Here is a 144,179-nt window from a genome sequence, read left to right as displayed (position 1 = left end):
AGCAGGGAAATACTTTGGCCTAGCAGGCACAATCATGCCATTTTTTGACTAGTAAAGTGGGTGCTTGTGTCACAAGTGATGGTTTTCAGCGATGTCCCTTTGCTTGCTATAATCACTATCAGCTTTTCTGCTCTGCTTTAGAAAGACGAAAGATCTTCTGCATTATCTCTTGACAGCTCTAATCTCTTGAAGGGAGAAAATGCAGGTAAGAAAAACAGTTAGATGACTTAATTGCTTCTGAACTAGGATTCTGTTAAGCCTTTAAAAGATGGGCTCTCCTTTTCCTTCTTTTCTGTCGCTAACCTTGACTACTTGTGGCTTCAGGAAGAAGACAGATCTGTAGCTCTTGCTGCTTTTCTATCTCTAAGTGGCCAGTTCTCCACCAACAGTACCTGGAAACTTGTCTGTTTCCAGGTACTACAGGAGTCAGTAGGGAGACCCTTCTGCAATACTGGAGCCAATAAGCCTGAAATTCCTTTTATCTTGTAGGTATATAGAATTGATAAAAGTTATATATGATATTCAGCTAGAAAGAATTCAGAGTTTCTATATTTTTCATCTATCTCTCTCTTCTGCTCTAGCACTCATCATATTTGTTGAATAAATAATACACTGTGGATTTGGTCTCAAGACTGATGTTAAAATGTGCTATAAACACAGAAAAAGCAAATTAGCGAGAAAGTATAGGCTTTATGAATAAGTCTATTCAGGGGTAACTATAGTAAATTATCAACTAATAAGTTAACTGCCAGATTTGAAAATTAATACAGTTGCAATTGCTACCTTGTGTTGTTTTCTCCAGTGAGTGCATAGAGAAACTTAGAGGTCCTGACTTCTCCCAAGAAGTGTTTCTGTCTGAAGGGAATGGTATGGGTGAAGGGGGTGTGTGGACTTCCATGAGATGTACAAATTCTGGAAGTTCCAAAACAATGCTGGGTTTTAAAGATGAGAGAAACTTTTAACATTTCAGCAGTCAAACTCCCTCATATATAGTTAGAAAGGTTGTCATTTGCATATTATTAGCTTTGCTGACTAGCACTATGTTAAATTTCCTTGTTTCCTGTGGTTCTGTTTTATTTAACTAAAATGCTCTCCATTTTTCTTAAATATGCGTTGATTTTAATGCAGCAAGACAGCTCAATGAGGGATACATTGTGTTTTAATGTTTCTTGATAAAGGAGTAGGGTAGTGTCTAAATTTACTTCCCCTCATTGCTTTGACCTAGTCATATAGAGACTTGCTGGAAGATGATGTCTGTATTCACATTTCTGTTGTCCCATTAAATTAAGAAAATTGAATCGAAGATAGACTGCTTTGGATAAATTCCCAAATCAATGTCAGAAGATTTCAAGGAGCATCTGATTTTATATTGTATTATGGATTAGAAATACAATGGGACAAGCTGAGCCTATGTAATTATACAACACATAAATGCTTGCAGAATTGTCTCCTCTTGGTGATCTGTTGTAGCAATTTGCTACAAACCCAGATCTTTCAAAGGCAATGACTGCTCTAGAGTCCCCTTTTCTACTTCTTGTCCATCTTAGTGACAGTCCCTTTCAGGACACCACCACTGGATCCTGAAGCAGGCTTTGGATCTTGCTATAAGATAAACAAGTAGCTAAATGCTGGTTTACCCAGGCCTGAATTCTAGTTTATAATAGCTGTTACCTTGGAGTAATAAATAAATGGGTAACATATGACCATGGGTTACATACATGAAGATACATTAATACCATGTACCTTAAGAAATTTTATATTTATTTGTAAATTGCATTTCAGGAAACTGATGTTTTTTCTTTTATCCTCATTTACAGAAGCCTTGTGACAATGAAGTGCTCTATTCTATATAGCAAGCACATTTTGAGTCTGCACAGGAAGAACTTTAATTTAAGTGAAAATACTATTTTCCTTTAAGTTTTATTTTATGCAGGATTTCTTTTTTTTTTCTGTAGATGAATACTGAGCCCAACAGACTAAATGGATTCACCCTGGGTGAACACTACGGAGTTGTTTGTTTAAACAGTACTAAGCATGATAAAACACTATTTAGTGTCCTCCATACATACACAGCACACAGCTCAGACTCCTTTGTTTCTTAAATCTGTTAGACTTATCATTTAATAAATAAATAAATATAGATTAAGCCATCTGGTTCTTTTTTCTGAAAATGTTGGGGTCTATTTTGACAGAAAATAGAATACCTTTAAGTATAACAGCAATATCTGCTTTCAAGGCCTCATTCTTAATACTTGATATGGTCAATAGGGAGAAATCAGTTAGGTTGTGTTTTGAAGAAAATGTCACTTAGATTTACATATGTTTTAACAAATCTTATTAAATAAGATAATGCTACAAACACTGAAAAGATTTATCATAACTAAGAAGGAAAAACAAAACCATAAAACCCCTAGTCAAATACACTGTCATTTTAATAGATTGAACTAATATATTGAATCATGACTCATTCTGAAATGAACTAATGCCTTTTAGTTATTAACCTCAGATGGGCAAGGAGGTCTCTGCTGTTGTCAAATGGTGAGAATCTAGACAGTATAGTTCACCTTCTATTAAAAAAAGATTTGGCAGGGGTCTGGAAAGGAGCATGAAAACATTAAATGGAGAAATAGAATAGGAAGAAAAAGAGAGAGAGAAAGAGGGGAAGAAACCACAGTCTGCAGAACAGATGAAGGCAGAGCATTCCCTCATGCCTGGCTTGCTCTTTGTTTCTCTATATCAAATACAGAGCACGTTCATGTTGCATGAATGCCCTTCTAGAGTCACTCTAGAAAAAAATTACTAGCTGGGCTGAAAGGTAAGTATTGCCAGAACTTCAGTTTAGTGAACAAAAATGTATGGGTTACAGCAATAACAAAAGAACGATCTTAATAGAAAGCATGAAATTGCTGCATTTGTGCAGATTTTGTGCATTTTCAATGGCACAAAAATATATATGAATAATACCCTAGTGATGCTTAAGTTCTCCAGTATTTCTATGCTTGCATTGAACACTGATTCTGGTACCTTAACTGCTCCTTATCAGTCATGTTTTGGGGGGTAGATGTTAAGCACATTCATGCATAGCTGTATAGGGAAGGAAGACAGTGCATTTTTGTTCAGATATTTTCTATTTAATAAACAGGTGTCTAATTTTAATACCTCACAATATCTGCTTTTTGATCAAAATGTTTTGTCACAATTTCTTTGTGCTCTTGAGTCTTAGTGATTTGCAGCTTTTGCTTTTTTGAAAGCTACAAACATTCAAACTGACAATTCAAGTTCATTTTTATTTCAATATTATTTGAATAGGAATTGCAGTAAGTAGATTTAAACAAGCAGCAAAAGAAGTGCAAAATTATCTCCACTCTGTTTCAGACTTGAAAGGGACCCTTCCACAGTCACAAGGATGATGGATGTAAAAAATGAACAGTGCAAAACATAATTTTAAATTCTTATAGAACCAAAGCCTGCGAAGAATTCAGGGGTCATCCGTATGCAAGGCACTATGTAATAATGCTCATATGAGTCACTTAACACTTCCCATTTGTAAAAGTTCAAGCAATCTTACAAAGGTGTAACTATCATCACTTCTGCCTATATAGATTTGCTCATATTCACTGTGACTATATGACACAGCAAGGATCAGTCTGTAAGATTTGGTTGTACTGTGCTGCTACAAAGTTTCCAGCTGGGTGTTAAAAAAGGTGCTGAGCTATTTACCAGGATGGCAACAGTAAACATCCTGTGTGAAATTCTGCTGCTGTGAGTTCTGATGATAAGACTCCCACTGATTTAAATAAGGCTAGGTTTCACTTCTCCTACACTTCATTTTCAATTAGAGTCTGTACAGAGAGCTTTTAATGTGACTATCAATTAAGACCTTAAGGGGGCTATGCAGACATTCAAAGCAGCTTTTTCTGTTGACCTTTTTAAAGTTTTATAGGGCTATTCTTCTTCATTGTTAGAAATTCTTCTGAATCTTCCCTGGTAAGAGGGGAAGAAAGGCAGAGAGGTGGGAGGGACAGAGCAAGACACTAGGCTTGGGTTTGTTTATTTGCTTTTTTCTTTAAACTTCTCTTAAACTACTTAGGCGGTGGTGAGTCACAGTTCTGTATATAGCTTTTTTGAAAGAGATGGTTTTTTAAAAGATGAACTTCCTGCAGATTTTGGGTCTCATGAAGGAAAATTTTATTTCCTCTGGTATCCTTGGTGCATGTACAACGTCAGTAATCGTATAGCCCTTATAAGCCATTTGAGACTGTCTTTTTTTATTATCTAAAAATAGGTGGCATCTTCAATTGACCATTTTTTCTTCAATTACTTGATAGATGCTCAGTGTTATTCCCTGTTTTTCTCTGAACAGCAGGACAATCTGCAGTCAGTCTAGCACCAATCAGTGTGGCCTGTCCTCAGGAAGCAGCAGCAGAAGAGGTGACTGCAATTTTGCACTTATTCACTTGGTCTTCTATGCATCTGCAAATTCCTCCTCCTCCCTTTCCTTTTAATGTAATTTTGCTTGTCTCTCAGGAGCTCTCAGAAGGAACCTGTACACAAGCTTTCCTCCAGTGCAGAGAGAAGCTGATTAATGAGAAGGAAGGTTGTCTTCTCTGAGAATGAAGACTTTTGCTAGGTAAGCTCAGGAGAACCCTCGTAAATGAGCAAGAAAAGCTCATTTGTAAGTGACCTGAAACCCATGTAGGAAAGAGAGGTTAGATTTCTTGCCTCAGTAGATAAATAACTTACAATAACTTCAGTGGGCTTTAGGTTAGTCCTTTGTCTGTATTTGGCTCATTAAGTAGAACCAGAAAGGTCTCATAAACCCAATCACAACTAAATTCTAGAAAGATCTCTGCAGTAACTATAGACAATCATTTCAAACAGCGTGCAATGAGCAAATTTGTCATTGTTCATTTAATTTTATGAAATCTCTCTACCATAATGCCCTGCACCAAGTAAATAAAATGTTGACCTCCCAAACCAGGACATTCTTCGAACATTTCCATCTTGTAGTTTGTTAAATACTTCCCACTTGTAAAAATGTCATGGTATAAGATGAAAAGCTTTTTCTTTATCTCGATATATAATCTATACAATTAGTTTATGATGAGCAGGAGTTTTGTGTTTGGTTTTTTTTTTTTTCCCCTGCAGGAAGAATCAGTACGTTGTATTTGTTGTTATTCTCAAACTGGGTTTGCTGATAAATATTAAATTACTCTTCCCCTCTTGTTTTTTGAAACCTGTCAGAGATTAAACAGATATACAGGAGATGGCAGAAGCAGCACACAAAATTTGGATGGTGTGCTTGGCACCCTTTAAAACACTTGGTGGAGCAGATGAGAGTTTCAAGGCAGCACCATAATTAGTATTAGTCAGGGACAGATGCAGAAGAACCCTGAAAACTGGAAATAGAGGAAATCTTTAGGAAACTTGGGCTAACGAAATGGAATTCTAACTCTCAGCTGGGGAAAATTCCCCACAGAAGCCAAAGTCTGCATTGTAATATGTACAAAGTTTTAATGTTAACATGTAAAAAACCCATATGTTATCTCTCTCACCAAACTTAATTGTAACAATCTTTTTTAGAACAATGAGTCTTTGAACACAACAATGGAAACACAAATATCTTGCTTCTTTTGAAGAAATCAAGCTGGCATTGCAGCTGTGTCTTTGAGACCACCTTAGTTTGATATTTTGTTCCCATGCTGCATATTCCTGAAATTGAAGCTCACTTGAGAACTGCACAGAATACCTCTAGAAATGCAGTTGTCAACTGAAAACTTGCCAATATTAAATATTATGGGCATTTTTTCAAATAGTGGTAGGGGTGTTATTTTAAAAACACTGACAGAATACCTCATAGCAGAGGATACAATTTAGGACAAAGCAATCCATGGGTTTTTGACAGATAATGAACCAAAATCCATATATAAACAAAGAAAGTATCTAAGAATATATAGGAGATGGTAAGAAGCTCATACAAAGAGGGAAGGGGGAAGTTCAGGCTAAGTTCATGGTGATGTTCTAAGTAGATAAGGCATGGCAGTTAAGGATAATAAGGCCACATTCAAACCTCATGTATTATGCAAAAAAGAAAGAACTTCATAACAGGCTTATGGTCATAGCCAAAAAATAGGCTAATAAGTGAACTTTCAAAGTCATTTAAGTATCTGCAGTTTTACTGCAAGCTAAAACATGAATGTTTGTGTAAAAAGGCTACATATTACCAATACTTTTACTTGGGTAACTTAATCTCCTCCAAGGCTATTGGGCAGTGGGGTTCAAAACTACATGCAGAAAACTCTTATTTCTTGAGTACCAGAGCCAACACAATTTTATTCAGAAACAGCATTTACTTCCTTTCATTCATTGTAACAGAAAGTAGGAAACTTCTCTGACTTTCCTATTATGTCTCTGGTATTTTTGTTCCTGTTTCATGAAGAAACGAAATTGTCTGTTGATGGGTTTGGTGCATGCTTCACTTCTTTGTCATCAGTCAGTGAGTCAGTAACCAGTAAATGCATTTTGACTAAAAACTCCTGGTCTCTTTCAAGAAGAATTCCACTAATAGCTCCTGCAAAACTAGACAGGTGACTATATTATTATTTCACAGGACAGAGGGTCATAATTGAAATCAGCCTTTGAAGATCCTGTTGAATTCCATTGACTCAAATTGGTTTCAAAGGCCATACTATTGTGCAAAACTTATTCTCCCCCTTCAGGTTCGCTTTTCCCTACAGACCTTCACCTCTAATCTGAAACCTATGCTATCCTCTGAGTTTCTCTATTATCTTCTTTTCTCTTTTGTGCTGTTAGTTTCTTTCGAATTAAAAAAAAAAAAAAAGAAAAGAAACCAATCTCTGACAGATGTAACTGGGAAGTTTAGTGGATAGTTAGTGCAAAGAAATTACTTGGTTTTGACACAAGATATCTATCTTGTGTTAACAGGCTTAACTTGGTGTGTTTGATTTCTTGAATTGAAAGCTGTTTAAAAGGTCTTTGTCTTGCAAAATACTTATGAGACTGGAACGCCTTGATGACAAGTATTTTGAAAGGATACTTTGTGATGCCTAGGTAATTTTTATAAGGAACACAGAAGTCCTACTGTTGTTTCAAATATACAATGGATTTAAAGACAATGAATGAAGTTTAGCCAGAAAAACAAAGTGCCTCAAATGTATTTAGGGTATACACAGCAGTGTAAAATACTCATAAAATAAGAGTATGCTTAAGGGGCAGATTCATGCTTATTCATGCAGTATGTTTTCCTCTCTATCTATCCTCTTAGGTATGGTAGAACAATTGGCTAGCACAAAGATTGTTGTGTTTCAGAATGTTTGTTTTTTGCATTAAAAACATTAATACTGTCTTGATTGTTGCTGAAGTTGGTGGCTTTCTGAGACTCATTGTGATAGTGTCAAAGCAGAAATAACATGGATTAATCCTCTTATCTAATCTGACAGCCAGCAGCTCTCTTGTTTGCTCTACCAGCCACCACAGTCCTTGGCCTTGCTCATAAATCTTTTGTTCTTGAACACGTATTTGTTTTCCAGGCATTGTTTTTCAGCAGGTATCTGCAAGGGCTCAGTTGTTCCTAAAACTTCATCTCTTCTCTGCTGTTTCTTCAAACACCCATTCTTCTTCAGCTCTATCCCTATTTTTCAGAACACATGGAAGTTGAAGACATGTCAGGTGATAATTCTTTTGTATGACTAGCTTACATCTACTCAAGGATAGCACACATCTTTAAATTTTTGGGTTGCTTCCACTGCTGTCTCCGTTTCCCTCATAGCCTTTCCCTCATAGCCTTTCATTACTTGTCACAATGCCCTGTCCTGTTTATTGTTATGTTCTCTGGCTCCTCCAGTTGTTCTACTCTTCAGACTAATTTCAAATAATGCTACTTATGAAATATCATTCTTTATTTGATTAAGAAATGTGTAATCAAAAGTTCGGATAAAATCAATGTATGATGATTGACAAGGTTTTTTGGTAGAAAGGATTTACTAGGAAGTAAATAATTTTCATAAAGTGAATCACATAACCCAGGAAACTAGTTCATGCTAAATAGCTAGTGAGAAAGCAGTATCTGCAAGAGCAAGACAGCTAACAAAGAAATAGAGAATTTGTTACACATCACAGGGGTACCTCAAGAATGACTTTGGTCTAAAGGAGAGAAGGGCTCTGAATGCCCACTTGGGTATGGGAGGCTCTAAAACTGTTGTTAGGGAACTGTGGTTATACAGAATAAAACATCTCACTTTCTGTTAAAACTGTCTCAAATTAGATCAAGAACATCAGAAAGAAAAATGATCTGTTGATTGACCCTTACTATCTTTCTTCTGATAATGCATTTTGACATCTCAAACTTTATCTGAAATGTTGTATGATGTTCCATATACACCAACTAGGTTTTACTGGGTTTTACTAGTTAGTAAAATATAAGGTACAGGAAACAAGAGACATGCTAGTTCAGATCTATCAACTTCCATTTGGATGGCAAACTCTACAATGAATTGTAAAGAATGCAATTAATCAATGTATCGGTATATACATGATTCCTCAAAAAAAATCTTTTGCCTCTGCAAGCTGCTAACATCCTAAACTCTTCTGTCTGAAGTGTGGCACCACAGAAAAGCCTAGGAGGGAGAGCATGGGCATATTCTGTTGACTGTGGACTGCTAATAACCAGTATGCTTTCTGACTGCTGAGGCAAATGGGACATCTTTCAAGTACTTTCTTTCAGGATAAAATCTAGGCTGTTAGGGGCTGAAGTTACTCTGGTTTCCAAAACCTTCTCCACAAAGTACTACAAAAATAATTATATCTACCATATTATTTGAGTCCTCTCACAAGATTTTTGGGGGTTCTGGCGTGATTTAGCAGAAACAGACCTCTGACAGTAAGTGCACTTGAATTATAACCACCAAACTCTTATGACACATCAGCATGGAATGGCATCTGGAGAAAGAATAGATACCTCAAACCATATGTCAGCTAGATTGAAGGAGATACTAGTAACAAAAAAATAACAAGATGTGAACCTTCTGCTCTCATAATCCCCAAACAATGGCACCTGACTTTGCATTTTGTTACTCTGCAGCCCTGATGTCCTTGAGCTCTCATTGGTAATTCATTACATCCATGCAACCGCAATAACCACATCTGACAGCATAAATCTAGCCAGAGAGATTCATGTACATGTGAGGTCAAACTGGACTATAGAAATGCTTCTGATATTGTGACAGAGCCATAGAGTCACTGCTCCAGTTGTTAGAAAAAAGCAGCAGCTCACTGACCTTGCCAAAGCGCTAGGTAAGAAGTGGCTGCTAGCACTAGATTTATTTCTCCTGAATGCAGTTTAGTGTCAAACTTGCCACAGAAACTGGCCCTGGCTGCTTGTGAACCTCCACTGCTGCTTGTCACCATGGTCACGTTCAACACCCAGCCCTCACTCAACAGGGGAAGTCTTGAACAGTAGAGGACAGGCACTAGAGCACAGCCCTCATTGGTGCTAGGTATGAGTTGTGAAATAAGGATAACCAAAGACTCAGCATAAGTTTTCCCATGCCCTTTGAATTTGGGGCAGGAAAACCAAAAATAACTAACCCATGATTTCTTCTTTCATGAGAAGAGAAGGGCATATCTATTGTTAAATGCTTGGATATGATGTAAAAGCAGGCCATGTAAGTACCAAAAGGGCGTGCAGGTTTAAAATCCCCACCTGCACGCAAAAAGTTTGTTTGTACTTACTAGGTTTGAAAATTCTGTTTTCTCTTTGATTGAAATCACTTCAGGAAATGCTTTGAAGACATAAATAGCAGTTAGGTATCAATTTTATTAAAAATCAGTGGGAATCAGGCTCCTTCTTTCTATCTGCATATTTTGAACCTTCCCGTTTTTGTATGTCCATAATAGTATGTTAAAACTTTACCCTGAAGAAAAGCATAAGGCCAGAAGAAATGGTAACCAAAATTGAATTGAAGCACCTCTGCAAATCTGAACTAAGCTCAAAATCTAATTTCATGACATACGCAATATTTATTTAATAAATTTCATGTACTAATAAACTTCTTCCACTGTATCATTATTAAGAATTACAGAAAAAATTACTGTCAAAATGAAGCTCCGATAACTGATTTTTAATTACTTTATGTGACCATTGTCTAATAGAAAAGGTTCTGAGCTAATTTGAGTGTGTGTTTAGATATTCAAGGGAAATCAACAGCTAATTCAATGCATTTAAATTTTAGTATGTAGCTTAAATGCCTTCATGAAAAATCCTTTGCCTATGGGGAAAATTACTGACTTGTATTTTTTGATTAACTGACATGAACACAAAGGAATTTTAGCTGCAGAAAGGATAATGCAAGTCACTTGAGCTTGAAAGAATAAAATTATCATCAACATAAAGCTGCAGCTTCCCACTCGTACTCTCTCATGTGGTTTGGCCTGCTGCTTTCCTGTGCTCTTTTTAAAAATTTCGCTTTAAAATAGTCTACATCTAGCCAGATGTAATATTCAAAACCAACAACAATAAGACAATACAGTTTAAGTTTCCATATGTGAAGGTGCTTTTCTTAGTACTGAGGTTATGACAGAATATTATTTGTCCAAGTATATTAATGACCACTGGTAACAAAACAACCAACACTTCCCATACAGAACCTAATTTATACCCAAAACATAATCAATTACAAGAAAGCAAAGTGTAAGATCAAACAGCCCTAACATTAAATTTTGCCTTTTTTACTTGATCATAGCCTAAGTGAGGCACCTCAGCTCCTTCTGTGACCGAGGGAAAAGAGCATCTGGGAGGTGTTCATGGTATGTGCAATTAATCACCTTCTGGATGTATCTTTGGGGTGATGTAGCTTAGACCAGCAGTTTAACTTTTAGATGGCTGCAATGAGTTGAAATGAATCCGACTCCTTAAACAGGCTGTGTACAGGAAACCCCAGGCGGTTTCAGTGACAGGACTTTGCCCTAGACTTCATCTACTCAAATATAGCCTAAACTTCAAGTGACTGTTACACCATAATTAGCTGCAAAGATGTTTGAAAGCCCAACTGAGGTCTCAAAAAGACTTGGGCATATGGGTGCCTCACCTGAGTACCAAGTAGGCTTGAGTCGAGTAAGCCTTACCTGTGGCAAACTGCAGTCAACAGGGAAGCATGCCTGAACATACTTGGCAGTTTTGCTGAGGGACCTGAACACATTGTTCAAGAGGAATGTAGGCACCTGCAGCCACTGTGGCAATGAAGTGGCATTTCTCCAAACCAGTGAAGGAAGGCTGACATCTAAATCCTGTTGATGCAGAAAAGAAACCCAACCTGGGCCTTAGATCCCTGGGGCAACAGCTGGCCGCTGGGACTGGCAATTTCCACCTGAACCAGAGCGGGGCTTGATGCTGCACACTAATGAAAAACTGATACTATTAATTGGGGCTGCATTAGTTCCTTTTGATGTAGCATGTCTGCTTTGAGCTTGCTTTTGTCTTTAGGTCCTTGGATATTTTAATAGTTTTTATTCTGATAAGACTGAATTGCCTTTTTTTACTGCCCTATGTTCTCCCCTGTATTTGCAAATAAAACAGACTTTAACATGAAGTGTAAGAAAACATTTTTTAAAGTAAAAAGAAAAATATTGTCCATCTTGACCTTAGTTTAAATATCTGAACGTGTAAGAATCAGGAAATAATGTACCATTTGAATTTTAATATTATACTTATTAGTTCTTGGCAGCTTTGTTACCATGAGGTCTGTAATTAACACATCCTCTCCTTCAGTAAAATAGGACTCTGCTGACTTCTTTCATCAGCAGGTTTGTATGCTTGTTATTTGGCACTTGCTATTTTGTGTCACCACAGAATAAAAAGTACTCAGAGGATGGTTTCTCCCACACCTATTGGTAGAAATGAACATTAACATATTGAAAAGTAGCTTCCTTTTCCTTTTTTTTTTTTAGCTGCTCAAAGTAGTCAAAATGATGCGTTTTGAGCTAGTTCAGGCAGTTATCTCTCAGGATGGTAGGTGCTTTTCCAGAGAGAAAACCTACTGAAATCAGTGGACCTGTAAGAAAGAGCTCCTCTGGCTTTGTGGTGCACAATCTGACTCTCTGCATGTCTCTAACATTCCTAGTAAATTCAATAAAAATCCATCAATATTCATCCTCTTCATGTAAATGTAATTAAAAATTCAACTTTCTTTTCGCCTTTATACACATCTTAGAACTAAGGTAGCTGACTGATTAGGTCAACAGAGCTCTTCATAAGTTTAGATTACTCCCTCTAACAATATTTCAAGGTTGTGACTGGGTTAGCCATTTAAATTGTTACTGTCCATTTCTACCACCATACCCACAAGGAGGGCAGTAGATATCTTAGTTAAAAAATCCTCTCAGTTACACACGTAAATGGCATCTTTTCTCATTGTGCTCATCTCTGATGAAAATTGCTGGTTAATTTTCCACAACCTCAGATTTAATTCTGCTTTATTCAGCTGTAGGCATTCTGATGACAACAGAACTCTGTTCTTAACTGAACATGGGGATGCAGAGACAACCCTGGCATGCACACAGTGCAATAGCTCTGGGTGCTTCACATCAACCCATTCCTGTTGGTGAGTAGTGTTGATTATTTAAAAGTTGAGAGTGGTTAGCCATTTTTGTCCTTTGAATTAGGAAGAAGAAATCATGTCACAGATTGACATAATTGACTTAGTTACCTTATGTCAAAAATGGAATATGCTTGGGAGATACTACTTTTCCTTTTCAAAAACAAATTCAGTAAAAAGCAGAGCCCGTAGGCCCGGTAGACCTTCTTTGCAGTAGCCTGAATGTCAAGAGTGTCTTTTTGGCCCAAGCTGTAAATATGAAGAAGACAAGGACAAGCCTGGGTGGTTGTCCGGCTGCATAGAAATATTTTGTTCTTTACACCAACATCTGTTTCAAAGATGTCATCTTTACATCTGTGTCAAAGTTGCTACACTGCTGTTATACGTTCATTATAAACAGGAATTTCTTCTGTTGATCTGTGTAGAGTCATCAATTTGTGGGTGGAGGCTCAGAGAGAGGCTTGTATTTCCCTTGCTTGTTGCTGTGAATTTTAAATAGGAACACAACATTGATGCAGAAATGACAGTTTATATGAATCTTTTTCATACATATAGGAATGTATATATTATCTAAAAGATCCATCATCTCAGCTGCACCTTGAATTTAAGAAATATTTACAGATATTATGGCCAGAGGTGGGACAACTGCCTGATATTCAGCCAGAATAAAAGCAACGCTGAGATAAATGAGGTAAGTAGGCACATGCTCTGTACAGTCTGTAGTAAGAATTGTGTGTTTGCATTGTCTTAAAGAGGAGGAGAAAAAGTGTGGAAGCAGCTCAGGTTTTTTACTTCCTCTCATAGGACACCTGCAGGACCCAGTGCAGCCTAAGAAAACCCCAAACCCCACAGCCTTGTTTTCTGAAGAGACAGAATAACCTACTTGCCAGTTACCCATCAGCCATGAAAACATGTTTTATTTTCCTATTTATGCCCATCCTCCTTGCTCCTGCCCCAAGAACAGCGGTATGGGTTTTATTTCAACTGAGCCTGTAACAGTGCTGACAAACCCCTTTATCCTCTAGTTCTGTTTTCTGTGGTGACAAGAAGACACTTGCACACAGCTACAAGTAAGCACATTACAGTGCAACCTCTTTTTCAGCCCCATTGTAACATTACACTGAGATCCTGGCAATATTCTTCTCAGCTTTTCATTTTATAGGCTTAATGGTTTTGTAGTCTTGGGAATTCCTTGTCCAGCCTCTTCTGAGTTGGTGAAGAGCAAGCTGTCCACCCCCTCTACCAAAAAGCTTAATGGGATTCCCTGTGATCCGTATCAGAAAATAGGGCCTGTTCTGTGGCCCTGAGGGCAAGTGGTACCGCTTGCCATAGCTAAACTCCGTCCCCTGATCCAAACAGCCCAGCTCTGCCAGATTGCATACTGGAAGTAATCCCTGGCTCACGCTGTTCCTCAGACCATTCCTGGGCATTGTCTGATGGTTGCTACAGCCCTAAAATTAGCCCTGCCATGCCTGGAAGACTGCTAGAAGTGAAACTGTAGGGATGATGGGAACAGCACTGAGCCACTGTCCTGGCCCTGTTATTTTAGCAATTTGCACATGCCTTTGGGCCTCCTGCATGTCCTTTGCTCTGTTTTGCCTCCAGGCTGACCCATAATATTAGCTGTTTCAATGCCTTTGTGAAAGGTTATGTGCAGAGCAGATGTGTCTCTGATTTTACTATTTTAAACCTCTTTCTCTTTTTTTTTCCTTCTTATTTGTTGTCTCATAAGTCATTTAGTTTAGTCCTGTTGTTCTTCACAAACCAAGAGATTTTTTATTTCCTAATGGTCTTTGATTCATTGGTCAGAGGTGCATAATTAGAGAATGAGTGTTGAAGTATTATGCATGAATAAAGGAATATTTTTTTTCTAGAAAATCCTTCCAGATTCTGGTTATTCAAGGATATTTTATGTTGGAAATAGCAATGGTTTTAATGCTCAGCAATGGACCTATCTCTGATTTATTTCCTTGCTTGAATTTCATTCTGTCCTCTCTAATATGTCCCGTCAATAAGTTCTATGTTTTATTATACATCGTGTAGGAAAAAAAGTAATTCTTTTTAGATATAAATCTGCTAGCTTATCATCTCATTACCTGTCCCCAAGGTATTGTGACAAATACTGAACTATCCATCCCTACTCACTTCCTCCAAATCGCTGCTGTTTGTGATTTTTCCAGATCTCTGTCATAATCTTCTTGCTACCTTTAGCCAAGGAGTTGTTGGGGTTTTTTTAGGGACTCTTCAGACATCATTGTTACCCTTTTGATTTATTTTGTTGATATAGATGGTCAGGATTGTACTGAATCTTTAAGATGCGTGTGACCCATCACAAACTGGCAGAAAAGAATGAAATGTCTATATTGTTCTCAGTTCCTAACAGTCCTAAAAATCAGCTTACCTGTTTTTGATATTTATTAATGATTTGACCTTCCTCCACTTGACCTCTAGAGTACAATCACTTTCTGATTATTTTGATTCTGCATTTTTGTATGTGGGAGTTATGAAACAATTTTACACTTTGTTTTCTTTTTTTTCAGTTCTGCTGGGACCTTTAGTCATCACTTGCTCAGATGTTTGTCCCAGTGAAAGCTGAGAATGATGTTTTTTGGTGCTTCAGGATGAGGTTGCATTTATTGTAATACATTGAGAAACAGTCACAGCATGTCCTGAAGGACTCTACTTAGTTAAAAACAAAATTCAGATTTCACTCCCTAGGTTTCACAATTCTGGGAAATAGCATTTGAGCATTGCTTGAGATAGTTTAATTATTTGACTACTTTGCTATCTTTTAGAATCCTCAAGTAGACCATTCAAATGATTTTGAAACTGAACTGCATATATTTTATTGTATTGTCTGTCCATCCCATATTATAGACCAAAACCTAGTATGTGTTAAATTTCCTTATTTTTTTTAATAACTGACATCTCTTGCTTTCTTATTTTAATGTATAAAATTTTAACTATTTTTTTTTATTTGTATGCAAATGCCAGACTTCCTGCCAAGAGCTGAAAAGATTTCACAAAGGATGTAGAAGAAAGAAATGATTCAAGCAAGTCTTTTGGGTGGTTTTCTTTTCCTCTCCCATGGTTACAAAGAACCATACAATATCCAATGGTGAGAAATTACCCTTTGATTTATATTTAGTAGCATATATTTTAGTAACAATTATTCTTAAACCTACCTGCACATTTTATTCATTTTAATAAACTGTTGAGTTGTCTATGGTATGGGGCACAATTGATAATTATGAATTTGTGAATAATTTAAATGATTGCAGTTCAGTTCCTTAACTTTCAGCACTCCCACGAGCAGAATGTTGTACTCACAATCTCCGGCAGGTACAGCATGCCAGTATAGTTTGATTTACATACTGTATTGGCTCAGATGAGACCAGGCTTAAAATAACTAAATTGTAAAGGCAGATATTGCCGGTAAACCAAACATGCTGATGCTTAATAAAACCTGATCTGACTATATTAAAACTTTGCTTCTAAATTCCAAGACTTACATCCTGTATGGCTAGAAAGACAGGGTGTTTGTTTTGGAGAAACTGAAAGGATATGGTCTAAGTCATACCAAAGTTGTCAGTAGCATAATTTGTGTCCATAACATAATAAGGAAGAAGATTTACTTACTCCAAGTGGTAAGTCATCAACTCATACTCTGAGCCAGGCATGCGGAGAGCTTTTGAAGGGTCTACCTTAGGCCTTCTTTGCTTACATAACAGAGCCCCTTGAGAGATGCAAAGGCCTTTCTAATGCCAGTCATTTCAAAACTCAAAGTAACCACTTGTTTGAGTCATGAATTAATAGAGTCACTTTACCTTTCCCAGTACAAACAGGTCCTGCTGCAAAAAGGGATAATGAGCAAAGCACTGTTGTCCTGCCCATGCTTTTTAAGAAGGAAGAGGAACACAAAGCAAATGGGGAGCTGTGAGCCACAGCAGCTCTATCAGTCACAGTTAAGTGGAGCCCCTTCTGCTAGACTACCTCTTCAAATAGAGTGTTCCCATTTAATGTTCCTCAACAATAGCTGTCTGCTGGAGATTGGCCTTAGCCTGCTTGGAAGCATTTGAGACTGTGAAATTGGAGTAACTTGGGATTCATGTGGGGTTTTTTTTTTGCTAAGCTGGGCCCCTATTGCTCTATCTCTTTTTGGCTAATGTTGTCTATATTGGTAACAACCCCCACTGGATGAGGTTCACAGCATGCAGTTGGTTTCTCAGTACCTCAGTGATACTGAGACCAACACACTGTATTTCCTTTAATAAAATTTAATTTTCATAGATAATGAAACTATGTAGATAAAATGAAGGAATCACTTTTCTAAAAACTTTTAAGATATGTCCTAATGGAAAGATTAAATTATACTAATTTCTACTTTGCCTCAACCGAAGTTCCCCCAAGGGACTTATTTATCTAGTTGCTATAGCAAGATCAAAAGCCACCCTTGTCTGCCACCAGCCTGTTGCAGGAGCAGAGTTCAGAAGACAGCATGCAGAGAAAACTGGAGTTAGCCAAGACAGGAAATTTCAAGGACAGTCTATCTGGGACATTTATTGACCAGTCACCTGCTGATAAAAGGTGCCTTCTGCACTCTAGTTTTATAGTGCTGAAAATATCTTCTCTTTTATCAAAATTAAAAATTGGTTGATTTGGATTTTTTCCCAAAATATATCAGGAAAGTTACTCTCTTCCCTAGTAATATATAAGTGGCCTAGAATTTAAAACCATCATCCTGAAGTGAAAAGATTTCTTTCCTTGGCCCAAAAGTATCCAAGCCCACGTTTTCCACTTTCCAGTTACAGCTGCTGCTGTGGGGAGACCAGCCAGTTGCAGAGAACAGAGCTTGCTGCTGAAGCTATGCCATTTCTCCCTACATGGACCCAGGATCCATGGGGAAGAGCTAGCACTACAGAAAGAATTTGGAAGCTGAGAGTCAGTTTACAGGCAGGACATTTGCGTTCCAGCGATTGGCTGGAGAACAGGCTTGGCATGTGCTTGAGGAGAGGTGAGGGCAGCGGTGGCTCAGGGCACAGGGAAGGGCATCTGCTGCAGCCCTGCCTGAGAAGATGCCCTGCCATCTGCCTGCACAGCTGCTGGTCCAGCCCAGCTCCTCTGGTCCTACTGTACCACTCACCCTGATACACTCGCAGCAGCAGAAACATCCTGCTGCTTTCCTCCCAAAGGAAAGAGCTCTGCCCTTGCCAAGAGGTCCCAAAGGCCCAAGAAGATGCTTTGAGCTTGCTCCTGGTGGGAAAGGACTGCTAGGAGAAGAAGGGGGACCACTGACCTTACACCCTGGAAGAGCACAAAAGGAGGAAGTTGATAAGTAAAGGAGGAACGAAAAACCATACCTTGGCTTTGTCTCTCCCTCAAATGCATCCATAATCTGCTACAGAAATATCTTTCTGAAACTATCAGGACCCCTCTCTCCTACCCTTTGGAGATGCGTGGACCCTTCTGACTCCTGCCTTTTGCTTAGCATCCAATGCAGGTCTCTGCCATCCTGCTTTTAAAAGAGCCATCTGCCTCGACATTCTCCCCTTCCTCACCCAAAGCTTCTCAAAATGTCCTCTACCTCTCTCAGCCCTCTCTTTGCCCACCCACATATAAATATGCTCCTTCCAGTGCCCCTCCTTCCTCCAGTCCTGTTATCTTCTCAAAACAAATTAATAACAACTGTAGATTTAGGCATTTTCAAACTAGGAAGTGACTTGTAGGATATATATGCAACACTTTAACCATCCTTCATATGATTTACCAACAATTTTTATATGGTATTTAAGTTTTTGTTTTGTCTTATAAATCCTGGTATAGGTTTACTATTTTGTACTCCATTCAGAAAAAGCCTCATAAAAATGTAAAGTGACTAAAACAGGAGACAAAAGTATGGCATTGAGAAATAAACACAAAGAAACACTCTTATGGGTGAAAACCTTAGTGTTATATTTTTTTGTGTTGAACCAGTAATGAACCTCAAGGTCAGTTTAAATTAATTCTTATTGAATTTCCTATGTGGTGCAGTTGTCAATAGAATAATAGCATGCATCAGTGGCTTGTAGCTATTTTTTTCTTTCATCTCTATTTCCTTCTCTTTGGCATTTTATAAAGCAGACAATTTTTTTTTCATAAAAGACTTGGAACCCCTTGATTTTTAAAAATTACCTATGGAATTCTGCCTTGTGAGGTGCAAAACGAACAGGGAAAAATCACAAACTGTGGTAAATGTCCCTGCGGAGCCCTCTCTAATTAACTGTGCATTCCTGAAGGAGCCCCAGGAGTGGAGAAAGGTACTTGTTAAATGAGGCAACAGTTTCTATGGAAATGGAAAATAACCACTCTCTTGAAACTTCCTACCTAAAAATTTAGGCTGTTTGTATGAATTATGTTCTATTTGGTACATCTTTCCAGACAGAAAACTTCTCAACTTTCAACTCTAATAATGACACGGAATGCTGGTAGTCAAATTAATATAATCTATTTGTGCAGCTTTATTAGCTTAACATGTAAAAGACAGGTGGATCATACCAGTCCGTTCATGTATATGACCATGTTCAGCTAATTGTATTTAGACATCTTGCTGTCTTTTGCATATAATGCTGTTAGTTATCACTTGAGTTATTTTCTGGTTTACTTCTCTATTGATCAATGAAAATCTGACTTTTTAACACCAGGCTGCTGTGCAAAGTGCAATTACACAACCTATTCTGTAACACAGTTCTGAAAATACTTGAAAGCCACCTGGCCAATGAGTCCTCCTTCAGATGCTACAGTGTCCTACCTAACAGTCCTGAGTCCTTTGCAAAATTCAGGTCACTGAGCACCTGAAAGCAAACCCCAAATGCCAAATGATCTGAAATCACTGTATGGATTTTCCAGCTGAGTTTTTGCAATAGCAGCAGAAAAGCATGTTTGGAGCTCTGCAAGGTATGTTAGGATTAATGGAAACCAATGAGGTGTTAAGCAACAAAACCAGAGTGAATATAAATAGAAAATATTGCATATTCAATTTAAACAGTCCCTTTTCCGTTGAAAGAATGAATTTTTAAAAATCTTTCTAAAATTAATTTAATTATCTTGGCCTCCGAAAAAAAGTAGCTAGGCATAAAGGCTTGAACTGTGGTCTCAATCTGATGGTGTTCTTGCAGCTTAAGATACATTTCTAGTTTTGATGAAGTTGGCAACATAACTCCTACTCCCTTCAATGGCCTGGGACTTTGCTCTGTGAGAGAGAACTAAATCCTCTGGTTCTGTCAGACAAGTAAAGTACTATGTTTTTCCTATTATGAAACCAAGTAATATGTTATTACTAACTATAGATATATAATATATTATATATATTTTATATAATATATCATATAAACTGAGTTATAAGATATTCCCAGCTTCAGGTGAATCTAGTATCTACTGTTCTTGAGACCAGTAGCCTAGCTGCAGAAATGACACAAAAATACCAAGCAGCTTGAATTCACCATAACTTTCAGGGCACAGTTCTCTGAAGCGACTTCACATAGTTCTTCCCTCATGGAAATACTGGAAACAAGGGATGAAAATAACAAAATCAAATCTCAAACTTCGTTTGCCATTGTACTCATGCTAGGTGGTTTCCTGATGTTTGAGCAGTTCATGTTCAGGCTCCTGCTGTGTACACACTTTCAAAATACACAGCACAACCCATATTTCTGCAGCATTTATTTTAATTAGAATTTGTGGCATGAAGCCCCACCTAAAACAGAAAACTGGATGATTGTTCACCTCTTGCTCACATATCTTTTGCTGAAAAACAATCCTCTGTGCAAATGAAGTCTGGTTTGCAACTACCCTCTTACACACTGTTAAGAGGAAAAGAAAAATAAACCAAGGAGTTCTCATTAGCAAACCTCCACTGGCATTGCTCACTGCTGGCTTCATAGCAAAAATTGTATATTTTTATCATAGTTATTGCATTGGGTTTGCATGACAAGGTTTTTATAATCATACAAGTGAAAATAAATGTTTATTAAGTAGTTATTTAGATGATGAAGCTTTTACTTTGTGTCATAATCTTCAGTAGGAGACAATGTAGTGCGGGATCAAGGAGTTTATTGACTGCTTTTTAATACCAAATTAAATCTTTAGATATTGATCAAAGAAGCATAGAAATCAAAGAAAAAATAATGCTCTGCAGTATTTGAAAGACTGAATTATGACACCAGGGAGTTACAGGCCTGAAAATTAGTTATTAATTGTGAGAAAAATGACATAAAAGCTGATCTGAAGCTTTATAAATAGAAAAATAGAGGGTAATAATATGATAATATAATTAATACCAATCACCTAATACTAAAGAGTAGTATTCAATATTCAATATTTCAATGCTATTGAAAGCATGGCCTGTCAAACAACTGAACAGTAGTGTTGGTGTAGTTTACTTGGATTTACATAAAAAGTTTAACTTCATTCTGTGACTTTTTGATGAACAGACTAAAATAATTTGGAGCTGACAGGATATGTTTCAATTAGATATTTTGTATGTTTAAATTGTAATTTTAAGGGAAAACTCTTCACTATGTTTCTGCAGGGTATTTCAAGAATAATTTCTTGGCTAAAGATTAGTGAATATTAGTTCACACTCAGCAACCTGAGTATGAATAAAATTTGTTCACTGTCTCTGTATAATCAGACTCATGGCTAGTATCTTTTATTCAATATACCATTATCAGATGTAGTCTTTTAGTATCATTTCACTATTGAACTGTGATAATTAGTGTGTGACATGATTTTTTTTAAGTAATAAAGATAACATGTCACTTGGGAGCAGGGTGAGTGTGGGGGTGAAAGGAGCCTGAATTCCCTCAGCTGCAAGTGCAAACTGCAAGGAGATCAGAGACAGGTCTCAGTCCTCACCACAGGGGCTTCCCTGGTAGCCCCTGTGTTGGTTCTCAACCTCTTAATCAGCTCCTCTCTCCCTCTCCTCCCCTAGCACTGGCACCATTTTTTGGACAAAAAATAAACTAAGCGCTTTTAATTTTAAGGGAATAGACTGTGAATGTTAGGAACTGAAATGCTACAGACCACATTGGTTGGAACTAGCTGTCTTCTGCAGGGGCATGTGTTAGTGATCTGTTAAACTTAACGGCTGAAGGAAGCATATCACCGTCAGACTCTTTGGCTATGTATGTGCTGCTAATTATAATATGCAAGAAGCTGTTCTTTGGTCCTGTGAGCAAATGGTACATCACAGCTCCTGTCCTTACAGCTAAGCACTCCGCCTCAAGACTAGCCAGCTTGTGCATGCCACAGGGGATACACTAGCAATTGAGCAGTATGGGCAATCGCACACCAGTACCTGAGCTGGTTCAGATCTAGCTAATGCTTTTGGCTCTGGAGGTTGACTAGGCAAAGCACATTAATGTAATTAAAGGCAGCTAAAAATCACCTTTACTGGATCAGTTAAAAGCATCATTTACACCCTCTGGAAACATATAGGACCGGTGAACTCTTAAATAACAATCCATGTCATAACTGCAAAGGATGAGTGTTAGCTAGTCAGATGTTCTTATTTCCGGCAACAGATGGCCTTGCTCTTAATAAGGCATAGTCAGTCACCTATACCTGAGTTAACGATGAAACTGGAAATCAGAAATGTTCAGGGATTACAAAATTCTGTGTAAAATACAGAGATTTTTCTGAAAAAGATGAGACCCAAAAAAACCCCACTCATAAAGCAGCTTATTTCTACTCTAAGGCAGCAGATCCAGTCTTACAAGTTTTTGAGGTTAATGGAGTCTGTGATAACAGGCCAAATCATGACTGGGATACAGGTCAAAGCTCATAGATATGTTGAGGAAACGCAGAGTTAACACTTAGGCAAGGAGTTAGAATGTGCTGAGAAAGAAAATCACCCAGTCTTGACTGAAGCCTGCTCTTTGACACAATACCAACACTGAGAGCCAAAACTACTGCAGTTGGAGGCAAGTTGAAAGTAATGAATAATTCAAAATCTGAGTTCCATATGAAGAGCTAGTGCACCATGTTCTATCAAAAACATCATCCAAATGTGATCACTACAACGATGTGCATCAGGTGGGGAGATATCTGAAGCACCCTGGGAGCATGTGCCTCGTGGCCAAAGAGGATGACAGTGCTGTTGGCTCCCAGGAATTCCTCATGGGAAAGGTAGTTGCAAGCAAAGAAGAAAATAGTTGCCATGAAACCAAGTGGTGTGTATTAGTTTCAAATTGAGCATACGTGCATGCCTGTTCTATCAAAAGCAGGACCAGTACTAAAGGAAGAGATACAGGGACCAGAAGTTTCAGGTAACTTGATTCTTCCAAGTGGATAATCTAAATTATATATTAACCATACCTTCCCCCATTCTTTCTTCTCTCATGCACATATCACATACAGAACTGTCCATAATATGCATAATAAAGAGGGCTTGATACTGACAGGTCGAACTCTGCCTGTTGCTATGTAAAAGTACCCCCCTCTTGAGCAAAAACTGGATAAACAGGACTTTTAAAGCTTTGAGAAGAGAATGTACTAAATGTACTTTCACAGGGTAATTCATGTGCTTGTTATTACCTGTATTTTTGTTTTATCTAGTTTTTCCCAATCCTCCATTACCCCTAATAACTGAGCAATGACTGGGTACACTTAAAACTCATTGCTTAATGGGGCAGTTTATTTTCACAGAACATCCAAAGACCTAAATGCATGCCTCTGTGCAAAATGGGAAAGCTATAATTATGATACCATTGGAAAAATAGGGAAACCAATACTGGATTAAATGGGTGTCAAGGTGTTGTCTAGTCAGAACTCTCATGAAAAAGTAGTGAAGCAAAATAGGAAAGAATCTGAGGACCTATCAAGGGAATGGAGAATTTCTCAGTGAAGAGTAGATAGGAATTGGAGGAGTTTTAGAGAAAGGAATATATCTACATAATTTTGGATATAGATTCTGAAGCTGTATTTTTGTTTATAGGTGTTGGAGGACCTTGAGCAGAAGTCCAATGGCATATATTACACAGGAAAGCTTATCTCATGGTAGTGATACCCTCTAGTCTTCAACTCTGTATCATAGTGGAATTCTAGGAACCCACAGCAAACAACATTGTTCCTCTCAGCATTCCTAGAGAGCACGAGCATTGTGAGCCTTTTTGGAAATTAATCCAACTTTGTTGACTGACATAGAAAGAGAATTTAGGACCATGGTTCATCTCAGATTTGGGCTCATATTGTCACTAGTGCATTTATGTACTTCTCTACAATGCTACTGTGATGGCCAGAATATGAAAGAGAATAGAGGGTTAATCATAACTTCCTGAGGCATTAATGAGTTAGAGTTTCCACTGAGTAGTTACTAAATCTCAGTGTCCATATTTTCCATTGATGTAAAGGTTTGGAAGGATGCTATGCCACATTTCGAGTGTGAAATGAAAGCTAATGTTCCTATACTATATACAAATTGATACATGGATATCCTTCTAAAAACAAGGCATACAAAGTTGTGACTGTCACTTCTGAGGATTAGCAGTCTTATATGACGGCTTCCACTTGGATAAAATATGCATCTATGGCTGTACTTGTGCTTGTTTATTTGCAGATATAGTGAGAACTGGTTGAACACCCTGTAGCATATCAATGAAAACTCTCTGCTTCTGCAAGCTAGAACTAGCAAGACACACCTTGAGTGGCATGAGAGACTAGTAGGCGAGCAACGTGCCTTTCACACATTAATATGTATGGCATAAGTTTACAGTATGATGAGGACAGTGTAGATATGTCTTGAAGGTCAAGGTCCTGCTCTGGAGGGAAGTTATAATGTGGAAATATAGTTTTGGGTAAGGCACTAATACAGCCTACTTTTCATCTAATTGTCCTGAACGTGCTGGTTAACCATGTGTGGGATGAGCTTCCAAGTAATTTGAAGAGTATCATTAAGGAAAAGTAGACAGAACAAGGCACCCTCTGCCAACATTGCTAGAGCTGGCTCTTTCTTAAACACCTCCTACATACTTGATGCTGGGAGAGACATTACAGCTTGCACATTCCACCCCTACCGGCAAGCTTCATCTCAGATTAACAGTTGTTGAGAGTAAACTATATCATTTATGAGGGGTGTGAATTATCTCTTGCTTAGCATTTCTCCACAAACCTTTAGCAAATGATACAACTTAATCTATATTTTCAGAAAAATCATACAGTATTTCAGCTCTTCGGGGGGTCTACCGTAATATTATTTCTGGAAAAATGGAATGGAACGGAATGGAAGGTTAATACAAGAAGGAAACAGCATTACCTACTTAAATTTCATATCTGTCCTCCAATTTTGACCTCAAAATAAAGAACTTTTTCTAAAATAAAGAACTTAATTGGAAAAGATAATTGTTTTATCAAACCTCCTATCTAATAATTATTTCACTACAATTAAGAGATTACTTAAAACATGAATTAAGCTTCCAACAGTTTCTTAAATTCTATAACATGTTCAGAATAATATGTAAATGATATTTCTTCTTCTGTGTGTGTGTGTGTGTGTGTTAAAGGTTTATGTAACAGGATTTTGTTATGATATGTTACGGTTTCTAGGATTTCTGATAAGCCAGTTTTTAAATTGTATGACTTTAAGATCTAAAATATTAACCATTTCTTATCAACTTTCTAATATATTTTATTTGCTTGTTTTTTCCCCACACGTACCTCCAAACCCTTAGGCCATTCTTTTAAATGATCCAATTAAATTATTTAAATAAGATTTCCAAATGTGGGATGATAATTTCTGACAGTTTTGAAAAGTAAGTGAACTGAAATGGAAAGTTTTGAGAAAAGATTAGACAAGAACGTGTCAGGAATATTCTAGGAAAATATAGTCCTATTCTCAGAACAAAGATTTATATCATATAATGTGTTTAGGGTCCATGCAATTCTACATTTTCATGATATTTTTTTTTAAGTATAAGCAACCTTGTACTAATGGTAACAGAAACTTACCTTGAGCTACAAGGTGAAGTATAATATGTGAGGAGTGTAAATTAAAATTAGGCTGTTCATTCTCAAAAGATCAAAGAAATATTTTAAATATTTTGCTGAAGTGGTTCTTCTTTTGTTTGGTTAGTTGGGTTTTTTTTCAGAGGACATTTAAAACTTGAAAAATCTACAAAATTTCATCCTAGGGATTCAAATCACAGAAAAAATGAACTTAAAATTCATATTACTTTTACAGGAAAATATAATTCATTCTTAAATACATTGTACAACCAGTTACAGTGTTACAAAAAACTTGTCATATCTCAAGTGTTTGCTACGAGTAATCTCAGGAATTTTGGTGTTTTATAAGCATTACTTTATTATCTTTGGAACACTGTCCTGTAGCAAGTATTACTTAAGCTGTAAACATGGAGAAATTTGTGTACAGCACAACTAGAACACCAAAATTATGGAGGAATTCATAGCTGAATTGCTAATGTGTCTTTGTATCCCTGAAGCAGAAGAACTTTTCCCCATCCTACTACGGTGCAAGGAGAGTCTCAAAAGATACATCTCAGAAAGAGGTTTTATTTGGTTTGTTAGTACAACTTTTATGTAAAGGGGGGTTGTTGAGTGCAAAGTGCATACATGTTTAAAGGCAAAATGGGTTATGGGTGGAGCATGAGGTTTCTGTGGAGGGGGCCCTATATACCCAGCAATACAGTCTGGAGCAGCCTGGAGATGAAAAGCAGACAATCAGGGGATTATAACAAAAGGTTATGTATATGGACTCTGATGTGCCATTTCCATTTCAACCTAGAATTACATCATTCTCCTTATTCTGTTTCATAAGATCTTTATTTTAAAATGTGATTTAAAGGGTAACACCACCTTACGTGAACAATTTTAACCTGGAGAAACAATGGAGAGTAGGGAAGCTATTTTGAAGAAAGGGACATTGCAGTTAGTTACCTTTTCTTTCTCCAGCTGTCTCTTGGATGCTGGTTACATTCAGATTGGGTGATCACCTGGCTGTTTTCACCCAGTTTTCATAAGGTGAAAACCAGCTGGTTAACATAAAAGCAGGCAACCAATCATCAGGAAAGTGAGAGTTACATAAAGGAAAGAGCTGAAATGCCTGCCAGTTCACGCAGGGAGCTTACCTGGGGACTCTGTCCCGAGTCCTGCCTTGCTAAGGCTTTACAGAACCTGCATGTCCACCATTAATGGCTGTATGAAGCAAAACCATTGAATCAGTCGTCTACCCCTGTAGCAGGGATTGTCTTCATGGTTTTGCAAAGACATTGAGATCAACAATTTCACCTGATGCACTTCTGTTCATGAACAGAACCTTAATAAAATGGCATAAACAACTAATTTTACAACAAGAAAGCTCTAGGCAAATTACAGGAGACAGACAGTAGTTAGAACTTGTATAGTTTTTACCCCATTCCGTATTTTGCCTATTTTCCCTATTTTGCCTTTCAGCTCTGGCCTTTTAAATGGCTATGAGAAGTAAATGTAAAGTGACTCTCTAGTTTATATGAATTAAACACTGAATGAAGCCCATAAAATTATAACAGAACTATTTAAAATAGTTAGGAAAATATCAACCGGGAATGGAATAGAAGATCCCATAAAAATGTTGCATGCTTTATCCTACATCATGATGGAGTCAAGGAGGGTCTGTAAATATAAAATAAATTACAAAAATGTTTTCATATAATGAGGAATGAAAGTGGATGCTTAGGTTATCTAACACTTTGTAGAGTTAATCAGAAGGCATATTTTCCTCTGTACATAGTGAATATTTTTCATCTCTATACAGCTTCAGTATGCAGATATTACTTTGAAACTCCTTTTTCTTTTATTCCTGTTGTTAGATAGCTCTCCATATTTATTTAAAATTTCTTCATTAGCCTTTTTTAAAATGAGCTCAAGAATTGTTGCTTTTGTTTCACAAATGCATACATATTAAACTAAGTTAGCTAACCCAAATTACACTCTGGTGGAATAGTTTTGACCTATGTATGGTTACCTTGCCCTCTGAAAAATAGGAAGTAACAATCATTGTAGCAGTTATGAAAACTTGAACCAAATGAGTAAGTGAATAGACAATAGCTAGTTGCCAGGATTGTCTCCCAGATGCGGGAGGGGAACCTCAGATCAACCTTCCCACTGAATTCTCTTTTGCAATTGTTCATTTATGTAATCTGAGCAAGAAAACATTTATTAAAGGTTTCCTTGTCTTTGTAATTGTCAACGACAGAAGTTGGGGGCTGAAGGGGGTACGATTCCCTTAAGTCCAACACCAGTTTTTGGCATCTCTGATGTAACTCCAATGAAACTCAAGCAAAGCAAGCCTAGTATTATCCATAGGTACCTCAGGGATATTGAGACAGCAGCAAAACCTGCTTAACCTGTTTGCTTTCCCATACTCCTAGGCTTTACCTAGCTGCCTTATGCCAACCTCCTGCTTAATTGTTTGATTTAATTGTTTCTCATAGAATAATAGTTTTTCCTAACCACATCAACAGCTGTTATACAGTTTTGTTGTTTTTCTTGCTTTCATTTATAGTCTCATTTATAGCTACATTTTGTTTGTTTGCTTTTGACACTGAGGAGTTTTTAACTCATCCAGTACTTAATTTACGGTCCTAAAGTTTCTCCATTCTCTGTGTCATAGAAAGAGATTAGCAAATCCAGAAAGTTTCATGAGGTGAAATTAACTGAGATTCCTTCAATTATGTCTTCCCATGGTGTCGAAAGAAGACAGAGCTGGCAACCTGTAAGTTCTGCTTGTCCTTGGGATCCTAAAACAAGAAAAGTGACAGAGACAGTGGGAAGGGCCAAATTGTTCCTTTGAAAGGATGGGCACTGTGACAGCAATATAACTGCTGGAATGCATTGCAGGAAAATACTCAGCTCTCCGCTGTTCTGACAAGTGTGAAGTGAATAAGCAGGAAAAACTAAACATTTGTGTAACTTCTATGATTCACTCTTTCATGAACATCTGCAGCTGTACAAGTGATTAAATTTAAAACCCCAAACAATGAAAAGCAATGCTGTGCTTGCAAGAGACTGCTTTTTAGATGCCACTATAAAAAAAATTCCTTCAACTGAGTGCTCTTTGCTCTCATGCCACATCCCATTACACAGATCCAGTTCTATCGGCCTGTATTCAAAAACAGGAACAACCAACACGTTCTTATCATGCATCCTAATGAGTAATGCATGGCAGTGCTTTTTTTGAAGGACATCTCTTAACTTGTTAGAACTTGATTGTGCAAAGGCACATGGTATTGCATGTACTTGCCTGTTAACTGTAAAATAAAGGTCTTAATTGCTGTATTTCCATCTTCTCTCTCACTTCCCAGGAGTCATTGCCTGTGTTTTAGCTGCTTAGCAGCAAGTTAGTATTCTGATCACATTTTATCCCATCAGGACTTTCTCCCTTTCATCCTCAGTTTGCAAACAGTTCAATTACTGACATCAACTTTTGCCAGGTTTTACTGATGTCCGGTGGAAATTCCGTTATTTTTGCTCTGCCTGGCTCACACGGCATGACTGAAAAGCCTGCATCGTAAATACCTGCTGTACGGGAGAGGTACATGCAGAGGAGCTGGGCAGTGCCCAAGCCTGCAGTGCATTCTTGTCTGCTGGAATCCACAGCCCAGTGTTAGCCTCTCTGTGCAAAGCTTTTGTCAATGTTAGCACTAAAAAACTAATATTTTAGCTCATATCCACCTCTACTGGCAATTTAAGCTAGAAGGCCAGGCTGCACATTTGACGGAGTGTTGTAGGCATATGTGGTTTCTACCACTCTAGTGCTAGCCTTACTAGATGCCTGGGTCTGGCCTGGAAAGTCTTGATTTCTGGGTGTTTGCCAGATATCTTGATTGCCATACTAACAAGTTTATTAAAATCCTGCATATGCTCAGTTTTGTGTGGTTTCAGTGTGGCTCATGTGGGGCTGACACTGCTTTGCTGCTGGGCTGGCAGCTTTAGGCCGGCTTTCTGGCTGCCTCCAGCCCGCAGCCAGGAGGCAATAGTGAGGGGACACATCCTGGCTACAGCTCTGATGGTGCCAGCCTTTGCACATCAACACGGGAAGAAGAGAGGTTTGGGACTGATGTGTGTTGTCTAACTGTAATGGGGGAATGATCCCTGAAGATGGGGAGAGAAAGGATGTCTCTGGGACAGGAAAATTATCAGGGCTCATAGGCAGAAGAAAGTGCCCAGTCCAGAGTTCTCCAGACCGCCCTTTAATAAAGTTAAAGAGACAAGTGGGTAACTCACTTTCCTCAAGGACCTAGAAGTGCCCCCAAACCTTGGTTGCAGAACGGCACTTTGATATATTCTGAATATGGTGCCTTTCTCCCACTTGCAGTTGATTAACTGTGCTGGTGCTTCCTATAAAGTTGCCCCTTGCTGGGTGCTGGGCAACTGAACTGCCCCTCCAGCTCATCCAGACCCAACCGTATCCTGGGCTGCTTCAGAAGAAGCGTGGCCAGCAGGGTTAGGGGGGTGATTCTGCGCCTCTGCTCCGCTCTGGTGAGACTCCAGCTGGAAACCTGTCCACCTCTGGAGCCCCCAGCATAGGAAAGACATGGACATGTTGGAGCGGGTCCAGAGGAGGGCCACAAAAATGATCAGAGGGATGGAATGCCTCTCCTGTGAGGACAGGCTGAGAGAGATGGGCTTGTTCAGCCTGGAGAAGAGAAGGTTAAGGAGATACCTTACTGCAGCCTTTCAGTACTTAAAGCAGGCTTACAAGAAAGATGGCGACAGACTTTTAAGAAGGATCTGTTGCAATGAGAAAAGGGGTAATAGTTTTAAATTAAAAGAGGGCAGATTTAGACTAGATGTAAGGAAGAAAATTTTTATATTGAGGCTGGCGAAACACTGGCACAGGTTGCCCAGAGAGGTGGTAGATGTCCCATCCATGGAATCATTCAAGGTCAGGTTGGACAGGGCTGTGAGCCATCTGATCCAGTTGAAGATGCCCCTGCTCACTGCAGGGGGGGTTGGACTAGATGACCTCTAAAGGTCCCTCCCAAACTATTCTATGATTCTAAGTCTAGCCTCTGGTCTCTCCTCTGCACGAAGGACACCGAAATGCATACCTTCTGTCTCCTACTCCCTTTCAGCAGGACCTGAGCAGAGCTTGGACAGAAATAAAAGTACACTAAAGCTGTGGCATGAAGGCAGAGGAGGTCCAAGAGAGCTCCTGGAGGGGGGCCTGAAGTTGCTGGGGAAGGCACACTAGCTAGCTGAGATGAGCCTTGCAGAACATGAGAGAACAAAGTGGGGTGCAGTCTTTCTGGGGAGATGAACTGTGCTGGAAGGAACTGGGTACAGGGTGTGTTCACACTTCTTTTCTCTTCTGTTAAGATGAAACTAAGAAAGCCCTGTAAGTAAAATGGTGTTTTCTCACTATTTTTCCCCACTTGATTCAATATGATCATACTATCATTTTGTACACAGGTGGGAATGAAATGGCAAGACTAGTTTTAATCCAGGACTGTTTACCTCTTTTCAGACATTTAAAAAAAAAACCTAAAGAAAACAAAGCAATAACTAGATATAAACTGCCATTTTGCCTCTCTGGCTTCAACAGTTATGCTGTATCATGTCATTCATTTGCAAACATAATTTTTCTTTGGAAAGGCCTTTTCCACTATATTCCAGTAACTATGGCCTCACACTTCAAACTTTCTCTTCATTATACAATTTTTTATTTTGTGTATTTGTTGACTAACCTGCTCACTATTAACTCGCAAAAATATTTTTCTGGAGCTCTGCAATATGACAGCAATGGGGCCAGTTTATGAAATTTGGATGTTTTCATCCTGCTATACTACCTAGCTCAGTACACTAGCTCAGTACTTCTACTGTACTTGTCAGCCATCTCAAATACAGGTAATTAGGTTATATGGGTCTAATTTTAATTGGCTGTTGTGTTCTATGTTGTCTTTTCTTATACAGTTGTGATGAGTTGCTGTGCTTTAAAATGAGGCAAGGAAGAAGAAATACTTTTTATTAAACCAACTGAGATACTTATGAGTTATGATTAAGATAACCACAAATCAGCATGGTGTGGACTCCTCCCTGAATAGATCTCATCTACCTGAATAATGCATTGTGAAATTTCCTGTTTCACGCTGTTAGAGTTTTCAGATTTAGAGGCGGGGGGTGGGGGGGTGGGGGGTAAGATTGTCACGATAATAGTGGTAATAGCTTTTACCACAAATATTTGTGAATATAATGTTCATTATAATATTTATGGAGCAATCAGATTCAGGATTGTGTCACCAGATCTGAAGATGCGTTTAGGAAGGATGTTGCTCATGCCCTGAGAAAACTCCAATCAGTTTCTTAGTCATCTGAGTACTCTGCTTGAGAATTTGGGATCCAGAGATGACCTTTATGAAAAACATGATAGCTTCTTTCATTTTGGTGCCACTGATTCTGATCTGGGCTTCACCAACCTGTCAAGTATCAGCTGTTTAAATTAGGATCGTTGGAGCCTGTCTTGTTCTGTCCTTCAGCCAAACATGTGCTTTATTTAACTTGCATTACCACACTGTCACTCTTCCCAACTCCTAATCCAGTGCTCCATCTATTTTGGTCAGTTTGATCTGCTTTTCTACAAACAGTACCCTGTTGCATGTTGTGTCATCAGTCTTTAACCTTTGCTAGTATATTTTATGATGTGCTCAAAGAAATGCATAGAGGACGTAACTTCTAGCTTCAGGCTTTTGCTTAGGATATGATCCATTCTGCAGCTGGATGTTTCAGGAGACAAGAAGTTGGGGAGATCTGGATTTGCCTACCCATAATCTCATAGCTATGAAAGTAAATGTAAAATATGATTGTTAAATGGGAAGAGCATTGCAACTTCTGCAGCAAATTAGAAAAGTTAAAATTCTGCTTGGAATAAATTTCATCAAAGATTTTCAGTTATTTTTAAAGCACATCGAATGACATTAGCATAGGCTTTTCATCCAAAAAAATAATTCATGTAATCTATTTTCCCCTCTCAACATCATGAAACAGGGAAAGTGAATAATGGAATGAATGAGATCTTTATGTCAGTGTAAACTAGAAAATATTTAACAGAAATGATGTAATTTTTTTCTTTTTTTAATATGAATTCAGAAAATAAATCTTTCTATATATTATCAGAAGAAAGAAAGAAAGGTGTTTTCCATTTCAACAAAAAGTTACAGAGTTGATGCATAAACTGGATGAATTTCTAAAATTTGTCATCTTCCTATTGTAATAGGACTTCTGTTATCAAAATGTAGAATCTTTAACCGTAGAATTTGAGTTATGTCTCCAACAGCTGATCATTGGAAAAGGTAAGAAACAGGACCTGCATCCAGTCGTTTCCATATCAGTGCCCTCTCTGCTGGGCCATGCAGAGAACAATGCTTTAAAATTTATTACATAAAACATAAATGTTAGAAATGTATTTGATATCATATTCTAAGCTGGATAGCTCCTGCCCTCATGGCCACACATAGTCTTCATGACATGAACTTTATGTTTATAATGTTGCCTATCAGAGAAGTATAGTATTTATAACATACATTCAATAAATAGAAACCATTTTCACTACTAGAGATAGTGATGGGTCATCTGTTGATGGAAAAATCAGTTTTAACTAAATGTAGGTGACCTTTTGTCACTCTTGAGTACAGCTATACTGGCAAGTTGGTTTGCTTTCTTGTTTGCCCCAGGGCCAAATCAAATGATTGTTTTACACAGCATTACATATTAATTCACTCCCAAGGTCCAGATTATAGCAATCCAACTAGCTCCCTTGATGAAGAAACCTTTGGTCAAAAAGATAAGTTTGCTGACAGGTGAGTCAGCTCTTTTACATTATCCTAAAACACAACATCCCAATTTACCTATGATATAGGTTTATATGTATAACAAAAATACCCAAGTGTGGCAGGCTGTGAAACAACCATTCCATTATCCACCTGTTTGTCTCTTTTTTGCAGCATCTTCTGTTGAGGACAGAGCATGCAGCTGCTCAGCCTCTTTTCCCAGCCCACTGCAGAGAATTTGCTAGGTTATTTGTGAGAAAATTGGCAAGCCTGCTGTGAGTACTCAGGCATCCTGGGAATTTCACTAGTCAAAGCTGAAAAGTGCAAAAGCTGTCAATCAGTGTGTATTTACCAGTTTCCTTTCTTTGTCCAAGATTGATGCTGCTGGAGGAGTCAAAAGACTGTGATGAGACAAAAAACCAGCATGCCTAATGCACAATTTATTCAAGAGATGTCTTTTTCTCCAAATTTTATGGCAACTTGTGCACTCTGTCTCAAAGTTGCCATAATACCTGATATGTAATACAAAATAAATTTATGCATAAAACACAACATAAAGGCACATACGATCCATTATATTTCCGGAAAATAGTTCTCACCCAATTTCGCCTTCTTTACACAAATCTTCCAAGATATCTTTGAGGCCATTTATGTTTAAATATTATATCCACCTGCCTAATGGAAATTTCCATTTAAAAGACTACCACTTCACTCTGTTTCTACAGCACTTCTTATTGAAAGAGTTGACTTACTCTTCAAATCTGAACTTTAAGTTTTCTTGATAGAGGTAATAAGGCTTTAATTTGACTATGCTGTAAGTCCTATCCCAATTCTTACTCCAGTCATTTATTTCTCTCTTCTTACTCTGCCCTATTGGTATCTGCCCGTTTATTATCCCATCTCCCTCAGTGAATTGTGAGGGTTGCCAGTGTAACTACGAAGAGCTTGTATTTTTTCTTCCAGCCATAACACAGAATGATTGCTTGTCCTGACATTCCGGTCCTTCACTTTTTTTTCAGCTATGCTTACTAGAAATAAATCTCAGCTCTACCCTCTTAGAAAAAAGTAACCTAGTCAGGAAGGACAGTAGTTGCACCTGCTGACAATAGGTCTTATGGGAATGGATAGTACTGTTTCTTCCTCATTTTTTCAACAATCTTAAAGGGGGAAAAATTACATTTTAACCATCTATTCCTATCCTTGATGTTTATTTACCACATTTATCACATTTTAAGGTAAGTTTCAGGTTTTAGCATTTCTTCCAGTAACACTTTCATTACAGGTTAGATGTTCTTAACGTCTAAAAACTTTGCATTTAATCATCTTTCAGCTTTGAAGAGATAAGTTTTACTGCACAAAATCATGTCTTACTGTAGTTAAAAGACAAAAAATCTGGGGCATCTACTTCTGAAATATAAAATGACTTTGAAAGATAGTTCAGTCACAGAAGCCACTTTTCAGTTATAGTTGCATACCTTTACATGTTGAAAATGCGCTTAGAATTGTCTTTATCAGGGCAAAACACCTTTCCTACTTGATCTAATTCCCTAGAAATATTTCAGTTGAAACAGAAGGAAAAAAGAGGAAGTTGACTTTAACATATGCTTTTCATCAGAACAACACATTAACCTATAGTAATGTGTCTGCTGTGGACTGCTGATATAACATACTATAGTTTTACTCAGTTGACAGGGGACCAAAGGAGAGGAATTAACAATGTGAACAAAGGATTAAAGACGTTTAGCTGCTTTGCTTCGTGACTGTTCTGAGCCTCTTAACTCTGAAATCTATTGTCTCTGTAGGCCTGAACAGGACAGGACTGTACATCTTTTTCCAAAACTTCTGTAAAATTTTAATTTGGAAATAACCACTGCAACTGTTGCATTAAATAAACGGACTGACAAACCATTGCTTCAGGAATTCTTATATTTTCAGTTTTCATAGCCCTTAAAGCAACAGGTATGTGATGCTGATAGATTCTTTTAGTCACTATAGTATTAGTTATAATCAATTTTTTTTAAATTACTGTATATTTACAGTAGTTAATGGTTTCTCAGACATTTCAGGCTTGGTTGTTCATCAGCTACTATATGTGGTTTAAAATGAATGGTCTTTTTCCACATTCTTCGTTACTTTACAAATCCTTGCCTTACTGAAGAAGCTGAGGCAGCTGAGCTTGTTTAGCATAGCAGAGTGATGGCTAAGGAAGTTCTCACAGCAGGCAGCAACTACTCAAAGGGTAGCTACAGCACTGAAACACTGAAATAGGTTACCCCATCCTTGGAGATTTTCAAAACACAGACAAAACCATAGCTGAACGACTGCAGTGTTAGTGACAGTCCTGCTCTGAGCAAGAGGTTGGATTAAGTCACTTTCAAGTAACATCTCCATGATCTAAAGGTTCTGTGCAATTTTTACCCCACCAAGCAGCCAAAGGGATCCCTGCATTACTATCAACATTGGCAGATGCTGAGAAAAATCACAGCCATCTCCCTCTGCCATACTAGCTCCACTGAAGATGTTACAAATTGAATGTGAAACCCTGCAGAGGTGAAACATGGCAGTTTTCCTTTTATACTGATTTTTGTAGATGCAATGCTCTCATCCCACAGGGCCATGGTCCTACGAACCACACGGTCTTTCAAAGTTGTGTCTCTTTTGAAAATTACTGTCTCCCAAAATTCCACCACATCTACCACAAAATCAAAACCTCGTGACTTATTCACACTGACTAACAATGGAGGTCTTCAGTAGATCTAATTCTCCTGACAAACTTCATAAGCACTTTTAAAGTACATTTTGGTTACCTGTTTCAGGGGATGGAGCTTCAGAAACAATCATCAATGAACTAACTTAGTTTTGTATATTATAATCTGTGTAAATCAACAGACTAGGGGGGAAGTTCAAGGGTGTTGCAAAATTTATAGTGCTTTTTTTGGCTTACCTTTTTTTTTTTTTAATAATTCCTTGTGCTAGAGCATAAGGAGTGCCCCAAGCTAAGTAAAAACCCAGAATAATGGCACTAAAGAGCCATATTCTTCAAAGCAGAATCAAGTATCTGCAGATATTCTCAGCTTATCTGAAAATTCCTGCCTCAGAAATTACTAAATTCAAGTGGATTTTCCACAGCTCATTTTAGAGCTGACAGTTGTGTGGACCTCTTCTTAGATGGTGCTGCTGCTCTTTTTATAGCTATATTTTCTCTAGGCTGGAATGTATCAAGTGTCAAGGCCTGGTGGGGTTTTTTTCAGTTCTTACATTATAAATCTGTAAATCCAACTCAATCTAAAGCCTGAGTGAAGGGAACTGGACTTTAAAATCTTTAAATTCAAATAATATAAGCTCCTCTGAGTACCAGTTTGTGAGGACAAGTTGTCTGATATGTACTGAAATCTGGTATCTCTTCTAACAAAGTAAATTAGGCATTGTACAGTGTAGGATTTATCTGAAAGCATATTTTGACAAAATGTGTTATCCATGATAAAAATAAGAAGACTATTTGCAGCAATATAGCTTGAGACCCCAAAGCATAACTGGAGGATATAAAACTCAGAAAAATAAACTCTTGCAAAGTATTCAAAAATAACTTTTAAAGGATTGGATCAGAGAGATTACAAATACTGTGGGGAAAAAAGAACAAAACCTGAATACTCAGAAAGAAACAATATCCAGTACCTTTTGAAATAAGTGATGTAAAATGATGGTCAATTGTCTCAATAAAAGCATACAATGAAGACAGAAATTATGAATGAACCACTCTTGTACTAAGCAATGAAATATTCAATTTTATATTAAAGGTAGTTTTGTCTAGAGATAAAAACAAGCATTACAAGATAAAAATATTTCTCAACCATGATAATATTCTTTGGAATTAAATCTCAGAGGTGCAAAACTCCCTTTCAATTTTCTTTTCAGAATTCTCCAGCTAGGGCCTTGGCTGACATTTCATTTCATTGCTTTTGTTAAATACAGTACAAGTATTAAATACAGTTAAGTATTTTTGCAGTAAACATATTTGACATAGTCCTGGAGAATACACCAGTGGACAATCCTACCAAACTGCACTATTTTACTCTGAAGCAGTACGGTAAAAATATTTATTCTGCAGTCACCTCAATTAATTATTTTTCATTGACTACCTCCTCTCTTCCCACCTCCTCTGACTCTCCATCCTCACATGTCCACATTACCAAACTGCTATTGAATTTATAGCTACCTTGGGAGATCAGGGAAAAAGTTTCTTTAAGCAACACTCAGTGTTCTGATCTTGAGTGAATCAAATGCTGGCAATGCTATGGGTGTAATTCACACCTCCATTTTGGCTAAACCGTCTCTCTCTGTGACACTAACAAAACCCCTGAAAAGTTGAGAAAGCTACAGCCTTGTTTTTTTGGTTCAGATTTAAATAATCAGATTTAGAGAACAGGTAACTGCTTGTCTTTAGCAGACCATGTGTTGCCGCCCTGCTAGGATCCTCTTATGCTGCTCTAGGTCTCTTACCTAATGAACAGAAATAATACCAAATGTGAAGATGTTGTTATTTGAGAATCATCAGGTTCATAAAGAATTTGGGCCAGCCTCTAGCATCCCAGTTCAGGAGTAAAATTCCAGACACAAACACTTCACAGCAAATAAATATTATTTAATCACCTGCTGATGAGTTTAATACTCCAGCAGACACATCAGCACAGAAGTGACTGGGGCGGGGGGCCCACTGGTGGAAGGGAACATGATGGCTGCATTGTATATATGACTTCTTAAACACTGTTATGCAGTGAGCAGAATCTCCTCCAAGTGCACAACAGTTGTCATTGACCTGGATTCACAGAGCCCAGTCCCAGCACTGAGCTGAGTTGTAGAAGAACACATTTTTCACTTTAAAAATTGGCTGTTAAAGGAGCATAAATCAGAAAGGATATACCAAACAAAGGGTAGTTATGTGGAGGTTATATCAGACAAAGCATGATTACATGGATTGCCTAGAAAAGTTGCAGAAAATGAACTCCAAATGTTACAATATATCTAAAATGAATGAAATGAAATCTGGAAGTTATGAAAAAGATTTTGTATTAATTCAGAAAATTAAAAATTATTAGAAGAGTAGTTCAGAAATCTAAGTCATAGTCAAAAGGTGATGGTATCAGGGAGTTTTTGAATCTAGCCACATACACCTTAATGGGTGCGTTCAAATTCATGTGTTCATACTGAGCAAAAAAAAAATGAACAAACAAAAAAAAAACATGAGAAAGTTTTTACTGATATGCAGCAAATAAAGCTCTATACTAGTTGATCCATCACTGGTAGGTTTATTAACCAAGTGCCTGATCCAATTTCCATTAAAATCAAAAAGGAATTTAAATTAGGTCCATAAATTTTACTTAAGAAGTTTTTCAATTATCATCACCAATATGCAAAACAGAAAGAACCAAGCTTTACTTCTGTGTTCTCATATGACTCCAGGGTTGTAGTTACATTTTCTTTTCTTGTTAAAGAAGCAACTTCATCCTGGAGATATTTCCACAGAGTTATTTCAATAGGTCACTCATCACAAAAAAACCTAAAAGAGTTTCAACATCTAATAAAGCCTTGTTAGGGTCTGTTCTCAACTGTCCAGCTCTCAGTTTTGTGTCTGATCCAAGCATAAAAATTTGTTATTAGCATGAGTACTTTAGAGCTCTTTGTTGCAAAATTTCTTTCTTTTTAATAGTAGGCCTGTCATAACTCTGGTTAGGTTGTTGCATTGCTTAGCAAGCATCCAAGGCCCTTTCACCATGTCTTTGAAAGGCAAATATTTTTTATGGCAGGATACTGTGACCTGTGCAGTTGTGTAAAGGTGACTTTGCACTCTCCTCTTTTGTTTTCTTAAAATTTTCTGTCATGGGCACAGACATGCTGGTAAATATTATGGAAAATGCAGAGCCAAAACTTCCCAAAATATAAGATTATGAGGGGAACGGCCAAATACATATTAAAGTAGGTTTTATTAGTGCCAGGGAACTCCTGTCATCCTAAAATTTAGAGAAGTTCGTATGTAGAATAGGTGATTTCATGTAATAAAGCAGCTTATGCTCTATCAGTGTAGACAGGGGATACAATTTTCTTGAAATACAGAGAGCGTAAAGATATATTTTTCCATAGAAAAAATTAAATTGCTGTACATGTATTTAATGAATATTTAATTTAAATGGAGGTTCAGAAAAGGTTAAAACCACTTAATTTGGAAAATTAATAATGTTATGGTGAAGGTATTCAGCAAGAGGAAAAAACCAGCATGATTTTCAAGGAATTTTAAAGGGTTAAAACATCTGCTGGTAAGGAAGCCCCTTCCACATGTTCCTTTGCACATCCTGTATTTAATAAATGTGTAGCTATCGGAATTGTCTCTCATGACAACTTGAGGACAACACCTTTTTGTCAAGGTGGCTAGCAATTAAAAAAAATTTTTTACCTTTAGACCTTAATTTCTAAAAATAAAAAAATAGATAATCACAATTAAACTCAGTATCCCAAGGAGTACCTTATGACAAATCTCTATGCTAAATGCACTCCTTCAGAATACTGCACCATAGACAGTTTTCAAGTCATTTTGAAGGCAGCCTCCAATGACAAATGTGCATGATGAGCACTGATTCAAAAAATATAAGCTCCAAATATCTTCCAGAGCACAGTAGGCAAGATATACATTATTATAATGTCAGGAGTTAGGTACATCGTATTTATGTGTATGTGCAAACTCTATGTATTTAGGCACAAACTTTTATTACATATGAAGTAATTAAAAGTTGCATTTATAGTCCGCAGACACTGTTCCTGAACATGTAGTTCAAAGTACTCTGAGACCTCTTGGTTTAGATCACCCAGACTGACACCCCAAACTGCTGGAAACCTTTGACCTTAAGCAACTTCTATACTGGTTTTCTTACCAAAAAAAAAAAAAAAAATCAGTTAATTTGAGTTTTGTGAGAATGAATGAATTAATGTTTGTGAAGCACTCCAACACCCTAGAGGAAATGAATAATTCTACCTTATAGCAGTGCTTGAATAATGTGAGGCAAATAAGGCCATGGGGTATACAGTGAACAGTGAGAGGCAAATATAATATACAACTGTTCACTGTTGGAGTACTGTCTATTCTTTGTGTTTAATGAAACAGGGGTCCTATGTAATTACAGTGTCATAGTATATTCAGCAAAAGAGGGCTGAATTAAGGTTTCCCAGGCAATCTTAATTCTGGCATTTCCCATCTTTTGAGTACTTGACTCTGCAACCTTAATAATGTTCTTTTGTGTGAAGATTATTTGTGTTTTAAAGACATCAATCATTCCAGTATCTAGGCAACACCGCATGAAGTACAAACAGCAAATCCTTCATTACTGAGGAACTTGCTTGCTTTCATCTCTTTCTCAAGAAGAAATAATCCACAGCACAGTGTATCTCACAGCACGCTCCCAGGAGCAACTCTGTCATTAGTAAGGTGCCTGCAGAAAGTGGTCTGGTTTTGAATGCTCCTTTGGATTTGAGGGCAAGCTTATCTCTGGCAGCAGCGTGCTCCACAGGGGAAAACCCTTTGCTGAAAGTACTCTGCCATCACCCCGTCAGAGTTGAAGCTTTCATCAACTCCAGTGTCACCGTCAAATGAAACAACTGCAACAAATGCAACTTCCTAACATTGGTAAGGAAGCCAGCTGGAGAAGCTGAACAGGAAGGCTATACGGGCAAAGTGGCATTTTAGGGTATTGCATCGAATCCAGTGCCACTTCACAGCAAGGTATGATACAGCGTATTTTCTTCCACCCACTGTAGCAGCTGGGTCACTGCAATAAGAAGCTGCAGCTCCTGCAGAGCTTTCAGATTTCATTGGAGTAAATTATAATTAATTTCTGTGGTAGTTACGGCATGACTTGCTTCAGTTGAGACCTTTAGAAAAAATTTGACCGATATGAACCAGCTGAGGTAGGATTTCTGAAGAAAAGAAATACACAGCTTCTTATGCTTTGGGAAGAAGCCCTTTAGTCCACAGTACACCCCAAAATGTGTCTTTAGAAATGTAAATCAGAATACACTGTGCGAAAGATACCTGCCTAGGGAGACCTGCTGGGTCTGTCTCTGAGAAAGGATGCGGGCAGGAGGGCTTTGCAGTCATGTGCCCACAGCTGGGCTACACGACTATAGAGTGCCCCTCTGGCTGGTGCTGGCTGAAAGGAGGAAAAGTTGAAGTCCTTTCGCTTTCAGTAGCCCTGTGCCTGAGCCACATGCATATACCAGACACACTGTGGTCAGAGAGGAAAACAACACTCTTGCCCAGATGATCCTACAGGCTGTTAACAGCCAGTAACGGAGGAAGGTCGCTGAGAGAGCTCAGTTTCTTTTTCCAGTGAGGATGACTTCAAGTAAAGAACAAAACAAAGTTCAGTTTACTGCATTCATTTTTATTTGACTTCTTCCAGAAAAGGTGCTGTGCCATGGAGATCTCCTTGTTACTTACTGTTCCAACTCCACCAGGATCTGAAGAGTACAATATCCCCCACCCTCTCTTTTTGAAATACTATTTTCTCCCTCAATAAAATCATTACCTACCTCCAACACTATCTCTCTCTTATCAGTCTCCAGTAAAACTCTTTCAGGAGGTATAGAACTAGGGTTTCAGGAAGGTATTTTAGACATATAAACAGGTATCTTTATATAACTTGGTTTTTGCTCTTCAATTTCTGTGAAAAATAAGGAAAGTTTCTATTTCTATGGGGAATGACAGTCAGTCACTCCCTATGTCTAATAACCAAGGCTATTTGGAAGGATTATCTGCAAAACAAGAATAATTTTTTTATCCTGCAGTTCACTACTTCACAGTGAATGACAAAAAATAACTAAAACGTCAATAAAATTTATTGTCTATTTTACCATTTCTTTTTTACACTTGGGATACCAGAATTACAGCATAAGAATCGGTGTTACTTCACCTGTGTCCTTCCTTACACCCATTTCTTTGAGCGATGACAGCTGCAACATATCTCAGGTGGATTCTATGGTGATCTGCCTGTAACTCTTTATCAAAGATACTGATGTTTCTAGAGAAAAGCAAACAGAAGGACATGAGGTTTTTCCTTTATTAAAAATTGAAGGAGCAATGGAACAGTCTTTTTAATACAGGAAGCATTACAATGTCAGACCAGTTTATTTTGCTGTGCTACAGTTTAGGTTTTTGCTGCAAGTGGTAAAGGCTTAAACAGAAATGCAAGAAATACAAGCTATATTTTGTTGTTTGCTTAGATTTCTCGAGAAAAAAAGAAACAACAACAAAATAAAACAAAGCAGTCCCACCATTGCTGAAATGTCCTATTGACAATTTATTAAATCTTTCTCCTGGTAACACAAAAATTCAAATTAGAGCCCAGTAAAACCATCTGAAGTCAAGAGAAATGTTCCTGGAGACTTTAGTAGGAAGCAACGATTCAGAATATTTATTGACCATATAGGCTGAAGCTGAAATCAGGTTGATGATGAAAGTGAGGAGAGGGCTGCATGATAACATAACCTCCCACACTTCTATAATGGAAAGTTCCCATATCAGGTAGTGCTAGTGGGTAGGCAGGGCAACACTCTCTCCTTTCTCCCTCTGCCCTCTATGTCAAACTCTGCTGGGTTGGCACCAGCCAGACAGCTGAGCTACTCCTGGAACAATTCCACAGATGCCTTGTCATACATTTCCAGGAAGGCATTAACTTTATACACCTTGACTGAGATTCTTAAATGGTACCGCAAAATGCAGAGAGAAGAAAAAAGATGCCGGGTATTATCATTAAAAAAAAAAAATTACACAAAAAATGTCTGTCCGTCTGATCCAAGAGGACTTCCCAACAACAATAATATGATAGGCTACTGCATAGATGTCTTCTGAGAAAACTGGCATGAGTATACAGGATAGGAAATACTTGTTTACGGTTTCTTGTAATACAATGCAATACAACAAAAGACAATACATTTAGGAGTTGCTCATCTAAGTGAAAGACAGCCATCCTTGGCTCTCCTTTTGGTCAGTGGGAGCTCCTACAGAACAGTCCACCTCCCCTGTCATAAACACTTACATTAAGATAAGCTATAGAGCCCATGGGGAGTATAACTTTACTTCCATTAACTGTATAAAAGAGAATTTATGGTGATTGTCTTAGACAACTTTTAGAAGTCTAAAAGAGGCCCATTCTTAGTTTTTTTATGAATAGTGCATTAAACCTGAGGTTATCAGGGTCCTAATAAGAGTCACTGTGATTTACATTAGGTGTGTCCACTAAATTAGGGCTAATCCATACGTAACTTGAAAATACTGACAGAGAATTAAACTTTGTTGAACATTCAGGGTACTAGAACTCCGGCTGAATAAAAATGTCCTTCTCTAAGGTGAAATCTCATCCTTAGGCAAACTAAGACATCATTGTAAGCAATGGTTAAAACACTACTATATATATATTATGACAACAACAACAAAAAAGGCACAACAGTACTGCTCCATTTGGTTTGTGGTCTTTGTTTTAGAGGTAGAAAATATTATTAGTAGATGGAAAAGGACTAACCAGCTTTTAAAAATGTTGATTAATAATCAAAAGCACCAAAGGTAGAGCCGTATCTTCAACACAAGTATTTAATGTAGTTTTATTCCTTACAGCTTCTGGGCAAATAGCCATTGTGGCCTATTACATTTTCGTTACTGGCTGAATTCCTGAGACTTTCTGTGTGTATCAATGTCATATAGCCAACTTTCAAATTTATATTCCTAAAATTAAGCTCAATGCTGCAAGATGCAGAATGTGCTAGTCTAATCAAAGAACAACAAGCAATCAGAAAAGCACACCAATCTTTAACAAACCAAGGCACATTGAAAAGAATGAAACCAACTTCAGCTGCATTAGTCATACAATTACACTTCAATAATGACTAGATATTTTGCTGGGTCAGACCTAACAGCTGTAGTATCATACAGATACCACTGAGATTAGGTATCCAAATGCTTCTTTCTGTCAACTGAAACACCAAAATGCATAACTTGTCAGATACATTTTGGCAATTTGCTGTCTTTTATCTTCTTCTTCCAAGATTGTAAATTATGATAATGGATAAGGGGGAGTTGTCCTGTTGGCTTTGAATTTTTTCCCCCTTTAAACTGTCTTCTTTAACACTGCAGGAAGCAGTTTTTTAATGTTTGGCACTCTGTCAAAAAGGTAGACGTAATTTTCCTGAGAAATGCCAAAACGCTATAGGCTCTAGTTGTGTACACAGCCAAGGTATTTCTTTTCAAGAGCCCTTAAGTGTAAGGATGATCATCAGGTATGAGAAAATTCAACTGGAAAAGTACTGATGTTACAGAAATATTTTTTCCATGTTGTAACATGAATTTGAAGATCCTTTACCTAAGTATTGAGTTACGCGTGAGTACGCTGTGAGACAGCTGCCCTCAAGGCACAGTACAGCTGAAGGTGCAGAGGAGTAAACTCCCCAGAGGAGTCATAATTTACTGCTGACCACACCTACAGCATTTATAAAATGTCAGTACAGCACATCTTGGTGTGGGAGAGAAAAACACGGCCAAGCAATGTTTCTTTCAAGAGCTCTTCTTTTCCAGGATTTATGTCTGCTGTATGTTTTCAATGAGTTCGAAAGCTCTTTTTTTTTTTTTAATCAAAATTTTCATGCTAATGACATTTATAAACCAGGTGCTGTGTGTAGCTCCTCCAGAGGAATTTTGTGGAAGGATTCCAAGTCCTTCTTTCTTTACATATTTATATATATATCTGAAAGAAGTTATAGTGTTTGTGGATAACATAGAGTTGGAACTGCTTGCATCTAGAAGCCTTTTATTGTCCGCAGGGAAAACCTGGGTGGGTATCTGGGCCTCCCTACTCCATTTGACTCCTCTTTCTTAGACAGTAGAGCTGATACAGCTTTCAGGAGGGAAGGCAGTCTTGGTAAGAGATTCCACTAATTTCAAAAGTGGGCATTGCATAAAGAAGACACATTGTGTCTCCTAAGTCTACAGACAAAAAGTTCTAGCAGAGCTACTTGTGACATGTTCTGTTTTGTGGGAGGAAAAACAGACTGCCAAAAGATCAGGTCAAAGAACTATGTCACTTTGGATAGCCTTTTAAATAATTTCTAGAGGGTAGCAGCTTCTTACTACTAGCAACCTGACAGATGAAATGGTGAGAGGAGTCAATACTCTCTGCAATATTTCTCATAAAAAGAACACCTGGTCTTCAATGGACACTTCCAAAGTAATGTCTGCTACTGTCTGCAAGTGCTGGACCTTTTAAAACAATAAACTTATCATGAAAACTGTGATAGCTGAGGAGCATTTTTACTTACTGAGCAAGTTATTTCCTCCGTCAGAAATAAGCATTGTGTTTTAAAGGTATTCAGTGAGGCTCTGTATGAACATGTTCCCAAGTAGAGTCACACCCTGCTGCATGGGGTTTACAGCATGAATCAGACACGGAAACACAGTTTGGAAGTTTGGCCTGGTTTTTTGAAGAGTGCTGATAACCCACAGCAGTTGAAAAAGTTGTGTGCAAACTTTATTTGGGAACAACCCAAAGAGGACATTTCCTTGTTTCTATAACGCTCAGCTTAACAGGAAACATTGCCTTTGGGATGTTACTCTTCCAATTAGTAAATCCCAAGGCAAACTTCACAATGTCATCAAGTGCCTATTAAGCACTGTATCAAGGGAAGCGTATCAACAGGTGACTGACCATCTACAGCAGAGGATGGAAAAATAAGCCAAAAGACAAAACATTAAACATAAAAAGTGGCAAAGACAAAATTATAAATCATACAGAATCTTATTTTAGCCACTCTAGAGTTAACCTGTAAGCACTACACTTAGAGATCTGCTGGGATGATTCTGATGAAAATTAAGCTTGTGTTATTGTTTGAATTCAGATTCTTTGAGAAATAGGTTTAAAGCAAAATTCTTTTTTAATTTGATTTACTGCCTGACATTTATATATTTATATCCTGAGTTTATCTATTTGTTGAACAGCTGTTCATAAATTACTCTGCAGGTGAAAACCTGGGTTCAATCCCTGACTGTCATCATCCTCTTGGTTTCAAGAGAAAGAAATCAAATATTTCTGATTAACTGGCCAGGAGTGCTCTGCAAAGGGAAATAAATATACCAATAAATGCCTTTTCAGATGACAAAATCAAAACAGAGGAAGGTGACACGATTTGCCCAAGGGATATAAATGAGCAGAAGCAGAAAGGGGAATGGTTCCTGGTCTCCTGGTTCAAGTGAGTTTTTTTGATTCACAGTCCTGTGTATGGCTTGGAACAGTACTGTGGGGGACGACTCCTTTAACTTACACCTTGAGGACAAATTATGAAACTCAACAGGGACAGACAAAGGCAAATAACCCCTGGCAGATCTGCTGAAGAGGCCTGGGAGGTCCTGGTAGGCAGCACGATGAGCCTGAGCCAGCAGGGAGCCCTAGCAGCATCTGGGGCGGTGTTAACAGAAGCGTGGCTAGTAGTGGATCAGGGAAAGGTTTATTCCCCTTTGCTGAGCACTCATTAGACCACATCTATAACATGGTGTACAGTATTGTGTGTGTGTGTGTGTGTGTGTGTCCCAAAAAAAAAAAAAAAGACAAACATTGATAAACTGGAGTGATTTCAGAAGAGGCCACCAAGATGGTCAGGGCTGGAACACTTGTCCTGGGAGGAAAGACTGAGGGACCTGAGTTTGTTCATTGTTCAGCCTTGAGAAGACACAGGTCCAGGGTAGACCTATGGGGAGGTTACTAGGGAGATAGTCAGGATCTCCACAGTGGTGTATCACAGAAGGATGAGAGCAAATTGGAAGCTGAAATGGGAGGTTTTCAGTGGATATGAGAAGAAAATTATTCAGCATAAGGACAGGCCAGCAGTTGAGCAGGTTGCCCAGAGAGAGACTTGCAGTTTCCTCTCTCAGAGGTTTTCAGACCCATCTGGGTAAAGCCCTGAGCAACCTGTTCTGACCCCACAGCTGGCCCCGGTTCAAGCAGGAGGCCTGTCTAGAGATGTCTTGAGGTCCCTTCACACCTGAATTATTCTGTGATGCTATGACACTGAATGTGGTTATTTATACCATATGTGAGCGTTTCTTACTGCCAATAACACTAAATGTCAACTCACTCACAGCATGCAACATCCATGTCTTGTATAGTGTTCTTGAATGGGTCGTCACACATTCAGAGTAACTGAAGTGAAAATATAAGCTTAAAATTATGAATTAGTATCTGTAAATATTGTTCAAGAAAATGCATTTTTCCAATAGTAATATTAGAAAAATGCACAATTATATGAACCTAAAGCTCCTAATAAACAATAACTTAAATAATTTCATCAGAGACATTGTAGGGTGCCCTTCTCACATCACTTGGTACAGCTGTTGGGTCTCTGCTTTAGGAAAATAACACTCTTTGTGGAAACCACAGTAAAAAAACAAGCTTACTGACTGTGTTGCCAGAGTTCAGTAACATCCAGTTACAAAATACACTAGGGATTGCTCCACATAATTGTGGGTGCAATATTGGTAATATACGTTTCTATAAATGCTCAACTATGTTGGCATTGTTTGTGAGGACACACCATTTCTAATAATTTTGTTGTTGTCATTTTATTTTTAATTGAAGCAGCACGTACAACACGTAAAAAGGGATGGCAAAATCCTCACGGGTAGTCTGAACTGATGCTTCAAGGATAACATGGAATTTTTTTGACAGAAATGAGCTTCATTCTCAGATAGTCCAAAGCTGCTTCTAAAACTTAGGTCCATTATCAGAGAAAATCCATCCAGAAATCTGTATCTGGCAGAAAAGGGCTTCAATTTGTGCATTTCTGTTAGTACTAATTTCCTCTTGCTCAAGCTTCTAGTTCCAAAAACCCACCGTTGCAGTTGTCTTCAAAGATACAGCCCATGATGCCACACATAAGCAAAGGTGAACTCTACTGGTTCAAATCTGTTAGATGGTGATTCAGACACAGCCAATCCACAAACTGTGTACTTCCAGAATTTTTTTCACTGTGGAGGGTTGACTCTGGCTGGATGCCAGGTGCCCACCAAGCTGCTCTATCGCTCCCCTCCTCAGCTGGACAGTGGAGAGAAAATATAACAAGAAGCTTGTGGGTCAAGATAAGGACAAGGAGAGACCAATTATGCTACGGACGAAACATACTTCACTTGGGGAAATTAGTTTAATTTATTACCATTCAAATCAAAGCAAGGTTATGGGAAATAAAAAACAACTCTTAAAAACACCTGTCTCCTCCCCTCCCCTCCCAGGCTCAGCTTCACTCCTGATTTCTCTACCTCCCTCCTCCCAGGCAGCACAGGGGGATGGGGAATGGGGGTTATGGTCAGCTCATCACGAGATGTCTCTGCTGCTCCTTCCTCCTCAGGGGGAGGACTCCTCACACTCTTCCCCTGCTCCAGCATGGGGTCCCTCCCACAGGAAACAGTCCTCCATGAACTTCTCCTATGTGAGTCCTTCCCATGGAATCTCTGCTCCAGTGCCTGGAGCACCTCCTCTCCCTCCTTCACTGACCTTGGTGTCTGCAGTGCTGTTTCTCCCACATATTCTCACTCCTCTCTCCGCTGTTTGTTGCCACAAGTTTTTTCCCCCACTTCTTAAATATGTTATCAGAGACGTGCTGCCACCATCGCTGATGGCCTCAGCCTTGGCCAGCGGCGAGTCCATCTTGGAGCTGGCTGGCATTCGCTCCATTGGACATTGGGGAAGCTTCTAGCAGCTTCTCACAGAATCCACCTCTGTGGCCCCCACCACTACCAAAACCTGGCCATGCAAACCCAATACAGTGACAGAATAAAACCCTTTGCTTCAAGCCATGATTAAAAGAGTGGCTCACTACTAAATCTAGAATTTAGCAAGTTTCTTCTCACATGTCTGCTCAGCATAACTGTGTGGCTTTAAACGTAATCAGATTGCGGTGTAATCCTACGCAATTCTAGTAAAGGCTGGCAATAAGATGTTTGTTCCAAATACATTTATATGTAAGCTAAGACACAACAGCTTAAATGAAAACTTAAATGAAAAATTAAAATCTTCAGGTAATTACTTAATTGTCTTTTCTTTTTGTGGGTGTTCCAGAAAGTCATCACTACTGGTAAAAAGAGGAATTAATTGACAATAGTAGTGACTGAAATACAAAGGTGCTTTTAAACTAGGGCTTCCGTCCTTTCACCTGTTGCTCATTTATTTCTTGTATCAGTCCATTGCATACTCTACTGCTTAAACTTTCATCTCTTCTCCTGAGCTGACTTTGGTGCTAACGTCTATCTGCTTTTGCTGCTGTTCAGACAGCTAAATCAAGAATATCAGTGGTGAATATCTAATTTTGGTTAAGGATAGCTTTAAAACTAACGTGGTTCAAAATCTTTTAATTAGTTAGAGGGGTTTGCAAACTTGGGGAACATAAAAATGGAAAGGTCAAGTCCTAAAATTGTTATTATTTCAGCCTGGCATTTGCATAACAATTCATTCTTCTTTTTCAGTCCCGTTCCCAACAATTCCAATGTCTTTTCAAACCCAAATTTATGGAAATAAATTTGTAAATTAGTACATTTGCTTGAAACAAGTCTAAATTTAACTTTCCTTATGTGTAAACTAGCAAAATGACAAATTCATCTAAATGTGAACAAAGCTTTATGAACCTTAAAGCAAAAACTTGGCCACAGTTCATAGACAAACCCCACAATAACAAGTCTCCATAGTGCCCCAATAGCAATGACTGGCAGAGTGCCAAAGGATACATCATCTCTGCAGACAGATCTTGCTCATGTGGCTGGATCCAGAGGGCCAAATGCTGCACATGAAAGCTAATACACTATGGGTTTTTGTCTACTTCCTACCCTGACTGCTGACAAGCACAAGATGCTCTAATGTAGACATTTCTCCTGAGCAGTAAAAGAAAAGAAAAATAACAAAGGAACTTTGAATAAAACTGTGTGACACAGTGTGTCAGATGCATAAGAATATATTTATGTTTAACTCCAAGAAAGACCTGACTCACATCTGATACCTTTAGTGGCTCTGGCTGTCGAAGTATATGTGTGTGTGTTAAGCTGCTGTCCTTACTCTTGTTTCTATTTCTTGTCATCCCTCTTATCTGTGGCTCCTTCAAACTTAGCGCACGGTGTTTATCCAGCGATTGATGGGGTGCTGATACAAAGACATGCATGATAATCAAAACCCTTCTGGGTTCCTCTGTGGTGTGACAACCTAGCGCTGTACCTCAGCCTGCCTTCCTGCCAGCACTGCCTGGACACAACAGAGTTGATGGGAACTTTGGGATGTGCCAGGAGTCCTGGTAGCCTAATTGCATACATCGAACTTTGCATTTGGCAATAAAACCAGTTGCAACTGTTGCTTAACATTTTCCTCCTGGTAACCAAATATTCTACAATTAGAGATTAAACATATTTTATAAACGTGTTGGTTAACTAGGGATAGATGTTTTAGGTATCTATAATCCAAACTACCAAAATACAATAATGTTAAATGGACAAATCTATGCCTAAGCTGTGTGGCCATGTCTCCTTACACATGCTTTATTAAACATCTGATGCAGCTTTCTGTGTATCAGAATACGCATGGAGGGGAACGGTGTGATTTCAACCTGCGGGAGACAAGCCCTGTGTAGTAGGGAACAGGGTACACATCTGTAGATACTGAAACCCGTCAAGTGAAAATAGCAAGAAAGTTTCATTTTCACTGATCTTGGGGAGGTTTCCATGCCAGCTAATGATCAGGGGCATTGATTACGGCTTTTTATTTGTGTTCACTGAAGTAATCGTTGGAAGGATCACAAGGTATCCATGGACATAAGACTGTGCAGAGGGATTCTCAGAAGCCATTGCCAACCATTGTAAACCGCTGTAAGCCATTATTTTGATCAGCATACACAAAGTCTTCATGTCTTAGGTTTTTTAATGGCTTGAACCAGGTTTTGCCCCTGGATGCACTGGGATATGAAGTATTTGTGTCTGTTCATACAAATTTTTGGAGAGTTGAGTGGCAAGGGGGGTTTTTATTAAGTATTAATAATAGCTATATGCATATTTCATTACAGGTTTTCAACAAAACCAGGAGGTGTGTATCAAAGGAAACTCTCTTTCCTGGTGTCATACACATCACACAACCTTCACCAGAGACATTGCTAGAATGGGAAACCCCCTTGGGAAATGAGTCTGGAGAGATAAAACAAAGGTGAATGATGACACAGGGACAAAAAAGAATAAAAAAAGAATTTCCCCTTCGCTATTTGGATACCTGTTATGACTTTGTTCAAAGCAGCAGTCTACTGTGGCTCCTTAGATTTCTAAAAAGCAATATTTTTTGCCAAGAGAAACATAAACACCCCACAGTGAAGCCTACTTACATGGGAACTTTCTACAGGCCCTTGAAATATCACCTACATTTCATTTTGTGCTGCAGACAACATGCAAAATTTGAACATGTAAATCAGCTGAAGCCTACACAAATGCATTGGTCATGTAAATAGCCCCGTTAGCATCATCTGAGCTTCTCGGGGACTGGGAGCGTGAGAGAATGATGCCTAGATCAGTGAAGTCCAGTAATTGTGTTTGCAATGGAGGTGACAATGGTAAAGTTATGCCCACCTGAAGTCCACATCTTTTTGATATAGAGATTCCTTAGAAACAGTTCAGAGAAATGGCAGGGGACTTATTTTTACTGAGAAAGAACAAGGTATAGAGAAAGAGTAAAAGACATAAGAGCCTGAAAGTACTCAGAAGTTATAAACAGAGAACATATTTATCAGTATGGTGTTAGATTTCCCAAGAGACCAGGTCTCCTAAGCTCTTGCTTCCCATTTCCCTGCTGACACACTGACAAAAGAAGCTGCACCTTAGCCAAGCAGCTGTGTCTTTACACAGTTACTGTGTGAAAAAGTCCCTCTGTCCTCCTCCACAGAGTGTTCTGCTCCAGTTTCAATCTGCATGAGCCACCTGGGAGATGTAGGCCAGGTGCATGTAAGGAAGATGGCATCAGCCTCACTGTCCACAGATGAACTGTGTGCATATCCAAAAGTAAAATGGAGAAATGCATTCAACTTTTCTAGAAAAATGGGAAAAAAGCGGTGGAAAAGGAAATTTAGACATTCTGCCAGAAGAATCCAGCCAAAAGTAAATATGAAAGAATATTACAGAGAGACAGAAAAATATAATTGCTTGGCACATTTAAAATCAGCCATGCTGGTTTAACTGATAAAACCACTTGTAAGGAGCAGTCCTACACTGCTGGAAGGTAACAAGATGACCTAGTAATTTCTTTCCACTTGCACATCTTTGGCACTAATCTGTGCTTCTTCACACCAATTTTGGACATCAACAAAATCTATTGCTCATTCTGAGACTGCAAGTGAGAGCAGAACTGAGCAACCTGACCCTCTGATAACCCGTTGTCTAATAAGGAGTTATGTCTGTGATTTTCCAGTTGCTTGTTTTCTGGACAGAAGGCATTTCTTGTTAAAAGCTACAATGGCTGCTAAGAGTGGGTAGCTCATATCACTACATCAAAACCAGATGTTTGTCACACAGAAAGAAAAAAAAAATTAATGCTATTGGTAAATGTCTAGCAAACTCAGCCACACATGCTTTTCCATACCCTGTATGAACCAGGTCCGTATGTGTCTTCAAGAATCAGGTAAAAATGTGGCAAAGGGAAAAAAAAAAAAACCTTTGACTGTCCTTGTGTTACCCCATCTTCAGGTGACTTCTCAGCCCTAAGGGTACTGTGCAAGTGACAGGTGTAATCTACCCTAATAAATCTCAGTCTGCTACAAATGGCTGTTTGAAGGGGCAGTGCAGGAGTGTATGAATCAGACAACCTCAGATGAATGGCCAACAGGAGTCAGAGCTAGCAGACCATTTTTCAGTTCCCATTTTTAGCAGGAGTCTGTTCTTTCAGCAGCAGCCAATGGCTGGTGACAAATAAATCTGTTTGTGTCATGCAGATTCTTCCCGATAGTTTTTCTTTCTCTGAAATAGAGATAATTTCATGTTCTTCATATGTATGCTAAGAAAGCACCAGTATTTACATTAAATTTGCTTAAACGAATATAATAAAATTGAATATTATGCACAAATGAAAGGTCTTATTAGCTAGTATATGCCAAAATTTTGTGGCATCCTACCTGCCTATAACACATGGCAAGTCAAGACATTTTTTTTCCTCATGCTTGGTTTCTTTTGCATTCACATTCCTACCTCAAATACACCTGGGGCCTTCCTCAGATGATGAGGACTCTTCAGCCATTTTGGGGAATTCTGTGGTCTCTGGAGACTTCCTACTTGAGGCCAGAAGTGAGAAAGAAGGTATGAATTCCACATTCAGACCTGGGGACTGAGAGGTGGCTAAGCAATGGTGGCATTTCCTCCTGTTTGAGTAAAAGAAGTCAGGTAGAATATGCAAAACCAGGATGTGGCTACTGACTGAAAAGGACCCCTTTGTAGTCTAAGAGGATATACAGGTTTGGTGCCACTGCAGTCTTTCACAGAAAAGGACACATCATCTGTCAAAGAGATCATATATTAGAAAGTAGGAGAATTTGGTTTTATTTTCACATGTGCACAGGAGATAAGGAAGCTTCATTTAACAGCTGAGTCTGAGCTCAGAGATAGCGGTGATGTCTGTTCAGGAAAGAAAGTTCAAGATCAGATTGAGCTGACAGCAATTATATCCAGAACTATGTCACCCGCCTGAATAGTATCATGATTTCCCTGACATTCTTCCTTCTCATTGTCTCTGTTCACCACAGCTGAGCAGAAATAAAAAAAAGATGATATGTAAAAAAAATTATATAACAATTTTTAAAAAAAACATTTTTGTTGGAATTTTGTTTCAAGAATTTGCTTCTGCTGAAAGATTAAAGCCCCATGTTGGAGGGGAGGGAGAGGTAAGAATAGTCAGATTTCAGCTGCTAAGATCTGAAAATATTTTCATGTTCTGAGTAAAACATTGAAATATTGACATTCTTGCAGATAATATTGCTTTTTTTAAAAAAATTCAGCTGAAATCTTTCAAGTAGGTGTACAGTAAATGTCAGGATTTTATCTTCCTTTTTTTAGAGGAGAGAGGGTTATTATTGATCACAACTTGCAATATCTTCATCTATAAATCAATGTGTATGTTCTGCCATATAAATAAAGATTTAGACTTCTGGAGACGTTCTATAATTTCCTATTTTTCTTCTATTTTTAAACTGAGATGGATATAAAGAATCAAACAATAAAGCATACATGTTCAGAAAAATGATACTAGCTTTCAGAACTAGTCAAAAAATTAGTTGAAGTAATTTCTGACTAACATTCAACTTGACAGGCAAAACCTATCTGTTGCTAAAATATGCCAACTGGTATACTTGTCAAGCATATTAAAAAGGATTTAAAAAGTCAAAAGTAACTCTGAATGTTCACTTATTACATTTTGTAGATGATTATAGCCCAGAGGCTGCCAAATCAACATGAAGAAAAGATGACAGTTTTCCAACCATTTGTTTTGTGTCACTCTTGCCATACAAGGCACAATCTAATCACAAAAGCCTGGGTAAACTGCCTCTGATTACCTCCCACATGTGAGATGATTGATACACTCTGCTCATGATGGGCACACTCTTCTTTCCTCTGTGAATGATGCTATTAGGAGATGATTTCAGGAAGAAAGAAGCAAGATCATAATTATTTTTAACAGAAATACAGTATTTTTGTCAGATATTTAAAAGAGCTGCCTACCTCAGCAGCTAATATCTAAGCAGTTTCTTGAGTAATGGTTGGTTTTAAAAATAATTATTCAGAAAAAATACAGGTTATATGATGATATGAAACTGAGCAGACAAGTACCAGATTAAAACAAAAAAAAGTTATGCAAGATCAATTTACACTTTATCGTAGTTTTTTCGAATTGTTTGTAGGGAATAGTGTACAGTACTGCATTACCAGGTAAGGTGTTTTCCCTGTCCCAAAGAACCTACGGCTTTAAAGTAGCATGCCAAAATGCAGGATTAAAGGCCAAAATAAGTAAGGGTGTGAGATTATTACTGTGGATTATAAAGAAGAGAGTTAGCTTGGAGATACATGTTTGGGGGAGCACTGCAGAGGGAGCAAGAAGAGGGTCTGATAGATGAAAGCAGAAAAGGTGTTCTAGCAGGGTAGAAGGAAGGAAGCAAATCAGATAAAAGGAGCAGGAAAATGAAAGGATTGGGAAGAACAAAAGGAACAAGAGAAGGAAGATAAAAGCAGGGGTGAGGTGATGAGATATGCAAAATTCTACACAGACACTTATAAAATTAAAAACACACCCCAGTGTGTACAAAACTTACCCACACCTTCTTTTCACACACAGATCACTCTTATGCTACCTGATAGTCCCACAGATATGCACTCCATTTCACAAATATAAAGGCATATATAATCCACATCCAATTAACTTCCAGTCTAAATCAGATACAACCCTCAGCTGAACAGCAATTTATATACACATTGATCTTATTACCATGAGACATCACACTGATTATTAGTAGGGCTATACACCATCCTGAAGCTTGATATGTATAGGTACAGGTTGAGACCTCTATGTGTATGCTTCCCACTTTATTTCCAGCCCAGTGCTATGCCTATAACTAAGAACCTAGCCACTATTAAAAACCATGAAAGCACACTGATGGTACCCCGTGTGACACAGCACGTGAAAGTGTCATGTGAGATCTTCAGGTGGTGAAAAAAGTGCGGTGATAAAGTCAGGGAGCAGTGTTTGGTAGGCACTTCTTCTGTGTTTACTCAAGGTGGCAGACGTTAATGTTTAGGTGAATGTTCTCTTTTTGTTTCATTTGGTTTGGTGGTCAAACCCATCTTGCTCTGAGGGCCAACTGGTGGCAGGATACTAATGGGAAAGAAATTACAACAGTGGGCTTTGAGATGAAACAAATGGTTTCAGAGCTGGAGTGTGGGGAAAGTCAACTATTAGAAGATTCCCTGAACAAGAACTCATCATTCTGGCTGTGTGGATGTGCAGTATAATCTGAGAAGGGATTTGAAAACTTATATAAATAAGTATGGTGAATGTTAACACAGACAGACATTCATGTGGGTGTACACAGTCTTCTAAGCAGAGAGGCAAACATACAAGTAGATGCAATAATTAAAAGAGGGAGTGATAGCCATAATCAAGCGCCTACACATTCTAATCCTAGGAACATTTCATCAGATGCTTACAGCTCTGAGACCTCCATTTTTACTGTTAGTGCATGTGGTGTTTGCAGCAGTGACAAATTTATCCTGATCTACTGTATCCATGCAGTCCAATACAGGATGTGACTGTAGGAAGAGGTAATATCACTCCCAAAAGATTCCTGTCTCATTTGGAATATCTATTCTCTGGCTCCCAGAATAAGGAAAATAAAGTATAAATAGAGATGGTCACTTTCTCAGGGCTGCTCATTTTTCGTGGGTCTGATCAATACATAACATGTTTAATTAATATAATAAATCCTGTCACACTTGAGCTGGGTTTGCACTTCCCTCTAGCCACACAAATACAGCAGTATCCTCAATGTCACCAGTCCGCTGACTCACTGCCAAATACAATTGTCCTGCTGGATGACTCTGACCCTTGGACCACCAGTGGTTCAGCTCTGTAGTTGATGAGGAAGAGGAGAATGCTTACTGCGAAGAGCAGAACACAGAGGTGGTCTCTCCCGCTTTCAGTATGGCAAGTCCTGCCTGTTGGCTGAAGTCCTGAATGTTTGCTGAACATTTGCTGGAGACCTGAATGTTTGCTGAATGCTTGCTGAGGTCTTTGCCCAGCCTGGTTCAGATGGCTGGCAGCGCTGCTTGACTGGGCTGTGGGGAAGGGGGAAAGGAGAAAAAGCACTGCTGGGAAAGGGTTACATCAGGAATGCCTTGCAGGCAAGTGCTCCTGAGGGCTGTGGTGTTCCCCTGCATAGAGCCGGTGAAGGTAAATGGTTAGTCCTTTTCAGCCTTACTGACCTTTGGTTCCTTTCCAGACTTTGCCACAGAGATGACTTAAAATGTCATCAGTCTGGTGTATGTCTTTCCTGCACTGAAAACAAGCACGTTAAAGGTGCCAGTGTTACGTGCTGTTGCTATGTCTTCCCCAGCTTTAGGGCTTTTCTAGCAATTATAGCGAGGTGCTTCTCACTATGATTACAGGCACTGTCAAGTTTGCCACTTCCCTTCATTACGTGCATTGACTCTGTTACCCCAACACCAGTGGCAAAGGAGATAATATCACACACTTGTTCTCTCTCCTATCATCACATCCCAGATTTTACAAGCAGTTTGGCATGCTTAGAAGTGATAGTGGGTAAGTTCTTTTTAGCAGGCCTGAGTAAGAACTGCAGCAGTACGCATTAGGAGGGACGACTGCGGGAGCAAAAGGGCTCTTATTTTAATGTGTGTCAGATAATGGCTCCCATGGACAGCCTCACTGCTTGTTTGGAAGTTTTGAATATGTCCAGAATATCTATTTTGAAATCAAGAAGAAATATGTGGCAGATAACTTTATCTCCAAGCAAGTAAGAGATGCAAAACCATGAGATGTCTGTTCCAGAAATAACAAAAATGGTGTGATGACTGACCACAGTGAAGAGCTTGGAACTAGAAGGTAGGAAGTGAGTGCTTCTATCATAACACCCACTAAAATGTCTTTATTATAAGTTCAAAAGTGAGTCTGGACAATTTAAGATTCAGACAGCTGCTCCTCTTCGAGGAAATAATTTCTTGAAGGCTTTGTGGTATCATTTTAGTGGTAGTGGTTACACCACTGAAAATGACAAATACATCTGAAAACCATTGGCACTGTCATTCTACATGTCCAACAGGTTTCATGTAGATGCTCAGGGAGAGAAGTTTATAGGTTTCTTTAAGCAGTGTTTTGTCTGTTGATTACCCATCGCTCCTCTGTGCTCTGTCAGAATATTTGGCTAATATTGCATCATCTTGCTCAAGTAGTATCATCTTGCTGGGTTAGTATCTGGACTACCATGTGGATTAAAAGCTGCAGAAGTCTAATAAATAAAATTACATTGTCCACAGCTAAGCAGTGTTACCTTTTACATGCTGTTAAAATATTCTTGTTTATGTGCCAACATAATGAAATCCATTATTTCAGTGGAGGTCACCTACTGTTGGAATTCAGTAATTTTTACTTTCTGTACCTTTTTTTATGAATCAAAAGTTCAATAAGACTTATTGGTATGACAGAGTCTAGGTCTACTTTATTTTTTTGGAACTACCACACAGGTCTGCTGTTCTTAAGGTTATTGACAGTTGATCTTTGCTGAAGAAAGCATGTTCTTATGGCTTCTACTTTTTAAGGACAGTTATAGGTATATTAAGCAGGACTGTACAATACAATTGGCAGGGGAGAAATCATATATGCAGAGGATTTAAAATAAAAGAGAGCCTGACAGATAACATACATTCACTTGGTATGTGCAATTTCTATTTAACCTGGGTTCTATTTTAACAACATATAAGAATCTTATGTCTCCTTCTCTTTCAAACTGACATCGTTATAACTGTACGTATATGACAATTTACTATTTAAAAAAGTATTGAAATAGATGACATTATATCTAAGTCAACAGATTATAATTTCAAAATAGTATTTTTCAGCTTAAATCTATTATCAATGTATTTAACTTTCCTCCAATATTTTTGTACGTTTTAGGACAAAGCAGAATTCCCTTTTTCCAGAGGCAGTGAGGTCTTCAAAGCATCAATGAAGGCATTTTAAATCTTTGTCACTGTCTATATTTGACTATACAGCTGCTCTAAAATACTCTATTGTGTCCATTTATTTTAAGTTTAATTTATTTTCCTGAGCACATCATCTTACACAATGTCTCATAAAAAGTGTAATATATCCTGGAAGCCCTTGCTATGAAATTGTTAGCGTTTAACTGGTTAGTGGATACTTTTAATTGAAATGATCTGCTCACCAAAAGATAATGTCTAAAGCTTATCTGAATTTTTAATTTTTCAATGTTAAAGGCCCATGACCCAAAACATTTCCTTTCTTCCTCTTTCAATAATTTTTCATTGCAGTTAGTGACTGACTCTTCTCTCTACCACCACCAATCTCCATTTTCTTCCAGCTCCTAAGACGGTCTTATACCAGTGTTATCCACACACTAAATGGATGGAAACACAATTTTTCTCTCTAGAAATATTTCTTTATTTTTGCAATGTTACCTGAATTAAAGCTCCTGTTGTTTGTATTTGTTATCCTGTTTTCTCCCTGATGTTAGTGGCTGTAGGATATAATTTCAGGTTAGGGATATGTTTGCGCTGCTGGTTTTGCTGTGACTGCAGAAGGTGCTGACATACCTGAGTGAGGCTGCAAAATCCACCGGAAAAGCCGAATGAATAGTTTAGAAGTCAACCAACACACACCACTTCACACTGCTGCACTATACTGCTCCCACCTGAGTGCCAATACCCATCTAATCCATTTAAAACTAGCTTACATATATCTTTTGAGACTGCAGCCAGCCTTCAGAGAATGCAGTTCAGGTCTACCTTTAGAGGAAGTAAAAATTATTCAGGAACTAACATGCCCGTGAGCTTGGTGAAGTAACTAGTGATGTTCTCAGCACAACAGCTATGGTGCCTCCTGAGACTGCAGCCTCATAAACAGTAGCTAAGCTTCATGGAAGAATAAGAAACAGAGGAGATATTAGGCCATTTCATAGGTGCTAGACTGAAATTGCAAATCCCTACTCACTGGGAAACAAAACAAACCAATAATTTATATTATATGATTCCCTAATTGCAGTGGGATTGATCTAACATCAATGCCCAGACTAGTAGTCCTCAATAGACCTCAGCTAGTATTCCAAGTCAGTTATTACCTTAGTTTGATTGGTGGATTAAATTACACAAATCTGAATAATCATATTCCATTTACATAGCCAGTATTTTGCTATTATGGCTTAGAGGAACCTTATTACATGCAGCCATGTATCTCTGTGACTTCGACAAGCACAGACCCACCTCCTTGACCTTTAATACTAAAAATTACAGGTGTGGTGAATTACATTCTTTATCTAAAAAATATTTAGTAGAATTTTTTCTTCCAGTTTATTTCACACTACTGAAAGCACACAACATAGAAAGCATGAATGGTCATTTCAGAGTCCAAAGAAAATGGTAAATAGTTGTTTTCTAATTTCAGAGAAAAGCTATGCCAATAGTTGCCTGTGCCAACTGTATAGAATTTTAAGAAACAGCAGTGTAAACTTGGGAACGCTCTGTCTGCCAGGAGTATTCTTTCCCTGTTCTTTACTTCATACAAGTTTCACTTGCAGAATAAACTTATTTCTTAATGAATTAGCAACACCCAAACACTATTTCTGCCTAATACAAGTAGTGAAAGTTACTGCCAATCTAAAACTGAAACACAATGTCTTTTAGTCTCACACTGACATTGGATACGTCACCTATTGGCCTTTGTAGATATATGAAATCTCACTCATCTATTATATCTAAAACAGTATGACTTCTCAGATCGTATCAAAGTGTCAGAAAACTGCACTTTTTATCACTTTTATCATCACTTATAAAAATGGTTCTAAACTCCTAAAATGTCAAACAGCCTTTGTACAATTTGCCTTTCAAATACTTCAAGCTTTGATTAATATCCTTGAGCTTAGACATGCTGCTACTTTGGGGATCCTTCATCCAGTTTAAATTAAGCTTTGTTTCTTAGTTTGCAGTATTGGGCAAAAGGAGAATTTAAGCCTACTCAGTATTTACACAAGAAAGCACAAACTGGGGAACAACTGAGGCTGTGATTTCACCATGCTTAATACCAGACGTGCATTACCACATCCCTGAACGAGATAGACTCGTCCTGGGTCACACAGGGGTACACAGTTGCACTGCAGAGGATAAATGGGTAGGCAGCCACAAGACATGATGCACTGATTTGGTCAGATTAATGCTTTTAATTTCTGCTTGATGCCAGCTCCAGGGAGACAGATGATAACATACAGTGAATATCTACATTAAATTCCATAGAGCATTTGATTTTTTATCAAATACTAGTGTCTGTTCATTACTATGCCATCATAGTAAATTAGAACAAAGTTTCACAAACCTCTATGCTTAAGAACAGCCCTTATTTGTGTTGACTTCATTTGAAGTTGATAAGAATGTTCATCTTCCTTGGGCAGGTAATATTGTCTTTATTTCCCTGTGACCTTGTAAAAACCAAGAAAACAAAAAGGTCATAGCAATCAATTGATCTCAACATTTCATATTTTCAAAATAACAACTAATCAGCATTTCATCACTGCAAAATCATCACAAATGGATCTTTGAATAAATATAAAACATTTCTATGATATTTGAAGTTCCTTTTAATAGCAGCCCTATTTTAGCTTTTACCACTTCTGATGTAAAATAAAGTATCTGCCTGAAGTGGGATAAAATGTCACTCTCCCTTTTATTTCAACCATTTTCCAAAACTCCAGAATTCCTGAAGAGTTTATTTGACAACAGGAAAAAGGCTACACCGATAATGGGCAAAGCCTTAATGACTGAATATAGTACCATATGTTATCTGATGATGCTTACATACAGGCTTAGAGTTGTTTACTCATTGATGGAGATCATTGGTTGCTACTAATGAATTACATTATTTGAAGCAGCCAGGCAGAAAGCTCTAACACCAGTACTGAACAACACAACATGTTGGCAACACAAAATGCTTTTACAAGCCCATGCTCGGCAGTTGGATGTAAACTAAGCTTTCTGCCACCAAATTAAAAATGCAATGGAACTGCACATCTATAGATCTGTACCGGCTTATTTTAATTACATGAAGCTGTGACACAGTATATCTCAGAGACCAGACCCAAGTGCAGTAATTTAAAGTAGCTGACATAGAGAAGGAATCATTCACATGGACATTAAATCCTCATCATTTTACTGAATATCTGTCAAAAGGCTTGGATTGTGATAATCAGCCCAGATCTCCAGGGCTGAGAACAATCCACAGAACAGAGGTGGCTCTAATGGCTCTAAACATTTTTACAAGTATTGCCTTGCTTACCAATTACCATTCTTGGGCAAAACGATAACAAGCAGACCAATGGTAAGTTCCAACCACCTGGTATTCCAGAAGCGAACGCCAAGTTCCAGCATGTCATATCTGTCAAGATCCTGGAAACAATTAGTGTTTCTGACCCTGGCAAAGCATCAAGGTAGCTCTGACGGTTGTAAAAGATTCAGTAGTCAGTAAACACACAAAATTCTTCAGGTATGTTAAACAAGATCCAGGAAATAACTCTGTAATGTGTGGTATGACATTTCCTTTTATTAAGCCTTCCTGCGCTGGACGTGGAACTAGAGCTGGGACCAAGCTTGGCCAAATTCTTAGCAGTGGCAGAGAAACAGACACCCCACTCCCTGCACCCTACCTACGCCTCCCCAACCCCCCACCTCCACCGCCCAATCGTGCAACAACTCAGATCTGAGCATCAGCATGCTAATAATATCACTGTTTCTTATCAGTCCTAAGAGTGGGCTTACCTTCACGCTGGATAAGAGCAATGGTAAAAGCAATCCCATAAGACTCTACAGAGGAATATGATAAAGGCTGATGGCATATCATCACACAGGCATAGCAACACATTATTTAGAAGCATAAAAAAGGAAGGATACCAGAGGATATTTGTGGAAAAACTACCACTCCTAGATTCCTTATGGATTGTCCTCCCTTCCCTCATGCACACCTGCATGAAGAGGCACAGGGAGGTGGGGACGGGAACCAACTTTGCATGGCCTACATTAGGTCAAACAAACACAGCAGCTAACTTTAGGGCACATTGGAGCTACTCTATTATTAATCCAATTTAGGATCATGGATCTTAAATTGAGATGTGGAAAGAGGTAAAGAAGAGCTTGGTCTAATCTTTCCCAAATATCATGCAATAGTGACAGCTTTTTGCACAAGGAAAACCAAACTGTACTCAGAAAAAGGATGTAGTGATGGGTTCAGAGAAGAGCAGTCCTTGGAATCAGGCACCAAAGTCCTTCCTACTGCTTTTCCTGAGGTGGTACGCTTCAGTGTAGCCCCTGTCCTGCCAACAGCACCATGTAGTCAATGGTTCTGTGGAGAAGCAATGAATAAAAGAAGGATTATTTTATGTAGCAACATAACATTGTGTTTCAAGGATAGAATGAATGGGAAATTGTAGGAAAAGTTTATGTCAAAGAGATACATGCTAATTATCCATAAAATTTGATGGAAAATGCATGTAAGTGAAATATAAATGAGAAAAAAGATACAAAATGCATGTTTGTCTACCTAAAAGAGCTTTAAAGATGTACATAAAATACATGGAACAGTAAGTCATACAAATGGCAGACACACATTTAATATGGCTACTAGTGCAGGAAAGTACAGAACTCTAAGAAATACAAAGAAAATAAAGGAAAGCAAAAATGGTAACACCTGAAGATGAGAAACCAAAGTTTTTTAATGCACCACAGTAAGACACAGGGCTTTATCCAGAAACTCATTCTCCTGCAAGGAAATAAAGAAGCTTATAATTGAGTGAAAATACTTTAACTCAAGCCTGCATTCATTCCTTCATTTAAGAGTGAAAAAGTTTTTCCTTAGTGGTGTTTTCAGTTACAAGAACATGTCTTTATTACTTTTCCTTGTAGTAACATCTTTTGTGTGAATCAATCTGCCAAACAGAAGATTGCTTCCAGGCAAATAATAAAAGCTACAAAGGTATGAGTGTCTTTCACAGCAGTAAGGTGTTCACATCTCAAAATAATTGAGACTGTTCAGGTGCTAACCTAATTAAGGATGTCTGTCTCAATTTAAGTTTAGATTAGATGCAAGTTGGGACAGTAGTTATCAACAGATCATCTTCTTTCAGGTCAGTTACTTTGGTTTCCATTAAAGGCCACAAAAACATTAGAACATACGCATTGTTATTAAGCTCCATACTAATTTATTCAGAAAGGATTCTCTATTTACCTACCTATTTCCTTAGCAGGAATTTCCTGATACACTGCTTCAAGTTAAAAAAAGGATTGAGAAATCTTCTTGGCTTTTCCCCCTTTCATTAGCAAATTTCTCATTCCTTAGTGTGACTACACTTTGCAACTGTAAACACAGGTGCCAGCAAGTATCTTCCACAAATCCTAGACTTTGAGCATTATTTCCTCAAAGGTTGGTAATTTAGTCATAATAATTGAAAAATTAATTTCATTAAAAGCTTTTGTTTATTTCCTCTAGTGATCCAGTTTTCATCTGACGTATCTGTTGAGCCCATTTTACTTAAGGGCTGGTCTGTCTGTGATTTTTCTCTCTGTAGGTCCATCCGGTGTCCTGCTCCCCACCCCCCTACAGTATTATTAATCCATTGGCCAATGGCACACAAACTTGCAGGTAACCCCTTATTAAATTCCTGTGGATTTCATTAAAATTTATTTCTGGGGATTGAAAAGGAAACCAGATTAATGCTCTTCCTGAGCAAAAGCCTCACATGTGCTCTGTTTCCCTGGCTGAGAGGCCTTGGTCAGTCAGTCAGAAGTACATGCTGATCTTGTTCTGACAGTGTGCACAGTATGGTAGAAAAACTTGAAGCATGGGACCGTGAGAAAGAAGCTGAGGTTACTGCATCAGATGGAACCTTATATGGGACATACATAATGAGCCTTACATGGGGCACATATCCACTAAAAAATGAGAGTTGTAAGAAAATTATTCTAAAGAGTAATTGATAAAAAAATAAAAGAACTTGGTTTTGACTAATGGAAAACAGAGAATTTTCAAACATCACCTCAGGGTTAGCTTGCAGAGTGCCTGAAGAGCTCTGTTATCTATCCTATGCACAGGTTCTGCTTTCACTGCTGATACCTTCAACACCAAAAATAAAAGATATAAGTATGGGACACCAAAGTCTTCCTTACAGGATGCATAAACAGCTCTGGGGACAGATATTGCTGACTGGCATCTCCCCTGGAAAGACCCTAATTTCAGTTGCTTCTAAATTTGTCAGATGTTAACTGGTTGGCTGGAATGTCTCATCTTAAGACATCTCTCTTGTTGATCATTTTTACCTTCCTTTCTCTGTTCTTGTACTACCTCCCTGTGCTTTACCATGATGCAGTAGCTCTGAGGAGGCTGCAGCTGAAGTATGAAACCAAATTCACATGCCAGCTGGCCAGCTGGAAGGTCAAGCAGGTAGAGGTGTGAGTAGAAGAAGCACATGAGTTCTTTCAGAACGGCAACTGGAAGGAACTGGTGTTAGAGCCAGAAGGAATGGGCAGGAAGGGATGAAAGAGGGAGAAGGTGGAGGGGGCACAGGGGCTGAACTTGGTTGCTCCACATGACTGGAGCAAGAAGCCAATGAGAATTAGTGGAAAACTGAGACCAGAAACAGAATAAGGCACACTGAGAGAAGATAAACTTGACACAACCCTGACCACCTGTAGTGGTAGAGAGGCATGAGTACTGGGACTGATGGAAAACTGGGAGGTAGGACTACAGACACACTGCTGGGACAAAACAGGAGCAATGGAGTGGCATCAGTCACGATTAGGGAAAAATAGCAGGCACAGATATTTCTATGGGCAGCTTACCCTGTTGGCGGAGCAAGACAAGGGACCTGGCTCCATAAGAAGGTAGTATTGCCATTAAGTTATTGTGTGTGTGCTAATTCATCCATCTGAAAAACAGGGCTTGTTACTAGAAGTGTGTCACCCTGCTGATATAAAGGTACCACTTATCTGATAGCACAGGATCTGTGCTTGTACTTCCTAATACGTACAGCTTCATGTGGCCATTTCAGCTCAAGTGACACTAGCTCAACATCTGTATAATCTACTGCATAAAACAAATGTGTGCACAAAACTACCAGAGCATGCTCCCTTCCAAAGCCTAGAACAGAACTGGGGCACCATTTTCTTCTTCTGGAAATGCATATTTGCGACACTCAGCGTACCTCATCTCTCGGATACAGAGCTATAAATCCATTTGCTAAACATCTAGTCTCGGTCTCTCCAGCCTGACACACAGCTACAATATTGTTCTTAAAGTCGATCAACTCCGAGCTGATGAAAACTGTGCTTTGCAGACAAAAAGTGTGATAAAAGTATTTCGTGCTTTGAAAATGAAGCATGAAACATCTCATGTTGGGCATCCAAAATCAGGGGTGCTTTTGACAATTCTGACCTTAGTCTTTGTGTGTCTCAATCTCTCAGTTATGGAATGAGGATAACAGTGGCACTTAATTTTGCAGGGAACCGCAGATTAGCTAATTTTATGAAGCACTTATGTGCTATGGTGAAAGCACAGCACAATCACCCATGAAGATTAGATAATTTTACATTTGATGAAGGATCTGCCTGTTGGATATTGAGTAAGATCTGTTATCAAAATATTGAAGAAAGAAGAAATATGGAGTAACTACCCATTTATTGATTAAGGTAGGGTTTCCCAGAGAGGGGAAAAACAATACCTATAGAATCATGTAATTAAAAGCTGTCTGATAATGTGTATACATAAAAAGGGTAGAATGAAAGTTGCACAGGAAGCTTTTATTTTCACATTCCTTACAATTTAAGCACCTGACTTTGCAATCCTCATCAGTGTTTTGGTATGGTTTCTCCCTGTAGGCAACTCTATTTTAATTACATAAAAAGTTTATTGCATAAACTAGTTAAGCAGTATAAAAGTTTGAAAGTTCTGGTTTTCATACACAATGCCATTAAATTATTCTGATTGTCCTTTTTATCTTTACCATGTATTTCTGATTCCTTTGTAAGTATTTTTATATTATGATAAAATAATATATTGTTTTAATTATTGTTATTGAAATCTTATCAGGAAGTCTAGCAGTTCATTAAATTACATAATGCATGAAGTAGCTGGAATCGATTAAATTAATGGAAAAATAGACTTCTGACATTTTATTAAAATAACGCCTTTCATTCAAAAATGATCCAACTGGTATCAAAAAGTTGTAAATGAGCTTTCCTGTTCAATGCAATGTCCTTATGAATTTATGTGCGCAACAGCCCAACTTTCTATCTAAGTGTAAAGTGAGTCTCCAAGATAAGTTTTTTGTAGGTCATTCCAAGAGGTGTAAAATAATTTCAGACAGAAAATAATAACCATTGCATGTTTAGCAATTTGCTCTTCAGATGCAAAGCATGTCTCTTCAGTCTTAAATTTTCTAGTAAAACATTCCAGATCATTGTTTGCTTTATCTGTTTGTTTTTTAAATCCCTCAACTCTTCCTGGGAAAAATCCTACAAAATCAAGCAGTATAAAATGTAAGCAACTTTCCTTCTGCAGGAAAAGGAACAGAGTGAACTATATCTGCTGTTTTATATACAACTGGCAAGGCTTAGCCAAAAGTTGGTGGGGTGACAGATAAAATGGTGAAGGATAGGAAATAAGATCTGTATCGATGGGAATATAGTTTTCATTGTATTTAAGAGTATTTAATGCTGTAGTACATATGCATTCAGACAAGTATATTTACTAGCACTAAGTGTAATTTAATATCGCAGAAATTCCATTATAGTCAGGGTACAATATCTGAAATATAAAGGCCCAGTGTAAATAAATACACTAAAATATTGACCTTAATTCACTACATTACAATGCCCTTCCCGCATTACAATCTTTCTTTCTCCTCTTAATAACTAATGTTAATTTGGAGAACTACTTTCCAAGAATAAGCATGAGCATATCCTGGACAAATGTGTTCATTTAATTCTATGAATAAATTAAATACTTGTTCATATTAAACAAACCATCACTGTCATATGATTTCCTTTTTTTCCTTCCTTTTCAATACATGTGCTATGCACCTCATTTTTGTGTTGATTTTGTTGATATGAATATTTTAAGCTCCACCCTGAATATTTTAAGCTCTGTATGGATTATTTGTATTTTCAGCTGTATTTTCATTTAGTGTGATACCAGTAATTCATTACAGTAATCTAATTAGTTCCACTGAGACAGCTTTCCTCAAAGTTGCCAGTCACCCCTACACATTTCTAAGCATGAATGTCTAGAATGTACTTGCTAATAAAATAGATTCCAGTAGCTGTTATGAATTATAACACTGAATTAGAACTTTAATTTTACACTACACAGAATTAAAACTTCTATGAATTTCCTTTTTCTCTTTCTTCATACTTCCAGACTCAAAGCCCAAGATCACCCTTACGGACAGGTAGTCGCAGAAATCTCTGAAGGCTTCTTCCCGGTATACTGTGACTCCTATATGTCAGCTGACAACATGATGATCTCCACTGTGCTATTTCCTATCTGCCAATGGAGTAAGAAGAAATCAGTCAAACACATAGTCACTCAAGCATTTCTTACCATAAATATTACTGATGTTTGTTGTACCTGGCTTTCTGCAATGCTTGATCTGAAATGAAATCAAATCAAAACTTATATACAAGTTACAGAGCCTCAGTGCTTTGTGCATCTTTGCACTTTATTAGGCTACGGAGGAATGTCTTGCAACAATAATGGACAAAACCACAGGGGAAAGGAGAATGAAAATTTATTTTTTTCAGGTATAGCAGGGTTTATCGGGAAACTGAACGATGACAAGCAAAAGCGCAAAATTCTGACAGTGAAAACTACATTGCTAAGAAGGTATGTTACAACAGTGTGTATGTGCACATTCAGGTAAGGGGATAAGGGAGATTACACAGGAGGCTATTAAGTCATTTGCCTATAAAATAGCCCTCAAGGAACACTTTTGTTCTTATCACATCTGCAATTACTTGTATTGATATTTCTCACTCATCCTTTTATCTCTCACCCTGTGTTACTTTTGACATAAGCAGCAGTTTCCCAAATTCAGACCTCCTTCACAAAAATCCTATTTCTGCTATGAACCATATAGCAATTAAATGCCTACTTTTACTGCCAATTTGGAGGTTATTGATCAAAATCTTAAGTGGTGGTGTTTACTTGTCTTCCAACTCCATTATTTTTTTATTGCTTCCTACTACTAGGATGTGCATAGTAACAACTGGACATAATCTTGTACGTGTTGTTCTTCCTGTAGGTGTGGATGTGTTGCATGCTGGTTCATGATGCAGAAGGTCACCAGCACTGCATGTTTCTGAGGTCACCGGAAGCCTTCCTTACTCACTGCAGTCTATGCACCAGTCTTCTCTGATGAGCTCTGCTCATGTCTCTGCTGAGATTTGCATTGTCTGTTAAAGCCCTGAACTAAAGCTGATTGAAGGAAATTAAAATGGGAGCATTTTCTTTCATTTCACTGCAAATCACAGTAAATGAAAACTGAAATATAGCTGAGACGACTAGAGCCAACAGAGGACAGAAGTACCTAAAAACCTTTTGATCTGAGCACCATGTGGGATACAAGAGGAGTAATTCAAAGCTTCTGGATGTTGATCAGGCTCATGAGTTAGGTGTGAAGTTGCCCAGAGGGGCCAAGATTTGTGTATACACAGGTACAGAGTGACAGGCACCCTGGAGCTTTAAAATGGAAAAGTAAGACCCTGTGGAGTCACTTTAAATAACAGTTGAGAAGAGCTTATTTGATGAGTAATTTTCAACACAGATGCCTGAGGTCCTGTGTTAGTCATCAAATTTCCTTGTTAGAGTTGAAATCATTTTGGATACTTCTTTCAGAGGTTGCTTAGGTTTTGATAAAAAAATGGAAGGATAGCATTTACTTAATTTGGAGAAGGTTTTTATGTTCCCTTACATTTTTATGACAGTCTGTCTCATTCTAGCACACATTTATAGTTCAGCTTGACTGAACTTTAGATATTTTCTAGCTTCAAAACACTTTTTTTTCTGTATAAATGATTCCATTTTAAAACAATTTTAATTCTTGGCAAGGGCAACTTCCAATTTCCACGTTCATAACCCAGCCATTTTTACTGAATTAGTTCTTAGTCTATGTATTTTTTGTCATGAGTTGAACTACCCTTATTCATTTATTAATTAAGTACAAGTCAGATTATAATTGCCACTTAAATGTTAATGTATTTGTTGGATCAAAATGAATTGCAAGCACATAATGTCTCATAATCTGTAAACGTAAAATGATAGCTCAAATCCACCTCTGGGCCTTTATCACACAGGTTAACAATTTTCCATTTAAGATAGCTGAAGAGAATGGAGAAAATCCACAAATCCACCAGCACTCCCAGGCCCTTCTCAACAGAGCCGCTTTCCAGTAGTTCAGCCCCCAGCCTGTACTGGTGCATGGGGTTGTTCCTCCCCAGGTGCAAGACCTTACACTTGCTTTTGTTGAATTTCATGAGGTTCCCCTTGGCCCAGCTCTCCAGACTGTCGAGGTCTCGTTGGATGGCAGCACAGCCTCCTGGTGTATCAGCCACTCCTCCCAGCTTGGTACCATCTGCAAACTTGCTGAGGTTACACTCTATCCCATCATCCAGGTCATTGATGAATATGTTGAACAGGACTGGACCCAGCACAGACCCCTGGGGAACACCACTAGTGACAGGCCTCCATCCAGACTCTGCTCCATTGATCACAACCCTCTGAGATCTGTTGTTGAGCCAGTTCTCTATCCACCTCACTGTCCACTCATCCAACCCACACTTCCTAAGCTTGTCCATGAGGATGTTATGGGACACAATGTCTAATGCCTTATTGAAGTTGAGATAAACAACGTCCACTTCTCTCCCTTCATCAACCCAGCTAGTCACACCATCATAGAAGGCTGTCGGGTTGGTCAAGCATGATATTCCCTTGGTGAATCCATGTTGACTACTTTGGATAATGTTCTTTTTCTCTGCATGCCTGGAGATGACCTCCGGAATGAACTGCTCCATCACCTTTCCAGGGATGGAGGTCAGGCTGACTGGCCTATGGTTTCCCGGGTACCCTTCTTGCCCTTTTTGAAGATTGCTTTCCTCTAGCCCTCAGGCACCTCTCCTGTCCTCCCCGACCTTTCAAAGATGATGGAGAGTGGCTCAGCAAGAATATCTGCCAGCTCCCTCAGGGCTCATGGGTGCATCCCATCGGGGCCCATGGATTTGCAAGGACCCACTTTGCCTAAATGATCTCTAACCCAATCCTTCTCAACCAAGGGGAGGTCTTCCTTTCTCCAGATTTTCTCTCTCACCTCTGGGGGCTGGGATGCCTGAGGGCCAGCCTTAGCAGTAAAGATTGAAGCAAAGAAGGCATTCAGTAACTCTGCCTCCTCTGCATCCTGCATCACCAGGGCCTCCACCTCATTCAGCAGCAGGCCCACAGTTTCCCCAGTCTTCATTTTACTGCTGATGTAGTAGAAGAAGCCCTTCTTGTTATCTTTGACATGCCTTGCCAGATTTAGTTCCAAGTGGGCCTTGGCCTTCCTCATTGCATCTCTGCATACCATGACAATGTTCCTGTATTCTCCCAAGTGGCCAGTCCCTTTTTCTACATACTGTAAACCTCCCTCTTCCATCTGAGTTTCTCTAGAAGCCTTTTGCTCATCCATGCAGGTCTCCTGGCTCCTTTGCTTGACTTCCTCTGAGGGATGCACCAATCTTGAGCTTGGAGGAACAGGGCCTTGAATACTGACCTGCTCTTTGTGACCCCCCTGCCTTCTACAGCCCTAACCCATGGGATTCCTCCAGGCAGGTCTTTGATGAGGCCAGAGTTGGCTCTCTTGAAGTCCAGAGTTGTAATCCCACTTATTGCCCTGCTTCGAGCATGCAGGATCCTGAACTCCACCATCTCATGGTCACTGGAGCCAAGGCTACCCGCAGCCCTCACATCCTCAACCAGACCTTCCTTGTTTGTTAGTATAAGGTCCAGCAGCAGATCTTGTCTCATTGGCTCCTCCACCACCTAGATCAAAAAGTTATCCTCAGTGCTCTGCAGGAACCTCCTGGATCGTGCATGTCTCACCATGTTGCTTTTCCAGCAAATATCGGTGTGGTTGAAGTCCCCCACAAGAACCAGGGCCTCTGACTGTGAGTCTACTTCCAGCTGTCTGTAGAAGGGTTCGTCAGCTTCCTCTTCCTGATCAGGTGGCCTGTAGTAAACGCCCACAACAGTGTTGCCCATATTTGTCTGTCATCACAGAATTATGGTTTAAGATCTAAGGTTGTGTTTAAAAACAATATGTATTTCTGGGCTTCGGGATTTCAAGACAGGCTTTAAGGACGTTAACAGCTGCAGACTCCAGGGTTGGGAATGAACAGTCTCCACTACTCTTGCTGTTTTAACTCCAAAGCCAATTTAAGTATCAGAGAAATTAGCCATTCCTTTGCTGATAATAATAGTAGACACAATCAGGTAATAACATTTCATAATCTCAAGCTATTACTTCTCACTATTTCTCAGTTGCTCCTCTTAGGAACTGGCAAACCCCTCAGTTTCCTAAAGGTATATTCTACAGTGCTCTTACGTGCTGATAATATAAAACTCTTCAGCTTGTAAATCCAAAATTTTTATTATCACCAGGTAATACCAGTTAAAGACTGGGGACTATAATCTAACCCACAACAGAGAAGCATAAAGGAAAACTGCCTTTAAGCAAAACTCTGGTGAGGACTTTACCATTCTAGGGATGGCGTAAACTCTGTCAGAAGTATGGCTGTTAAAGGAAGGAGAATAAGTATAGAATCACAGCATCACAGAAAAATCAGGTTGCAAAGGATTTCTGGAAGTCATGTAGTCCAACCTCCCACTTCAAGCCAGTCTAACCAAAAAATTACAAGAGGACGGCCAAGGCCTTGTCTAGTCATGTTTTGAAAATCTCCACAGAGGCGGATCCCACAGGCTGTCCGGGAAGCACATCCCAGTGCTTAACCACCCTCACAGAGAGGAATTTTTCCGGTGCCCAATTAGAATTTCCCTTGCTGCAACTTGTGATTGTTGCGTCTTGTTGTCTCATTGTCATGGAGAGCACTGCCTAAGTGCCATCGCAATGTATCTCCTTCCTCCCACAACCTCACAGCACGAGTTTTTAAAAACGTATTGAAACAAGTGACTCTGTATGTTCTCTCCTTGGAATTTCAGTTATGTTCAGGTTTTCAGCACAATTTATCTATCATCCCCGACTCACATATGCCTCTGAAGGAGCTGGCAGCTAAAGATGGGAGACTACAAACTTGCCCAAATATTTTGTTCTAACCACTTACCATCAGAGACATGATGTTGAATTAGATGGACCTAGTATAGCTACTCCTGTATTTGCGTGTTCTTTCTCTTCTGTACCTGAAACATCTCTAATTCAACTCAAAGCAATTGTTCACAATTTGTATTTGGATTTGAAGTTTGCCGCGTCTGTTTCAGACTTCGAGAAGCTTCTGTGTCCATAAGCTTGTCTACTTTTCACAACAGTATTAGCTGATTTGATGAAAGACATTACCTCTACTTAAAAGTCTGTATCATCAATGTCCTTAGTTTATCAAGTTCACAGTAACATTAATTCTGAAGACAGCTTGGTAAATGCAGAGTAAATTATGTTTGTTTCATTAATTGTACATGTAAGTTAACAACTTCACGCTGGTAGTAAAGCACCAACTCCAGCATTTGTTTTGTATCATTCAGCCAATAAACAGTCCCTAATCACAGGCCATTTGTGTTTTCTAGACAGGTATGTGGATGGTTAAGAAAACTTTGTCTTTGAGGATAGAATATTTTTGGAACTTGTTTACCACTTATGCCATTGATAATAACTTCCTTGGCTATAACTTCATTGACAGCTGGTGAATCGACCCAGAAAAGAATAAGCCTGCTATTTCTAGCGGCTGGATCCAGACTTATGATTTTGTTGATACTTGGGAACATTAAAATAATTTTCTATGCTGTTGAGACTTTAAGTGATTCTATTATTTGATATAGACTGCTCTAATCCCTGGTTTATTTTTCCCTTCTACTTCTGCCAGTATTAATACTGATAACCAGAGACCTCACAAAGGTATTGTGAAACCTTAAATCCTTCCCCGAATTTTAGCATTAGAAAAAGGTTACAAGAAATATGGGCTTGCGCTTACAAACTCATTAGGACCACAAGCACCCAAGCATACATTAGGGTAAAGTTGAAGACTCTAAGCATCCACTGTAAGGAGCACTGGGAAGAAAACTAGCTTCAGGCACTTCTGGGATTGGAAGGAGATGAAGACCTTTCATCCTATTGCCAACCTCACCTCCAAGCAGAAAGGTGAATACTAGGCCAAAAGCAGGTCATTGTAAGTGCCAACACAGGCCTGTCAAAGTGGTTATAAAATCAGCATAGCTTCTAGGAGGATCTGTTCCATGATCTTCCCAGGCACAGCAGTGATGCTGAGAGGTTGATAGTTTCCAGAGTCCTCCTTTGTACCCTTTTTAAAAATGCATTCAATGTTTCCCTTTTTCCAGTCACCAGGGACTTCACTTGACTGCCATGACTTTTCAAATATCATGGAGAATGGCTTGGCAACTACATCATCCAGTTCCCTCAGGACTCTGGGATGTATCTTGTCAGGTCCCATAGACTTATGTATGTTCAGGTTCCTCAGGTGGTCACGAACCTGATCTTCTCTTACAGTGGGAGGGACTTTGCTCCCCCAGACTCCATCTTGCAGTCAACCTACTTGAGAGGTGCGGGAAAAGAGGTTGCCACTGAAGCCTGAGGCAAAGAAGTTGTTGAGTACCTCAACCTCCTCCTTGTCCATTATCACCAGTTTACCAGCCTTGCTCATCAGGGAAGGTACGCTTTCTTTGACCTTCCTTTTCTGGCTGACATACCTGTAGAAGCCCTTCTTATTATTCTTTGCATACCTTGCCAGGCTAAGCTCCAGTTGCACCTTGGCCTTCCTGACCCCATCCCTACACAACTGGGCAGCATCCCTATACTCTTCCCATGGCACCTGCCCCTGCTTCCACTGCCTATGCATTTCCTTTTTGTCCTTTAGTTTGAGCAGCAGGTCCCAACTCATCCATGCTGGTCTCTTGCCATCCTTTCCTGATTTCTTATACTTGGGGATCAAAAGCTCTTGTGCTCTAAGGAAAGCATCCTTAAAGATCTGCCAGCTCTGTTCTGCTCCCTAGTCCCTGAGAGCAGTTTCCCAGGGGGTTCTATTGACTAATTACTTGAGAAGCTGGAAGTTTGCTTTCCTTAGAACTCAGGGTCCTGACTTTACTCTTTGCCCATATGCCCCAGGACTGTGAACTCCACCAGTGTACAGTCACTGCAGCTCACGCTGCCTCCAATCTTGACGTCACCAATTAGCTCACTTGTGTTGGTGACCAACAGGTCCAGTATTGCATCCTCTCTGGTCGGTCTGTCTATTACCTGGCTTGAGATGTTATCCTCAAGGCATTCCAGGAGTCTCCTGGATTGCCTATATCTTGCCATGTCATTTTTCCAGCAGATGTCAGGGTGGTTGAAGTCCCCCAGCAGGATGAGAGCCTGCAAGCATGATGCTTCCTGTAGCTGGAGTAAGAAGGCTTCATAAATAGGCTCCCCTTGATCAGGCAGCCTGTAGTAAACACCAACCACAAGGTTCCTTTTTGCCTCGGTCTCTGATTCTTACCCATAAGTTTTCAACCTGCTCATGGCTATTCTTCAGAGACAGCTATTCACACCCTATCCATTTCTTGATGCACAGGGCAATGCCTCTGGCCCTCCTTCCTCATCTGTCCCTTATGAGCACCCTGTAGCCATCGATAGCCATGTTCCAGTCATAGGATTTGTCTCACCAAGTTTCAGTAATGGCAAGTAGATAACAGCTTTCTAGCAGCATGGTGGCTTCCAACTCCTCCTGTTTGTTGCCCATGCTGCGTGCATTGGTGTAGACTGTTGCACTTCAGCTGGGTGTTGGTCATGTCACCTTCTCAGAGGAACACCCCTTAATTCCTTTGAGGTATTTCAATGGTGTTTCCCTGTCGACTCCCATTACCTCAGGATCCCCTGGCTCATCTCCACAAGACTTCAGGTGTGCTGCAGTGTAGCCAGCGCATCTAAAAGCAACAGGCTGAGGGCCCTAGCTAGCAGCCCATACATCTAACCTTGGCATGTCATCCCACAGCTTGTCATGGGCAAGCCTGATATTATCCTTCTCCCTCTTCAAGTCTAGTCTAAAGCTCTGTCAATGAGCCCTGCTAGCATGTGACCAAAGACCCTCTTTCCCCTTTGAGAAAGGTGAATCCCATCTGATGCCAGCAAGCCTGGTACCATGTAGGCCATCCTATTATCGAAAAACCCAAAACTGCGGTGGTGTTCAGCCATGGAGACATGTATTAATAGACTGGGCCCATCTGTTTCTTCCAGTATTGCTGCCCACAACTGGAAGGAGAGAGATAAAAATAACCTGTCCTCCAGAGCCCCTTACCAACTGTCGTAAAGCCCTGAAGTCTCTTTTGATGACCCTTGGACTAGGTGTTGTGGCTTCATTGCCACCCACACGGAAGAGCAGTAATGGGTAATAGTCTGAGGGCTGTACCAGGCTAGGAAGTTTCCTTGCGATGTCCTTAACCCAGGCCCCAGGGAGGCAGCAGGCTTCCCTAAGAGGAGGGTCTGTCTGGCATAATGAACCCTCTGTTGCCTTCAGAAGGGAGTCACCTACAGACTGTAACCTCCTCATGGAGGTGGTCATGATACTGGGAATAGGCCTTTCTGACCTTGGCCACACCTCTGGTGTGGATGGACCATCACCCACATCATCCATTGGCTGGCCTCCCACATGCAGAGCCTCATACCTGTTGTACAGAGGCATCTGGAAAGGCGAGGTGGGCAAGGAGGGTGTTTGCCTGCCACCCAAGCATGGACTTGCCTCCATTCACTCCTTTACTTTAAGGTATTGCCTTCAGTCAATGGTGGCAGGAGAATGCAGGGTCCCCTTGGTTTTTTTCTGGTGGCTGTTCCTGTTTCTGTCTTAGGGAGGGCAGAGCATGGTTCTACCAGCCTATCTCTTTCTCAGCCTCCCTGATGCTCCTTAACCTTTCTACCTCCTTATGTAGCTCTGCCACCAAGCTGAACAAATCATCCACCTGGTCACACCTCACACCACTGTTCTCACTACTGCCATCCATCACCAGTGAAAGGCTCTGTCAGTCTCTGCAGCCTGAGACATGGATGGATGCATGTTTTCTTGGGAGCTCTGTCTGGGTTGCCACATCCATTCTGGTGAGTGCAGAATACATGGCATTCCACCGGGTGGATACCATAGCCAAGCTCCTTCTGAGAGGGTGATGACCACTAATTGACCTCACCTCTTGAGCTGGTAGGGTGGCTACACCCTTCCTGTGTGCCCTTCCAGGCAAACTGCTGCACCATGCCCTGGGTGATATGCCACGCTCTGTTTGTCTGCTCTGCTCATGGTCCTTCTGGTGGATAACACTCCCCAGGTTAGTTGTTATAGGTGTTTGGGTGGTTGCGGTTGCTCTGGCAATGCCCAGGCCTTGTCAGCATCTCCCTTGAGAGCTGCCAGCTCCTGGTGGGTGTCTCTGCATCCCTGCCATTTCCCTGCCTCAGGAAAACCCACTGTGCACCGAGATCTGCCGCTCTGCTGCAGATCAGGCTGGCTCCGGGGCAGTTCCCCTTGGTGATGGACTGCTAGTTTCTGTTACACTGTGTTTAAATCTCCTGCCATTGTGGTAGAAAATAAACCATGCAAAATAAAAAAACCCCATGTTCTGAAAATAAACCACGTGCAAATCGAGCAACAATTTGTCCCCTCTAGGCCCATTTCATTTTCTCTTTCTACACATTTATTTACAGGACTCATCTTTTTTCTTAGTCAGAAGCAACCTAGGAGCTGTGAATTCTCCTTTTGACTAGAAGATCCTTATGGCTATGTAGCAAGAGCCTACATGAATGCAACGACTTGATTCTGCTTCCTGGCCATGGCCTAATGCAGGATTTGGATCTGCAGTTCATTAAAACATTAAGATCAAACAACAGCAGACAGCTTGCCATTCCATGAGGGAATTATTCTCCCTTCCTATGGGGAGCTGAACACTCATGGCACCTGTACTGAGGAGAAACACCTTAAACAGGAAGAGATATCTTCCATTACTAATTTATCAACAGCAAACTGGACTTTGATATACTCACAGTCTTGGTCCAACTGGTGTATCCTGGGTATAAGGCTAACTTTTAATTGATTCTTACTTATACACAATGTGAAGTTGTATATAATAGTTCCTATAACATTAAAAATGTATACTATAAAAAGTACTCTGTAGGTTTACCTTTTACCAAACTAGTACAGAATCTGGATCACAAAATATATGGTTAAGATTTTGTCATTCAAACTCCAGCAATGCACCAGCCCTTGGGAAGATGCGATGAGAAAGACAGGCTAAGCCCAGTAAGGAAGATACTCCAGAAAGTTTAGTTTCCTGGGAAAGTGAGCAGGTGGAGAGCAAAACACAAGAGAGTTTTCCAATGAACTGGAAAAATGGAGGTTTGGGTTTTTTTCTTTATTTTCTGGTCAATTTTGTAGTACTGCCTGCTTTTAGTAGTAATAGTACAACGAGTACTATTCCCAAAGGAAGGTAAAGGTGGATGTTAAAGTAAGGGCAAGTGAGAAAAGGAAAAATAATGACAAGACCAGCCTGAAGCATGTATTTTGGAAGTTACAACAACCACCTGGATACCACCTGGGCAAAAAGATTGCTAAGATTGAGTCTGAATCACAAGGACACATAAAATCTCAGAAGACCTCAGAAAATACAAAGGTTTAGGTAAGCTTGAAGAAGATACCTAACTGTGTAACTAAACAACTTGACAAGTCATGAAGAAAACTGAGACTCTGGGCTACCTGCTGCTAGCTGTGCAGCCGTCCTTCCCCAGGGGCAAGGGTGAAACCATGTCTAAGGGCACACACAGAGGTCTAGGAGCTACCTCTCTGCCCCACAGAGAACGAAGTTAATCTGAAGTAAGGAAACTGTACTCCTTCCCCTTTGTTATACATTGGCCTCAGCATGCTCTGAATGAATACAACAGCAGCTGTATGAAGTCAGAGCAGAGGTCTATGTAGCCTTGTATCTGCCCTTCAATGACTAGCAGTGCATGTAGACATGCGGTGAAGAGGAAAAGGAGAGGAACGAAGCATAGGGGTGGAGAATGCTCTGTCATCCTCCATCAGTTTGGAAGTTCTTGACTCAGAGCCTGAGCCAGAGGTGTTGTCTTCATATTCGAGCAGACTTCAGAGGAGTTTCCTTCTCTGTATTCAGCCCTGTTTTACAGCAGAGCTACACTTTATGTGATGAACCACATTGGGAAGCCTCAGTCACCAACTTTGTTCCAAGCTGAAGAGTTCTGTGTGGTTCTTCCTCAGGCAGCAGCTGTTCTTCGCCTTTGATTATTCCTCTCACCCTGCTATTTTACCCCATCTCTCAGCTATATATATTGGAGGCAGAAAATAATGACCGGTGGATTATTTATTTATTTACTTGTATTTGCATAATTTTATTTACCTCTTACTATAAATTCCTTACAGGAAACCCTCAGATTCTCTTCACAATTGAAGCTCCTGAAGTCATTTCAGTAGGTTTACACCAGGCTTTGACACAGGACCTGACAAAAATCTACCATACAGCATACAGCATGCAGCATGTATGCCCAGACCACCATATGTGGGTTTAAAACCCTCTCTCAGTAAAAGATCTTGACTTCAAGTCTTTGCATTTCAACTACTGGCTATTTCTTGACAGAAGCTATGGGGGTAATTGGTAAGCTAATCGGTGTTTGGACAGTGCCAAGTATTTCCATTATATCATTATGACCAAATAAATGTATCCCTGATTTAAGAATGTGATACTAAATAGAGTAAGTTATGATTGTTTAATTTGAAAAAGCATGTACTGAGGGTAGGACACCTGATTTTCTGTATTAATTTGTACTTTTCTGTGTCATTTTTCTCTCTGCTGCTTTATGAAAGGTGGGGAGTACTCATCAAGCTTTGTATAAATGCAGAGCAGGTCCTTTTATATCCATATCTGTAATAGCACATTTCCTCTAATTTTAAGATTAGTGTGTGAAGTCTCTCTGCTTATGCTTCAGATGAGATGGCCTTTGATTTGTAAATAGTATGAATCTTCAGGACGGTACTCTTTCTTCATCTCTTTAAAATCTAATAAAGCTCAAGGCATAGATGTCACGAATTGTATAAACATCCACTCCTTCCAAATTAATGTCCCCTTTAGTAAATCTAAATTACATCTTAGTAAGCATGCAGCAGGAATATAAGTATCAATCATATAAATATTTATCCTTAATAATTATTCATATCATAAACTTATGGACTGGTGTCACTGTATAAGTGATAACAATCTTTTAACCTCTGCTTGCATTCAGGTGGACCTGCACATGGAAAGATGATCTGTCAATACAAAAAAAAGTCTCAGAACTGACAACTGGAAACCGATGGAAGTCACAGAGATGATCATCCATCAGCACCATCATCTGAGTACCCAGGTCACTGAAGACAATCAGCGTTCTTTCTGATTACATTCTCAAGATGGTGGTATCAAAGACATGGAGTTCATTCTTTTCTCCCATGAACAATTAATGGGATGCTTCAACTGGTCTTGCCCAATGTTACATTCCCAAAGCAAAAGGAAAGGCTATTTAGGCAAATGAGAGCCTTGCCAGTCTCTGCAGTCCGTTCCCCTCAAACTTCTGTAGCTCCGCAACTCTAGGAGTAAGGGTGCTGAAGGGCATAACGCTGCCTCATCCTTTTAGAATCTAGTTTTATACCTACAGTTTAATAATTTGCCTTACCAATTATTGAGCTTGCTCGTACCGTCTGCATCCACTGCCTCCTGCGGCTGCAAGACCCAGATGTTTACCACCTGCAGAGTAAATGTGTTCTTTATTTTGACAGTTGACTGTGTATAGCTGGTTTCCAAAACACATTATCCAAGCTACGTTTTATGAAGTGTCTGGTCTGGTATAGCTACTGGAGGGCTTCAGCTGACAAACTCAGGCACCCCCCAACTCCATGGAAGAATCTCCAATAGCATTTGCCATCCCCTTTTTCTATCTTCCATGCAAGGGCTTTCTCAGTATTTAAAAACATCTGTTTGTCTTCTTCATCTCTTCTCATCACTCTGTTTACCCATTAATTTTAAAGTTGGTATGGTGTACTGGCTATTTTGAGAGCACATCGTTCTCCTTAGTAACAACAGCAATAAAAATGCCTTATTATTACTGATATTATTGTTGGTGTTTTATATGGTATTGTTCATTTGCATTGCACGTGTGCTGTGTGTGTTGCTTAAGATCTTGGTATTAGATCGGTTTCCCACTGAGCTGGGCACTGCAAAGGCACATAAAAAAACCTTTTCTTGTACAGATACTAATGTAACAGAAAAACCTAGGTCCTTTTTTCATGCAGGTTTCCTTATTTAGAAAGCTATTACTGGTCTTATTACAGCTTTTTGTTTATGCTGAGGCAGTACTTCTCTAAAGGAAAGAACCAGTAGTACTTGTAAATTTTATGTAATAGAAGTCCAACCAATTCAGTCAAGGTCAAAATCCGTTTTGTGATCATCCTCTACCTTCCTAGCCTTTCTAAAATAAGTTTAGAAAATAGAACTGCTCTTTGAAAAATTTACATGGCCCCACCTCTTTACGGATGAGCTTCCACAGATACAGGTTCTCCTTCCTGACCACACGTTTTCATGGGATAAAAATGGCTGTGTACTAACTAACTGTGAAGTACTAAGCACATTTTAAAAGTTTGTTTGGTTTTCCAGCAGTTTTTCCCCTCCCTTTTTTTTTCATCAAAACCAGGAAATTTTTTTTTCAGGTGTGAGAAGAGTCTAATAATTTAATCCAGGTGATTCTATGTCTGTAAAGGGTAGTCCATGAGTATATTGACACCAACTATTTATCATAGAGTCATAGAATAATAGAATGGTTTGGGTTGGAAGGGACCTTTGGAGGACATCTAGTCCAACCCCCCTGCAGTGAGCAGGGACATCTTCAACTAGATCAGGTTGCTCAGAGCCCCGTCCAACCTGGCCTTGGATGTTTCCATGGATGGGGCATCTACCACCTCTCTGGGCAACCTGTGCCAGAGTTTCAGCACCCTCATAGTAAAAAATTTTTTCCTTATATCCAGTTTAAATCTACCCTCCTTTAGTTTAAAATCATTACCCCTTGTCCTATCACAACAGGCCCAGCTAAAAAGTTCATCCCCACCTTTCTTATAAGCCCCCTTTAAGTACTGGAAGGCTGCAATAAGGTCTCCCTGGAGCCTTCTCTTCTTCAAGCTGAACAACCAACCCCAACTCTCTCAGCCTGTCCTCACAGGAGAGGTGTTCCATCCCTTTGATCGTTTTTGTGGCCTCCTCTGGACCCACTCCAGCAGGTCCATGTCTTTCCTGTGCTGGGGGCTCCAGAGCTGGACGCACCATTCCAGGTGGGGTCTCACCAGAGCAGAGGGGAAGAATCACCTGCCATGACCTGCTGGCCACGCTTCTTCTGATGCAGTCCGGGATATGTTTGGCCTTCTGCACTGCAAGCGCACATTGTTGGCTCATGTCCAGCTTTCATCCATAAATTTTAAATAAAAAAAAAAGTTAATACTTCCATCCATATTTCCCCTTGTGCATTGCATTACCTGAATTAACTGTACAGAGAAAGTCCAACCCTGGTGGCCACCAGACTTAAACATTTATATATGTATACTGCTGTATATATATATTGCATATTTTTAATTTTTATTTTTTTCTTAGAGAACCATCATCAAAAAGTCACAGCAGAAGCACGCTTAGCTTCAGAAACAGAATATACCCTGCACTTATTATTGGGCAGTAAGGGTTAGAAAAAAAGGTTGTGCTTAAAGCCAGACTGGATGAATTATTGGTGACAAAGCATCATTGTCAGGGATACACTGCATCATCTTAAACGGCTCATGAAAAAGATGCCTGCAGTTACGCACCATAGGGTATGATATGGGCAAAGCTTATAAAAAGTTTTCTATGTATTGCCGTTAATTTAGAATGACAAAGAAAACACGGTGTGCTTAAGTCTTGGCGTGACTAAGTCACACACACACGTGATGTGCTGATCTGCTTGCGGTTTTACGATCCTACTAAAAAGATGACCATGTTTTGGATGAGCCTTTCAGGGAGGGCTCTCAAACGTTTCCAAACGTGGGATTGCCACGTTGGCGTGCCCAGCCTGCGGGCAGGCGAGGAGGATGAGGCTGGCTGCAGGAAGGCCTTGCCGGCACCGCAGCCAGGATGGGGAGCTCTGCCTTCAGGTCCGTTTCTCTAACCTGAGACATCATGAGCAAAAGAAGAGCATTTTAAAGCAGCTGAGCTATGGAAAGGGGTCTCATCCACAGAACCTAATTTAAAGGTCTCGGACGGGAACGGCTCCCTTGCCGTGACTTGCTCCCCTGGAGTTCACCTGGAAACCGTGACTCGAGGCTGATGGGTTTACTTCTTTCTTCAAGCCAACGTTTGCTTGGAGTGCCATCTCCCACGCACACGCACGCCCCGCTCCCAGGGGCGCTCCGCGGGGCCGCCGAGGCGCGCGGCCCGGGCCGGCCCCTGCCCCGCGGGACCGCGGGCGCCCGCGGCTGCCGGCCCGCCCGGCGGGCAGGGCGTGGGGGGGCGGGACGGGGTGCGTTGGGGTGGGATGGGATGGGATGGGGCGGGGGGCCCCGCCGCCGGCCGGGCCGGGGCGGGAGGGCCCCGGGGAAGGCGCTGCCCTTCGCTCCGCGCGAGGGCCGGGCTTCCCCAGTTCAGACAAGTCCTTGCCCCGCTCCCGCGGCGGCGGCGGCGGGTTTGGTGCGACACCGTCCTGACATGTTGTAACCGGTTTCCACACCCACCGCGCCTGAGAGCGACGGGAAGTACCTGCGATGAGCCCTGCGCCGTCTTGACTCGCCGCCGCGATCGCAGCAGCCGGGTCGAGCCGCCCCGCCGCTCCGGAGGCGAGACCCCACCGCGGGGCACCGGCGCAGTAAGTGGGTCTCCGTCCGGCCTCCCCCGGGACGGGCAGGGGCAGCGGCAGGGGCAGGCTCTTGCCCCCGCCGGCCCCGCGCTGCTCGGTGCGGAGCCGCGGGGCGTTTGAAACGCGGGGGTCGCGAAATGGAGGCGGCGGCGGCGCGGCTCCGGCCGCGGCCGCGGGCACCTGAGGGGAGCCGGCGCCGAGCGGCGCGGGGCCGGCGGCGGGAGAAGGGCCGGGCGGAGCCGGCGGCCGGCGGGACGGGCTCCCACGCCGCGCTCCCTCGCGGGGCCGCGTACCGCAACCCGCCCCCCACCCCCCACGCGTGGCCGGGGTCCCGCGGGGGCGCGGGGCGTTGCGGCGCCGCCGCGGCCCGGGGTGACACACGTGCGGTGTCCTGAGGGCTGTGGCGTCTCCGAGCACGTGGCGGTGCCAGCGGAGCGCTGGTTGCCTCCGTTTTGCCTGAAAAGTTAACTTTCTGGGTTGAAAAAAAAAAAAAAAAAAACCAAAAGAAAAAAGAAAGGCTCAGGAGCGCTTGCGGTGTTGCTTTTCACTCGAATTTGATGCCCTTCGCATCCATGGAAAATACTGTAATTTCATTAATAATGAAATAATTGCCTGTCACTGCTTAATGTGGGTAATTATTATTTATTCTTGATACAATTCCTTAATACAAAGGTTGGTGGAAGGCAGCTGTCGTCAAACACCTGTTTATTCTGTTAAAGGCTGGTCACACCAGGCCCTTAAGCGGTGGGGAGGCTCCTCAGCAGAGCCGCAGGTCAGAGGTGCTCAGGTGGATGCCCCAAAAACCATACCTGAGAGAAGGGCCAGCGACAAGGTGTTCCCGTGGCTTAAATTCCCTTTAACTGAGGTGGCAAGGTTGAAACTTTATGCACAAACTGTCAAAGCAATTGCATTTCCTTTGGAAAAAAGATAAGGACATCCCGAGGAGAGCACCACGGCCAGGGCCTTGCCAAGGACCGGCTGGACAAGCCTGAGGTTAGAGCTGCGCCCCAAAGTTGCTGAATAGGAAATTTTTCAAATCCTGAGAATATTAGTAAGGTAGGGAAGTTGCTTGGCTTTAGCTCTAGCCTGGAGGACGGTGCTCCTGGAACCACCACAGAATGTTGCGTCATTTTCTTCAGTGGGCAGTTGTCATCTGCTGCTTTTGTGGAAGCTGAGATACGCTCTGTATCTTTCTGCAAAAAGGCATATTTAATTTTTTTCAAAGAAAAAGCTCTCTCCATGCTGGGTTCCTGATAATGGCACCGGAAAGGTCCGAGCATGTTGTTAATAAAAGGACAAGATGATCGCATCATTGCAAGATTCAGAATTTGTGTTCTTCAGCAAAAGATTCAGATTTAGCAGCTATATTGGAGTTTAAATTAAATTGAAGCCCATTAATGGCACTTAATAAAAAAGTTCAAAGTAATTGATCCTTGTGTCCAAGCAGAGAAGATGTCTGATACGCTGGGCTGGGATTAACAGCCAGGGTTATTCCTCAGAGGAGGAAGAACAGCTTTCCAGGTGCTGGTAAAATTTGCAGTCGTGTACATGAAGTCTGATAAAGCTCTGGAAGCCTCCAGAGATGGGCCTCACTGTGCACAACCTTGCTAATAGAATTGTTGACCTGAGGAGGATCTTTGAAGAATCAGGTTGATTATGCAGAAATCCTTATATATGGTTGAAGAAGACACCAAAAAGTGTATTTTAGAATTTTGTCGAAACCTCAGCCTTTCTATCCAAAATTATATCGATTTCATAGGTACATTTCCTACAAAATAGCTCTTACCTTCTAAGGAGGAAAATATCTGTGCCAAGACATCTAGAGCTTTTGTCAAATATACCTGAAGCCATTGTTTTAATTTGGGAGTTTTCTTTTGTTTCTTCTCATGAATGTATCATACGCTTATGTCTTCAATTTCAAAAACCAGAATTAGAGTTTTTGCATTTTTCTCATCTGTTCTGTGATTTATTTCCGTGCTGACACATTTTACATTTACTTTCTTAAATGTGCACTGCTTTAAGCTTCTCTTATAAACAGCACTTGTAAATCAGAGATCAACATCAAAGATGTTCACTGTAAAATAACTATTCTTGTTTGGAAGACACTGCACTAGAAGTCTCACCTTTCCAAGATTATGGTATATTTATTTATACCCTGCTTTCAGCATACATCTAAGCATAAGCTACTGCATTTGACCTATGCCATGATTAATTAATTAATTGTTTTCCATTAAAAGTCAAACAATATACTATACTATTACAAAAAACAAATCAAAAGAAACAAACAAAACAAAAAACGCACGTGAACCAGCACACACATGCAGTCATTTTGCGGCTTTTATTTGTTAATAACATTCAATATTTTATATTGCACAACTTTACATGTTAAGTATAGCCCTATTCCCTTGTATTATTTTCAAAGGAAAGAGTGAGAAGAAAATAGAGATTTAGACAAGCTTTTGAAATAGGCACTTATGTCTTTCTCAACTGTATGTATGAAATCGGTGGCAAAATTCCTATTTTAGAAGTATATCCATTCCAAAGTAATGAGAAATATCTTTCATTTGCCTTTGTAAAATCAGATTTAGTCTTAAATGTCATAATAAGACTGACTGTTTTATGACACTGTTTCAAGGGTTGCTTGTCCCAGAGGGCCCTACAGGAGCGATGTCTTAGATTCTCAGGAAAGCCACCTGTATTAGCCTTTGGACTCTTCAGAACAACTCAGCTGAGTAACTCTGCATTTTGTACTCTTGGTAGTTTTTCATTCTTCATCTAAAATGCCTTGAAAAACTATTCCAGGTGATTGGCTTCTATGGGACGCTGATGGGAAAGTTTTAATTTTACAGTATTGTAGGAGTTTGACCTTTGAATCCATCTGTCTTGTCTGTACTGCGTGTTTGGTTCTGCGTCACCTTACACCACAGGCTGTGTCTGCATCAGCACAAAGTGAAATGGTATCACTCCTATTTTATAACATTTTATTTCTATCTGTAAGAGCAGTGGAGAGTGAAGCCCTGAATATCTGTCACAGGAATACGTGTAATTCTCAGTCCGGGGAGAGCAGTGTGATCCCTTTTGCTTGCTGCTTTCCAGTTCACCACAAAGAGCTACTCTGGAAGCAGCCAGAAACACTCCTTTCCCCCAGGCTCGAAAGCAATCCTATCTGGGAAGATCTACCCTGCTACTTGGCTGAGAGACAAGATTCAAATGGAATTATTTCATGTGACATGCTGATGCCAGCCTCAGATCTGGATTTTTCTTTCTTGGTCTTTTTTTAACCTCAGACTTCCCAAGTTCCTCAGAAAATCTTGGTCTAATTGAACATTTAATTGAACTTTGGAGTATCAGTAGTGTATGGAGATTTTGATTTTTGTTCCTTTAGGTTAATGTAGCTAATTTATGTTTCCTTTCAAGAAGATTTTAACTGTTCCCAGTAGACAGTGGAAAGCAAATGCAGTGTTTGCAAAAGTATCTGAAAGGTCTTGATGAGAAGGGAGAATTGTGTTGTGTTTATATGACAGTAAATGCCATCAGTACTCCATATGACTATTCCTTGCTATTAGACTGCTATACCATTAATTAGGCTTGTAGGGAAACCAATGCTAACTTTCAGGCTAGAGTTTTTGTGTTTTTTTGTAACCATTCTGCCTTTGTTGGATATCCTTCCTTCTTCTGCTGTCTTTCTCTTAAGCTTCATGCCCTAGCCCTTAATGATTAAGCAGTGCTACCATGTAGCATGTCTCTATTTTACATGGCTATGATCATGCCACTCCCATGAAAATCTCACCCCCTCTTTTTTTAATTTTTGTTGGTGACTTACCTGCCCAGCGCAGAAGTTCCTTGCAGTTTAGATTTTAGGTGAATGGTGGAGTTGCTGGAGTCCCATAGGGTTGCACAACCATGAAGGAAGAAATGTTGGCCATTTGTCCTCTCTCTACCTTAAATCCCAAATTGTCGCAGCAAGAACCAGCCCTCTCACCCCTTCTTAAATGAAATAAAAAGATGGTAAGAATGAATTTATAAATCACCAGCAGTAAACAACTTCTTATTAATGTTTTGGGAAAAAAAAAAGGTAAGATTAAAGCAGCCGCTCCTTTTGGCAGAAGGAATGAGCAGGGTGGAAACTAGACATCAGATTGCTGATTCAGAGTTTGATCCCAGATGTGGGAGGAGAAATCTTTCTGGAGTTCCTCATAACTTACTGAAATGAGGTAGGCTGGTCCTCCTTGGGAGCAACAAATGGATTAGATCAGCATGTGAGAGCAGATAGATAAGGAGAAGGACCTGAATGACTGTTTCAGAGAAGCCAGAGAAAAGGAGTGCATTGCAGAGGAAGATTAATGCATCAAAAGTAGGAAATATAATTGGTTTCCGAAGTGTTTCTCTGAGCACTACTCTTGACAGTTGTTATAGAGTTTTGAAGCCCAGCCTACAGTAGTGTATTGGAACATGCATTGGGTATGTATTGATGTTGCTGGTACAGATCTTCAGCATATTATGAGCTTTGCTCTAGCTTTTAATATAAAAACTTCATCAAATCACTTAATTATGTGTTGATTTTTGCCTTACATAGAAGCTCTTTATCTAGCTCTTTAATATTCATTTGACAGTATTAATCCCTGAGCCTTTTCAAAACATTTCTAAATTCTTGGAAGGTGCTAGAAAAACTTAGAGCAATGTTACCAGAAAAGTATTCTGAATAATATCTGTGTGTGTGTCATAGATCTCTAGAAGTATTCTGATCGTTTTCTTACTTTTCTCTCTTTGCAGATACATTTCATCAGCTCACGAATGGAAGTTTAAGAGACTTTATACAAAATATATGTGAAAATGGAAACTTCATCTTTGCTATCGTCCTTACATGATGAATGCAGATCAGACAACTATATTGAACCTCATTACAAGGAGTGGTACCGAGTAGCTATTGATGCTCTAATCGAAGGAGGTTTAGAAGCCTACAAAGAATTCCTTTCCAAAGAGAGATGCTCAGAGTTCCTAGCGGATGAGGAAATTGATTATATTTTGAACAATGTTCACAAACTTCCCCAAAACACAATTTATTCCTCTAACCATGCCATTGATGACACCTCTTCCTCGGGAACCTACTGGCCCATTGAATCAGATGTGGAGGCTCCAAATCTTGACTTAGGTTGGCCCTACCTGATGCCTGGAATTTCTGGTGGCACGAATATCGATCTCCTTTTTCATCCACCACGAGCACAGCCTTACACCATAAAGGAAACTATTCGGAAAATGATACGGGATGCAAGAAAGGTAAACATGAAAAATATTGTTGAAAAAAAAAAAAGTAGCAATAATAATCTAGTTGGTGTTTTACTAGAGGCAGGAAAAACAGTCTGGCTGCTAACAATTCAAATGTAAAGGTCTTCCCAGACTAAGATCAGTCCCTTGGTATCACATGCACCAGTGTTATTAACCTTATTTACAAGGGATCAGGGATTAATTGGAGGGATTAATGAAGCATAATTACAATTTTACTGTAATGCTGACCAGTCCGTGAGAAATTTGTAGATCATCAGGATACCTTTTCTTTGACCTCATTTGAATATACCTCTAGTAACACAATTCTACCTAACTTCAGGATGTATCCTAAAGTTTCTCTCTTGCGTCAGTGGGAATGTGCATCGGTTTGGCATAGCAGCCAGTTGTTATAAGAAAATAACACCTTGGTGTACATCTGACTTGTGTACCTTGAAAGTCTCAGGCTTCATGATTTTGCATGCCCACTGTCCTTGCAGAAATTAGTCAGGAAATATTAAAAAGAGCTCAGAAGGAAAAAAAATGATGTTTAGACAGGAAGGAAATAGATTTTAGTTGTCTACCTTACCTTCATTTCTGACTAATGACTAATTTATAAGAAATATGGACACTTCTCCAAATATACTTGTCACTTAGGGGCACTTGCATCTTGAGTTTACTAAGGCACACCCGGCTTGCACCTCAGTGACAGGATGCTGTATGTACCAACCACCTTTTGGTTTCCAGTGTCAAATTTAAAAAAAAAACCACCAAAACATGTACTAGGATGCAGATCTGTTTGTCCCTGGGCTATGTTAGCTCTTTAAACAGGTGTGAGAAGGTTTCAGAAGTATTTGTAGCAAGGGTCTCCTGCTCCCCTTTCTTCCTCATGAAAGAAGTTTGGTTCTGAGTGACCCTGCAGGCTTTAAATCGGTAGGATGGGCTCTAGCTCGAGGGCATCCATAAACAATTCAGAGTGGCTGAAATGTGCACGTAAACGTATGCAATAGAAACGGACTGAAAAGAGTGGGGAAAGGAAGAACAGCATCTTTTTACCATGTCTTGTTTCTATTTACATAAGGCATATAATTTGTTGTGATAATAGAGTTATCACTAGGCCTTATGTCCTGCAGTTTACAGTCTAGAATGACTGTATGTTCAAGGAAGAGGAGAATTAATTGCTTCTCTCCCTCTTTGTCCCTTTCAGAGTGTGATTTGGTGTTTTCTGCTTTTGTATGTAGTGAGGCTTGACCATGACTTGCCCAAGATACTCTGTGATTTTTTTCAGCTGCAGCTCCCGAGCTACCAATGTATTTACTGTAAGGGAAATAACAAAAACACCGTCAACTCTATTGCCAAGACTAGTTCAATTTTGCTACAAGATCTTGAAATGCCATGAAGAAAGGCTGTTTCCTGTTAGCTGCTGTGCTTTTTGTTCCTAGCTGGCTGGCTGCATGCAATCCAGTCCCTTTCTGATTGGTGTCTTAGCTGCTGGTGCTGCCTTGTAAAATGATTGTATACCTCCTTTGAATGCAGTTATGGAGAAAAATTAGGTGTGATTTTTATCCCTCTTTGGAAGAAGGTTGGGTGCATAGTATATTGGCTCTCCCATGTGCTTGTGGCACTTCCACTTTATAAAGAGGATGTTATGCGTGTGTCACTGTCAAATCTGACAGCTGAAAGGTTTGTATAGTTGATCAGCACAATCTCAACAGCAACAACCATGACACTTTTGATACAGTGATATGGGTTGGTTGCTTCAGGAAGCAGCAATTAAATCTAAAAGGCATAGTGTTGTTCAGCCTCTTCTGTCTGCAGATGCATAGAAAAGTTTAAAGGCTTTCTAAGTAAGGTAAAGTAAGGTATTTAAAACATGCTTACAGCAGGCAAACACTTTGTAAACAGGCTAACCTACTTCTCCTAAGCCACTTATAAAAATATAGTTATATTCAACAGGGTTCTTTGTTGTGTAGTAGTGGAGATGTGTAGTCTTATGAGAATATTCAAAGGAAATAGGAGAAGCTTACACATGAAAAACAGAAACCTGTAAAGAATAAACAAGTTCTTCAGCAAATCATATTAAATCAATACAGCTCTAAGCAAACTCTTATCGGAATTTGGGCAAAATTCTGTGGAAAAGTAAACAGACTGTTGGAGGTGGGTGTATTCATACCACTTAATTTTAAGTGCCAAACCCAAGTGCCTGAGTTCAGGCACTGATTTCCCTGGGCTACCTGAACACTTGGTGCAGTAGGAAACCACCTCCTACAAGGGCAAGGCAGAGAATGTCTGTGCACTGATTCACCCCATGAAGTAACCCATTCAATATATATTTATATGTGTATAATAGCCCAAAAATTCATGAAGGAGACTGAGACAGTTGAAACCTAGATTCTTTTGAATATTTGGAGATATATAAGGATAAGATGGCATTATTAGTGGATTTACTCTTGACCTCTTTCATGCTTGATGCATCACAGTGTCACTCCTTAAAATGATCATTACGTATGTTAATTTTGACCTTAAGAAGACATGTTGTAAACAACATTAAGCAACTTGCTTGCTGACAGTGATTTTTCCTGACTAAAGAGGAAAACCATTTGTAAGGCTATGCTACACTAGACTAAAAATAGTGAGTACAAAAAAGTGTTGTAAGAAAATCTTGTCACGTATGTGTTTCTTAAATGCATAATCTGCATAAAAATGATGCACATCACCTTCATGGTAATTACAGGCAATATAATAATGGAGTTGTTCTTACAGAAGAGGATCAATATTATTAAATGCTAGAGAAATAAGCTAGCCATTTTAAGGAGATGAATCCATGTTTGTGGTATATGTTTCTGAACTTATATTAGATCAGGGAAACTGTATTGTACATAGGATGGCATTACATTGTAGCCCATACTACAGCACTTCTGCGGGACATCTGTGATGTTAGCAGAGTGCCTTAGGTCAAACCTAACATCAACAAAATGGGTTTACTCTTGATGTAACTAGACCTCATCTCCAAATGATACAGCTTGCCAACCACCCTCCTCTGTCAACATAACCTGTGTTCATACAAGGAAGCTGTTTGGCGTGACTGTGTCAACTGGGGAGACACGAGTCTTTTCCAGATGTTGATATAACCATGTGGGGAAGAAACACTGTCTGACCTTAATGATGGATGGACTTTTGCAGACAAGCCAGTAGCCTTATTTCTCATGCGTTTTGGAGGCTTCTACCTTTAATCATTGGCAGGTTTCCGGCTTCTGAGAAGCTTAAGGTGCTCCTACATCCTGACTCATCCCAGCTGGGCTGTCTGAACCGCAACTGATAATGTTTAGCCGTTTTTCCTGAGATTATTCATCTGGGAAATGGTATCAAGATGATTACTCATCTGTATCAGCTTAATGTGAAGCTTCCTTCTCTTCTATGAAGTAACATAGAGACCTCAATAATGAAGTGTCCTCTCCTTGTATGACTTTTCCTAAGAGTTGCCTCAAAACCATCAGTTATGAGGCTTGTACATGTGTGCAAGAAACAGCTTGTACTATCTTCTCAGGTGTGATTGACAGGGTGAGGCAACAGGGAAAGGACAGGACAGACCACCAAAGGGTCCTTCTGGCAGTGTGTTTTTCTCTTACTTCATTAACTGGATTCCTCTCTCCACCACTGAGACATTCCTATACAGTTTTAAAGAGAATGCATAGCTCTGAGTCTTTTAGATTGATATCCAAATAAGGATCAGCTCTTCCTGTAGAGAATTCAAACCTGTTTTTTAAAGAACTATGTTGTTTAGACAACCCAAGGACTGCTGGTTTGTAGCACAAGGCAGAAAACACTGAAAGACTTCCCTGACATACTTTTGGGATTTCTGATGGAATGTATGAAGTTGCATGCTGTTCGATAAATATGCAATACTTTTCACTGATTTATTCAAATAGACTAGCAGTCTTAAGCCTGGGTTTATAAAATCAGTGATAGTTGTAAGACTTTTTAAAAGTTATTTGTTTAGAAGCTTAAATAGAAATCTAGATGGTTAGTGTGTTATTTTGGAAAATCAAAAAAAAGCAGTTGTTTTTGCTGAATTACTCATGGTTGGGCTTTTTAATGTGAGAAAGGTTTGCAGAACTTGGACCCTTGGGAAGGAATTAAGTTACAATGTAAATGAGTGCAACTTGTTCTGTTTTGCTGGACCCACTGTAGGCAGGCTATTAGTAAGTCAAAAAGGACTTTCTTTGAATTCTTGTGAGAGAGTTATGTACAAAATCTGATGCCTGTGTTGTCTTCTAGAGCAGTGGGCCTACTCAAGTAAAGAAAAACAGTTGACTCATTTTACAATCATATAAAAAGGAAAATATTTTCTTAGAGTTTGGGGTTGGTTTTATTTTGTTTCAGGCAAGAGTGAGAGCTTGTGCATTACAGAAAAAATTATTATTTGCTATTGATCTCATTTGGTCCTGTGTATGATACAATAACAATCTAGTACTGGCTGCAGCCTGGTAAGAAATAAAATCAAATTCTTTACATGCCTGTATGAAGAGTGATGTTTCTATACAGAAAGAAACTTGTAGAATATGGGTGTGTGGAGCAATCTTTTTTTACTCTCTCAAAAATGCTCTTTGCCAACTATTTTAAATACAATTTGAACACAGACTGGAGCAATGATAATGAGTCGCGCTTGTGGCAATGCTTGTCTTAGCTCATTAATTGCAGCAGTCCAAGCAGATGAGAGAGAGGGATTCTATTTTTTTTGTTCATAAAAGCTAGAGCAATCTGCTGAACTCAGGAAGAGAGAATAGATAAATGTAATTGTCATCCCACTCAGAAGTTTTCTATATTATCTGTAGAGCATCTGATGAAGAGTGGATATCTTCTTTAAGCTGAGAGTAGCACGTAGAAAGACACAGCTCCCAGCTGAACACACACAGGCAACATTTCCCTGCCAAAATATACCACCCCACAAGGATTTCAGCAGGTGCTTTTTGGTTCAGCTGCTACACTGAAGGGTGCATTCATCATTCACTTCCACTGACCTTCTGTTAAATGACTTCCTGTTAGCTGAAAACCAGCATGGTAGTCATACATATGGTTTCCAGGTGAAACATGATATTTGGCTTTTGATAGTTTTATTAGAGAGAGTGAGGTCATGTCCCAGCTTTTCTAATCACACAGGGCGCATGGCATGCATTGGAAGAGGACATGTGTCTTGCTCTCAGTGGTATTACTGTGTGGCCCGGTTATCAATTTTTTGTCATCTGCTCACAACAAGTAATTATTTCAGGTATTTTATCTGCTTGGATTCACCTTTGGAGTCTTCACTCTATTTTACTTGCCTGTCCCCTTCTCCCCTTGCCATCCCGCCCCCTCTGCGTAAGGGTGGTCCCAGAGCAGTCACAGCAGGGCACTTACAATGCATACTGGAAGAACTGCCATCAATGGGACATGTCTGCAAGCACTTTTATAATCTGGAAGGCCTCGTACTTCTGTGAAATGAGTTTCTTAGACGCAGTTGCTCTAAACATGAAACCCACAATTTTTCATGGCAGTGCTCCTGTTGGGTGGGAAGGATCCAAAACTGAAAAGCAAGCAGAGGCTAGCGCTAGCTCAGGGAGAGGGAATCTGATAAAATAATTTTGAATCAGTTGAGGTGGTTTTTTACTTACAGTTTTCTGTCAGGTCAAAGGTTTGCAAGACTTTGTTAACATCTTCGATACTTATATTTTATATTAAAAGATGTAGTTAATTTATAGGTATTGCAATTTTTATGTCATAACTGTGCTAATGTGTTATCAAAATATTACACCTCTGTGAGGGATATAAAAATGGAATAGGAAAAATTAAAGGCCAGATCTTACAGGCAGCTGTATTTCTTTGCTAAAGTCTGTCTCATTCACATATACTTTGTAGTAATATCGTTTGGTTAAAGCGTTTCTCTCATTGACATAAATCTTTGTCAGTCAAAGCTAAAGTGCTATTAAAAAGTCATTTTTGCTTTTTGCACATTCAGTAGATTAAAATGTTCTTTATCATATTCAGCAATAACTTTGTATTACAATATGCTGAAGCAATTATAGGTCAAAATATGCTGTAAATACAGAACCACTGATTTAAAATAATTTTGCCCAGGCAGGCAAAATTTCAGTGCCCAGTCCAGTGTATTTGGGTTTCATTCCTCTCCTTTTCTTGCTTGTCAAAAAAACCTGGTAATGTTGAAGTGCTATTTTTGTACTTCTAAATTCCTATCCTCAAGAGATCTGAGTTTTTCCAATCTTTTTCAGCCAGCGAACAATCTTGCCTGAAGAACTATAGGCTTAATCACTTTACATTCATATCGCCATAGGCCTTTTTTGATATCTTGCAGTTTTAGCATAGTTTTTGGTCTCTAATAGCTTTCCAACATAGCCAGTAATGCTCTGAGGGATGGGGGACATATTTTGGGTGATTTTAAGTTTTAAATTTGTTTGTTACATATCAGAATTTGGAAACCAAGATGTTATACTGTCTGTGATGCTAGAATATTAAATGAGCATAGCTTGGTATACAGATACCTGCCATACAGGTGTAATACAGTGTAATAGAAACTACATAGAAAGTGGAAAACTGCTGACATGGAGCAAAACAAAAAGCACAGAAGTCCAAGGAGAGCTGCCAGTTCAGAATTCCCCATTCTCTTGTTCAGAAGGAGTGGGACTGAACACCACCGACTTAAGAGTATTAAGATTCCTCATATATCAGATCTGAGTACAAGTATCTACTTCATTTGTAATTATTTCAGAACAATTTCCTTAATGCTGTGTTGTTTTATCTGAGGAGTACTGCACGTATTCCAGCACAGTGACAGAGGAGTCAAAGTACACTTCAGCATTTACCACTCTAAAAGAAGTGCAGACCATGCCATTGATAAGCCTGTTGATAAAGTATGTCTATAACTATTTTCTAATGAAAAGGTGCTGTTCTGTGCAATAAAAGTCAAAGTCCACATTTTCAAAAATGCTGTCATCATGCCTGAGGCCTCAGAGGGCTTTTACTCTTCAAAATCCTACTGTAATTTACCTTTGGGAGGAGAGAAGCAATGGCCATCACAACAGTAACGGGGTGTAACTGACGTTGAGCTTGCTACTTTATAGTAGACGTCTGTAAAATGGCTCACCTCAGCAGAGCTGTTCAAAATAAATAATTGCAAGATCTGGCTACGGCTTGCTGAATCAGCAAATTAATAATTTTTTCACTATATAGTCCACTTATCGGTAAGCCAGTTGAATTTACAGTATTGTTATTTGCATTATAAATACAGAAGTGGAAGCAACCCAACTAGCCATCTCTGCTTGCCTGGCCTTTGTCTGAGATCTTTTCCCATATCCTGGGTGTTTGTTTTCTGAAGCTGTAAACATCATTACATTTCACTGCATGTCTGCGTGTCATATAGTTTACTGGCGTCTTAGACTTCCTGATTGGTGCCAGCCAGTACAGGCATACCACTACTGCAGTATAAACAGTAGATTCAGAATTTACATGCTCTCCTTTATCCTTAGCCATCAAAGAACATGACCAAAGCATGTGCAGTTTTATAGGTGAGAATACTGAGCCACAAAAGCATTAAATTAATATATATCACAATTCAAAAAGAGGTACAATTATAAACCAAAAGCCTGAGAGCATTATATGTTAGCAAACAGTACTCGGAGCAAGTAGGGGCCAGATAACAAGTTTTTATTTTCTTGTCTCCATAGTTTTAGTTGATAAAAAAATCATAGTCATGCATTTAGTGTTATAGTTATGAAAACTAATTGCTGAGGAACATCGGGACTTATCCAAAAAAGTTTGCGTTAGTATATAACTGTAGGTGTGTAGTGCTTACTTTTCAAAAATGTTTGTAAAAGCATAAAGTCCTTTCTTATCTTCAGCTAAAGAGGGTGTATCTTCAAGATATACACAGGGTGTTCTCATACCTTAGCTAAGAGTGGATTATCTTAACCAGTACTGTCTCTTGGTCTGGAGTGCTTGCACGGACTGCCCAGATGACGTAAGACGTGAGGGAACCAGAACAGATTCCTCAAAAAACAGGGTCTCTGGTGAACCCTGCTCACCCCAGCGGGGCGTGTGGGCACAAAGCTGTCTTCAGAAAACTTCTGTGGTACGTCTTTTATCCAAGGGTTTTTGCTAACTGCAGCACCAGATCTCCTCAGGCCTTTTCATTTCTACCAGCGATCCTGCTGTAAGAGATGAAGCTGGGCGATAGGATAATATGAGAAGTTATGCACCATATCTCTTAGAGATGAAAAGAAAACTTTGATATGTGCTTCATCCACTAGCAGTTGGGCTCGAACAGTAGCACAGGATTGTACATTCAGGTAGCCAAATGGGTGTGCCTTCAGTTCAAACAGCAGATGTAACATCTCAGCCTTATTTTCATGCTGTTTCCTGGAGCTGCAGGCACTCTTTGCCAAGCAAGCTGCACTTCAGCTCAGTAAACTCTCTTTACGGCTTAAGCACTAGGTAAAGCACTAGACATCACCTCCTAATTCAGGTGAATCTGAGTGGTACAAAGGTATTGTAGTTAGTGTTTTCCTGCTAGGTTTTGATGATCAATAGCCAGAAATAATGAGGGTGACGTGAAATAACCAGCACAGAAGAACAAGTGCCTGCTGATTCTCTGTGGGACCTTTCTCAAAAAATGCCCAGCAAAGGACAGCCCTTTTTAAACTGTACCGAATTCACTGCTAGTGAGCTGTGCCTCCTGACAGAGACATCAGAGGCAGCAAACAGAAGTGACAGGGTCAGCCAGCAAACCTGGTTTCCGTCAGATTCCAGGGGGATACCGCCTGTCAAAGCAATTAGGTCTCCATCCAGCATGACAGAGCACAATAATATCTGAAGCTATCTGCTGTTCTGATAATTTCTTGGCATTGCCTAATGGTGGATTAGCACAGGCATGCAATAATTGCCTGAAAAGTCACTGTCAAGGGTGTGGGTTTCTTTTAAATAATAGGCAGGTATATGTGGCTGCACAGTATCTGTTTGATAGACATCCGTAACCTGTCTTTGCTGTGGATGGGCCTAAAAATACCAACCATCAACGGATCCAACTCTTACAGTAGTATGTACTGTTAGGAGTCTACAGAAAGCTGCTTTAAAACGTAACAAACTATATAATTTTGTTCAAAGGAGATACTTTTGAAATGAGAAACTAAGCATAGATATGAAACTGGGAATTGTGACTAATTCTTCTATTTGATTATTTATTTGCTGTCACCTTATTTCATGTTTTAGCACTATATGACCACCAGTAATATATTTTATGGTAGATTTTATGATGCACTATATGATTATAATAATATCATAATCTGTTTCATCCATGAATTCTAGGCTTATTAAATGACAGTAAGGCACTTGTGCCAGAAATCTAATTAGACAGATTATTTGTTTTCTTCTGTGTAAATTAAATTTAATGGTGGAATTGCAGTCCAGATTTGAAGTGCTGTGATACAGGATTACAATCTTCTGTTACAGGATTTCTGTCCCAAGTAAAGTCTCGGTACTTTGACTTGAAGTTCAGAGGAGTTAAACAGTGTCTTTGCAATGAGCTCTTGAAAGCCCAGGAAGCTCTTCTGTGTAAACATTGCAAAGCCAGGGCCCCAAGTGCTTTTTGGAGGAATAAAAAGGAAGGAAAAGACGTGCTGTTCTTGGGAGTCGGGAAAGAGGCATGTCAGAGGAGCAGGGCTCTCTGCTAGTCCTTTGCGTTGCTGGAAGGCTTCTATTAGAAACCAGTGCGGCAACTAAACACTGTTTAGACCTCCTGAGGGACCATAACACTCTGGAACCTGCACCCAGGGTGAAAATGCTGGCAGTTTTGGATTACTTAAGACTTACAGCGTCATGTGGAAGGGGAGAGTTTATGACAAATGCAGATGGACCAATGTTCAATTCAGCCGGGCTCTGCTCCATGCTGTCATGCGTTGATCAGAAGTGCCTCCATGAGAATTGGTAGTCAAATGGATGGAAGTAAGGCACAAAAGTTGTGCAAAGTGTCTGTAATATGCAGGCATTTCTACTCTCACCCACTGAAGTGACCATACCTACAGTACAATAGGAAACCTATACATTTTCGGTTGTAGTTCCTCTTTCCTTTCCCTCCTTCTTCGCCCCCCACTCCAGCTCTTCCCCTTGGACAGGCCACTCTCCTCTGCCTTTTCTCCTTTCATCATGCACTTCAGCCAAAGGTGAAAATTTACTGCCTGTTGTCAGTACTTTTGGCATCTTTCTTGAATGCAGCTCCAAGCGTGGCATCTGGGAATGTGAGCTCCCTCTTAGGTCAATAAAGAGACATGGGTGGCTTGGAGGATGCCAGTCGGCACACCCGAAGCAAGGGCTTGCAGTAGGGGGCTTGGGTCTTTTCCCCATCCTCTGTCTCTCCCAGTAAGAAGTGGTAAAACACTGTCATGATGTTAGAAATACAGCAATCTTTGAATTGGTTTTCAAAGCACTCAATTTTATTGGCAGGTTTCTAGTATTTATTATCAATTGTAGATCTACCAGATTAAATATTAGGGAAGATATAGTTTTAGAACAGGACTGTCTTATTTGCCCTCTGTTTTATTTCACAATAAATTGATGTTTTTGGCAACAAGGATGAAGTTGAGAGATGGAGCATTTGTGTATCAGAAATTACAGTAGGCTATTTAATTACAAAAATTACTTACATAGACAATTGATTTTTATCTCATTTTGTCAAGCAATAACTCTAATAAACTTTAAAAGAATTTAGGTATTTAGTAAAGGCCAGAGAGAGAAAAATCCAATACCTGCTCAAAGAAGATACTTTTTTCCTTCTTCAAACAAAATTAGATCCCTAGTCCTGAGAGGATTTAAATACTTTAATTTGTGTACACAAGAGGTTCCATTAATTTAACATGCTTATGTGTTTGCAGGATTGATGCCTAGGGATATGACCATGTATCATTAAGAATCTGATTTTATATATTTAATTAATCTCTGTCTCTTAAATCATGCCACAGTACAGTTGTAGTACAAAATGAGCATATGTCTTCAGTTGATTTTATCCACTGTGAGCAACTAAAAAAGAAATAGCATATGTCCAAGCAGACTGCTGTAATTTTTTAATTCTAAATAAAATCTGTGTTAAATAGCTGAATATCTGAGACCCAAGCAAGGCACTGAAACTGGTGGAAGGTTTTCCCTTCCCCAGATGCTATTCCACCACTCAGTTCCCCTTTACTGATCCCAGCATGCACACGCAGGCCCGGATCCCACAGAAGCCTAACCCAAAGGAATGGACACATATATGGATGTTATAGAAGATAGGCTGGTCCCTTAAAATGAAATTCAGGAGCAAGACTAATTTTATCATGTTGATGCATAAAGAGCAAGAATAGTTTTTGCCAGTATAGAATGTCTATCAAAGAACATCTCTTTTTCTAACTTCATAGAAATGGCCTCCGCCAAAATGATTGAGTCCTCTGCTAGCAAACCTTAGGAGTTTGTACTGGGGATAGAGGCTTCATTATCTTCTGCCACATTACATATGCTTACTGAGCTCATAAGGAAAATTCCGTAGAGAAGTTTCTCAATTTGTACACTAAGGCTTTTTAAATTATTGCAAAATATATATTAAAAGCACACGTGCACTTTTTCATGTATGCTGGCATGCAAGCAAACAAAACAAAAGAAAAAACAGTAAGGAGTGAACATCTGGATGGTAGATCTGTCCAAAACAGTTTATGGATTTTGTTTTTTAAATGCTCTATATTCCTAAAAAAAAAACCCAAACCCAAAAAACACCTTGAGAAATAATTTGATGGACAATTATGACACTCTGCTGATACAAAATTGTGTGTATATAGATAGACATACTTATTTTGAATTTTGTTAGTGGCATTTCAGAAAATCCTAGGGATCAGAATTTAATAATCTGGTAAACTCTATGGAGAGACATTGCTTATACTACCTGAGGAGGTGACTCGCTACATTTAATTATACAAAGTAGTCCCTCTTGAGATATAAAGTAAAAAAAGAAAGCATTTCAGTTCAGTATGTTACCCTCTAGTTCATAAAGCAGCTGTCTTATTTTTAACCCAGCTGTAGACTATGCATAACAAAAATACAGATATTTAGGAAAAGGAAAAGATCCAATTTCTGAAATATGTAACAATAGCAGTTAAGTGCAGGTATTGAAGTGACCAAGCTGACTAGTGTATCTGAAGTCAGCATTAGAAGACGATCTTTGACAGGCTTTTTTCCATAGAATGTTATTAGTTTAAAAAGAACACAAAACCTAGGTGTTTAAAGATTTTGGGGGATTTCCAGCAAAGTACATTGACTGAAATGTTCTAGCAGTGCAGTTACATAGCATTATCTGTTGTGGAAATACTGTACTGAATGAGAAACAAAAAGTTGTGGCATTTTAATTCCAAATACAGAAACCTCTCTGTCTTGTTTTAAAGAAGTAACGATAACATTGTTGGCTGCATTTCAGTTCACACTGATGTTCACATAGAGTTTCTAGTTTCAAAAACCCAAATGGAACTCACTCAAAGCTGCCTGTTTTCATACAGTTTGTATGGGGATCCACACTATAATGCATGCAAAAAGAAATGGACACAGGTTTAAGCATTGTTTTCCCTTGCTCAGTGGATCCAAATTTGGGCAGACTCTTTGATCAGTCTTGGCTGAATGCGTGTCACAAAGTTTAGGGCAAAAATCCCTGATGTGGCACAGAAGTACAAAAAGCTTCTTGTTGATGCCTATTGGAGGCATTGCTGTCCTAACAGTGGAGAGGTTACTGATAATTATGCTGAATATTATCCTGTTAGGAAATTTGGAAATTATGCAAGAAATTGCTTTGATCAATCTTTAAGTTATTTCTCTACTGAGGAGAATTTTGGAAATACGGGAAGCATTGTAACATACAAATTAAATAATCCAGTACTTCGGGGTTTTTTTTCTGATTTAGTGTCTTCCTATAGTGCTGAGTTACAGTAAAAATACACTTTTTCACATCGTAGTATAAGTATTTTTCAACAGCTATGAATAAAGTCCATAGCAATTACGATATAAGTAACAAAGCATTGATCTGTTCGGGTTTTGTTTTTAAATTGCTTATCTGTGTCTCTGGATAGGATTTTATCCTGAAAGAGTAAAATGTGAAGCATCCTGCTTGGACTATAAACTATATAAACCCAATAGGGGATATCTTTTTACCGATAAAAAAGGAAAAAAGTGACGTTAATTTTCAAATTATGTGTATAAACAGGTTGCATAATATTTAGATAAATGTGTGCACACACACTCTGGAATTTCCTTGAAAAGCTTGCTGTCAGCATCTGCCACTAAACATTGGACCACGCAGGCTGAAATGCGGAACACCTATGAATATGATGTATGCAAAAAATCTTTCATGGTGATTAATAACATATTTAACTAAATTAACACATTATGCAAACTGAGAACGGCATTTTGCTTAGGACATTTCAATTAATTTCAAAGTCATGGGTGGCTCTTGAAGGTCAACAGGTTGTCCGGGTAGGATTTTAATGTTAATAAACTATACTTTCTTTTCCCTTCCTTTCTCAAATTTGTTCAAAACCACAAAACCAAGAAAGTTTCAACGTAAATGTTTCATTTGTTCTCAAGTTGCCAAATATTCCTCAGTGTTTCAGAGAATCATTCATATGCAGTTTTTGCTTGCTTGGTTGTTTTCAGGCATGCTTTTGGGTGCTTTGTGCCTGGGATTTTGAATGGAATGAGTCTTCTGCACTGCATCTACAAAGACTTCCTATGCTTCAGGTTCATTCCCCTCAAAATCCCAGCAGCTTTAGTTTTGAGCTCATTCACAGAGACACAGTCTCCCCCCCAGACACACACAAAGACTAGTAGTGATTCTGGTATTTTAATGAATATGATCTTTTCTATAAATCGGTCTTCTTTACTTCTTGATTATATGCTGCAGCTTGGACTGTGTTCACAAGCCCTCTTCATGGGCCTTGTCATTGCTTTCCTTTTCAAATGTGATTTTCTAAATGATATTATTGGAAGTTGTTCTGAAAAAGAGCTGGGTAAACATGAACCTGTAAAAAATGTTTGTATCTTTCAAGAACTTGTACTTTGTTACCAGTTTTGATGGCCCTCCCTATTCATCTTTGGAGCTGCTTCCAGACTGCAAAATCAGCAGAGATTGATAAAACTGAGAGATTCACAAATTTTTATGCCAGAAGGGACCATTATGATAATGAAATCTAATGCCCTGCACAGCACAAGCCTGACAGTGTTGCATCTTCAAAGAGCTGACACTAAGAATAAATCTGACCTTAAAACACTTGGGTGCTAGTCTTACAGTCAGCACTTATGGGTAACTAATTCATAATTGCTCAGAAGATCAGATTTTTTTTTTTTTGTACATTTACTTTTCACTAAATGATGGAATTTGCTTGAAGAATCCTATTTTGCAAGCCCAGACCAAGCCTGCCTGAGCTATCTGCTTGTGTATCTCATCACTCAACATGACAGTCAACCAAAAGAGAAGGTGCAGAGAATTTCAAATTCAGGACTGGAGGGCGAGGTGAGGCTTGGGCTGCTGCGTAGCTGCAGGGACTGCTTTCAGAGGACTTTGGGATGATCAGCATAGTCTCTATAAATAGAGGACATCAGCGTCTGAGGATCTATTCGCATGTCACAGTGAAGTGGAGCAAGGAGATTCGCAAGGAGCAAGGCATTTTCACCTTCCCAGAGCATCACATTAGCGTGACTAGACTGTTTCCAGTAACAAAAGTAATTAGCGATGGGCTGACTCAGACATCCTTGCACAGGACAGCAGCATGGCATGCACACACACCCTCTGTATATTTTCATTTTTCCAGATAAAAACAGATGCAATAATGTTATTCCCACATTTATTAAATGGTTTGTGCTTTACATATGAAAAGCTTTTTGTATGCACTTAAGTGTTATTGTAAGTAATTTAAGAGGAATTCAGAAAGCTACTTATTTTTCTGAGTCTTTTATGACGGAGAAGTAGCAGACTTCACTAAGTTTTGATTTTTTTAGTTATACCATGGATGATTTGGAAGGCCATAAATAACAGCAGTCTGCTAAAAATATATTTCTATGCTAATATATTCTAGAAATAGCTAAAATGCTTTTTTAGAGTGGTTCACATGCATTTCTGGATTCATGAATTTGATCAATTCAAAGATCTTTTAGATCCCGTAAAAAAATGTTATTCTTTGTCTCCTTTTATTTTTGCTGAATTCAAAAGTCTTCTGATTAAAAGCATTGGTCTAGGACTTGGAAGACTTGTATACAAATTCCTCATAGAACATAGACTCCTCATGTGAATATTAGCTCGTATTGATTTGTGATGACATATACATGGTTTGGGGTGCTCATGTCCTAGGGGTAGTGAACACCGTTTCAAGAGTTTAAGCTGGAATCAACCATCTCAGATGCTGCTACTAGTTGACCAGCTACTGGTCACAGTTGACCAAAAATTATAAACTCCTTGAAAAATTCCTTCCTGACAGCTGCACCTCATCTCTCTAATGAGCGCAGACTGCACGGGCATCTGAGAACAGGTTCAGAATTGCAAGGAAAGACTGTGAAGAACAGAAAAAGATATATGCATTTTTAAGTGAGCAAGAGAAAAGGATAAACGGTGCCCTGCTGTTACATCTGAAATGAATTCTGGTTTTTCCACACCTCTGTCAATACAATGTTGGCTTGAAATTTTTTATCTGAAGGAAAGTGGCAAATATTAGAATACTGTTTTTTTTTCAGTCAGCGTGTGTGCATGTGTGTGCAATCCTCTACATGCACACATACACACTGTCTACGGAAAGAATGGTTTCTAAGTGTGCACATGTGCACAGGATGCATAGCAGTCTGGCACAGAGAGCTTTATTGGCATGAATTTCGAGTGGGCAGGTTACTCAAGGGAAGATCAGAGAGGTACTTCATAAAAACAAATATTTATTTGAAAGGTGCTAGTTAGCATCAAAAACCAGTTATTTTCCAAAGTGTTCTTGGAATAAAATGTTCACCTCTCCTCTACAGAGGTATTGCAGCTTCTCATCTCCATCCTTATTTCAAGCAACTCAAGTCATCTAGTATATTAAGCTATTAGCATGCCTGTCACATTTTTCGAGAGCAAATTTTCCAGCAGAATGTGGCTTAATGTAAGTCCATGGGTGGTTTGGTCAGTGGTGTTTCTGCCTTTTGCTCCTTATGATTATAAAGGTTCTGGTTTAGATGGCAAAACAAGAGAATTTTCCTCTCTACCCCTGACATTTGCTGGCATATATACCCCTGAGGTATGCATCTATTTAGCATGGGAGCGTTTTGTGGCTGCAGGGGCCTCCCCGGCACGAATAGAATCACAGAATCATAGAATGGTTTGGGTTGGAAGGGTCCTTTAAAGGCATCTAGTCCAACCCCCCCTGCAGTGAGCAGGGACATCTTCAACTAGGTCAGGTTGCTCAGAGCCCCTTCCAACCTGCCTTGAATGTCTCTAGGGATGGGGCATCAAATCTCTCAAAAGCAAGCTACTGAAGAGCTGCAGTAGGTGCTCCTGAGTCTGATTTTCATCCTCACCCATTATTAAATCCAGGTGTCTACTGTCATGTTTTAGAAGAAACCCCCTTGCTCCAGCAGGAGCTTTGCATTTCTTGCAGGTGTTCAGCACGCTTCCTGATTAGATCTCTGATTATCATTACCCAAATTGGGGGGAGTGTGTGAACTGGCATGCAATAAACATCAGGAGGAGTATTTTGTAGGAAACGGGAATGGTCTTATATACATGAAGTTATATAATGGAATACTTGTGATAACATGTTTCTTTTCTAGCCATTAATAAAACCCTATTAACTTGCCATGTTGGTCACTAGCTCAGTTGAGTATAAAGGGTTCAGTTACTTGCACACTGATAACTCATTTGTTTGAATAATTATTGCATTCATTCATGAATGAGTGCTTCAGATTATCCTTGCAAGAATGAGAAAAATGAGAGGAGCACACCGTGAGCGTAGGATGACAGTGCCTGTCTGTGGCTGAGGCAATGGAGTCTGGATTGCAGAACTCTGTCCTGCGGCTGGGCCGTGTGTCTGCTCCTCCCCAGATGCAACCTGGAAGTGGCATAGGACTCTGATTTAAGAAAATATTATGAATACGCTGAATAAACTTTTAAACATTCAAAGTAAACTTTTACACTCAAATGGAAAGGCTAGTAGATATCAAAGATGGAGCATTATGATTATCTGATCTGACTTTATCACAAAGACCAAATAATCTTGCCAAATAATCTTTGCATAATTGCAGTATCAAATTGCAAATGATGAATTAATACTTCTCCTGTGGCCTTGCTGGGGAGCTATATGTACATCAGTGAAAGCTGATGCTAACTGCACGTACAAAAAAATAAAGTGTCACCAAGATCATTCTTAAGCTGTATGGCTTGTTGTTGTCTGACAAAGATGGTTATTTAAAACTCAGTTCACATAGAGACTAAAAGATCAGTTTCGCAAAAACCTGGCAGAAAGAGATAAGAAAGAAATGTTTCTTTTAATTTTTTAAACTTGTTTGTATTAATTTCCTTTCTTACCCATTGACTTGCTTCTCCCTCAAATGCCTCACTCTCTGGAGGATTCACCTTTGAACTGGAACTGTGAGGTTTCCCTTAAAGCTTTTAGAGGGTTTCAAAATTGAAATAATTTTTTAAAATACAGTATTTAAAAGCATAGTATTGCTACTGATATCATAAATCTTTCAAATAGTAATAATTTTACTTGTAATTCCTCTCTTGTTTTATTTTTTTTAAGTGCTGCACTTGATCTTGGAATTAAATTTTGTCTGCTACCTTATTTAGCTCCAATTCACTATCCACTCCACTGGGGTCTACAAGAATTGTAGAATTACTTATCTTCCTCATTTCAGTTTGCTTCACAGGAGGTTTGACCAGGGTTTTTTTAATTGCTTCCTTACTATTTCTGACATCTTGTTCCATATGGTAATGTGCATAAAAATTTTCATTTGTTTTCTTCCTGAAAAGCTGCACATAATTACTTATTAATTAGATTAATCTTTTCTTATCTTTAGGACATTCTGCTGATGCTTTCAGACTAGTCCGCAATTATTTTTACCTTTTTCATCTAATCGGTAATAAATAATCTAGCATGCCAGGGTAATGGATTTCACCTGAGGATCTCAACATGATTTGCAGACAATAATTAATTAATTAGCTCCACAACCTGTCTTTAAAATAGGTGAAATTGAAATGCAGCCTGCCAGCACACAGTCATTAGCAACATGTTGCACCATTAACTGTAGCTGCCCTGTAAGCAGGTGGTGTAATCCGCTTCTCCTGAGTATCAGGGAAGGTTCCTGCTCAAGTGGAACCATGTTTAAAAAAATAAATAACATCATCTGGTTGGGTTGTTTACCTGGTGTTTAGATATAATTGTGTGCCATGCAGACATATGTAGGCATACATTTTGTCTGTAATATATATTGCAGAATAGTGATCTGATATAATTGCTGTTGCTTTTTTTAGTAATGTAAATGTTACTACAGGTATTTGTCCAGGCATAGTATTTTTACCTATAAATGCATTTTACTATGCCATGTAGCTGAACTGGAAAAATTTTAAAGACACACACATATATATATATTTTAGATAAATAAGCGAACAGAGAATTTGTCAGAGTTAAATCCTGAGGAAACTTCTCATTACTCATCCTCTTCTATTTATACAGGAGAGTCATTGGCTTTCCTTCATACTGACCCATCACTGACCTGTGACCAATAATTTTACACAGCCTGGATTCTGTATTTTTCTGGTTTACCCTAACCATATTACTGCTTGAACTGAGCTCCTTAAACCAAATTGGGTATATCTATAGGGTTTGAAATTAGTGGCAGTGAAGTAAATAGCATCTGTAGCAGGAAGCCAAAGCTTTATTGGGAATATCATAATGATATGGTCATAAAAAGTGATGTATTTTAAAGTATGCATAAAATGTGCAGGAACCCATTTTAAGCCCTCATTCAGTATCCAAAATCAGATTTTTTTTTTCCCATGTCAAATTTAACTGAGTTTGACATTCTTGAAAGAGGGAGGGAGGGAGGAAGGGAGAAAGAAAGAATTTAGGGAGTGAGGCAAGAGAGGGCAAGGAGTGAGGAGAGGGGGAAGGAAGTGAAAGAAGGTAGCAGAAGTAGGCTATAATAATCTGTAAATTACAGTGGTTTTGCTTGCACTTTTATGACAGCAATGTGAAAAACTTTAATATCAGCTGCTGGAAATACTCACATGCAATCAAAATGTTTTCACAGGACAACTGCTTTAAACATCTGGCCATTAACCAGTCCTTAAGTGTGTATACCTCATGTGTCTATTACTGACTCTTAATCACATGTATGAAGCTGAATACAAAAGCTGTGATCTTGAAAAAGGCTGAAATAAGGAGTATTTGAAAAGATGGGGTTTTTTCCCACTTACCCTTCCCTGAGTATGTGATTAGCCTTTATTTCTGTATTCATTGACTCTTGTGTTGATTTTCCTTTCAGAAGTCAGGCTGAGCAACCAACTGGGTCGCCAAGTTGTTGGTTGAATATTAAGCATAAGCATTATTTCCCTGATACTCAGAAGTTTATTTAAAAATGACCTACAGCAGAGCAGGGAATTCCTTCACTATCTACATCTGCTAATGGCAGTTGTTATAAAAAATATTACTCTCTTGCAATGGACTGTAATGTTCTTTCTTAACCTTATAAGACAAGGAGATTATGCCACCTCTTTCCAAAGACTAACAGGAGCCTCTGTTGAGAACTGCTTTCTCCACTTTGGTATTGTCTTCGCTATGCCATGAACTAGGGGAGGTTTTTAACTAGAATTGCTTGTAGTCTCAGTTGGGGTTCTGTGGACATCTAACAACGCCTTCTGCAAGGGCATCCATTTTTTTATTCCTCTTTTTCTTCTACATTTATCTCTGAGACACTTTCACTAGCAGTGTTCCTTGGGATTATGAAATCTACCTTTTGGAAGAAGAACTTTTGAATGTCTATAGAGGACTAACCTCCAACAACTAATGATATAATTTGGGCTTGTTTCTCAGTATGAAGTGTAATCAGGTCATGCTCATTTTCTGTAGGCTTCCAATAACTTGAAATCTGGCAATTGTGGTTTTTTTTTTAATTAGTCACTGCCATCCAAAATAGATTTGTTCTCTCTTGGGTGAAATGTCTTTTATGTTAGAAAATAATAATCTTCTAATGAAGTTCTGTTACTTGCTGCAAGATCACCCTGGTATAAGGCTCATGGACTTAGCAGTACATGGCTTGCAAGTCCTCTGCAACTGTATGTTTTTATTTTTCCACATACTAAAAGTGTTTGATAGGCCATCCCTGTGGACTGTAGTTAACACACTGCATATAGGCATTTGAAAGTCCGTCTTTCTGAATTGTAAGCAACTCTGAAATGCATCAGGTTTGTGTGCTGGCTTGGATCCACCAAAATCTTCCTGTGCTTAGAAACATAGAAAATAAGTGTTTCCTGTTTTTGAAACACTTAGTTTCATCTACCTGCATTATTTTCCAGAGGCTACTATGGAAGCACTCTTTCCACCTCTGTCTTAAGTCCCTGCCTTTCTTTTTTGATTCTTTTTTATGTGCTCAGTGTATCTGTAGTACATATTCATTCCTGTAAGTAACAACAAGGGATTTCAGGCAATATTATACAATTGAACAATATAGTTATGTTTTATTGGATTTTTTTTGTCTGAAATACATATACACTAGCTGCAGCACTGAACCCTGTGCAGGATATTTTAAATATGTTGTTTATTTATAAAAGATGAATATTAGATATTCAGCTCTTCCCATTTCACTTCATTTCAGAAACATGTGTTTACTATTAAGGTCTCAAAGATGACAAACAGTGCACAGCTCTTGCATAAGCAAACTTAAAAGCAAAATTATTCTTCCCAGTCTAGAAAAGTGGGTCTGAATCATCTCTTCTTCCTATAAATCTGCCTTTGACTAAGAGAATCTTTCATTGTTTCCAAGTGTCTAATTAACAAATGCCAACAAAGTTGTCTAGTTTAAAGAAATTTTGCTTGTTTTTATAGTTTAAATTCTACAGCCTGTAAGTGTTCATTGATACTGTGGCTTTCTGTACATTGTCTAGTGTTTTTAAATATGGAAACTCTCAGGAAATGGGGTTCAGTGTTGACAGTGTGTTTATACAGGATTCTTGAGGAAACTGAGTGGAGCAGTGGGAAGGCAGACTGACTCGGAACTTCATTCCATTCCCGCTCTGAGAAACCCCACCAAAATGGACTCTTAAAGGTGGCAAAAAACCCAAAATCTTTTCAATAATTGTTATCCAGATTAGCTGAAATCTCAGACATTTACTTTTACTCTCTGACAAGCAGAAAATTATTTTAAGATTTCTTGAAGGAAATCTCAGAAAGCGCCCTCAGAATTGTTGGCATCCAGTCTAGTTTACCTTGGCGTGAAGTCGCAATTCAAATGAACAAGTTCAGTACATTTTTAAAAATGTTTTTGTCCCTTTGCATCCCCCCTCGACCCAGGTCTGAGGTGGCCTTTTCCCGTGTTCTTAGCTGTGTATGGCAATTTATGGCAGCCATTCATAGTTTAAAGTATTGAAAGAGTTCTTAACTGTATGGCAGTCAACCCATACTTCCCTTGGCCTGGTAGAAGCTAGCCAGGAGCACCTACTGCTCTTACTAGTACTCCAATTATTTGGTGGAAGTCTCAAAACTGAGACTGGTCTCTGAGGTTGTCATATGAGGTTTTCAGTCCTGCACAGCAGATCAAAAAGTAAAATTTATTAAGAGTTTAGTTCTAATTGCTATTGGCACTTTTAAAAAAAATAATTAAGGCTTATCACATGTTTGCACATTGTTTGGTTTGGGGCAGATACTAAGTAATGCACACATGAATAAATGAGTACTTCTACTTACAAGCAAATTTAAAATAAAAAGTATAACATTATAATATTAAGGGATCTGGTGAGAACCCACATATTAAAGCTGTTAATACTCTTTTAAATAATAAATTATTTCAGAAGGAGCAAGTCTTTGAAATTCATCATAGAGAAAGCTGGAGGCTAGAGAAGTACCTTTTATTTTTGTCATGAATTTCCATTCTGGTATAGCTGAGTTGTAGGCTGTTAGAAATCCTGGCATTTCCCTTCTGTTTGCTTTCCTCAGGAAAAGCTTGGCAGCTTTCCAAAATAACAACTGAATGAGAACATTCTGAAGAGCTAAATACAAATATTAAAATCTTGCTAACCAACCAGCTGCAGCCCACATGGCACTGAGAATAGAGCAACAACATCAATGGCAAGAGAAGAAAGGGCAGAGTAAGCTCCCAAACACGTTCCCTCCATCAGGCCAAGGATTTTCTGTGCTGCCTTATGTGCTCCTCTGTAGGACTTCTGCCTGCTTCTGGTCGCAGTGACAGAACGCAGCTTGCTTGTTAAATACCAAAAGCAGTTCAGTTATTGATGGGAGCACTGCAATCAGAAAGGCAAGTGTTAAAGTTCAGCACTGTGAATGCTTGTTCCTTTAATCATGCATGACGGTTCCTTGCAGATTTAGGTAAATCTTTTCTTTGTCTATGGTGTGCTAGTTGCCGAGCAGCAGCTGTTCCTTTGCAGATCCTTTCTTCCAAGGGTTAGGTTTATAAATGCTTCTTGGAAAGTCCCCACGAAGAACCCCCTGAATAACCCCTTCCCTCTTCTCATCTCTATGACGTGCTGAAACTCAGTTCTGCATGTGCGGAAGTAAAGCTTCAGAGGAATTATTGCCTCTGCTGCTGGCTGCAGGAAGGTGGTGTCTCCTGTAATTCAGTCAGCTTAAGCTGAGTTCTTACTAATCTTTCAGCCAGAGTAACAACTACCAAACCCATAGATACAGATCACATGTATAGAATTAATGTAGCTCACTCCCATACATTTTGCGAGATACTCACCTGTAAAATTCCCAGTTGCATGAATTTGAAGAGGTAACACTGAAGGCGTCATTTTAAGATGGTACATCTTAGCTAGCTTAGCTTAGCTAGCTATGACTTGCTAGCTCAGCCTGCAATAGCTTTCTGAAAGGTAATGCAGAAGGCTACTGTACATTCACTTTGCAGAGAACACAATCTTATCTGCACTTCAGAGACTTTTCTTTTGTGTTGGTTTTAGTTTCATTTGTAGAAGAGCTAATCCTGATCTGATCTGCTTTTTTAGAGACATGGTAAGGTGCACAAAAGTTGCCAAACTGAGCAGAAGGCAGAATTGTCAGGTAGATATTAGAAGGTGGTACATTGTAAAAAATGGATTTTCCCAGTGTATTTCAAAGTCAAATCACATCCTTCTTCAGAGCTGCTGTTTTCACTACCATATCATTCATTGCTGACAGAATCAGAACATTTTTATCCCACTACTGATAGCTAGAAAGTTCCCCTACTACACATCTTTCTTACATGTCTCAGACAGAAGAGAAGAGGCTTTGCCATGTGGGCTACACAGTTAAACATGGTTAAACTATTTATATAGTGCTTTATGTGGTTGCCTGCCTTCATAATTTTCTGAGAATATTTTACTTTGGTTTTCCATATTGCTTTGGAGGAGATTTCTAGCATTTTAATTTACCTTTTGTTTTCTGGACAGTGACTCTTCTTAACAATTTTCATTGAAGTTGAGCATGTCTAACATCCTGTTACAGAGAGAAGCTGTTGAGGTTATTGAAGACTGCTAATGTACATGTTGAAGTTAGTTTTTATTCAATTTAAACTTAGTTTTCACCTTAAAATGCTTACGTTGTGTGGGTGGTATGTGGTGTGTTAAAGTGAGGGTTGGTGATGAAGACATATTCAGTTCTGATCTCTGTACACTTTGCATGTCCTCAGAATTGATGGTGGAAATGTTCTTTTGGAGCAGAAGGAGGAAAAGAGGATAGTGAGGGTTAGAAGAGCTGCCTGTTATAGTGAAGTGCTGGACTTCACACTGTAGTTAATTAAATTGCTTTTAAAGAATGCAGTAATGGAAGAACATTTCAAATTACACTGTATGGTTATGGTCTATTGCTCTATGAATGCAGAGCCAAGTTAAATGAACTAAATATGTTCTCAGGGAGCCAATTTTAGTGATAATACACTGCAAGTCGTGACATTAACTGCATGGAAGTTGCATAAGTATAAATCATCCTAGTATTTGTTCCATTACATTGCTACAGTAGTTGTAGGAGAATGGATAATACCCAGATGTTTGATTACTATTTGTATTATTGTATCTAAACTCTGTTGATAGAGGAGGGCTCACCCCATTATACCGCTCTTTGGCACTTAATCTCAAGACTTCTGATGTGCTACGGTTGCTATGTGAGAACTCAGCAACTCAGCCAGCCCAAAGGCGACCTGAGATATTCAGGTACAACTCACAATGTTTTCAAAGTATGCTTTGCAATGGCAGGATTTGTTGTGCTAAGCATTTCAGAGCTATGTTTAATTTTGAAAATAAATAAAAATTTAATGAAGAAGCACCCTGGTGTTACCAACAGCACTATAAAGTATGGATATCGGGTCACTTATTAGGATGCTGCTAATATGAATTGTAGCAAGCATAAAGTGGATCTAGACCCTCAACCATAAACAGCAGCATAACATAAAAATGAATAATTTGTGGTGTGTATTACATAGGTTATTACTGGGAAGGCTACCTGCATTGATCATGAAATTTGTCTCTCATTCTTTTATGGTGCCTGAAACCCATCCAGTCAATTTGCTGCCTGTTTCCTGTTGCTAACAGCAAGGTATGCAGTACCTTATCTTCTTCTGCATGGTTGCAAGCGTCATGACCTGCCTGCTGTCTGAGAAAGGCCAGATTCAGATAGCACTGAGCCTGTGCCGCAAGGAGATTCTCTCCAGAAGAGAGATTCCTGTGAAAATGAATTTGACTGGACTTCCAGGGAAAGGTCAATGAAAATAGAGTTAACATTTCTATCTGGAACATGGTTCTTCGTTCTTGGGGTGAGGAAGCACTGCACAGCAATATGGATTTCCGTCACAGCATGCCCAAACTAAGCATCACATAGGTTACAAGAAATCAATACTCTGGCAGCGTAGGGTAGGTCTTTAGCTTTATTCCCTACTAGGTTATTGATATAAAGGTAGCTGTCTCTTTAATAAAGCCTGATCTAAGGAAGCAGTTGCATTAGAGGATTCCTCTTTTTTACTGTTTATACCAAAGAAGGTGTTAAATGACACACTCTGCAAAATATCCCTTGAAGAATTATAATGAGTGCTTGTGAAAGGAGTGAAGATACTGGGATAATGAAACTGTCAGTAGTTCACAAAATAGACTTACAGAGCACTAGCAGTAAAGGCCTTTCATCACATCTATGCCTTAATTTCAGGACACACCCATTAAAAGGGTTGATTTTGATGTCCTAAAACTGAGCTATGAAGGTGAAAATCCATTGATCTTTCTTAGAAAAATTCTTACCAAAAAATGGGAAGAGCAGAAAAACTCCTTCTCGGTATTTGTTATTTATAGTCTCTGTTTTTTCTTTAAACCTCACAGCAAGGTTTATAAGTATGAAACATGGCAAAATTTGCTTGGATTTTGCCAATGATAGGAGTGGAGATCTCTGAATCACTGAATTGTATACCTGGTCAGTTGGAAGGGCCCTCAGGAGGTCTCCAGTCCAACCTCCTGCTTAAAGCAGGGCTAGCATTAGGATCTGACCAGGTCGCTCAGGTCTTTATCCAGTTGGGTCTTGAAAACCTCCAAAGATGGTGAGTGGACAACCTCTCTGGGCAACCTGCTATACTGCTGGGCTGTCCTGTGGGAGTAAGGGTTTTCTCCTCTATTCAGTCAGAACTGCTCATGTTTCAGTTTGGCCATTGTCTCTTGTCCAGACACCACTGTGAAGAACCTGGCTTCGTCTCCTCAAGACCTTCCCTGTAAGGCACTGGGGACTGCTGTAAGATTGCCTGAAGCCACCTTCGCTCTGGACTAAACAAACCCAGTTCCTTCACGTACTCTTCACAGGGCAAGTGCTCCAGCCCTGAACATCTTGGGGGCCCTCCCGTGGACATGCTTAGGAGATATTTAGTGATAGATGTGTTTGTACTGTTGGAATTGACAACTTTTTTCTATATAAGCCTTTGAATAGGGTTAGTTTCTGAAGGTGAGAACCATTTAAGCAAATATAATGGATGTGAATGGGCCCAAACTAGCAACTTCTAGGAGCAATGACTGGCCCTGTAACATGATAGATCAACAGAACCGAGCATCATCCTCCATTTACGGTCTCATAATATCCAGTGTGGGGGCCATATTACCACACACTTAAGATCCTGCTTTGCAAGAATCTGCATAATTTTGCAGGAAATTTCAGCTATAGCTGTTTATTTTAACCTTCAAAATATGTGCGTGTCGGTCTTTCATGAATCTTGTCACTAGTATTTTATGTATGAGTCATTTCCTGAACTTGGAGATTATTAAACTTTTAAAGAATGAAAAGAACTTTGTATTAAAATGATCTGATAGTTTAGAGATAATGAGTTTTAAAATGTTACTTTACTCGATACTGTGCGAATTAAATAAAATACATCAGCTTACCAAAAAAATTATTTTAAAATATTTGCATAAAAATAGTGCTATTCAACAAAATTATACTTTTCTGCCTATATTTAAATGTTTCTCAAACACTGAAGTAATATGTGAAGCTTCACTTTTCTATTGCAAACCATAGTGTTAGTGTCAAAATGGTAGTACGAATAATAGAATATGGCTCTACTGGTGCCTTCGTTTGAGTTGATAAAGCTATCAGCTTTTTTAGGAGTAATTTTGTGCATCAGATTTTTCTTCTTCTGTAAGGCTGCCATTGAAACCAAATTTTAACTTTAAAAAGCATTCACCACTTTAAAAAAATAATTGGCAGATAAGATTAAAAGATCAGTAGCAACAATCTAAGATTATTTAAATTTAATTTTGGGAGAAAGCTAATATAAAACTTGTTTTCTGCACTGTCTTCACTCTTAGTTGATCACTGAAATGTGTTCTTCTATCTAACACCGAATTAGGTGGTGGTAGTTCACTCTCACCGGGCATATCAGTGCTATCTGATATTATGCAGAGCAAATGTCTGCTCCGTCAACTATTTCATCTGCCCTGAAAATGTAAAATGCGTAATTATTCCCAGCTCAGGATCATTTTTGATCAAGGTGATAATCAGTTTCTCAAGGTTTGGAAGGTTCTCCCAGAATTCTGGTGCTTTCAGGAGAAAACTGCTGCACCTATCCAGTGTCCTCTGCATAGTTGGATGGCCTTTGTATTTCCTGTAAAAGCACTGGTGCTTGCCTTTGAAAGAACTCTGCATTTTGGAAAACAAATATGCTTTGAAAAGAAAATGGTAGTTTATAAGGAAGCTTACTCTACAACATTGGAGTGTTGTACCCTGCGGGATTTTCTTGACACAAGGTAGCATTGTTAGGCCCAGAAGAAACAAAACTTCTGGAATAGGCAATTTTCTGACCTCTTTTCTGCAATTTGAATTCTATCAGTTTCTTCTTCCTTGTTAGATTTCACTGTTATGTGGCTTCTTCTTAAAAGTATCAGGGTGGAAATTAGCTCAGCAATTCCAAAAACAAATGTAAAAAACACAGTAGTGAAGTCTTTTCTTCCAAAGTGACGCAGCGAGTAACTAATCCTGCATATAACAAGAGTCATCTTTGGTTTCCAGCAAACGCAGAAATGGATGTTCAGGTGGTTGACAGATCATGACTGTGGCTTTGCATACATGTCCTTAAATCTGATGAGGATTTTTCAGCTAGTACAAATTTAGGTTTCAAAACGTTCCAGCTCTGGAAGTGAAACCAACCTTTCATTGCAAGACTACTTTGATACTTTGCAGAATTAATAAGCTAAATGGTTTAAGAACAATTCTACTAGTGAAGACAAAGAGGTCTTCTGATCATTCCCAAGTTATGATATATCTGCATAGTGGTGCACATGCATCCCTCTCATGGCACCAACTTACTAGCCTGCTTGCTTATGTATTTCACAGAATCAGGGAATGGTAGGGGTTGGAAGGGACCTCTGGAGATCATCTTGTCAACTCCCTGCTTGAGCAGTCACAGGAACACGTTCAGGCGGGTTTTGAATATTTCCAGGGAAACAGACTCCACAGTCTCCCTGGGCAGCCTGTTCCACTGCTCTGTCACCCTCACAGGAAAGAAGTTTTTCCTCATATTGAGGTGGAACTTCCTGTGTTCCAACTTGTGCCCATTGCCCCTTGTCCGGTCATTGGGCACTACTGAAAACAGCCTAGTCCCATCGTCCTGACACCCACCCTTTAGATATTTATAGGTATTGATGAAATCCCCCCTCAGTCTTCTCTTCTCCAGGCTGAACAAACCCAAGTCTCTCAGCCTTTCCTCATATGGGAGATGCTCCAGTCCCTTCATCATCTTCGTAGCTCTCTGCTGGACTTGCTCAAGGAGTTCCACATCATTCTTAAACTGGGGACCCCAAAACTGGACAGAGTACTCCAAATGTGGTCTCACTAGGGCAGAGTAGAGGGGGAGGATAACCTCCCTCAACCTGCTGGCCACCCGCCTTTTAATGCAGCCCAGGATACCGTTGGCCTTCTTGGCCACAAGACCACATGGCTCATGGTCAACTTGCTGTCCACAAGCACTCCCAGGTCTTCTCAGCAGAGCCGCCTACCAGTAGTTCAGCCCCCAGCCTGTCCTGGTGCATGGGGTTGTTCCTCCCCAGGTGCAAGGACCTTGCACTTGCTCTTGTTGAATTTCATGACGTTCCCCTTGGCCCAGCTCTCCAGCCTGTCTGGGTCTCGCTGGATGGCAGCACAGCCTTCTGGTGTATCAGCCACTCCTCCCAGCTTGGTATCAACAGCAAACTTGCTGAGGGGACACTCTATCCCATCATCCAGGTCATTGATGAATATGCTGAACAGGACTGGACCCAGCACAGACCCCTGGGGAACACCACTAGTGACAGGCCTCCATCCAGACTCTGCTGCATTGATCACAAACCTCTGAGTTCTGTTGTTGAGCAGTTCTCTGTCCACCTCACTGTCCATTCATCCAACCCACACCTCCTTCGCTTGCCTGTGAGGATGCTGTGGGAGACAGCGTCGAATGCCTTATGAAATCATGATAGACAACATCCACTGCTCTCCCTTCATCGACCCAGCTAGTCACACCATCCATCATAGAAGGCTATCAGGTTGGTCAAGCATGATCTTCCCTTGGTGAATCCATGTTGACTGTTTCTGATAACCTTCTTGTCCTCTACATGCCTGGAGACGACCTCCAGGATGAACTGCTCCATCACCTTTCCAGGGATGGAGATGAGGCTGACTGGCCTATAGTTCCGCAGGTCCTTCTTGCCCTTTTGGAAGATTGGAGTGACATTTGCTTTCCTCCAGCCCTCAGGCACCTCTCCTGTCCTTCACGACCTTTCAAAGATGATGGAGAGTGGCTCAGCAAGAACATCCACCAGCTCCCTCAGGTCTCATGGGTGCATCCCATCAGGGCCCATGGATTTGCGAGGACCCACTTTGCATGGTGATCTCTGACCCAATCCTTCTCAGCCGATGGTAGGTCTTCCTTTCTCCAGATTTTCTCTCTCACCTCTGGGGGCTGGGATGCCTGAGGGCCAGCCTTAGCAATAAAAACCAGGGCAAAGAAGGCATTCAGTAACTCCGCCTTCTCTGCGTCCTGCATCGCCAGGGCCCCTTCCTTGTTCAGGAGTGGCCCCACTGTGTCCCCAGTCTTCCTTTTACTGGAGATGTATGTAGAGAAGCCCTTCTTGTTATCTTTGACACGCCTTGCCAGATTTAATTCCAAGTGGGCCTTGGCCTTCCTCGTCGCATCTCTGCACACCCTGACAACACTCCTATATTCCTTCCAAGTGGCCAGTCCCTTTTTCCATTTATTTCTCTTCTTCCGTCTTCAGAAAGATAGACATATCCATTCTAGTCAGTGTTAGTTTTCAGTTTTTATTCCTCATTCTTGTTTTTTCTTTTCTGTATATTTCTGGTATATCAGCCTTTGCAACTGCAAACAAATTAACATCTTATGTATCTGCTGTAGGAAAATGTTAGAATGATTTTTGAAAGCTATACTGTAGCTTTTGAATATTTCATGTATTCATGTCATTGTACAGTAATGAAGCCATTCAGGATTTCTCTCTTACATTTAAATAGATCCTTGAATGTAATGAGCACCTATTTCTAAAAGATCTGAAGAAAAGGAAAGGTTAAGAAGAAATAAGGGAGTTCAGAGTGAGGGGGACACAGGTAATGCAACAGAACTATTTGAGAAAGACTTTCTTCTTTGGTCTTTTTACCTAACACACTTCATCTGTCTTGGCAGATTTCTGCTCAGACATAAGTGAAACAAGACAGATTAATAAATAGGGTTGCCATGTTCAGTTAATGTTGTGTGTCTCAGAAACAAGACCAAGCAGAAGGTACAGTTTGAAAGTGGTGATGTTGTTAGAGTCCAGAGATAAACTTCTGTGGTTTTCAGTCTCTCCTTTCAAATTTAGATAAGGAAATTTAATTTGTACTGTTAAAAATCACATTTAGGTTTTATTTTGAAAAAGTAAATAAAATGAATGAGGTAGCACTTGAGCATATCACCTAAAATTTTTGAAAGAATTTAGTTCTTTCATGCTATTTCGTTCCTCTCTGACTGGTGGATTTGTAAAGAGTCTTTTTATTGGCAGGTCACATGTTACGGTGAGGCCAAGTCCTTTCATTTTTACTACTTCAGGAGCTGTCTTTTTACCTTTCCTAATGACATTTTTTTGTAGGTCAGCTCTCATTAGTATTTCTAGTGTTTCAAGTACGTGTTTGGCATAAGTGAGTCTGTTAGTTCTAAGCATGTAGGATTCAAAAAGGTACTTCAGATGACTGACTGGAGATATAACTTTTACGTGGGTGTGTGCAACAGCATTTACCAAATCTTGTGAGGTAAATGTTTCAGTTCTGGATTAAGATGAGTGATTGTAACTTAACAATTATACTATTAAAGTTGAGGTACAGAGAGTTTAAAGATTAGTGAAAATGGTAAAGCACGCTCACTGTCAAGCCTGCTGTGAAGGGCTTTATTTGATTTGAATTTGCACCTAAGGCATTGCATTGGATCTTTTCATTAAGGCTCTAGTGGATAAGAATATTGTCTTTAAAAGTTACACAGATACCTGTTCTACCTCTGTTATTTCCCCTAACGCTTCAGTACTAATTCTTCCCAAATTGCTAATGATATGTCAATAGCATATAATCTCCAAAATACCATTAGTGGGACATTGCTTTTCCCAATCAGAAACACTTTATCCCCAAAGGTTGAAGGGCATCAGTAGCTCGTGATCAGCACTCTAATCTTCTTAAACCAAGCTCTCACCAGCTGAGGAAGTTCCATCCCAGTAAGAGTGCTGAATCCGTATGGATCCTAAAGTCTCCAACTCCTCTAGCTCTTCACTGTCTGCTTATTGGCTCCTTCAAGTTTTCCAGCCATTAGCATTAGAGAAGATGATGAAAGATGAAGACGACCCTTGTACAAAAATGTTATCTGATTTTTTTTGTGCACTCTGCAGCTTTTTTTGATGGTTTAATTTTTTCCACTGTATTCATAATGCTGTTTCCCCTTCCCCTCTCTCCCACTGGATTTCCTTTTCCTTGTGTAACCGGTCACTACACACACCCACAACACATCTTTTTGCCAGACTTCGGTACTTGTGAGAAATGTCACACAAGCAATCACCTGACTTCTCAAAAAGAAGATCCAGTCGTCTTGAAAAGCTTCCCGTGTTAAGTGGTACCACTTGGAAAATATTACAGCTTTCTGATGTGTAAAAAATATTAGTGTGTTAGCTGGCCAGTGCAACCTTCAGTGAAGAGTCTTATATATATGTTTATACAATACAGTAATTTGTATCTTCTGTTTTATTCAGGTCATTGCCATCGTTATGGATATGTTTACAGATGTGGATATCTTTAGAGAAATTGTGGAGGCATCTGCTAGAGGGATTGCAGTGTATCTCCTGCTTGATGAGTCAAACTTCAGTCATTTTCTGAAAATGACGGAGAAACAAGGCTGTCAAGTCCAGAGGCTCAGGGTAAGGCTTCCTGTGTTCCTGTGCATGAACATTCACTGCTCATTCCTCCTGAAAATTATTCAAAAAGTGATTATCAAATACTGCTTTTTCAAATTAACTAAGAGGTATAAATAAGTACGGTTCTCAGCAGAACCTGCTCTACAAATGTGTTTCTCTTTAGAAAGATTGTTATATTTTTCATGTGTTAGAACAAGAGTATTTGATAGAATGACATAATTTTTCATACATTATTTATAAGATAATTATCATTATTTTGTATTTAGGAATACTACATGTTTGAAAAGCTTAGCTTTTTTTTGCTTCCTCTTAAAGTAGCCTGCACATAGAGTCATAAAGCTTATGTAAATTAATGAAATGCTCCTTCATTTTATGATCTTTTTCCTTAATGTTATTATCTATTAAAATATTTTAAAAGGGACAAGATTCTATTTTATTATTGTTTCCCCCCTGGAATCTATATTATCATGTCTGTCTGCATCACGTCTTAGAAAGTATTACTTTTGTACATGAAATATGTAATTTTGTCCTCTAAAAAAGATAACAAGATGGCTAACGTTTACATTTTTCACAAGATGTCCTGTACCATTCTAATAACAGGGATTAGTTGCAGTGACCTGATGCAAATTCTTTATAAATAATTCTAGATTTACTGTACTGTAGATAGCACTGAAGAAGTTCCAAGGACATTGCCAGAGTTTCTTCGCAAAGCTCTGAGCACTGCCTTGGCTGAACTTCCACATAGTTCCATCTGCAGTTTCTTGTTTCTGTAGCTAGTTAGGCTATGTTTGCTCCTGGCAAAAGTATTATGAAAGCTCTTCTTAGCAACACGCATTTTAAGAACCCAGTCCAAAAATCAGGTGGAGATGTGGTGTATTTGTGAGGATACAGAAGGCTTTTTATTAGAGTTTTGGACCAAACATGTGTTTTGTACTAGGTTTTGCTCCGAGTGTTGACTTAGGTCCTTAAAAGTATTCCCACACCACTTTCCATGCTTGTTTCTTGTGTATGAGTGTGTGGGATTGCCCTCTGGTGGCCTAATACACAGAGCTATGGGAACTTTTGGAAAGAAAACATTAAAAATATGTTGTGGGTCTGTAAACACTGGTCATGACTGCCTTCATGAAGTCAGTATTTGGCAATATTTCCATATTCTGGAACCTGAGATACCACCATTTGCTGATTACTTTGTTAACTATGCCAAAAATGGTGTATGACTTTCTATGGCATGAGTTTTATCCTCCCAAAATAAAAGAAATTAGGAGCATAGTATGCACTTCAAATTAATTTTCTGTGCAATGTGTATCTACAGCTGTTTTGAAAGGTTAACTTCTTTTGGGTGAGTTCGAGGTTATCTTTTTAATATGATTTTATGGACCTTCAGGCGCTTATACTGTGGTTGAAAGAATTAATGTACATACATTAGAGTGGATTTTGTATGGATTAGTGTGGATTGGAGAGGTTTGGACTTGGCCTCTTCAGTGGCATAATGTGTTAGATGTTTCTGTTTCGTAACAATGTGAGAAATAGACATCTTTACTCTGCAAGGTTTACTTAGAATACTTAAAGGTTTATCAGAAAATGAAAAATACATGCCAGAGAGAGTTGTGTGCTGGGTTTCCAGTTTAGCTTGTAATAAAGCTGTTCAAATTAATGGTCTTCTCATCCAAGTGCTACTCCCAGTGACTGTTGCTCTGGGAGTAGAAGCTTACTACACCCACAGTAATTCTCCTGTGCCTTTCTTAAGGATGAAGAGAAACTGCTGGTGACTACAAAAGAACACTCAGTACTTTGGATAAGTTTTCTCTCTTTTTCCCATCGCCTCAAGGTTCACAAAAACCAAACAATCTTTAACTTTTTGTGCTCCTGGCTTTTGAACCTTCCCTTCTGTTCAGTGATAGCAGGAAGAGGACAGAGATGTGTGGATCTGTTTCTTTTCCTCAGAATGTAGTACCAGCAGCACTGGTCTTGTGGTTCTCTGGAATAATTTGGTTCAGTCTTGCAGGAGTATGGCAGATGCTCCTCCTGGCATGCACTCGTGATGAGGAGTTTCTGTAAAGCTTTTCTGACTCAATGCCTTCTCTCACTCTTTCTCTCTTCCTTTGGATCAGTAAAAAATGAGATGCAGTGATGAGCAAGATTGTCTTTTGTAATTCAGATTTACAGTTCAGTAGTCTGTATGGAAGAAAAGAGGATTTTATTCATAAATCTACATTAAATGTCCATGAAGACAGTTTTTCTCGTCGGTAGTCTGGCTGCATATCAGGACATGTTTCCCTCTTTATTGAAAGATATAACTGTAAAAATTGAGTGACTATATATTCTGTGACTATTATGTGGATTCTGTAAGGGATGACATGAAATCAGGAGTTTACTAGGAGCTTTTTCAGTTCCTACAGCATTTCTTCTTATGGGTTGGTTCTTACTTAAAGTTCACCTTGACATCCCCAGTGGAACTCAATTCAAATAAACAATTCCTTTTTTGTACTTTCCCATTTCTCTTTCCCCACTTTCATTTATCTGCTTCCTGACTGTCCTACATTTTTCCCCATTAATTAATGTGTTTCTCTTTTCTTCTCCTCTCTATATAAGCCTCTTTTGATTAACTTTTCTCTAGTCTGATTTGTTGTTTGTTCAGCAATTCCTTTGCATAGAAGGATGAAGAGTCATTACAGCTTCTGACCTTTTTCAGGGGATTTTTGAAATACTAATAGCTAAATTTTTCGAGAGATGCTTTTTTGGCTGCTACTGACAGGTGCTGCAGCAAAATATGAAATAGATTTGCACTGCAAAATGCAACATCAAGACTATCGCCAGAACCACCAAAATGATCAATGCAGTAACTTAATTTTGGATTAGAAACAATGAACCAGAGTAGGCAATGTCATTTAATGCTTAAGAAGTCAATCGAGCTTCTCAGCTGATGCCAGATCGTGTTTTATTTAATATGAGCTAAGGCATGTGGCAAAGACTCCATGCTCTGCTGAAACCTGTTTTTATTTCCCTGGCAATAATGAAGAATCATCTTGCTACAGGAGGATATTGAAGGCAATCTGGCAGGAACTGTTTATCGCCTGATACTCCTCTCAGTATTTTTAATGAATTGCAGGAATGAGAAAATAGAACCACTGATGAATTGATTCTACTTTCCTTTTGTGATGTCTACTCCCAGATATGCATGCTTAAATGCATAGTAGGAGCTGCTCATGAGACCTGATTGCTGCCTGTTATTTCTCAGCAGTGTTATCAAAATCATCAAAAGTTTTCCAGTACTTCCAAGTCTAAGTAAAATCTAGTTACTAAATAGACATGCACAGCACAATGTTGTATATGTGAGCAAACTTCTGTGCTGAGGGACTCCAGACTCCAGTGAAGTCATTGAAATTTTGTCTTCAGTGGTCACTGAATCAGATTCAAGGTCAGAATAGAAATGAGCTTGAAAACTACTTAGCATTTGTACACCAACTGTTATCTGTTAGTAAGAAGAGAGGCCCAGGATAATACATAATATTGGTAATCATGAACAATATGAGAATTGTTTCCTGTAAAACTGTAAGGCCAAGTATTAGGTGGACATCCATTTTCTTCTTTGTGCATTTTCTTGACAGCAAGTACAGGGTGAGTAATTGTACACTGATAAAAACAGACTCCACAAATAAAAAGTGCTGAAATGAAATGTTTGAGACCCGAGTATCCACTGCACACATCTCTCACACTGGAGGGTTTTTACTGATAAAAGTAAATGTGTAATGCTGAATTATACTTCAGAATTTTCAATCATGCTTATGTGGCTCTCTCTGGGAAGATAGTTGTGCAGTCGTACATAAAAAGAGGTTAGAGCTCATTTCCTGTTCATCATTTGGGTGTCATTTAACTGGATAGCCCTGATGGCCATCCTTAAACTGAAGCCACTGGAATTTTTAAATGTCCCTAAGTGTCTTACATCCTTCTGTTGGAAGAGGGCGAAGGTCCTGTGTCTGGCTTCAAAAATTTCCTAAAACATAAAGTCCTTGATTAAATTATTCTTCTGTATGCATCCACTGGCAGTCGCTGACAAAAACAGGCTACAGGACTAGACAGACTTTCCATTTGACTCGCTATGGCCAACTTACATACTTTTGTGAGTCCCATCAGGCTAGCTGGGATCTGCCATGATGTGTAGTTTACAGTTTGCCCGTGATTTTCCTCTCAGGATTCATAATGGAATTATTGCTTTACCCACTTCTGCAGTGATCAGTGACACGCTACTGTTAGCGCTGTTAGCAGGGGAGTCCTGTAGCCTGAGGGTGAAACCAAGTAGGAAGGTGAAGCCCAGCATTTCATACCAAATGGGGCTTGCAATTCAGTGTGAATATATTTACTGCTTCTAATCCTAAGTGGAATGCATTTTTATTATATATCCTCAAATATTGTCTGTATTTTGGGCACCCCTGGCACCTGATTAGAGGGTTTGAAGTAGGTGAAGAATGCCAGATGAACTGTAGAGGAAAAGGAAGTGTTATGTAAGAAAGGTGAGTATGATGTCTGGGACATGCCTTTGTAATGCGGCCGTGTTCCTGTCTTTGAGTGGATGACCTACCGAGACAGGGAAAGAGTTGGCAGGATTAAGGAAGCAGGATAGAAAGCTGCAGGAGGAATAATACTGAAGAGAAGGAAAAGAAAAAGGAGAACAGAGGAAGCAGTGACTATGTTTGTTTCTTTAAACAGCAATTTGATGTAAATTTTGTTCCTTTTTTAGATATGTCTATTGAAGTTATATTTCAACCTAAGGCAAAGCTTTTTTTTTTTTCTGTATAGTATGGTAATTTGCAAGCCATTACCCTTGCTTGTGCCTTCAGCGTTCCAGATTCCCAATTGATATCCTGTCCAGTACCAATCAGGCCTTATCTCAATAAAATTTGATGTGTTCAGCTGGCCTGTCTTTAGCCCAGCATTACTTGTTATGGTTATTTGAAAATGTATAAGTTGCCTCTCAAGTTATCTTTTCAAATTATAATGGTATAAATATAATTTAATATAGTTAAATATAAATCTGACATGCAAATAAAATTACATGGTATATAGATTTGGGTAAAACGGTCACTGAAGTAAATGCAAATTTCATGACTAACTCTTGACATTTTATAGTAAATAAGATTTTACTATTGTGATAATCTTTAGAATGGGTGATTTCCAGTACTTTCTTTTTTCATTTTCAGGAATTACTTTTCCCGCACTATTTAACTTTCAAATAAAAGCTTTTTATTTAATTGCTTTTACTTAAAGCCTGAGTAGCTGCTGGAGAAAGAATAATTTTCCTCAGTGGGATTGGCTTGTTCAAAGTTCCACAGAAACCACACTGGAAAAGCAGGAAAATTGGGCTGTTATTGATTCTTTTTTAGCTGTTTCTGAAAATAGACCTAAGCATCTACCTGTATTTTCATTTCAGAAATTTTTACCTTTTAAAATTTTACAGCATTTACGATAATACTTCTTTTATTGATCTAATTAAGAGAGAAACTTTATGTTTTGTTTCTAGCACATTTGCAAGACATTTAGGTCACAAACAAAAATAATTTTTAAATGCTGCCTTTGTAGATTGCAACTGAGTTGCATTTTTGTTCAAACACAGCTTGACAAAAATACTAAGTAAAAACTCACCTACTAAATAAAATTTAAAGAACTTGGATAGCTTGAGTTAAGCCATAATTTGCCAACTCAGCGGCTTTTTAAGTGTAGCTCTTGCTTCTTTGATTTGATTTTTCTTTTGAGAAAAGTTTTAAGATACCAGCAGTGAAATATCTACTGATTTAGAAAGCATGTGTTATTTGGAAATGTGCTTTCGTTTCATGGATTTTGGATATTCTGTTTGGAAGGATAAAGCTCATTGGATTGTAGTGGACACTGTCATTTAAACTCCTACAACCTCTCTCTGTTAGAACTTTATATGTTTTAGGTAAGTGCTCCCATAGCCCGTAAAGGTTTATGTAACTGTATTGCAAACTTATCATCTTTATAGACTGGAATTTTAAATACTTTTGCAAGTTTAAACATCTCTAAAGCTTCCTGAGGACAGGAGGTGGAAAGGGAAGTGCTGATCTCTTCTTCCTGGTATCCAGTGACAGGACACGTGGGAATGGTTCAAATGCACCAGGGGAGGTTTAGACTGGACATCAGGAAGCACGTCTTTACCAAGAGAGTGATCAGTCACTGGAACAGTCTCCCTAGAGAGGTGGTCGATGCCCCATGCATGTCAGTGCTTAAGAGGCATTTGGACAATGCCCTTTAACAATATACTTTAACTTTTGGTCAGCCCTGAAGTGGTCAGGCAGTTGGACTAGGTGGTCATTGTAGGTTCCTTCCGACTGAAATATCCTATTCTATTCTATTCTATTCTATTCTATTCTATTCTATTCTATTCTATTCTATTCTATTCTATTCTATTCTATCCCCCTGATTTTGCTGAATTTACCCTGTAAACAATCTTACTCATTTTGCATCATGAACAGCCCTAATCCATCTCTACCTGGCCTTTACAGAGCACATCTCTGCTGTGATTTTCAGCCTGTCCTTGCAGCAGCCCAATGAAGCAAGGCATCTCTCAGTATTCACAAGTCTTATATTCCACTATTTCCATATATACAGTCTAAGTAATAAACCTATAGATTCTGTTTTCTTACTGTCAATGCTAAACTACGTATTTCACTCCCTCTGGAATACTTTTAAATTACCACACATAAGTGTTGCTAGAACAAATATTACAAGGCTAGAAACTACAGTAAATATTGTGATCATTCACAGCTATATTCCAAGCTATTTTTATGTCTTGTGAAGCATTTTGTATCTCACAGACACCTGAGGTAGCTGTGCATTGAATGTAGATTTTTATTTTTCTATAATGATTTCTGATAAATTCTTTCATATTTATTCTGCATCCATGTAAGAACTTTTTGAAAATTATTATTAGTACAGTCCAGAAGGTGTTGTAACACTTCTTTTGAATTTTTTATTTCTAGGAGCTTAAAAACCCAAGTGACAGTAGAGAGGAAAATAAAAGAAGACACTGGCTTAGATGAATCAATTTCATCCACAGTCTGGGAGAAAAACTGACCACATTTTTGAGATCCAACATGGAAAATTTCCCAAGTGCAATTTACTGAGTTTGCATGAGTAAAACATGAAGTTTCTCAGTAGAATTCAAACTTAACTGCTGTGTAGAGTTCATGCTACCTATGCGTGTTGTGATAGCACCTCTGAATTTAGAAATGTGATTGATCCCATGGCGTGAGGCTGACTGAGAAATCTTACTGGTGGTAAAACTGCAAGGGATTCGGGTGCCAGGTGGTATCATTCAATGGATCATCTCAGAGTGGGGTGTCTGTATTTCTAGATATAGCAGCCTTGTTCTATTAAAATAAGAGTGATCCTGGCTCTTTAGATGTCTCTGATTAGCTGAGATGCTTGGAAATCTTATAAATATTGTACATCAGATTATGAAAAGAATTTTTTGTTTTACAGTACAAGACTTCTTTCTCTTGTCAAAGACTTCTTGTGCAAGAATCTCATTTCTGGGAGTGGTGGCTATGGAAGAAGAGGAATTTCATTTTCTGTGGCCTATGGAATCTCACTGGTCTTGAAGACAAAGCAATAACTTGCCATTTTGGGTGCCTAGAGTACAAGTTTGATTTACTTCCCTGCAGAGTTTATTAATATGCAAGAATATAACTCTTCTCCTACAGTACCTCTGGCTTTTAACCCCTGGATGCTAAATATGGAATATAGTATACTAACTAAAGTATTCCAATCGTCTTTTTCAGAACATGAGGGTGCGGACAGTAAAAGGACAAGATTACTATTCTAAAACAGGAGCAAAATTCCATGGAAAAATGGAACAAAAATTTATTCTTGTTGACTGTAAGAAAGTCATATATGGTTCTTACAGGTAAGATCAGTCACTGAGTTGGCCGTAGAAAACCTGTCATCTCTGTATTTCTGTACCTCTGTACCTCTGTACCTACTACATATTTGTTTTTTTCTCTATTTTTGAAAATTCTTCCAGGGAACTCCATGGGCAAATTTGATTATCTTTTCTGTAATTTAACAAGTTATCATAGATACTTATTGCTAACTAGCCTAACACGGAGCCAGATTTTGAGATCCTCTGTTAGTTTTTCACAAATAAGAAATAAAGGATATACGTTCTGCTATAGCTGAAGACTTGCTAAAAAGGGAGAAGAGTCCTGATTTGTCTTATATTGTCTGAATTATTCTTGTTTAACATTCACTCCAGAAAAGGCTGCCAAAATTATTTCATAAGCTCTCTTGGATAGTTCCTCCTCCTAATAATCTTCTAAAGCTAACATTATAGACCTATTCTATGGCACTCTGTAGTGTATCACAGTCAAATTCAGAATAGCCCAAGCTAAGCTGACATAGTCTCTCTTTATATTTGGCTAAGTTTCTTTATTCTACTTTCCATTTTATTTCCAGTGTATCTGTGCAAAGCATAGGCTGGAAGACCTTACAGCTTTGCAGAGCTGGAAAAAATCTAAGTTAAAGCAGGGACAGTTTTATCTCACACATTATTAAATATTTTCCTTCTTTTCATGCTATACTTCTCTCCTTTGGCCTACTGAATTCGTTTCTGCCAGCGTAATGCCTGGGTGCCAGGTCCACAGCCACTGACTTTGATAGATTTCCACCATTGTATTCTTTCAAAAATCTGGCTTTTTATTTCCTCTGAGACTTGACCAGCCCCAGATTCAGACTGATGTATATAAATGGTAGTGAAGTAAGTGACAAGTTCATAAATGAATCAGCGTAAGAGAGTTCAGGGAGAGTCTGCCTGCTTTGACATCTGCACACAGTATTACAGTCTGTGAGAATGTGATAGTTTTTCTCATTTCATTTTGAAAAATAACACTGCTTTAAGACCTGGCACCACAGGGGCTGGAATCATCAATTTCTGTAGAAATTAAGCTTATTTTGTGAAAGAATCTAGTGATTTATAACAGGAAAGATGAGTCTTTCTGAATTCTTGCTCTCTGAACTCAATTTAAAGTTTAGGTTTTTACCAAATATTACAAAATATATTATGCTTAATTGTAAAAATTAATAGAAAAACCTCATGCAGCATGATTTGATTTAATCTCTGCACGCTATTATATCCTGAAAAATACAAAACTAACGAAAAAAAAATCAGTAAGCTATTTATGTGATTACAACAAGCCTATTTTCTAACATCCAGAAGACAAATGCAAATAAAACAAGTTCATTGACTTAATTTTTTCACTTTTTTTTTCATGAAAATAGGACTGCAAAACAAATATTTTCTTTTTTTGCAATCTACAAATTGCATGCTTTCAGCACCATTATATTAGGCTTGTTGAAACATCCTTAATGTACATGTTAATGTGTTTTATCTCATTTTGTAGGTGTAAAGTAGCTATAGCTACTTAGCTTTAAGCAAGTGTTCAGCCTTTCTAAGTACAATAGGAAAGAGGAAAATTTCCTTAATCAGAATACCATCATTGCAATTAAAAGAAATGTTCATATCCAATCTGCTGTGCATAGTAGAAAATTTAACTTTTTAACAGTTCTGAGATGCATCTTTTTGAAAATGTGTTTAGAGTGAAGTACATTCGGAACTGTTGAAAGGTATTTGTCCTCCACTGTTCTGCATTTGTGAATGCTTTTTGCAATATCCACTTTTATAAGGGCAATTAAATAGTTACAGACTCATTCCTGCTCCCACTGAAAGCATTGGAAAGTCTCCAGCTGGGTTCGACTGGTATTAGCTTAGACCTTCCAAATCCAAATTCGTGCCCACAGTTTATTTATTTGTTTAGAAGGCATTTGTACAAAACACAGATTTGTGTAAAAGCTTTCATATCAAGAAGGACCAGTGCAAAAGTTTAGTCCAAAAGAACTGTTTCTGATGGTCATTTGTTCTTCTTTCAGCTTTATGTGGTCATTTGAAAAAACCAACCTCAGTATGGTTCAAGTTATCACAGGACAGCTGGTTGAATCCTTTGATGAGGAGTTCAGGACACTGTACGCCCGTTCTTCAGTTCCTAGTTCATTTGCCCCAGAATTAGTGCGGGTAAACAGTCGCAGGACACTCTGGGATAATGATACATACCAACACTCAGTGTCTTCCTTGGCTTCAGTTTCTAGCCAAAGAAACCTTTTTGGTAGGCAAGACAAGGTTCATAACATAGATCCTGTTTGTTGGAAAACGCGTGGAAGATATGCAGTAAATGAAATAGATAAATATGGCTTGAGAAATCATGCCTATAATACACAGCCATTTCATCCAGGGTTTAATATGCAAAATCCAATCCAGCAGTATCAACCTAGTGAAAAAAATGAGCACTGGAAGAGACATAGTTATGCTGGGGAGAAGCCAGAAAGGACACCTTACCTGTTGCTCAACAGAGCTATTAATAGAGCCAACAATCCATCAAATACTTGGAAAATGCCATCTGATAGCCTTAGTATTGTTTCTTCATTACGAGGAGGGTATGCAAATAATTACAATATGCCCCAGCAAAGTTTTGCTGATCAGTTTTCACGACCAAAGGTAAATCTTGCAGAAAGAAATTCAATTGTACGGAGGTCTTTCAATGGGACAGATAATCATATCCGCCATCTGCAGCAAAGGATGCCAACACTCGAACATACCACGAAATCATTCCTACGTAACTGGCGAATTAAGACGTATTTGAACGATCAATCAGATTATCCAGTAGAGTCTAATGGGTCGGCATTGGGTGACAGATATGATAGCTATGACACAGCTGAAAATATTAAAGCTCATGCGCTATATTCTCATTCTCGTTTACGATCATCATTGGTGTTTCAGCCAACTTTACCTGAACAGCAGGAAGTAAGCAGCTGTGCAAGTTCTTCAAATTCAACTATAATTGGGTCAGAGGGAAGTGCAACACCTAAAGGAACATCTAATCATGCTCCAAGTGTAGTAAATGGAACAGATAATGTTTCAGAAGAGCATAGCACAAATGTCACACTTAAACCAGATGCACCAAAAAAACACAGAATTCATATTGCAGACAACGCAAAACCTAGTGTAAATTCAAATCCAACGGGTGACTCATCTCTCTACTTGTACACAACACTGTGTGCAGACAAACATGCAGAAAATTTGAAGAACCTTCAAAACGAAAATATGTTAAAAAGGAGAAGTTTTCCCATGTTTAATTCAAAGTCCATATTAGACCCTAGTGCCAACAAACATACATCCAGTTATGTTTACAGCACATTGACTAGGCATAGACTTAAGCAGTCAATTAATCCAAAACTTCCAGAAGACACACTCAAGAGCTCTAAAAGTTTGCACAGCGTGACCAACCACTTACCACAGGAGGAAAAGAACCTCAAAGGAGAGCTAAAGAGCCCGACTGCTAGCAAGGCAATCTCTATGGCTGCTCTCACTGAAGCTAGCAAAGAGGAGTCTTGTAAGGATTCCACATCAAAGAAAGAAAGTAAGAATTCCCCAAGTTTTCTAAAGAAAGGATCCCAGAAATTGCGTTCGCTTCTTAATCTCACACCGGACAAGAAGGAAAACTTGTCAAAAAACAAAGGTCCTGCCTTTTACAGAATATGTAGTAGTTCTGACACGTTGGTTTCTGAAGAAGAGAATCAAAAACCAAAGATTTCTGAGAATAAGACAGATTCTTCCCCAAGGAGAAAGAGAAACACATCATCAAATTCTCAAGGTAGCTTAAACAGAAGTAAAGAAGATGTCACTGGGAGCCCAACAAAGTCTCCAAAGTCTCCAAAGTCACCAAAACCTCAAAAACCTCCATCTGATGAAAGCAATAAAAAGTGTCCCCTCTTGTGCCCCCTTGAAAGTAAGTTCATAGAAATTGCAGGAGATGCATCTACCCCAAGATTTAATACGGAACAGATTCAGTATCAAGACGTAAAGGAAAACACCACAAATACTACTCCTGAAAGTGTCCCTGTTTCTACTCTTCAAAGAGCAAGTTCAGTGACACCACAGCTGGCAAACTCAAAACGCCAAGAGGAGCTAAGACCTCGTTTGAGTGAAAGGCGTGTTTATAGCCGCTTTGAGCCATTCTGCAAGATGGAAAATGCTAGCCAACCTGCAGGAAATGCACTCAACAGCAGTTCACATCTCCCAGATATCAAAAGCAAGACCTTAGGGAATAATTACGGCAGGAGTAATCACATGGTCAGCTACAACTCAACTGCGTATCATCCATTGCAGCCTAATGAAAACAAGCTGAGAGGATTTATGCAAAAGTTTGGGAACTTCCTACACAAAAGCAAGTAAAACTTTTGTTGATTATGTTGAAATACAGCAAGACTAACAAAGCTGGATATAATCTTAACTGGATAAGACTGACAGGCAACTTTTGTAGAGCTTTCTTGGGTTTCTTCTTGGGTCAAGGACATTGGAATGAATGTACATATTTTTACATAATTATTCTAGGATTGTTATACTTAAGTCTTTACAGAAATTCTGTGTCCAGAAGATATCTCAAGGGTTGTTTATAATGTTTATATTGTAAGATTAATTTTATACATTTTCCTTGTGAAGAAAGTATGTACTACCATATTGTAATATTAAGTGTGGGGGGAGAAAATGATGGAGTATGTTTTTAAACTTCAAATAATATTGTTTCCAAAGATTTCCCCTTTAAAAATAGGATAGCACTAGGAATAGTGGCTTGCATTTTTTTCAGCATTTATGTACACGTTCGAATGATAAACCCAAATGTTAATGCATTGCATGATACTTATCTTTAAACTAATTTTTGAAAACCTCTTTTAGGCTTCATCATGTTAATAATTTACCCCATAGCATCTATTGAACTGTTTGAGCAGCAGATGGATCTATCTTACTTTATTGAATTTTCCATGTAATATGATGTTTTTCTGAAGTATTTGGCACATAGATCTTAAAGTGACCTTAATCTGAGCTTTCATAGACTTGTTTACATGGTTAAACTAGCGTGAATGTAGGATGAGCATTTAAAAAGCTACTTATAAAATAAGGTGCCTTGAAAATAACTTACAGCTGTTTTAAATTTCAGTGGGTTATTTGCATTTGTATAACATGCCAGTATTCTCTAATGTTTCTAAAAATAGCTTTTTATTACATTTTTCCATTTGGTGTTTCAAAAAAAAATTGTCTGTGGACTTCCATTTCTCAGGTAAGTTTTTGAGTTTCACATGCAACAGTCTCTTTTAAATGTTGCCAGATATATTTGCAACTCTGACTTTAATAGCCTAGGTTTTTTGTAAATAAGGTTGCAAGTGCTGAGACTAGGCACGTGAGAAAGATTGCAAACTCAACCCTGCAATGCTGCCTTATGTCAGGGCGAATATTGCAAGGTCAGGAGCAATTAGGCATCTAAAAATGAGATTCATAAAAGTCACCACATGAAACAATGAGGCACATCTCCTAAGCCAAAGAAAGTATCATTGAAGGGTGATAGTAGCAAGTGTTTAACCTTAACAGAGACATTTAGGAACCTAACTACAGTCTAAGGGACACATTTTTGTTCATCTGAGCCTCTCAGTCATAAAATATTTCCTGATAGTAAGTGTCTATGCCAGGTTAGTGCTTACAAAAAACACAGGCAGGGTGTTTGGGCCAGCAGCACGGCATCCACTTCTCATCTGCAATGTGCAGCCAGGACATCCAGCTGGCTCACACCCTCCTGGATGTGTTTTGTCTCTTAGGAGAAGGCCATAATCATTTAGCTGCAAGATGCTCTGCAACGGTTTTGTTCCAAAATCAGAAACTTGGGAATATTCATTGCTGAAAGCTTATAATCCTTACACAGGTCTCCATGTCTCAGGAGCATGTTTTAGGAGACCGCTTCACTCTGAGATCTGGAAGGTCCTACAGCATTCTATGGAGAAGTCCCACCAGGAAGGATTTGGCTTTATTCTTTAGAAAGACACACCAAAAAGGCATTTCATTCACCAGCTCGATTGAGTTCATTTATCTCTTCTACCTGCGGCCCTGGGAAGAGATTTGGCAGAGAGATCTACTCACCAAGAATCTAGCTCCTGTCAACTCACCATAGTTAGTGATTTCAGTGAAGCAGTGGCAGCTTTTTGTTCAGTTTCTCAGCAACCTTATTAGGTTGATGCATCATAGCAATTACTGTTTCACTCTGAGGATGGTATTTATTTATGAGAGTAGCAGTCTTGCATCTCAATTCACTGCTGAATGTTTAGGTCCCCGTTTACCTGCGCCCATGGAAGACACTTCACAAATTTCTTCATGAACACTGGTCACTTTGTGCACTCCTTGCTGAAATGCCATAGTCAGTATTTTTCCCAAATGAACATTTATACTGAAATATTCTGTCCCAACAGAGGTAGCGTTTTGAGATCCAAGACAAGGAATGTCTCCTTAGTGCTCCAGGCATATTTTCAATATAGGCATAACATAATTCCACAGCTATGCAGCCAAGGGCAATGCAATACTGTACTTTTGATAACTCTTAATATTTTTAGCAGGGCAGACAGTAATTCAGGATGGTGCCTGAGTTAACAGTACAGCAAAGGAACTTAACCAAGATGCAGGTGGTGCTAAAAAGGATGTTGATAGTTTTTAGGAGGATCTTTAGTTTTCCCTTATACTCTTTTGATCTCTGATATATACTTGTAGGCAGTACTATATTTGGAAAGGAAATGAGAGAGGGAGAACAAGGGTCTTGAGGCAAGTTTTGAAGTGACAGTGCTTTCCATTTTGTAGTAAACTTTGGGAAACATATTTTGATACAGTTTGGAAATATTTTGCTATATTTTTCAAAGTACATTGCTAATTAAGGAATCCTGAGAAGGCAGATATTTTAATTTACCAAGTCATCTATGTTTGTAGATATTTACTGCTGTTTTGTACCTACACAGAAGATGAAGAGCCTTTAGTGAAGAACCTGCTCATAGACTTAATAATGCAAAAAAAACAATCACAGTAGAACTAGCTTTTTTTTTTTTTTTTCATTTTCAGATCTCCCCTCAGGGAACCCTCATAGGAATGGTGCTACATTAAGGCCTGATCTAAGTTTAATTGAAATGAATGCAAAAGACCCCCACGGACCTCAGTGGAAGTAGGATCAGACACTTAATGTACAGACACCACTGTTTTAGAAATGTTAGAATACCGAATGCTGCTTGGGGAGCACGAGGCTCTGATGCCAGGGGAACAGCAGCCCTATGTCCTGGCTGCAGCTAGGGCTTTGAAAGTAGGGGAGTCCACTGGGGAGCTCCACAGGTGGTGCAAGTGCCAACTGTTATTTTGTTCCTTGCAGAATTGGGTGTTAAAGGTGGGAAAAAAAGGCTCAGCCAGTCCTATCTGATTTGCCATGTGTCTGTGTGGGAACCTAGCCGTTTCACAAAATTGAAAGGAAAAACATGAAAAAAAAAAAAAGATGCCTGCTCTTTGCATCAGCAGAGAAAAGGGATATGCACATTTTTGGACGGGAAAATAGAGTTTATATTTTTGAACTTCCTTTTCCCAAAGCTTGTCTTGATGTTTGTGCTTTTCTAAGGAGGTGCATTTGGTTCAATGTGTCCCTAATGTGCTCAGCACAACACAAGTTTGTTACACCCCACACACACCCAGTGCACTCCCAGTTTTGTAAGGCTGTGAAGTAATAGCTGTTGCAGTGCATGACGGTCATTTGGCCAAATGGCTTGGGAGTTGTGAAACCCATTAAAAATGACGTGTCATTTCCACATTAAATAAAACTCCATTAGCATCATAATAGATCTAGGAGGGTGTCTGTGCGAAAGCTGATCAGAGTTATGCAATGGTGAACGTGGCCCTCGGGAGCACCGTCGGCAGCGGAGGGCAGTGCAGCCGGGAGATGCAGGCCTTTCATACGGTGCCCATTAAATTCACATTGTAAATAAACCGCCCTTACATACGGTCATAATACCCGGCGAATAAATTGCTTCATTTCTTCAGCCTTGTAATAAACAGTTTTTACTGCCTCCCAGATTGCAAAATGATGGTTGTTCTCTTATTAATGAGCTTGCACTGCACTCTTTATTCATGCTAACAAACATGAATTAGATGGAAAGAAAGGTTAAGAAAAATTAAGAAAAATTAAATTTCCAGCTGTTTAATACAAGAGGGTAGTAGTATTTGTAACAAACCTTGAGAGAAACAAAAATCTTATCAGGCAATAGATGTTTGTGCATTCATAGATGAAAAATTACTATTCAGAGAAAAAACTGTTTGATCATTTTTCAGCTTTTTGAAATGTATTAGGAAATGTTGTGGTTTATAAAAGAAGTCATAAGAAAAGTAATACCAAAATCTGTTGCAAGACAATGTAAAAATAAAATTTAAAATGGCTCCACTAAGCTGTACTATAAATTTTTTTTTCATTTGTAGCATTACATGGGATAAGGCATGCAACCAACAAGTAGCTTTGCAACTGTGTAATTCAGAGAGATCAGTACAGTTACTGAGGTACTTATTGTAATTTATTCCCCTTATCAATATTCTACTGCGCAGTACAGTACTTGGAGTTTTTAAAGTTTGTTTTCATTTAAGTCAGGAGAGTCAGAGCAACACAAAGCTGCAGTAGTTCACAGGTAATTAAGACATGTTACGCCAGTTTTGTCTTCACTTGCGTGAGTGCATATCCCATTAGCGCCCTGGTGACAAGAGAGGAGACTGCAATGCTCAAAAGGCTGTCTTGTCATTTCATTCTTTATTTCATACAGGTGCTTACATATGTCTTGGTACCTTTCTGTAGGGTCTGAAATTTATCATAATTTTCAACTCAAAGCTAAGAGTTACAGTTAGGTCTCCATTTTTCACATTTTGATGTGACGCCAAAGACATGTTGCATGTTCTGAGAACTGTTTTCTGTATTGAGAAACAGGACGGAAGAAAACATTTGCTCTTGAACAGCTCAGAACAGAGCTGCTTTGCTGTTAAGCAAAGCCAGTAGTAGGGATTTCTACTTTAGTGATGTTGACTAGTTAAGTTTTAATCTCCTTAACCTCCTTCTTTATTGGAATGGTCACCTCCAGGTCAGTATTTAAAAGCAATTTTCATATATGTAACACATTAAAAAATGGTCAAGTTCTATTTCTGAAAAGCCAGGGGGATATAGGGTGCTAGATTCCCAAATCAATCTTTGTATGTATTGAAAATATCTTTGTATATTTCTGGAAGAGAATCTGATTTACTAAAAATTAGGGGAGATCTCTTTAGAAGCTGCTGTGAAGACTATGTGTCTTACTCCCACCATGTGTTTCGCTAAATAATGATTTTACGCATAAGTGCGAAAGTTAATTGGGAAAAATAATCACTTCTGATAAGAGGCCCATGAAACATGTTTATTTTGGTGTTGTTTCTCCCATATGTAAATACAGCTGGGAGAAAAATTTGCTTATTTTCTCTCTGAAGCAGACAAAATTTATGACAGTTGAAGTAGAAATATTTTAAAGACTACACACCAGTGGCAATATTTTATTGTGTTTGAGAAATTAATACAACTCATTTATTAGCATTCAAACACAGGTCTCTTATGTGTCTGTTGTACATTGTTTGTTCTTGCCTCATTTAGCAATCAACATGCTCAAAATCCAGACTGATTGTCTACAGCTTCCCAAGCCCTTGAATAATACTCTGAAGAACCAATCCAACAAGGCATTAAACACACACTTAGCTGTTTAAACTAGGCAGTCCAAGATAAAGCATAACACTAGGCATATGTGTGTGTTAGATTTTGGTGTGAAAAATCTCAGTGTAGTCCCAGCTGATGTATTTTGGAAGAGTGTTGAATATATGGTTTCATTCTTTTCTTTGGGCCATGGCTGATTTTGACCTATGGCAGCACCACGACGACGTCATGTCTGGCATGTTTCTTCCAAATATCACATATGCTAGTGTTACAATATCATTATTCTGGTTTCAGGGTTTAGATCAACCTTCCTTAGTGCAGAGTCTGTGGATCCCTGGTGATCCATACGATTTCAGAAGGTGACATGGAAGTGAATTCAGGTGACTGAAAAAAATGCAACCAGACAAAACAAAAGCATTTGCACAGATTTCCGCATACAGCAAAGGAAGCAAGTAAAATCAGAAGATAAAGTCGTAAGTGTACATTCTTAATGTACTTTTACCAGTTAAAAGCTGGTACACCAATGCTGCAGGGAAAAAAACCCAAAATTATCAGGTGCTCTTTGACTGAAAAAAGCTGAGAAACACTGACCAAGATGATGCAAAACAAGCATGAGGGGTGCTACAAGCACACAAGACCCAGAATAGATATTGCTGGTTAATTTCTGGGGGAAAAGAAATAAGGAATTCCATCAAGTTGATTTCAGTACTGAGAGATGTAGAAGATTATGCTTGTTTCATTTAAAATTGTTACTTGACATATAATCCTTATTATCAGATGGAATTCCTAGATTACATAGCAGCTATGTTATGGATATACTGTGTATGTACAGACACAAACCGAAAACTGTCTTGAAATAATTTATTACTTTTTTTTTTTTACCAAATAAAATGTTTCTTTTAAAGCCTAGCTCATTCCTGTGTTTTTTATTTTCACTGGCTGATACTGTTTTAACATGACAGAATCACAGAATCACAGAATGGTAGGGGTTGGAAGGGACCTCTGGAGATCATCTCGTCCAACCCCCCTGCTTGAGCAGGGACACCTAGAGCAGGGGGCACAGGAACGCATCCAGGTGGGTTTTGAATGTTTCCAGGGAAGGAGACTCCACAACCTCCCTGGGCAGCCTGTGCCACTGCTCTGCCACCCTCACAGGAAAGAATTCTTTTCTCATATTGAGGTGGAACTTCCTGTGTTCCATCTTGTGCCCATTGCCGCTTGTCCTGTCATTGGGCACCACTGAAAAGAGTCCGGTCCCATTGTCCTGACACCCACCCTTTAGATATTTAGAGCCTGTCAAGGTCTCGCTGAATGGCAGCACAGCCTTCTGGTGTATCAGCCACTCCTCCCAGCTTGGTATCAACAGCAAACTTGCTGAGGGGACACTCTATCCCATCATCCAGGTCATTGATGAATATGCTGAACAGGACTGGACCCAGCACAGACCCCTGGGGAACACCACTAGTGACAGGCCTCCATCCAGACTCTGCTGCATTGATCACAAACCTCTGAGTTCTGTTGTTGAGCAGTTCTCTGTCCACCTCACTGTCCATTCATCCAACCCACACCTCCTTAGCTTGCCTGTGAGGATGCTGTGGGAGACAGCGTCGAATGCCTTATGAAATCATGATAGACAACATCCACTGCTCTCCCTTCATCGACCCAGCTAGTCACACCATCCATCATAGAAGGCTATCAGGTTGGTCAAGCATGATCTTCCCTTGGTGAATCCATGTTGACTGTTTCTGATAACCTTCTTGTCCTCTACATGCCTGGAGACGACCTCCAGGATGAACTGCTCCATCACCTTTCCAGGGATGGAGATGAGGCTGACTGGCCTATAGTTCCCCAGGTCCTTCTTGCCCTTTTGGAAGATTGGAGTGACATTTGCTTTCCTCCAGCCCTCGGGCACCTCTCCTGTCCTTCACGACCTTTCAAAGATGATGGAGAGTGGCTCAGCAAGAACATCCACCAGCTCCCTCAGGTCTCATGGGTGCATCCCATCAGGGCCCATGGATTTGCGAGGACCCACTTTGCATGGTGATCTCTGACCCAATCCTTCTCAGCCGATGGTAGGTCTTCCTTTCTCCAGATTTCCTCTCTCACCTCTGGGGGCTGGGATGCCTGAGGGCCAGCCTTAGCAATAAAAACCAGGGCAAAGAAGGCATTCAGTAACTCCGCCTTCTCTGCGTCCTGCATCGCCAGGGCCCCTTCCTTGTTCAGGAGTGGCCCCACTGTGTCCCCAGTCTTCCTTTTACTGGAGATGTATGTAGAGAAGCCCTTCTTGTTATCTTTGACACGCCTTGCCAGATTTAATTCCAAGTGGGCATTGGCCTTCCTCATCGCATCTCTGCACACCCTGACAACATGTTTCATTTAAAAATTTAGAACATCTTTTTTAAAAATGCTGGCATGAGAAATGTGAAGCGCTGTAAACTGAGGTCTCAAAGCTGCTTTGTGGCAACATCACTGTTGGCAGAACTGCTGCACCTTCTACAGGACCGGGAGTCCACCCAAACAACAGAGAAAAGACCAAAGCCAACATCACTTTAATGTAAAATTTCTGGGATAAAATATAGGTAGTAATATGCTGGATCAAAAATTAAACGGGATAAGGTTAACTGTGTTAGAAGCCCATGTTTACTTTCATAACCTTGTATCACCTCCTTGCTCTGACATTTCAGATTTGTTTGCCTTCCTGTTAATTCTGCTTTGCTAGCTATGTCAGGTTCAATAATCTTTTCTGTGTCCTCCTTCCACCTCCACCTTAATTTTCTCTTTCCTATTTACATGAAACACCCTTCAGAAATCTGTTTGCCTATCTTGCCTTGTAAATGCTATTGGAAAAATTCACTTCCATCACATTGCTTGAGAGAATTAGCTTCAGACAACTCCATGCATGAGTGCATGCTGCTACTGAATGGCTAATGAGAAATTTATTCTGAATCCTGAATATTTGCTCAGTGCATTTCAAAAACCAGTGGGAAACATAGTAGCCTTTCTGAACAGCTTACAGTCTATATTTAGACTTAATGGAAGAAGGAAATGCAGATGAAGAGAGGAAGTGAAAAGTTAAAAAGACAAAGGTAACAATGAGACGGTTGCTCAGTTATCACATATGAAAACTGATGGTTGGGGTTGTGGTGATGTATGCAGACACACATGCATGTACCTCTATGCGTAATACCAAGGCTCCTACTTGTACAGGAACTTCTATTTACATAGTAATAGAAGTAAAATTCATCTTGGTTGATCGAGCTCAAAACTTTTCTCAGTTCCCACACACAAAAAGTCATTATAATTCCCATGTCTTCTCCTTTCCTTCCTGTTTTCCTCACTTAGGTCCTACTTAAACTTACCCTGCCAGCAACACTGCAACATTTCAGCATCAGGAGGTAAATATTAAAAAAAAAAAAATCCAAACCCTGTAATTTTCATAGAATCATTGAATCATAGAATAGTTTGGGTTGGAAAGGACCTTTAAAGGTCATCTACTCCAACTCCCCTGCAATGAGCAGGGTAATTCTATGGACATATCAGTTGGACTGAGTAGGAAGCTATGCTACAGCCAAATGAAGACAAAACTGATGGCTGTATGAGTTGGGATTTCTGGCAGTACTTGTGTGCCATTCATTACTGAAAGTTAAAATGTGCCAATTTTTGACAAAACATTGTTGAAAACTAGAATAATTAGAGTAAATTATGGCAGAATTACTTGAAACTCAATGAACTCCTCATAGCTGAGTTAGAGCTGCCGTCCCTTTTTGGCTGATGGGGAGCCCAAGGCTGCACTGCTCTCACACACTGGAGCAGCTATGGGTGCAGACAAGGGTGTCTCCACATTTTACTTCCATCCAGTTCCACTGCCTTGAATTTACCAATAATATGAGTGACTTAGAGAGTCCACTTCCAGGTGTGTAAACTGGGTCTTTTTTAGTGCAAGCACATACTAACTGAAAATCTTGCTTCTGTTAAATGCCTGTAAAATTTTCACTTTCAATATTGCAGATCTTTGTATATAATAAACAGCTTTTCCCTATGTATCTCAAAAATTACCAACTTTCACATTGTATTTGAGACACCCAGCTATTTTTTGTCTCAAAGTAGTGGCAGTGGTACTTGGGACACTGTATAATGACAAATATCAGTACACAGCAAGCACTTAAATAACAAAAAATGGTTAACCATTACTCTTTGCGTACAATGGCCACTTTCAAACCCATCAGCCACAGTCTTCTCAATTGTCTGTTCAACTTGCTCCTCACAACAAAAATATCTCAGTGCTCTCCAAGGTGGGACAGAGAGTCAGCTCTTACAGTTTAGTCCAGCTTTGTTGAAGTCCATGGATGCCTGCATCCAAGTGAAACTGAGAACAAGTCAATGACACAGCCAGGGCTAGGGGTCAGGGTGCTCTCAGAAAATCCTCATAATGATTTCTCTAATTAAAATCATTACAGACATAAATATAAGTGATAGGGAAGCAGCTGGTTGCCATATACTTACTCTCACACTGTCAGCCAGAGACATGCTGTAAAGGTGTTACAAACACCTCAAGATACACCAGATACACCAAATACACCAGATACACCAGAAGGCTGTGCTGCCATCCAGCGAGACCCGGACAGGCTGGAGAGCTGGGCCGAGGGGAACGTCATGAAATTGAACAAAAGCAGGTGCAAGGTCCTGCACCTGGGGAGGAACAACCTCAGGCACCAGGACAGGCTGGGGGCTGACCTGCTGG

General features: G+C 39.3%; 1 protein-coding gene and 1 long non-coding RNA gene across 5 annotated transcripts in view; both read left to right on the top strand.

Moving 5' to 3' along the window:
• LOC135312659 (uncharacterized) overlaps positions 1–29,690 on the top strand; it is an 87,484-nt gene extending 57,794 nt beyond the window's left edge. The window contains exons 2-7 of one of the 4 annotated variants that reach the window (XR_010372322.1): positions 10,761–10,824; positions 12,498–12,617; positions 13,167–13,302; positions 15,606–15,729; positions 16,448–17,625; positions 17,804–29,690. This is a non-coding gene — a long non-coding RNA (uncharacterized LOC135312659). Of the gene's footprint in view, positions 1–10,760; positions 10,825–12,497; positions 12,618–13,166; positions 13,303–15,605; positions 15,730–16,447 lie in introns of all 4 variants that reach the window. The other 3 variants (XR_010372320.1, XR_010372319.1, XR_010372321.1) reach the window with 3 other exon arrangements.
• Positions 29,691–84,100: 54,410 nt separating this feature from the next.
• On the top strand, positions 84,101–140,347 carry FAM83B (family with sequence similarity 83 member B). The gene is made up of 5 exons (XM_064447892.1): positions 84,101–84,403; positions 89,168–89,671; positions 121,647–121,811; positions 129,605–129,729; positions 131,748–140,347. The coding sequence occupies exons 2-5, from the start codon at positions 89,228–89,230 to the stop codon at positions 134,104–134,106; spliced, it is 3,093 nt and encodes a 1,030-aa protein (XP_064303962.1). The 5' UTR covers positions 84,101–84,403; positions 89,168–89,227; the 3' UTR covers positions 134,107–140,347.
• The last annotated feature ends 3,832 nt before the right edge of the window (positions 140,348–144,179 follow it).

Source organism: Phalacrocorax carbo, chromosome 3 (genome assembly GCF_963921805.1).
Source record: "Phalacrocorax carbo chromosome 3, bPhaCar2.1, whole genome shotgun sequence".
Lineage (NCBI taxonomy): Eukaryota > Metazoa > Chordata > Aves > Suliformes > Phalacrocoracidae > Phalacrocorax > Phalacrocorax carbo.
This window is presented reverse-complemented; position numbering and strand designations above follow the sequence as displayed.

Excerpts from the sequence above, each read along its gene's own strand:
- FAM83B (XM_064447892.1), top strand. The coding sequence starts at position 89,228 with ATGGAAACTTCATCTTTGCTATCGTCCTTACATGATGAATGCAGATCA. Across the intron at positions 121,812-129,604 it reads GTCAAGTCCAGAGGCTCAGG|AACATGAGGGTGCGGACAGT; the intron begins GTAAGGCTTCCT and ends CGTCTTTTTCAG. Across the intron at positions 129,730-131,747 it reads GTCATATATGGTTCTTACAG|CTTTATGTGGTCATTTGAAA; the intron begins GTAAGATCAGTC and ends TTCTTCTTTCAG.